The sequence below is a fragment of the Takifugu rubripes genome, chromosome 17, assembly GCF_901000725.2.
Source record: "Takifugu rubripes chromosome 17, fTakRub1.2, whole genome shotgun sequence".
NCBI lineage: Eukaryota > Metazoa > Chordata > Actinopteri > Tetraodontiformes > Tetraodontidae > Takifugu > Takifugu rubripes.
In genome coordinates, this window is record NC_042301.1 from 5,601,598 (window position 1) to 5,736,826 (window position 135,229).

A 135,229-nucleotide genomic window follows, 5' to 3' on the forward strand; every position below is an offset into this window, starting at 1 on the left:
TATACAAGCCGCACCGGATTATAAGCCGCAGGTATCCTACGTAGTAATATGAAAAATTAGATCGAAAACATTCAGTACCGGTATATGTTTTTATTACCGTAAGAGACAAGTCACTGACGAGTGACAAACAGACAGGTAAGAAACAACAGCCACTCTTTTCACTTGTATGTTTATACAGAGACCTTAAATCCAAATTTTATCATGTCAGGATTTTTTAACTTTTCTTTTAATTTAATCCGCTTAGCAACATAAACAAATATATTCTACCGGTAAATGCTTTTCTTTTTTCTAAAGGTGTCTGTAATGCAGCTACCTTGAAATATACATTTGTATCAGCTACACACAAATTACGTTGTTTATGCTTTTTTACTCAAACAATGAACAATCTAAAAACCCCCGATGGCCCACCTCTAAAATCTTCTATTTTAATCGCGATGGCATTGCTTTTGCCTTCCGTCTGATTTGTACAGTGGAAACACCACGGCCGCCTGCTCTCTGTGTGTTCACCCATTCTTCCAGAACGTTTTCAAGCTCGAGCCACCTGCGATGTTTACATCTAAAAGCTTTTGTCGTCTTTTTGCTTTGGATCAGTTCTTTCTGCTGGCGTCTCCACCTTCTCGCCATTGATTACCGTAATGTATGCAAAGATTACGCGCGGCAGCTCGATTTCCTTCTTCAACCGCCAGAGTGATCGCTTTTAACTTAAAAGTCGCATCATATGCTTTCCTTCTAGTATTTTCCATGTTGATGAGGGTTAGTAAAAATGACTGATTCACAATAGTTGTGATAGTGCGCCACGAAAAAAACCATAAATAAGCCGCACTGCAGAATAAGCCGCAGTGTTTAAAGTGTAGGAAAAAAGTAGTGGCTTATAGTCCGGAAATTACGGTAGATATTCACACATCTATCTATCATGGAAAACAATGCTATAATAATTTAACTATTTTGCTAATTTAGCTACCTTGCTAGCTGGATGGAGAGGTAGCCCTTTATCTGGTCATGATTTTGAAGGCTCTAGAAAGGTCCTTGAAGGTTCTTGAAAATGTTTTTAGTTCCTATTTGAAATGTTTCCATGGTAAAAAAGGAAAGAAGTTACGCGTCTGGAACAAATGGACGTTGTTAGGTTGTGGTTGTGTCTGTAAGGCAACACTACAGATAACAGATTTCTGACCCTTGGTGAAATCAAAGGGGTTTTTTATAATGCTGTGGCAAATCAGGATTTCTACATATGGAGCAATGGCACCAGAGGAGACTTGGCACAGCGTGAATGGTAAAACATCAAGCAGAGCACCACCACCCCGCTGATGTACACTCATTCCCATCTATCCGATTCCAGCCTTGTCTTTTCCCACCGCTGGAGCACTAGTTCCCTGTGAATTATCCAGTGGCGTGCAACCTGGAGTCCTTGTGTCCTGATTAAAGACTCTGGAATTCCACCTTGTCTTTGGGGAGAAACCCAGCGATGCTCAGATTGGATCGGGACTGTATCTCTGTGAAGCTCTGATGTTCTCATCTGATCTCAATATCAGCACCTCGCACGGTGATAAAAAGAAACCCTGCTTTGCCCCTGTTTCATAGCTCTATATTAAAGGATTTAATCTCGTCCCTCATGTCTACGGTGTCCATTGTGGGTGCTGACGATTTCTTTTCCCTGGAACCAGAATGTTCAATTTCATTTGCCTCTTCCTGTTGCTCTTTAATGGTTTTCCCCTGGGAAACATTTGCTAGTTTGGGGATCCTAATAAGATAATATGATTACTTCCACATACTAACGCTTAAAACACAATTGTATCCATTTCAATTTCCTACAATGTTGCTATAAAACCAGCTATTCAAGTGAAAAAAAGAGTGTGGTCCATAAAGTGGGGACCTTAATACCTTTTTCATGCCAACATTAATTTCACACCGAGTTATGAAAAAAAGAAAGCAAGGAGAAACCAGAGTGTGATATGCTTCTAACTTGGTTGATAAGTTCAGTTGTGATTAGGTAGCAAGAAGGAATCGACAGCCTTAAAGAAAGAACTGGTGAGAGGAGAACTTGGGTATCTCTATGTGTGCACAGCATCCAGACTTCACTTTACATAAGCTACTAAACTATTCTAATTAATAGTAGATGGGATACACATGGCTGAGGTGATATATCATTGATAAAGAAAATATTCAATGCATTAACTCGGCCGCAGCAGCAACTAGCTGGGCATTATGCAGTAGACGTGCACAGGAAACGCATTAGCTATTGGGAAAGAAAGGAAAAAAATAAATTGTAGGAACGTAAACCTTAAAACAAGGTTCAGAATTCGATGACGTAGAGCTAAATCACAGATATTTGACCTTTAGGCGACTAGCTGTGACTCGGCCATGGGAGGATCTGATAGCTGTCTGATCTGCCAGTGTCTACTTAGAATTAATACCCTAATCAATGCAGGCACCAGTCTAACCCCCCACCTTCAAAACATCTGGGTACTGAATGAAGCGCTTCAAAACATCAGTGATCTGAAAGGTCTCGCTTCCCTCATGCAGGGGCAGATTTATCACCTGGGATTTCAAAGAAATAAATAAGCAACACAAGTGTTTGGGCTGCCAGATGTGAGGACAAGAGGCAATTAGTGGCGGACCGATCAAAACAGCAGGCGTGACAACTGCTCTATATGCTGAGCAGGGTTGAATTTCCCTCTCTAAGTTGCTCTTCACATTTGACCGGCCAAGTGAGTCGTACCCCAACCCCTTACAACAAGAGAGCAACTATTTTTATCCTTGCGCAACCCTTTGTTTAGAACCCTACAGTGAAATTTGGAATCAGAACAACCTTCCCTGTGGAAGAACAGACTGGTCTTCACTGTTGTTTCCATTAAACAAAGCTTGGCTGTGAACCAGCGACCTTCTCAGTGGTTTGTTACAGTGGATGAATTTGAGGCCGTTATTTGAAGTTTTAAAATGTTGATGTGGTGTCGAAAATGTCTCAACCCTGTCGAGCATGTTCCTTATCCACGAGTGGCTCAACTAGATTGTTCACTGCTCACCAAATCCAACACACTGTAGTTTTAGGTTTCATGGACATGTTAGCTAAACGTGAACGTGGGTGTCTAGGTCATGAGGAATTCCAATTCAGCCAATTGTGGCTGATTGCACGTTCTTCCTCAGACGACTCAAATCAAATCAATCTTTATTTATAGGGTCTGTTACAATCAAAATTGTTTGTAGGTGCTTTCCAGAATCCCAGGGCCTGACCCCCAACAAGCAATAGTGGCAAGAAAAAGTCCCCTTTAACAGGAAGAAACCTTGAGCAGGACCGGGCTCATGTAGGGGGACCAGAGAGGAGAAGGGGGAAGGACAGGTAGAGGAGAGAATAGGCAGAGATCAGGGAAATAACTGCTACTCCTACTCAACATCATCCTCCTTCCTCTTTCACTCTGGCCTTTGTCTTCCGGAATAAACATAACAAGCATTGTTTTTTCATGTAGGATTATGTCATTATTTTTAACTAAATCAATAATTAGTGTTTCATGTCTAGTTTCGGGGGGGGGGGGGGGGGGCAATGGTGATGTGTGATGGGTTTATGTTGCTTGATTTGGGAGCATCGGTTGTCCACTAGCCTACTTTTTTAAGTGCATCATGGGATATATTGAGTGCACTTCTTAGGGTACAGCGATCCTCACTTAACTCCAACAAAAAGGCGCACACCCTATGGAGTGCACTATATAGGTTAAATAGTGGGTGGTTAAGGACCAATTTCCTACTATGGGGGAGGGGTCCCTCGTGTCCACCCTGGGGGACATCGCTCACCATGGTAACGTATCCTTTCTAGAGTCTAAGTGTGTCTCCATGTTAACATTCAAGTGGATTTTAGGTCACAATGAGCAGAGCGTGTTTGTATTTGCTGCCAATTTCCTGACTCCCTAAGATGCAAAGTCTGTCATCAATCATCTTGGGCTAATTTGAGCTTTATTCATAAGGCTGAATTTGCAGAATTGTGACAAAATTGTCAAGACTTCTTTCTGTGAGGTAAGTAAACCAGCTTGTTCATGTGGACGGCCGATTTCATGGCTGTTGACGATTTCCTAGAGGACTTTTTTCGATGCCAGTGGAAAAAGACTCATTTAGGCTAGCTGCATCATCTGCCTGCCTGCCTGCCTGCCTGCCTGCCTGCCTGCCTGCCTGTCTGTCTGTCTGTCTGTCTGCCTGTCTGTCTGTCTGTCTGTGTACAGAATGACAGTGAAAGCAACACCTGCTAGCTGCAGAGTCATACTGACGTCGGCCTTCGTGTTGTGATTAACGCAGTATTATTGCAGTTCAAAAAAAGAAATCAAGCCATAAAGCCATGTGAACGCTCATATCTTAGACCATCTCACCAATGATGTAACGGATGCCTGGGTTTCAACCTTTAGTTGGTCTTAGAAAGACAAAGATTCTAATGTTTTACTCCAGTCACCAGTGTTGAACCTCAAAGCTTAATACTTTAATAATGACTCCCTGAGCAACTAGACTAATTATACTTGCACAATGTTGAATAAAGCCCGGCCTCTGCCGAAGCATGTGCTAATCTATTCCCTGGTATCAAAGGAAAAGGTCCATTACAGTTAGATGTACAAAGACTCTTAATCATACAGTGACCTTTTGGATTGATGTGCAGGGAAACCCACAAGAGGTTGGTCCAAATGTAGCATGTTTCCTTTGAGCGCTTTAAAGTGTTTACCATTGCTGTATGTAATTGCGATTTAGACCCCTTTCCCACCGGTGGAAAAGCCCGCTAACACCTGCTAATATCCAGCTTTTTTAGTTGGTGTGAAATCGGCTTTAACTCCTGGGTCAAGTGACCTGGCAATAGAGCTGGAATTAACGACTCTGGCAGCGCCAGATGAATTACCAGTTTACAAAGCAAATAATGCAAAGTGTTGATCAACTCAGTTGAGACCATTTTTACCAGCAGGTTCTTTGACTACTAATATTGAAGAAATGTTAAGTATCCACATAAATGCAGCGACAGTCTCCCCTCCGAAGAGGTAAAGTTCATTGATGATGACTGCTGATTGACACCGGTTGTTGTGATTTTCTGTCCATCTCTGTGTGAATTTATAATTGTTAGATGACAACATGGAGTCGCACTGTTGTGCTCTGCTTCCAAACACGCTGGGATGCTGTATTGTGGGTCTTTGTCAGAATTTAATTTTTATACATAAACAACAATTAAACCTTTAAAGCCATTATGAGGGGAAACAAATCAAAAGCCATTTTAAAAAATCTGAAAGCAGTAATAATTGTTATAAAAGTCTTCTTTCTGACAGTTCTGTGATCTTTACAGGCTTAATTCTTTGTTTTAATTGGAAAGTTAATTACACCCGCACGCTGTCATGATAAAGTTATATGATGTTTACAGATGAAGACCTTCATAATAGTCGTAATTTAACATTGTGTTGTGTGAAAATCATGTTTTTCTGCTGTCTCGCTGCAGGGAGTTCAAGGAACGTTGTCAGTTATAGATGTTCGTCTCTGGGTCAGTATAGAAGCAAAAGTCTGGCTGCAGGTCTTGCAGTTCTGGGAGTCAGGTCAAAGCAAAGCATTGGGCCACCGAACCTGTAAATATGCTCGTCTATAGCAAGGAAACACGCTCCACTTCACTACAGTACTCGCCTGACTCACAAAACCCTGTTTATTTGGATGTTGATAAATTTTAGAACTTCTCTCTAATGTATCTTTAACCTCCATTATTGGTTTTCACTCCATTAATAAACTGGGGGGATTGATGAATGTCAACGACAAAAAGATGAGAAGTTTCACTCTTTTCCATTAAAATCTTATTATTTTTCTCTCAATTTAACAAGAGTTTTCAGTTATATTGATCAGACTTTTTGATTAGTCAGAGTCCTTGAAGGCTGATGTGTCGCACAGAGGAACCAGAAACGGGAGCATTTAGCTGACAGATCAACAAATAATCTCATTATTAATACGTAGCAAAGAGGCAAATTTAAGGAAAAAGAGACCAATGTGACATTTACAAGGGTCGGGAATGGCAAATTTAATAAATCCAACCAAAGAGCAATTACTGTTTCCCAAACATCATTATTAAACAAAACTACCCGAATCAATTTAGATAAAAATTGATATTGTACAATTTTTTTTACCGGTAGTTTTGTACGATCTCACAGTATCTGGCATTAGTTCTTTTACACCACTGTTGGAATTATATAGATGTTGTACTGGAAGAGACCCCGACCATTTTTCAGATCCAAAATTCAACATATTAGGTCCATTTGTTGAATAGAGATTATGGAAATATTTGGGAGGGGGAGGGAATGAAACTGGATCCCTAAGTTGTATTTATTAAAACTATAACTCACAACCGGATCTGATTTATTGTCCTTTTTTAAAGGAAATAATGACACAAACAGAGTCAAGTTCCACCAAATGGGAATGTTCAAAGCAGATGATGCATCATTTGTGTGAAACGGACTGATATCTTAATAAATTCTAAAATCATGCTTATGCATGGCGAAGGTGGGAAGACTTTGGGGGGAGGGAGGGGGGGGGGGGGGGGGGTCAGGACTTGGGAAAAACATTGACAACCCTTTGCTGCCTTGTCTTGGTGTCCTTGGGATGGTCGGTGTGTCGATGGGTCCTGCTCTGTGGAGATTTTTCTGTCCATCTGTGTTCCTGGCGGAGTGCTGATTCATCCGGTGTGTGTGTGTGTGTTTGGGGGGGGCAGCATCCCAGTCTCCCTGCTCATTAGACCAAATGTCAAACTAATACACCTGTCACACACAGGTGGGCCTCCTTACACACACTTTGAGTCACACACACATAAACACGCTCAGACATCGCACGCGTAAATTGCTTTGCAGGCCCTCACAAGTGAAGGTTTTTATTGTTGCTCTTGTGGATATGTCGTGAATTTTCAGCCTCTGCCTCTCCTTATGTACACCTCATAGGACAGGTTAAAGAACACTGCCGCCAGAGGCGGATCGCTGCCTCGACCCGCAGCGCCTGCCCAAACGTAAACTGAACTAAACTCAAGCAGCTGGGGTCTGGTAAGGCGAACAAACACCTACTTAAAGAGAAATGTATTACGCCTCTCTCCAGAAATTCACTTTGGCAACAGGTATCATCAAATATGAAGGACCAACCAATCCAACGGCGGCAGGAGGCCAGAATCCTGAGCTTTATGCAAGACGATGCTGTAATGGTAACCACTTACAACATGGGAGAGCCTCGTCAGAGCCTCAAAGGCGTTAGACTGAGAAAGCCAAAACTGAGGAAACTGAAAGAAAAGGTCAAAACCAGCGAAGAAAGTGCTGATTCAGAGGGCAGCAGAGGGCAGGGCCTGGTGGACAATGCCACAGAATCAAAGCACAGAGCCACATTAACAAGTCATAAATAATAAAACATTCAAATGAAAGCAGAGATAATGGGATAATTCAATCTCTCACGCTATTCCGGCATAATTTACATACAGTCAGACCACCCTAATTGACTGCACCATCACTGGGAGGTCCACCAAAAGCACCGATAGAAATACCCCTCAATCCACGCCACATAGTGCACACATCCTACATTTTAATTGAAAAACCATGCTAGCTGACTTTCCCTTCAAAAGGATGATTCAGCGGACGCCACAGCCACCCATACTGACTGCAGTACCGCGGATCGCCACTAGAGGCAAAGCAGATCGAGGAGATGCCAGGCATGCTCCACCTGTATTAAAGTGCTGTCCAGCGATAAGGACGCATCAGGCTTGGCACCCTGACACGTAGGGTTGTGGAGTGAGCTGACCTTTCTCACAGGCACCCTCATATTCACACGCTCCTCACACATTCCTTGTATTTTAGCTCTTCTCCGCTGTTGAGTCAGCGCAGCAGCATGGCCAAGCTCTCCTGTGCCTCCAGGTATGGCTTTATTTACCTCCAGGGCTGCTACATCTCCCAGACAATTCTGTCCAATCTAGCTGGCAGCGCCTCCCAGGCAAGGGTCCATCCCTACGATAGACATCTGATTTAGACTTAAATTGGTGATATCTTCATTTTATCATATCACACTGGGTTTGGTGTTGGCATATAAACACATCTCTATGAAGTTCAGATCTATCTATCTATCTATCTATCTATCTATCTATCTATCTATCTATCTATCTATCTATCTATCTATCTATCTATCTATCTATCTATCTATCTATCTATCTATCTATCTATCTATCTATCTATCTATCTATCTCCTCACTGACCTCTGGCCTCCTGTCCCCCTTCAGGTTCAGGCCAAAGCGACACCAAATGTTTTTGAATGTATGATGTGTCTCTTCCTCTCATCCTTCCATCCTCCCCTCCTGTGCTATCTCCTGTTCTCCTCCTCCTTTCCCCAACAGGCCATCAGTAGGACCACGGATAGCGGCTCCCTCTCTCTCTCTGTCTCTCTCTCCCTCCCTCACTCCCTCTCTCCCTCATTCGGCAGCTGGCTGTGAGACAGCTCCTCCCTCCAGTGTGGTGGCTTTCCCGACCAAACATCCTTGGACGTGCACAGTTTCGCTGAAGAGCACTTTTGTTTTCACTAATTCTAACGCCAAGACGGACGGAGCGTCAATCAATCCATATCGACGAGAAACAAGAGAGTAAAGCTGTCGAGGGCATCTAACGGTGCTTATCTCCCCCCAAATCTGTCAGCGATGGAGACTTGGGCTGGCTTTTGCCCAATCTTCCACTTATCTCTGGCTATCTGGCTGATGATAGCCGCTCATGCCCCACAAAATGCCAAGGCGGAGATAACTTGCGCATCTTGCGCGTCGCCAATTCAACTTCACTCGGATAAATTACAGCCACTAACGCGCATTTCGCAGGCAGAGGAAGCGGACACTCTACAAAACATCCGAGTAGAGTTTAGGGAACTCGGATTTACTGAGCAAAATCCTGGAGTGGACGTCGAATATGGAACTGGCGGTTCTGCAGAACCCCCCCACTTTCTTCAAAAAGCCAGTCTGGATAAAGTTCACCCAAATGCAACTTCTGCACCGTCCGGCAGAGACAAACGTCCTGGCGTTGACGAGTCCGAAAAGGGTGAGGACGGTTCAGTCCGGAGGGCGAAGCGGAGCGTGTCTGACTTTGCCCGGTTCGGTGATGCTGGCGCGCTGGAGGAGGATCGCGGATCGGTACTTGACGGACACCGACAGGGAAGGTCCGACTCCAAGTGGAGCCGAGAGGACGGAAGAGCAAATAAGCGACCGGACGAGCGGAAACTCATCAGCAACACTTTCTCTCTAACTGGGGACTCTGCGCACAACCACGCGGTGGTTTACTGGTCCGGACAGAACAGCAGCGTGAGTAATCCTGGATTAGGGTTTTATTTCTCTAAACACTTGAACTCTACAATGATACACAGTCTGCGTGAACACACACACGCGCACACACGCATAAACACGCACACGCACACACACACACGGCGCGCTGCCGTTGTGCTCCGGCTGTTAACAGGTGCACCGGACTCTGCGCACCAGCGCATCCGGCTCCCGAAATGCGACACTGTAAAACGAACTGGACCACGAATGTAGGCAGACCCACTAAACTTCCGTCTGTTACCAAATCTCATCTCCAAATTTGATTAGTGACTTCTCACAAGTGTGGAACTCGTGCGCGCAGATCGGTTTCGCCTGATTGGCTGCAATAGAAATATCTGTGATGCTGTTTGTGGCGTGTATGAGATATGCTAATGCATGATTTATACCCCCAGAATGAATTCAGTCTAAACTAATTGATTGGGGAAGGAGGAAGTCATAAATTATTCTTCCATAAAGGCGCACATTATAGATTGTGCTTTGCACTCGCGCATGACTGCACAAGCCTCACCTGAATTTTGGAATAGATTAAAAGGAAAAGCCGGGAATAATTGCTGATATTTTCCTGGCTGGTGAAGGTACCTCCACTGTAAGATTAACATGAAGGAACTGTTGTTGATGCAGTTGTTTGCTTGGGGGCTCTGGATGTTGAGACAGTCCAATATCCTAAACTGGAGATTAGCAGCACTCACACAAAATACCTTCTTGGCTGCCAACATTTAATTTGATTTGACACTTATTGTCCTTTTTTTTTGACAGAACAGTGGAAGATTTAAAGGTGATGCTATCAAATTGTATGCTTTGGATTTGGCACGAACCTTGTAAACGACACATTTATTTGATTTGTTTGCACACATGGACACCTGGAGTGCCGCTGTAGCTCTCCATCTTGACAACAGACATGAGCTGCTGCTCTGTGGCGCACACCTTCACAGCAGCACTAAAGAGTTCTACATCATAAATGACACTGGCCATATTCAAGCCTGCACACTGGATGGAAATCCAATCCCTGATCCACAGAAGGACCCTCATATGTGAAGAGAATAATGAGATCAAATGAATTACACGATTGTGGAGGCTCACAGAAGGGCTCGCCTTTGTGGTTTCACAAGCTTCATTTATGTTGTCATTGCTCTTCTCGTTTTATTCCCTTGAAAAATCAAGATGAATGCCATATATTGGTCCTTGTGCATGCTGATTATGACACGGCACATGAACTTGTTTTTTAACCCGCAGTAAAGATCGAGGCACTATGAGGGAAACATGCTCGCATGCGAGTGCGACTGCATGGGAAGGGTTTGGAGCTTATTTATGACAGCTGGCCCATAGCTTCCAATTTTTAATAATTATCTCAAAGAGCAAGGCCATTCTGCAGCTTCTAATGCTTTGCAGCAAAAATAAGGAAAATTGACGGTGCCCTCTGGAGCCTCCTGGAAAGAGATAAAGTGTGAATCGTCACTGGTGTGGTGATAAACATAGTGTAGGAGCAGAGCTCGACCACAGTAAGTGAAAAAGTCACTCCAGGCCTCTTGTTTTGAATGTGTAGCTTCAAGTAGCTGACAGGGATGCTAAAATTGTATCATCAATTCGTGTAATTTTGCAATTATCTGCCATAGGGAAAATTAACAAACACAATTAATCAACTCAAGTTTCCCTGAATGGGGCACATACATGAGCAGAAAATACAGTAGAGAAGACAAGTGCATCATCCACTTGAGGTAATAACTGCCAAATGTGGAAAGTATAAAGGCTAAAACAAGAAACCGTGGATGCTAAATGATTGATGCCACCACTCAATGATATTTAGATACCAGATTAAACTGACACAGAGAAAAAAATATTTTGTTTTGGGAAATAAATTAGAATTAATGTTGCTAAAAGTAAGGTTTTCCCTGCTGGTATATCAGCAGTGACCTTTTATGTTCCTGTCTGGGCACATGTCAGGCTGTAGCTCTTACAGAACTGACCATAAATGCACCATAAACCATAAACAGGCACGCCACAAACAGAATGCAGATATAAAGTCTATATTTTAAAAACATTAAATAAGGAACCAACAAAGCAGCTCTTTCATGCCTGCTGCATGTTTCCTAGCCGTCTCTAGCACTTCTGTTGCAGCATCCCATTTACCCTCTCTTCCTATAATAAATGCACATCAAACGTGCACAAAGTGCCCTGTCGTGACACAAGCCCGATTACCATTTCTTCATGCATTAAAGCCACATCAAACTTGCACCAATTGCACTTTTGCACAGCAGCCTGCTTCTCATTTCTTCATGAACTAAACCTGCACCAAAGGAGACAATGGGTATTCAGGGAAAAGCATCTTGTTAATTATTATCACAAATCTGTTTTTATGTGCCCCATCAACACACGTTGGTATATAGCTGAAGCGCTTTTATCAAAAGTTGAAAGGAATCACAGCAAGTCTCCATCCTCCTGCTACATCCTTGTAAATTAGATGATGGGATTTGAACTCGCTGGTGCGTTCTTGATGACAGCCTGCTTGCTTGCTTACCTTTAGCCAAGAGCCAGTGTTGGCCATGGGGCCATGGGACCAGGAGCTGCGTCACCCATGTCCTGTTATTGTTTCAGGTCTGGTTCCTCTACAAGTAACTCAAGACAGGAGACAACTGTGCCAAGCCCAGGCCCATTTTTCCTTTAAAATTCAGATTATTTGGCTAGTTTGGATCGTTCGTTGGTATGGTACGCATTGCTGGTATGGTACATTTGGTCACGCATACGCATAAGCATGGAAACGTAGTCAATAAAACCCAGAATAATTATTGAAGTCCTGTTTTGAAGTGCTGCAACTGCGTATAAGCAACGGTTTTAATGACGGTGTCACCCCATGTGTATGTTGTCATATGTGATGTAGGTGTCAGAGGCAACCATTCTTGAGTACACATAGGCTGTGGGTAATGTGAGCGCTGGCCCCAGGGGGGGGCATTTGAGCTTCAGCACAGTATGGAATAACTGGTTCTAGCGTGAGTGCACCCTCAGAGCCATTCGTCCATGCTGACATCACGGGATTCTTTACCAGTCATGCAAAGGGAAGCGTTGTCCTGGTCAGCATCCAACAGTTTTTCTCAGCTGAAGAAGAGTTTCAGATAAGAAGTCAAACATCTTCAAGACCGTAAAGAAAATATCCAATCACCTTTGGCTCAATACTCTCAAGACTACTAAAGGCTGGATGAGGTCTGAGTATACAGGTACTACCTGAGTTGTTTGTTGTGCTACCCTGAGGTCCCTGGACAGTGTTGTATCCTTTGATGCATGAACATAATAAAAATACACTCTCATCATCTCTGTGAATGTGCCTCCCTTGCCGTCATTGCCATGTTTTCTTTTTAGTCCTGCGATGTGGCTCCGTTTATGGCTGAAGGAAGTCATGCAAAGCCTTTGACATTATCTTAAAGTTTACTGATATCAGATTTCGAGTGGTTTAACGCTTTGTTTTACTGTGACACAACACTTTGAGGTCCCTTCATCCGTTCGGAGTAGTGAGGTTTGAGAAAATGAGGGATCGTATGATGATGGCGTGGTCTTTGAGACAGGCACGGGTCAGTTACAGCTCGCCAGTCATCATGGACAATCCTTTGATTTTCCAAAGGGAATTTTCACAGGACATTTGTCCAATATTTGAAAAGAAAAGTTGATTTTTTGAAAATCCTCGTATAACAAGGAACATATAGATATGTAAACAGATGTCTTTTCCCTGCTAACTGTCTCCCAAATAACTTAATTTCCACACTGTGTGTTGCATTCTTTCCTGGCTGGCTTTTGCTCTGTGACCTAAAAGCTTTACAAAAACAAAAACATCAGAAAGGAGATTCCTTTCTTTCCTCTTTTTTTCTAATTTTCTAATTCCTTCTCCCTCGTTTCCTTCCATTGCCAGCAAAATGCCTTGGCAAAGAGCCGCCGACCACGTAATGTGAATGGAGGATGTGTGTTGAATGGCCCCCGGGGCAAAACTCTTGACTGCAGTTATAGTCAGGTCTGGGCTAATTCTGTCTCTTAATGTCTCAGTTTCACATGGTGTCTTTGAAAGCATCACATACTGCTCAGAGTCTTTGAAGCTCCATGGATAGATTTGGCATCAGAGTGGTTGATTTTTTTATCATTTCATTTTCAAACAAAAATGCTCCGCGGGACAACTGACTACGCATAATATAATTAAATTAACTGTGCGTGATGCACTGAGGATGAAATCTATTGGAGTTAAAGGTCAAATACAACTGCATCTCTTGTAACTTCCATTTTCATGTCCTGAAGATTCATTACTCTCTTTTAGATTATAATGTGAAGCCCAACGAAGAATGTTGCAGTTTGTCTCACAAACTTTTTCCACCATCGACAAAAGTGCACTTTTTCTTTTTTAAATGAAGCATTTAATGACTTTAGTGAATGTAATTCTTAAAAAAATGGTAAGAAAACACTGTTTATAGCAGCGTGACCAAATTTTGTCAAGAAGACTGTGATTATAGCCCAGAGATGCAATTTAACAAACACATTTAGTTCTAAAAGAATAGTACGCTATATAAATTATGCAACCCTTGGAAAAAGGAATGAGAGAAGATGTCGAAATAAAATTGTCTTTTTTGGTCCTGTGTAATGAAGCTGTCGTCAACAGACACCCAAGAACGCAAATAAGTTTAAGATAAATCTAAAGAGACAGACCGCAAACACATTATTTCAACTGCAAATGTAAACGTTTCTTGTTGGGAACCTGATTTTGTCAATTGTTCAAATAAAACAAAAGACAAAGTTCAAAAGTGGTTTTATTGTGTAAATATTACAGTAACATCGAAAACCATCAAGTGGATGTTGCGACAAGGTCTTCAGCTGATCAACATCATTCAAGACTCACTTTATAGTTCCAGTAAATGTTCATTGAAAGCACTAAAATGGGACGCTTAGTGTGTTAAAACTCTTCAACTTGGAAATGCTGCCGCGTTAAAAGGGCAATTGAAAAGCCATCAGGTGGAGACGCATCACTTCTGCTGCTGCAAGACGCTGCAGTCTGAGAGGGTCTCGCATTGTATGGAGAAGCTAAAAGCTTTAAAGCTGTGAAGGTGTGCAACACAGACAAGAGGCGTTAATGCTGCATTTAGCAAACGTAATGGTCTCATTATTTTTCCTTGATGACTGCCAGCTTGGCGATGTGTCTTCCCACTGACCCTGTTCGGTAAGGGTTCCTCTCAGTGAGGGGGTGTACGGGTACTCGCGCCGTTAATCATCCTGATGCACCGCTGTGCCATCTGCAAACACAAATACAGGTTTCTCTGCTGTTTCGTTTAAAAAGGTGAAAATTATCTTGAAGTTCTTAAAACTGCCACAGGCGCCATTTACGGTGGCCTCAGCTACCTTTGCTATTACCGATAAGATAGATAAGATAAACTTTATTGATCCCACATCAGGGAAAGGCACATGTTACAGTAGTAGCCAGTGGTATACAGCACTAAACGAAAAACCATTATGTTATGTACATTACTATGTACATTATGCATTATACAGAGAGAAAATTATATACAGAAGGGGATATTATACTATATGAAGAAAAATGAAAGTGCAAATAAGACTAGAATTGTGGCATTTACAGATTGCACAGGATGTTGCAAATATGTTGTAAATATGCATAGAAAAGAAAAACAGTATAAGAAAAAATATATATTAGACAATAGCTTATCTGCTGATTCCGGAGGTAGTATGAGGTAGTAGTGCAGAAAAAAAAAATCTTAAGTAAGGTAACGTTGGTGCAGTTTGCCATCTCCAGGAGATGAGGAGATCAAGAGAACCCAATAATGAAGCGACAGACCGTGTGCTGCCGTCCTCTATTGTTTCCTTGGCCCATTTAATGACCAATTTCCGATCATCACAATGTGAAACTCCCTAAATATTTTTCACATTTTCATTAAAATTTTTCTCTTCAATAGAAGCAATTTGTGTGCGGCTCGGAGCACGAATGCAGCTGATTCATATTTGTGCCAGTGCTTCTCCGGCATACACGTGCTCATGATGCAGCTCAATAACAAGCTGCCCGAATGCTTTTTCTGTGCTTCGTTTTATTCTGCAATTCCACCAAAAACTTTGTTAAACAAACAGGACAGGGACAATTCTCCCATCACATTTACAGAAAAACGAGAACGACGCGCCACTCTTCTAAAGGAAGCATCGCCTCTATTCATCCGACTATAATGCAGAGCTGCCATTTTAAAGGAAACTGAAATGAATGAGGTTGTGCAACTTCTTTCCCAAAGATGAATTTCCCATTGACTATTCTTGATCTGTTGGCTCAGCGGTTGCATCAGTGGGGGGTGCCACGCCTGCAGGAGCCTGTCACTGATGGAGACTAATGTTGACACATCACACTCGAGAAACTGCAGTCAATTAACAGGTTGTCTAATTAAAATCATCCACTGGGTTTTATCTGTGGCACAACGAAAGCGCTTGCAAAGTGGGCACTTGCTGCGCGGGCGCGATGATCCGGCCCACTCCGTGTTTCCCCCTTTCATTGCCAGCACTTGGAGCGCGATTCTGATGATCTGGATTCCATTTCTGTCTTCTCTCAAGACGTGGGGGGTGTTGAAACAGCCAACGACTAACTCAACTTCTACTCACTGACCATCCCCTGCTCCCACCTTTGGTAGCAACCACATAGCATCGCATCAAACACAGTAAACGCCTCTTAGTTTCTCAATGGGCATGATAGGTTGCTTTTAAATGTTAATGATGCTGGAAGGGTTGTTTCAAGTGCTTGATGGGTCTTCTTTATAACAGAATGAGTTATTAATCATGAGTGCTCGTTAATAGCTGCTGTTTTGTACAGATGGAGCTTTCATTACAGAAAATAGAGGCACTAATCCCACTAAATACTGGCGATACAGAGAAAAAAGGCCAAGACGGACACTTTAGGTAGAATGACTTGCTGACGGCCCGCAACCTGTCTCCCATTAAAAAAATTGATCACGGGAATTGAGTCTTCCTGTGGACTCAGGCCAACAATCCACCGGTCCCCCAAATCAGCCCCTTGGCTCACTAACATGGAGAGAACAAGAAGAATGAAACGTGTGCGTGTGTGTGACCAATGTCGTAATGAAAAAGCTGTGTGTGGGGTTTTTTTTAAATGATGCTTTCTTGTCCCAAAAAGAACCTAGAAGATTCCAAAAAGCATGGATTTTTGACAGTATCAGGAATATGGCAGCTGCTAACATGTAAAGGTGATGTGCTCAAATTCTAAATTGTGCAATCAACCGTACCAAAACACATCATTTATTACGTCTGTGTAGATTCTCAATCATCCAGGTCATTGTATCCAAGGTAGTTTTCTCTGTCAACTGGACTGGATTTCTTCTCTTGAAGACGTTTCGCCTTCTATCCAGAAGGGGAGAGAGAGCTCGATTTCAGAACTGAAGAAGCCTTTTGGATAGAAGGCGAAACGTCTTCAAGAGAAGAAACCCAGTCCAGTTGACAGAGAAAACTACCTGGGACATCATTTATTAATTCACATTTTTAACAGATGTATACAGAATTTCACGTATTTCTGGCTGCTCTGGTTAAGAGTAACGTAGATATAGGTGCTCATTCTGGTGTAAACTGTTGTCAAAGATCTTTGAGCTTCAGCATCTTTATCATACATGGAACAAGTTGTTGCCACTAGTAGCCGTGTTTGTTGTGCGAATATACACAGGAGGGTGGTTTGCGTTGCTGGTCAGCATTGGCTTTTACTGGGGAGATGAGACACACTTACAACCATCTGTGTGCAAAGGGCCCCTTCGCTACAGGCAAGAAAGTGAAATGCCACTGTCACATATCACAAAACCATTTTTGTGAGTGTTTGCAAAATTTCTTGGAGCATTTTGACCACATCAGTTTGATCATATCGTTAAAGTGGTTGCAAAGTCGAACCATTTACAGCGGAAAATCCCAACGACCAGCTAAACGACTTCTTTACGTGGGGGCACCTCTGTGTTCACTAAATGTTCCACATCCCATTGTTACATTATGGATGAAACAAAATAAACAGCACATTCTTTTTTTCCCCTTCTACTACACCCCCGTGGCTTCTCTGGAGTCACCCAGCATGCAAACGATGGCGGCCGTATGCCAAAGCCCTTTTAATTATCACACATTTCCTCGGCGCTTGACCTTTTCCTCTGAGACACGAGCAGACGCACAAACAAAAACGAATGTCCGCCTGTCAGACATCAGGGTGTCGAGCTGCTGCTTGTCCAAACACACCGTCTCCTCCCAGCTGACAACCGATAGACCTGTTTCCTTTAATGTCCTCAGTGTTTATCTGTTGTTCTTCTCCCTGATAACAGCTCTGAACGCGGGCAGGATGTCACTGTTGCACGTGATTATTAGCATGTGTAGGAGGAGAACCAAGATGATTGGATGAGTGCTTCATCCAGATGAGGGAGATGAATGAGGGGGGGTCTCGTTGGGGACCAAGAGACCGGGACGAAAGAAGCCAGACCAGGGAATTATCACATTGCATCGATTAAATATGAATGAAGGCATTTATTTTTCGACAGACAACAGATGAATCGAGCGTGTTGGTGTGCACCCAAGTATAGCTGTGTCCTATTGCTCACTCCATATAGACAGGACATGCACATTTACAGCAAAAGACAAAGAATAGCGCGCTGTATGTGTTAGTCCACTGGTTGCCTGAGATGTCCGTCGCTTGATGAGCGCGCTGACACTTCCTGTCATTCCTACATTTTACCTGCTGGCCTCTCCTCAGGCAGTGCATTTATCCATCACTAGAGGGAGTGGGTAACCTAAATAATAATAATAATGTGTAGGAGTTGCAGGACAGCGGTACATGAAGGGGAAATAAAGTCCAGTTATGATGTACTGTCTTTATTTTACAGCTGCTGCTAAAGGAGGCAGCTCAATATTCCATAGGTGGGAGGCTGCTAACAGGCTGCTGTTGGTCATACGTGAGATTATTCATGCGCTGGAGGGATTATTTAGCAGACCCTGATCTAGATAAGATTAGCTATTACAGCAATATGTGTTGTAGCAATTTCGGGCCATGAGGATTAATATTGCCGACACGTCTGGCTGAATCGCGACATTATTACTTTGAGAAGCTGTTAAAAACTTTTAAATGAAGGTGATTTGCAAAACAGGGATGGCTTCTATAAACTCATATCAAAGAATGTCGCTTTTAATTATTAAAATTATTCGTTCATCAAACACTAGGGATTTTGAAGGATGCTGTAAAAATGTAATCTGCGGATTCAGCTAACCAGTTTTCTCTTATCACAGGAGCCTTCACGCATGGACTCTTACAAAACTGCTCATTTGGAAGATGAAAACATGTGGCACATGTGTGGCATTCATCGTAAATACTAAGGATCCCAGTCACCTCTCACATCTGCATCCTTATACCTTTCTGCTACCTTTGTGCCACACACTTGGCACATATAAAAAATGTTTGTTTCCCTAATTGAATTTAAAGCTACACGGTTTTTCAGGTAGAACAGCAGTTGTAGAGCAAGCCGCTACAAGGGTGTTAATCTAGCCAGTATAGATCCATTGCTTATATGGCAAATTTCTTCATTTATAGAGCTTGAGGGAGAGGGAATTTGTCCAACCTTAGCAAAAGAAGTGACAAACAGTAGTGAAAACCAGGCTAGTTATTACACTGTGGTAGCTTTTGCTAAAACAAGAACTGTAACATCTATGATTCATCATATTTGATATCCATTTCTTATCTGCCCATTTGATAAGAACTGGTGCTTTTTGTTGCAGCATTAGTGTAAATGGGAAATTAAAGGTTCATCCTTCCACCATCTGTGTGAAACGATCTCCTAATATACCAAAACATACTCTTTTTAACAGCAATGACACAATTTTAGCTTAATGAGCAAGATAAGAACCACTAAGAAATCCTATACACACCACCATCCATCCATCCATCCATCCATTCATCCATCCATCCATCCATCCATCCATCCATCCATCCATCCATCCATCCATCCATCCATCCATCCATCCATCCACCCATCCATCCATCCAGCTCCTTTCCTTACAGAAGACAAACACAAATCTGTGATGCAATACAGTATTGGCTGTGTGGGTCCTTTGAAAAATCTGTATAATAGAATAACAATATTTCAACGGACGTCCACCAGTTGGAGGTTCTACCTCATGCGTCAGCTCCTGCATCTGCAAAGACACATCTGAGCCTCCCCCTCAACCCCCGGCAGATCTGTTGTCAACACGGGGGTAGAGGTCAGGGACGTGCCGTCACCGACCCCTCGTCAGAGCTGGGAGTGACGGGCACCCAGAGCTTTAGAGCGGTGACAGAAAGAAAGGTTTTCTAGGACAAACCAATATATATTTTTAAAAAAAGACGTGAGAGCAGTGTGGCTTGGTTAGCATGCCTTTAGAGCGTATAGTAGTTGTGCAGAAGCTCACTGCAAGAGTGTGTGTGTCTGTGTGTGTGTGTGTGTGTGTGTGTGTATGGACTGCATGTGTTGTCGCAGTAGATAGTCTTTACACAGTTTCTACGTTATGGAGAGTGACATGCAGTGTGGGTGGATTTAGAGTTCGGACTGAATCTGCTCCTCAGGCGCTGGTGTGCACAGTGGGATCGAGGAGTGAAATGACGGAAAGAGCCCACTCCACATTTTTCTGCGCTCCCTCTGGGGCCACCTCTGTGGGAGCAAACTTCTCTCAGCGCTGTGGTGTGTTCCATCAGGATACAGCCGAGACTCCGAGCAGCTACTTGAAACTGCCAATTTGACAGTGTGGAAGTGTAGGTGTGAAATATTGGCACTGACCATCATGTGACCATCACAACCACACACACACACACACACACACACACACACACACACACACACAGACACACACACACACACACTCACACAGAGCCTTTTCCTGTATTTCAGACAGCAAATAGCAGCTACCTGCTGCTACAGATTAAGATATTCCCTAAACTATAGGTTATTTAGCTTACACTAAATGGCCATCCATGTGTCTGCAGGTGTCGTGTCCCATGTGTGTTCCACAGGAACCCCTGCTGCCGTCTATGTGCCTCTCCCATGTTTTCCGCTTGTTTTACTCAATCAGGCTGCAAGAAATCAATTATTTGATGTGCAAGATCTTTGTTTTAAATTGTATTTTTCCTAAATGCCTTATATTTTGTGCCTGATTTTGTGCTTTACGGTTTATCCCCGTGAACAGGGAGGGATTTGTCTTGGTAACGGCAGGTGAATTTAATTGGCTTCATCTCTGTGCATCAAATAATGTGCCTTTGATTGGTGCCATGGATTACATGAGCTCTGATAATAGTCCCCAACATTTCCATTTTGCAGAAAAATCAATCATTGTTAATGTCCCAGGTAATAACGGAGGATAAATATAGAAGATGAGATTAAAAGAGAAGAGGAATGACTCCACTCATGTCCACCATAACAACCAGTTCTTGCCATGTGAATAGATTCCAAAGGGCCAAAGCTGTGGCATATGTTTTCCCAAATTAAGGAGCAGTTAGAAGGTTTGAATTGGCTCCTCTCAGTGACTCCCCAGATGGATGAAGATTTCCCCGAGGACAGGAACTTAAGCCATCCCCAGCTTGCACACCTCCTCCTCTCCTTTAAGGGCCCTTCTGCGGATTTGAGATATGTCATTTGCACTTTCTGACCTTGAGAAGATATCTCCATTTTCTCCATTAGACACACATAATATTCCCTTCCATCCATCCTCGAAAAGTGCTGGCTGAGCCTTTGGGAATGTGACATCACTTTGCCCCCGTTGGAAGATGACATTTGGAATTTAAATATTCCTCTTCGGAGGTGCGTTTGGTGCAGTTGTTGGATCATTTAATTCCTGAGTTACACGACTCTTCTCTCGGGGGAATCTTTTCCAAACAGTGACATTGAACACGTTGAAGTTGAAGACAGGGTTAATGAATCCGTTGCCTCGCCTGTGGCGCTCGGGGCAATCAAGTCTTTCAGGACTGTCTGGAAATAAAAGCCTCCCTAGAAGCAGAGATTTTACAGCAATTAAAAACAAAGGATTTAGTTTATATGAAATTCTGGGAGGCAGAATCTCGGCTCGGTGATTTATTGGCACCTACAAGCTAATGGTGTCAAACTCGATTGGTAAGCGCGGTGCGTTGTGATGGCGCCCGACGCCTCCCACTGGTGGAGGACTGGAGAGGTTTCCTGGCCATTTATCTTCAGCACTGGCAGCCCGGTGGCAGCTGTGGGCTATACCATCATAAATCCTACAAGGATGAGGAATGAACTGATCAATTAGAGCACGGCATTAAAATGGTGGAGATGTGAGAGGAATGGCCACCGCCTTTCTCTGGTGCGGTAATCCAGCTCGATGAAGCGCGGCTGTTTTCTCCGTTTACCCTGAAGCAGCCAATTCATTTAAGGGTTCTGATTTACCAGAATGACCAAAACAGCTGCAAATATTCAGCCAATCTAATAACTATGATCAGACCCCCCCACAAATGTGTGGCATTTGTCGCTGTGACAAAGAAGCCGATTTGCTTAGCTGTGGAATCGATTCTTGTTCTTGTCCAGTTCACTCAGTTTGTGGGGGATTATGTTGACCTTGATTTTATGGACGAAAGCCACAAAAGTGGAAAACCATCTGAGAGGGTTTAAATGCAGTTTAGAGGCATCATGTCCAAGGATTTCCTGTCATTTTCACTTGGATCTTTGAGCATTTATTTATCCATTGAAAGGAAACTTAGATGTATTGTATACTTTGTGTAGTCTTGAGCTCCTCCCACAGTCCAAAAACATGCATTTGGGGGTTAAATCGGCCAATGTATGCTGACCTTAAGTGGGAATGGATGTTGGTCTTTGTGCGTTTGTGTGCCCTGGGGTGAGCAGGCGAATCCTCCAGGGTGGAACCTGCCTCTCGCCCCAAGGCAGCCAGTTGTAGCCCCCCCACGTGGCCCTGTTAAACGGGGGTGGAGGTGAAGATGGATGAATTGATGGAGGGACGGTATATTCTGTTAATATTCTGAGTGGGTCTTCCTTGGATGAAGATAAATGAGATCTAGAGAGCTGTATGAGGCCAGCGGGCAAATCAGTGGGAATCAGCTGTTTTCTTGTAAAGGAATCCAGGTTTTGCTGCTGTTTTTATTATTTTCTTTTGTATTCATACTTCCTGGTAACCTGAACAAATTTGCCAGAAAATATTATGTACCTTGAGCAATCGATGTTGTTGACCTGAGCATTAATTGAATGTTTTAAAAATCACACAAATTTGTGCAAATTTAAATTTTTGCTCTTGAACTACAAAACTGATGAACCTGATGATTGCGCTTGATAATAGTTTAATTGTCCATGATGATTTTAACATAGCAAGGGCTTAAGGCGGATGCTAATGAACTGAAAATGCTCAGATATAAATGTCCTTAACCTCCCATCCCCCAATGATTGTGGACTTGGAAGCAAATGACCCATTTTTTTCATGAAACTAACCAAACTTTAGGTGAAACGCCGTTTCCATGGTTTCTTTTGCAAAGTTCATAAATAATTTACAACTCAAAGATGCAACAGTGAAGCAGGCCGACTTTGCTGTCTAGGTGTGAACCGATGTATACTCACAGTTATGTGCCAGAGCTGGTCCACTAGATTGCCGATGCAGGCAATCGTACAAGAGATCGACTGCAGCATCGGCTGTGCTGACGGTTTCGGTGTTTCAGCACTTCCTTTAACGGTGAGGGTGGACTCACAGAGTTAGACGCCGGTCGCACCAATGTGGATGATGGTGATCTGTTAACGCAGAGACCAGAACCTGACGGGGGAAGCTCAGTGGGGGGGAGATTGTTTTGAACAGAAGCGGTAATTAACAACCTTCAGACCAAACATGGCTCCTCTCTGAGATTTTCTAATCATACTCCCCCGTCCTCCCTCCAAGTCATTGTCTGCTCAGTGAAAGCTCAAGGTGGGCGGCACGGTGGTGTGGTGGTTAGCACTGTTGCCTCACAGCAAGAAGGCCCCGGGTTCAATCCCCGTTTGGGACTGAGGCTGGGGACTTTCTGTGCGGAGTTTGCATGTTCTCCCTGTGCCTGCGTGGGTTCTCTCCGGGTACTCCGGCTTCCCCCACAGTCCAAAGACATGCATGATTGGGGAGTAGGCTAATTGGAAACTCTAAATTGCCCATAGGTGTGAGTGAATGGAGAACGGTTGTTTGTCTATTTGTGTTAGCCCTGTGATTGACTGGCGTCCAGTCCAGGGTGTACCCTGCCTCTGCCCATTGTGCTGGGATAGGCTCCAGTCCCCCCACGGTCCTCAGTGGAGGAACAAGCGGTAGAAAGTGAGTGAGTGAAAAGCTCAAGGTGTCTTCTATTATCTTTCAACTTCTACTTGAAGAGTTCCGAGGAAGTAATTCTGCGAATCCTTTTTAAAGTACACACATACAAACACAGCTAGTTTGCACTCTTTGATTTAATTATCAATATTTCAGTTGTCTGATAGTTTACGCCAATGGTTTCAGGCAATATTGGAAAAAAAATGTCACATTTGACACATTTTGTACATCACATCTGCACATGTCCTTTTCTATATTATCCAGTTCTTCGCAAGTGCAACTTATGAAAAGAAGCAGCGCAACACCATTATTGACAAAAGCATTATGCAAACCCTCACCATGCCAACTAATCCCCCTGATTTTTACTCTAACCTTAAAACATATCTTAACCCTTAAACAATCCTTGAAGTTGTGAGGACCAGCCAAAATGTCCTCACTTGGAAAGTAGAATATTCAGTATGCAGCAAGTACAAGAACACACACACTTGCTTTTCCTATTCTACGAATTTTAAGCTTGGGCGATGATCTGAAATTTACCTTTAAAACAACTTCAGTACTTTGTTTACTGCAAAAGTGCAAATATTTTTAATCTGCTTACAAAGGAGATCCAAAGGCTCGCCATCAGTGAGTTGACCTGACTATGTTATCGGCGTCTCATGTCCATATTTCTTCTAGCTTCCCTGCCCCACTGGGGTCAGTGTAATTTTTTTCATTTTCCATATATATATATATAAATATTTGGCATTGACCTATTTCTGCCTTGGTTTGCACGCTGCGCTGTTCCTTCCAATTTCATGCTGACCGAATAACCCCTTGCAAATTTGGTGACTGGCCCTCAGGGAAATGGACAAGGGATGATAGTTCAAAAGTAATAGTAGAAAATATGACTTCTGACAGAAGTGGAAAGAAAAGAGAACCCCGTTTAAAGTGGAGTTTTTTTTCCCCTTTCAGACTGCAGGACACAGATGCAAACCATTGATAGAATGATGAAAACTACTGTAGTTTGAACAAGAGAAAAATCAGTCATATCATAAAAGCAAAAAATCCCCAAAAAATCATTATACCTACATTATCACTGCAATATAGCGATTGAGAATTTTTGACAGGTTCATCATGATGTGGATTAATCTACCACAACTGACCACAAGACCTGAATTCATGTGATAAATTAAAACAAAAACACACCCAGTTGTTTCCCTTTGACTTTCATATCCTAAAAGAAGATTGAACATTACAACAGAAACACAAATAAGAGGACTTTGACAATCCCTTTTGACAAACTTGACCTTCCACATAGGGATGTCAGGACTTGGCAACACTTTGGCTTTTGTCACAGATGATGTATGAGGGCATAGACACTCTGAGAATAATCTGGCAGCGCAGTCATGGGGCATATTACATCAGCAGATTTATTGATGAAACCATTTAATGACTTCACCTAATAATGGCACTCTTCCATACCAGTTCATCACTTCTGGCTTATGGAAAGAGGACAGATCGGGTCTTTGCAGAACTGTAACTTGCAGATTTAAAAAAAAGAAAGAAGGAATACAGCAAACATGAGCACCAAACATCTGAAAATACGCTCTCAGAGACAAACAGTAGAGATTCACTTTGTTTTTCTTCCCTGTGTTTTTTTTTCCCCTCCTGCTCCGTTGAGGATTCCGTGCAAACATTAATTACTAGGCGCACTGATACATTAGCAGTCAGCACGGAATATAAAGCAGAAGCTGGTCTAAAAAAGGAATTAAGCTTATTGTTCCAATCTACACCCTTATGATAACCAATCTGTGGAACACTGCAGTGCTCTGCTCTTTGCTGTGGGTCTCATCTCGTGATTTAGTCAAACGTATAAACATTCACTCACCAAATTCCCTCTAAACTTCTCTCCCAACAGTGCAGACTTGAAGCTTTGTCTGGTTTGAGCTGGAGGGCTGCTGAGCATGGTTTGCTTTCTGTCTTGATTATGGAGACCAAACAGAATGCCTCCTCATAAAAGAGCCTCATCGGAGATTGGATGAGATTCTTCCGGCTCTGAATGCTAATGACTGATAAATATGTAATGTCATTACTTCATTGTGTTACAATTCCCACAGTGGTTGTTTCCTGTGATGTGTGTGTTTTTTTTAAACTGCTCGAGACCTGATGTGCGTTGGGAGGTTGACAGCTGCATGTTTCATTACAACTACAGACAATTTGATTGGTTTTTAACACATTTTCTACACTGTCGTGCATTTACATGGTTAAACACCACTTGTCATTTAGAACAGAAAGGTACTACTCTCATTCTCTTTGTAATAAATTATGTTTCCCATTATCCACAGATGGATAAAGCTGTTATATCTAGTGGTAACTGCCCGGGGGAGGCAACATAGAGGATCCCCAAATGTGAAACAATTCAAATGAACTTAGATTTATTAATGCAAAGGGAAACTGGCTGGATAGACACGGCTTCTGCAGAGTCTGATTAACAGAGCGAGAGAGACCCATGTGGAGGAGGGGGAGGTTTAAACCCCACCGAGCAAATGCCAGGCCTAACCATTCCGCCCTGCTGGTTCACCTGCAACCACAGCAACAAACACAACAGCCAAGCCTAGAAAAAAGAGCTCCTCCATTCTGGGGAGAGAGCAGAGGCGTGGGTAGGTGGGAGCTGAGGGTGCTGCTTTTATCCTGCCTGTGTCCATTTATATTTATGTAGTAGCTTTTCAACTCATGAACTAAGTTCAATAAGTCTGTGTCGAGGACAAGTTTTAAAAGAGCAGTTTATTGTAGCGTTGACAACAACTGATCACCAATCAGGTGGGCTAAATGCTCCTCAGTGCTGTGATTGGTCAGGATGTGGGAGTGGGCATGGTCAATATGTGTCAATTTTTTAGGAATCATTTTCTATATGCATAGAACCTCCCTGACTAATATAGTAGTATATGCTCCTATATTTGTGGCTCTATAGATAACTGCTACACCATATTTTTAAGCTATCAAATTGGTTAAAAACAGGTGAGAGGGATGAAAAAGTTGTTCAGATTTCAGCGTCGCGAGGGGACGACAGCTGAGCACTGATGTGTCCCTCATTTATGTTTTGAGCAATTTTAACTTCAGATATTAGTTTTCACAGAAAATATGAAATGATAGGCGCCACATATAAGCGGAAATGCCCAGGATGGTTGATGTAATAGCTGAATGTTGCAGCAGCAGTACTCCCCCCTTCCCCCAGCATCAAAAGGTTCCCGAACACCAAGACTGAGGTGTAGGAACTGTCATTTAATTTTAATATCTAATTATAGACAGTTTGCAGAGTGGGCACCTGAGTGCTTGTTGTGCTTTGCTCCCACCTCGCGATGGTGTGGATTTATGGAAAATATCCGACTGAGCAAAGTATAAGTCCCTAATTCAGACTGTGAAAAACGAAGCTGCAGTCAGCCCTCGTGATTTATTAGATTTTCTCTGAAGTCTTCAGGGTTTGTCGTCTTGCAATCACAGTTCATATATTTTCCGCTCGTAGGAGCAGGAGCTGAGATCTACGAGTAAGTGTGCAAAAGAGCAGAAGATTATTGGCTAAAATTGTAATCCGGTTTAATTCTGGCAAACATTCAGAAGAACATAGGGCTGACACATAAAACACTCAGATGTGCTGGATTCACTGGACTTATCAGATGCAGATAATTGGTGTGTGTGTGTGTGTGTGGGGGGGGGAGGGTTACAGCCAGAGGGTCAATCAGTTCAATCAGAACACGTCAGAGGGGCATCAACATGGTCAGGAATTTCATTAAAAATGCTCTGAGATAAATCAGCATTTACTTGCTGTTGTATTCCTGGCTAACCTGTAATGAGTTAAACTCAGTCTTTACGCCATCAGGATCTGGTCTTTACTTTGGAGTTTACAGAAATGTCATTAGTGATTTGTCTGGCAGTGATTACAGCAAATTTTGCCTCACCCCTGTTTGACTGTTGCTCTCCTCCAGTTGTAAGTCTGCCTCTTTTTATTTTCTATTGTTTCCATCTGGTTTGACTTTGTATTTAGTTTAGTGAGTTTGCATTAAGTTTCAGATTTTTGACAACTTAACCTCTGATTAAGAATAAAATATCAACACTCTTTGGCTCTTTCAGTCTCTTTTAAGGTCTTTACTCTGCCTTCTGAGCCCCTGAGCTACAGATTGCAACAACTTCAGAACGTTAAAATATTACACACCATTAGAATTTAAATTTACAAAAACAAGTTGAAGGTGTTACAATAAAGGCAATGACCTGATATCCTCTGCACTTTTTTATCATCTTAAAGGTTGCCTTATTAATTAACCCGTGCTCATTAATTTTTGCCTTGTTTTGCTAATATACAGAACAAAAACATTTAAAATCTTTATTTATACAGTATTCATTATTCTCATTTCAGATTAATCCATTCTGAGGCCAGGTCTAAAAACATAAATGCTTCTAACCGTAGATGTCAAGACTCACTTTGTGGGCTGCCCCTTTTTGAACATGTTGGTCACCTCAGTGAATTTGGATATTTGTTCCACGACCATGCACGGTACCGTAATTGGACACAGAGGACTAACTAAGAGACTAATGAGACTCTGATGTGAATTTTAATTGAGTTTCTCTGAATAATCACCTTGTAAAAAAGGGGCATTATCCATTTCCTCCAGTCTCATTTATCCTGTAAAATGCTTTTTATGTGTCATCTTCCGCCATCAGCTTCAAAATCAGTTTTCTGTCTAGACTCATATGGTGCATAAGAGCCGCTTGGTTTAAATTCCCCTCATCTTTTTATTTACGCATTCCGTGGATACAATCTCAATAAATGCTCTTAAGGGGTTTCCTTGATGGATTTGAACCAAATATGAGGCTTTAATTAAATACACACACTGGTTACAATTGAGATTATTTATGACAGTATGTTAAAGTGATTCGTAAAAGAAATACATGTTTTCGATAATGTCTGTGCTCTTACCCACATGTATGTGTAGGTTTCACTGTCCATCAAGGATGTGGGTCAACACAATGTGTGTGTTGTTGCCCTTTTGCCGGGAATATAGAAGGGATGGACATGAAAGAGGAAAAACATCAATGATTAGCCACATACATTTCCATTATTAGGGAATGCTATGTGTATATATCTACACAGCCCATAATATAACCAAAGAGCTCCAGAAGACACAGTTATTGAACATATCTAGTACTGACAAAGGCGTTGGTCAATTAAATAAAGATGTTTTATGTAAGAACACATGAACCAGAGGCTTTCTAAAGGACTTTAATGAGGTACCATTGAGACTGTGTCAACATCATGAGGGTCTCCTTCATTAGCAAACATGTAATAGCAGCACTGACCAGACAGACAAGTTTTCAGAACATGATTTTAGGAACATGCTAATGCCACTCGGTACACCGGATTGTCATTGTTCGTGGAGCCACTACAAATGACAAGGAAAAAAGAGTCAACCAGCAATCACCGAAGCATTGCCATGAAATAATTTTATGTGATAATAACTTGGCACCAAACTCTTCATCAGCTACATCGGCAGATGCCTTCAGTGACTAATTTATTGTCTGTTGTTAGTTTAATCTGACTAAATCCAAGGCAATGGAATATCCCACTGACAAGCTGTGCATAGCATTTGTAAGGAAATGGGCTAATTGCAATGACTTTCACAGCGTCTCAGCCTGTGTCCATATGTCCATTTGGATGAACCCCTGTGGAATCACAATATGGAACAGACCTTACTTTCACTATTAGAATTAGGAAGCATGCTGGGACAGGCCCTCTGATTCTGCTGATGAGACCTTGGCAAGTGTCGCGTGTGAATCATTGAGTCCTTTAGCTACAAAGAGAGGGAATAGTTTGCAGAGAAAATAAAGAAGATGTGATTTTTTCCCTCTTTCAGAGGGGGAAGTGGTTTTGCAAGAGGCGACAATGTTCATGGCCCATTTAGCCCTGAACACATCAATTCCAATGTGCCATCTGTGTTTTTCACCAGGAAGAGATGAAGTCCCAGAAAGCATGATAATGTGGCATGGGGGAAAAAATGTCCCTGCAATGTTTTACAAGTGCAGTGCTGAACATAATTCCATTCTACCGGAAGTCCACTGAGAGATAATGCAGCACAGAGAGCTCTGTCAACAGTTCCACAAGTATCGTCTCATTTAAGGAAAATATGAACTTGAGTGACATCCCAGTCCTAATCCACAGGGTTTCACAAGATGTTGGCCCACCAACTCTCTAGGGAATTCTTTCTACGAGATTCAGGAATGTGCTTGTGGGAATTTTTGGACCATTCTTGAGGTCAGACACTGATGTTGGACGAGAAGGCCTGGCCCGCAGTTTCCGCTCTAGTTCATCCCAAAGGTGTTCTACCGGGTTGAGATCAGGACTTCCTCACCAAACTCGCTTGCTTTGTGCACTGGTGCACAGTCATGTCCAAAAAGGAAAGGGCCAACCCCAACCTGTTCCCAAAAAGTTGAAGGCATGAAATTGTCCAGAACATCTTGGCTGGAGCATTTAGAGCTCCTTTCCCTGTTGCTGAGGGCTCAATTCCTGAAGAACAACTCAACACTATAACCCCCCCCCCCCCCCCCCCCCCCCCCCCACTGCAACCAGTAGTGTTGTAGAAAAAAAAAACACACACACAGGTCTGTAGCTCATTCATATGTACATGAAACAACCAAACTCACACAAACACAACCCCCCCCAACACACACACACACACACACACACACACACACACACACACACACAATATATAGGTGCGTATATATTGGGGTGATTTTTCTTTTTCTGACTTCCATTAGAATGCAAAGCATCAGAAAGCCCAGGAAAGGGAAAAAACAAAGGTGGGAAGTTGAAAAGGAAGAGATGAATGTGAAATATGTCTGCAATTGTGTCAACTGAATATAAATTGGGCATAAAAAAGATGAAGATGGAGAGGGAAGAAAATAGGAAAGTGAACTTACAGAAAGTTGTTTTTATGATACTTTCTGTCGTAATGCCGCATGGCTTGCTGTAGAATTAAGCCTGCTTTGAATAATTGACTGTTTGCCACAGTTCCTCTTTAAGAATACAAGAAAAGCGTACAACAAATGGTTTTTCACCTGTTTTCAATATGAATCCCCAGGGAGGGCTGTTGCGAATATATTCATCATATTTAATTCAAAAACACTTTGTGGATAAGACTTCTGCAGCTTTATGGGATCTGATGAGTAAGGGTAACATTCACGCCCTGGGCAATGTTTAGACATTTCATTAAAACTGTGGTGGTGGTTTAGTGGGTGGTGGATAGCGGTGTCCTGGAGGTGCATCGAATATTTTCACCTCCTTTAAGATGAATGGACAGTTTTTCGTTTTCTTTGCTCAATTCGCCTCGTTTTGGCTGTGCCCCAAACGTGGGCGCTTTCTCTCCCATCTGATTTTGCTCATTTAGATCGTGTCTGTAAAAACGTGTGTGTACATGCATCTAGCAATTAATCACAACACATTCCTGCATGGGGAAGTTTTGCCGAGCAAATTTGTTGAAAACAGTAAGGAAAAAAAAAAAGCTTTTTCTGCTGCAAACATTGTCAAAATTCTCCATCAGCGCCTCTCCCCGTTCAGTCGTTTTTGAAGAATAAGTCCAGGAATCCTAAAAATACTCCCTCCTTAGTATAGCCAAGGGGCCAATCGGATGACGGATCCTCCTGAATATTTATGAGATTTCCAGATTTATCCTGTGAAAAAGAAATGGCTTCCTGTCCTCTTCTCTCGTCCGTGTGTGTTGCCGCTTTTGATAAGCATGGATCTGCAACGTATAGTGAAAACATCTTCTTTGTTTCTGGTTTTGTCTTTTGTAAAGCTGCACGCACAACAGTGTACTTCTCCTGCAAACCTACATGGGACACATTAGCAGTAAGACAGCATTGACCAGATTAACCTTTACTTGGATCTTGATCTAAAAGTCAACCGGCATAAACCATCATTCTTGATTGTGGTGAGCTGGCAGCCAAAGACAACGTAGCCTTAATATGAGGCAGGAGAAACCATTGTTTCAAAGGTGTGAGAATGTGCAGATTCAAAATTGTCCTAATAAAATGAGAACAAGACTTCCCCAAAACCCCACTTTATGTTCGCGAGACAGTGGCATAGACAAGGAGGCAGGCACTAGACATAAAGAGTCTGGCACAGGAAAGGCAGAATCAGGCATTAAATACTCTTTGTGATTGGGAACAGGTTGAAACAATTGGAGCGGGGCTGAAACCAGAAACACACAAGGGCAGTTAAGTTCAATTACCTGAATCAAGAGGACAGACATATGACATCTCCATCTATCTCTATCTCTCTATATTTACACCTATCTATATATGTATAGATAGATATGTATAAATGAAAAACAGAATTAAACAGCATTTTCTGCATTAAATGGTCTTGGTTTGCTGCTGGTGCATATTTTGATAACATAATCTTGGCAAGTGATGCACAGTCATTAGAAGCAGCAGAGGAGGGCATGAGACAGGGACTCCTCCAAAAGGGTATAAATCTGATGTAATGTGCTAGGACAGTGCATAGTATCCCTTCTGGTGGTGAGCAGAGGACAGGGAACACAAGACAGAAGCATTTCATCAGATCATGGATACAGAAGAATGGACACAAATGTCCCTCCTATGAGATTGAGAATGTATTTAGCATTTATCAAGCTTTGCCTCTGGCTAATAACTGGTTAAAGGAAAGGCAAGGTTAACAGGTGAGATGCTAATTTTAAGAGTCGTATTCACCCATTTTAATCAAAAATGCCATTGAACACAATTAGAATTATTATTGAACACATTTAGTGATTATATTGGTTAAATCCTTTTCAGAAGAATTGAATGTGGTTTTGAACCAAGAGCAAGTAAGAAAGGAGGAGCAAGAAAAACATTCTGTACCACCTGGCAGAAGACACAACCTCTCTCACCCATGCATGAGAGTTGCCCAGAAGAAATGGTTGCCAGATTGTTGAAGCATGAAGTACTAACAGCTTTGCTCAAGGCTGACTTCAACCTTTTCCAAAGGAATGGAATACAAGATGTCTGTTGAATTTACAATTGTTTATAGGCCCATTTTGTGAAGAGATTTTGACTGAGTCCCTCGCATAGCGAAACAAGGGAAAACCAAAGAGGTGAGAAGATCGTTTGATAAAATGAGCATTCCTCTCAAATGAAGCTGTACGTAATTTAAATGGTAAATTGAAGCTGGAAGGGTGTTATCATGTGGAGTAATTGAACAATTCCATTTCCTCTCTGTGGAAAAAAAAAACATTTTGTTTTAGGGTTTCTCCTCTGGTCAAATTTAACGTGACATTTTTCATTGATACATTAAAGTGCAAGCATGCAGCGCCGCCACAGTTAACATGTTAGCCTTATAGCAAAGACATTCTTGGTTTTAATTCTGGCTCAGCCCTGGGATGAATGATGCATCGCCCCAATATCAGGGTCCAATACAACCTTTAAATCATCCTTCATTCAAGAGCACGATGAGGTTACGAGCTGATCCTGTTGGTTCAGCAATGCACTATGACAGACGTTCTGAAGCCTTTCCATGCCAAGGCCCCCAAACAGCAGTAGCTTCTTACTGGGGACCCCCTTTGCAAACAGACAAACAATACCACACAAGAAAAGAACTTATAGAATGTATTTTGATACATTAGGATCACATTTTAATCAAAATTAATGGTTCAGGCTGCCTTCAACCTCTGCGATTTCCCGAGGTCCCCCTATTTGTTTAGGGGGGGTTAGCGCCATGGCCCCCACTCCAATGTCTAACTGCTACTGCGGTTTATTACATGTAAGTGTGGTTGTTTGTGAAGCGGCTTAGTAAATGTTCAACACAACCAGTGAGAATGACAAGGTTGTCAGAGATTCTAGAGATTAAAGTTGAACTTTGCAGGCAGCACATTTGTATATCCTCCACAGAGACGTTATTGTGCTGTGGACTGTGTTTACTGGCTGTAACATATTCTTGTAGAAGTTTTGGAAGCTATGCATTACTGGTTGTTAGTGCTCAGCTTTGTGACATTCTCTTCATTTGTCTCCCAGACATGGAAAGCAGGTGTTTGAGAACTCATGTCTGACTCTGCTGGGAGCACCCAGCTCATCTCTACTCTAATGAGCTACATGAGACGGATTGTTTCTTTATCCTTCATTTGACTTTACAACAAAAGTGTCTTAACAAAACTGTTCCGCCGCTGACGGGATATATTTACCCCTCCGAGGCACCCGAGGAACAAGTTGCCCCGATGAGGTCTTTGAAGGTGGCATAATGATTTTCCTGAGGCAATGTTTTGGCACTTTTATGGTCTGGCTGTCAGTGGGTCTGTTTTTATCGCACATTGTGACAGTTAGTGACCTTTTGGCTGCAGTAATAGTAAATGTAGATGTTTATGCAAGTGCAAAAAAACACATTCCTGGTTGGAACTTAGGTCCACGTCAAAACCAGCAGCGATGAAACAGCAGCAGTTTACTGAAGTTATGTTACACTGCAAAACAGCAGCTACTCTGAGAAATACTGCCTTTAGACCCAGGAGCTGTCGAAGCCCTCCATACAATACAGAATAATTACAAATCTATAGGGGAGCCATGTTCTCGCCCTACCTTGAAGGTTCCTTGACCTCTACATGCATAATTATTACAGCACTAAAAGAGTCCAGTTTCACAATGGTGAAAGCACAAGCTGCCATTAATAAATTCAAGGACATGATTGACGTGATCTAAACAGCTTTTTGCTAGTTGCTTGTTTTGAAATATAAGTTGTTGGTTGTTTTTTTTTTTAAATATAAGAATGAGACAATGAGAATAACAGGCACAGAGTTCAACGTTTTAGCTTTTCAACTGTAATTTCCCTGATTGCATAGCGGACTACCCTGCACTCAAATGGAGTTCGCAACTGATATCTGCACGAACACACAGAATCTGCTCAACTCTAAGATAATACAGCACATTTTCCAAGTGTCGTGCATAAGAAGATGCCTGGCAATACTGCTGCTTCCTTTTCTCCTGAGCAGAATATAAAATGATCATTTTTCATCATATTTTATTATTATTATGCTTTTTAAAAATAAAAACAGAATGAATTGTTTAGGTAAAGAAACATTTTCATTCTGAGCTGTCATGCATGTAATGCAGAAGGCACACAGATTATCCTGCAAGAATATTTTTAATATAAAATAATTATCATTATTCTTCAGTGACCAACAGGTAGACAGGATGTTCTGCTTTTTCATTTGTTTGTGTTGTAACAATTATTCCAAAGCGGATATCCCTAAATTCCTTTGCACTATCAAATGACTCAGATCAAATTTTAAATTTTCTTTTTAAACCTGCGTCCGCCTGCTAATTTTGATGTGAAAGAGCTTCCAGTGCTCTTCTTTCTCTACAGAGTTTATTTGCTACAAAAGGTCAAAACACAGTAGAACAAGATGGAGCATGAGAGGATAAAAGAGGCATTAGATGGACTTGACACTCGAGGAATCTGAGCTTGTGCCCCTGAAGAAGGTGATGGATTCAATCAACATGCAGGCAAGGAACAGAAAGATATAAAAAGAGAGATTGTGTGAGATGGAGGGGTTTGTATGGAAGTCGATAACCAACAGGTGACAGAGCTTGTTATGTTATTGATAGCAGGAAGAGTGATACAAACTAAACTTCCTCCTGGCTGTGGTTGATGTTTTTAGTGAAGCAGAATGGAATCATCCATTTAGTGCCCATAGGCAGGGTCGAGAAGTCTTAGACTCCTGCACTTTTCTATTGCCCCCCCCACAGTGGAAGCAGTGGCCAAGGTTAGCTCTGTGGCTACGCTGCACTTTCCGCACGGCTGTGAATAAAGCCAAGGATCTCTGCCAGATGCATTTTCTCTAATTCAGTTTGGAATTGGGACAGTTTATGGGCAGCTTTACATATGGCAAGCCAATAACCGATCCATTTTTCTGTTGCCAAGGTGACTGTACATCTCCCTTATCATTAAGAGTTTTCAAAGTCTGACACTCTCGTTGGTTGATTGCAAGAACAAATGTGGTTAAATGTCATGCATCTTTTCCAAGCCAGTAAAGGGGCTAATAAAGCAAAGTAATAACACATGAATATATAAGCAGGCATATCGTAGTTCATTCATTACAGGATGGTAATATGGACTGAAGTATACATAAATATCGTGACGCGTTCAGGTTCTAATATAAGTGTGAGACAGCTGTGAGTTATGTTGGTGGATGATGGAGGAGTGGATCAGCGGTGGACGCCAGTTTTAGGGGGTTCTGCCTGCGCTCAGAGGGAAAAGAGAGGTTTCAATAATATCACCTACTGTAACGGTGAAGCCCACAGTGAATTTACAGGTGCAGTCATGAGCCCTGGCACACACGATGAAACAACCCACCAGTCCACATTCATTTGGAACTTCAGAGGTCCAAGAGTCCCGATTGTAAAAATTCAGGTGCAGGGTTATGAAGATTGTGCACAAGAGCCATTGTTGTTTTATTATCGTCTAAAAAGCAACTGTAATATGCACCATTCTTCACAGCGTCACCTGCTGCTTTTATTACTTTTCTCACTTAGATGTGTGAATAGGTGATAATGTATAACTGAGCGAGTTAGGTCTTTTGGTAGTGCATTGAATAAAATAGTCCCCATAAACCATTAAAATGAGCAGAGAGGGGCATGACCATTTACAACTCTATTTTAAATCAGCATTTTTGTGTATTAAGCACTCTGGACTTTTAAAGCAATTTGCTAGATTGCCAACACAGATGATCTTCCAGCAGAATAATTGATTCCTTAATGTGGACATGTGATACTATAAGAGAAATATTTGTCGGTTTTCTCTCATATATGGTATGTTTACATGATGTTTTCATGTGTTTCTTTTCTAAAAGAATGAATATTTGAATGCCATGGCAACTTGTCATCTGTGCCAAAGCCAGTTTCAAATGGTCGGAAATTACCTGTCATTTTGACATGTGCCAAGCCAGAGGCTGTCATCCTGGTTAGCCAGCAATGTTTTAGAGTTAATTAACTGCACTAATATTGGAAATGTAATCAGTGTTTCTGGTCCAGACTGCTGTCTCTTGTTTCTACCCATGTGAGGTAGCAACTCCTTTCTCAGCACAACAGCTTTCTTTTATGCTAATTAAATATTTTACATTTTCCATTACAGTCTACGGCAACTAATTAAAAACAATAGTTTCTTTTGTTTACATATTTGTTGTTATTTTTTGTAAAATAGGTAAAACACTTTTCATGTCATAAACAATTATTAAATTGGTTTAATAAAAAATCATAAAAAATTGTTACACAGCATAAGATTTAATCCCATCTGAAAATGTATTTATTGGACTTTACTCCTTCAGCTACTAAACTTGTATGGTTGCTTGGATCAAAATTTATTTTGTGGAACATCTTAAAGTTACCATCAGGGACCACATTTCGATCCTTATTGTGGGAGTGGGAGTGGGAGTCAGGGTTAAGGTCAGGAAAATTATGAAAAATTAATATCAAATCAATCATCATTCATTGAAATGTTGGGGTCAAGACTTGAATAATGTATTGTTTTAAGTTTGACTTTATTATTTATAATGTAATGCAGTTTAAATTAGGAGGTCTGAAAAGAAAAAAAATTCTAATATCTCAGGACATTCTAATAAAAAAAATCTAAAATAAAAGGCAAACATGCTGAAGAGTTGAATGGTGGAATAACTGAAATCATTAAAACAATTCAAAATAAACCACAACAGAATAGATATTGATTACCTTCTACTACTGATAGCCTTGAAAAATAATGTAGCGTTTCACAGAATCAGATATCAAAGTATCCAATTAAGTCTATTAAATATGGAATCAATTAATACTCGAAGGGCACTGTTTACTTGGCTGCAGTTTGATTGATGATCAGTTGGAAATGGAAAAACCTGTATAATCAGCATATGAACTGAACCGAGTCAATGTCTGGTAAAAATCCCATTATGCCCATAATAAAACCAGCCCATAGTAAGGATGGTGTAAAAGACCCAGGCTGGTCTCAGCCACCATGATGTGATTGCGTCCCATTCCTCCACTCCTCTATCCCAGTGTGACTGAAGAATTACTGGATTTGGAGCAGTTTGAGGGTCTGCTGAACTGTGAATATGTTTCAACCCTGGACAGCTGTCTTGCCCTGAGTGAAATGTGACGGACAGGAAGGAGAGCATGGGGGGACATATGGAGATGTCCAAGGCATACAAAGAAAATTTAAAAAAAGAAAAATGATGGTAGCGTGTTTCTGTAACCCCCAATGACACAAAAGCGTCTTTCTTTTGCAATTTTTTACAAGACGCTGAACAAATTCAGTAAATTCTTTCTTTGAGGTTAGTAGCAAAGTAGAATAGGGTGAACTGAGATAATCAGGTCTTTATTAACACCCGCAGTGTCGATTCATGCCCACGAGCTGGGTGGTAACAGCAGCTTCAGCAACAAAAATTAAGACTGACAAAGTGGATCAACGCCCCAGATAGTGGCAGTAAAGCATCATTTCTGAATAACTCCGCAAATCTGACGAAGCCTTAGTCAGCAAAGGAGCTGGGGGGGCATCAATCCAATCTAAGGAGATTGATCCACTAACAGTGTTTGCATGTGATGGTGGGAGAGAGCTGAAGGGAGGGCTGGTATCCAAGAGGCATGTGATTGAGTACATAAGGCTGTCAAGACGCCAGAACAGCTTTAAGTGGTTTTATTGTGTGATATGTGAGCGAGAGTGTGCTTCCACAGAGTGATATGCGTGGGAGTGGGGCGAGACTTCAGTGAAGTCTGCTAAGTAAAAGCTGAGGAGGTGACTGGAGAGGGGCGCACGTGTTGGCGGTCTGAAAAGGTCACCATCATCTTTTTCAATAATATTGAATTCATACTGTCATCTAGTTTAAAGTGTGTAAGTGGCTGAAGGAGCTGAGCTGTTTGGACTTTCTTAGCATGTGGTCACACTATAATGTAATTGATTGGCTATTCCAGTTATTTCATACCGTTACATCGATGTTCAATAAAATCAGAGAAAGTTTGAAAACAGCTTCTGGAGCGTGCAAATTCTAATTGAGAAATGTTTATGGGCGACTCGCCAATTTAATTTATTATATGTATTATTTATTGTGGAATACCGACTGAAATTATGAGTGCATGAGGTTTTTATGAAATTAGCAGATCGATGTCTGTCACTGACCAAAAAGGATGTTGACAAATTCTGCGGAGCCAGTAAAGCACGTTTAAATTCCCAGTTGATTATTTAAAAGAACCAGTGGCGGCATTGTCTTGGATCAGTGTCTACAGTGGAACCTAATGAATACTAATCTACATCCATGGTTTGATTTCCAGACATATTTGCTACAGAATATATTATGCAGAGTAGCAGGTGCTGTTGCACTCAAACATTGCAGTCTGAAGCGATTTAGACACATTGGCAAATATTTGCAATGATGGTTTAGATAAGGCGTTGATTTTACCCACACATCATGATGCCAAACTCATCTTATGGTAAACAAAAATATGAGCTTATTAACTTTTCACATGTCAACAGCCTTGTTTAATTGATATTTTGGAAAAGGAATTTAAGAATATTGTTTTTATTGAAAGAGGATTTTCTTTTCACAGTCCGTGTTTTCCTTTTTTCCATGAGAACTTCAGAAGAACGCATAATTCTTGGGGTTGCGGTTATTGAACAATCACCTTGGTAACGACACTACCCAACTCTCTTGGACTTGTTCCAGTGTTTAAGCAAATTTTACATTTTGATGTACGATACAGGTCGGCGGTAGCTCACTCTGTACGGGACTGAGCTCAGAAGTGGAGGCATCTTGGTTCAAGCCCTGGTGCAGACAAAACTTGGGAGATGTTCTGCTAGTAGGTGGGGGTGCCAGGGCACCGCTGAAGTACCCTTAAGCAAGGTACCAAACCCCCACATGGTCACATAGGACCCTGGTAGCACTGGTGATCCTCTCTGTGACCCTGAAAGGGATGAAGCAGTCAAAAAAAAGAAAGAAAGCGATTCATGTTACTGATGTTGCTATGCTCTCTGACCTAAAGCAGTGTTAGCCCCTTCTGTTCCGCTCTTCATGGTGCGTTATTACTATGGGTATTATTCGCCTGTCTATCGGCAGAGAGAGGGAAGAGGAAAGGCAAGAGTCTGGGACCAGGAGTAGCAACATTGACTTTTAGGACAGGCGAGAGATGCGAAAAGCAAACGTGGATATTCTGTGTAAAGAGGAGTGGTTAGCTGTGGTGACCCCTGAGGTGAACTGCGTTGTATTATTTATCATCTACCTGTCTGAACCAGCGGTTTGTTTGTTTTTTTACCCGAGTACGCTTTCGTTCAGGTTAATTATGGTGGATTCTTCATTTTTCACAATTATTACATCATTTCAGCAACAGCTTATAATTATTGACCTGCTATCCTTATAAAACAATAAAGCTTGAAATCATACTTTGAAGCCTTAAATCCATCGTGCTTTTGGCAGTTGCAAAGAAGGTCCGATCAAACAGAAGCTGCATCATTTGTCTCAAGCGGGAAACAACAGAGGTTTAGTTTTACCAAGTCCCCCTACATGAGCCTGGTCCTGCTCAAGGTTTCTTCCTGTTAAAGGGAAGTTTTTCCTTGCCAGTGTTGCTTGTATGGGGTTAGGCCCCGGAGTTCTGTAAACGCCTGGAAACAATTTGGATCGTAAAAGACGCTATTATAAATAAAAAATGTATTAAAATTGATTGATTAATTTTGAAGGTCAGAAAGAGATAGAGTACAGAACATTAGAATGAGGCTAACAACAAGAGGATGAAGAAAAAAGACCGCGAACACGTTCGCCTGCTGCTGAATTCCACCTCATCTAAACTGTGCAGGGACTTTAAACTCCAAGAGATGGTGCCTGCAATCTTCCCAGTTGATAATGAAGGTGCCGCTACAATGATATCAGCACAAAAAAGAAAGTAAACCAAAAAGACATCGTTCTCCATCACAAATGTCGTGACACGTTTATTACCTTGCTTTTCTCAGGGTCGCTATTTATAGAGGAGTGAGATGCAAGGACAATAGCAGCCAACAGAAAGCAGGAGAGTTTAATATGAACGCACACAGCAACTCTGCAGTTAGTGTTTGGAGGCAAGAGGTGCATGCAGTAGCCACTTACAGTCCAAGATGACTTTTTTTTTTTGATCATGAATAAAAATGGCTCTCTCGCTTTCGACATGCTTCTGTGATGCTGATTAGGTTGGGAAAAGAAATGACTAGGTAATCTAGTCACATTTCCTTCTACTGGATTTCTTGATTTCCCTCTCATCTCCTGTCTGGAACTAAAAGTAGAAGAAGAAACAAGAAGCTGTTTTTTTTTTTTTAGTTTACATGATTGTTTGTGGTTTCAGAAATTCATTGGCATTAACCGCTGCGTCTGAGCGGATGATAGTAAGAATAAACCTAATTCTCTTTCTAATAATCACGTCAGAGCTTCTCTTCCTCCCCCAGGAGGCTTGAGGGAAGGCTAGAAAACACAGACCCAGGCTACGTTTAATGAAACCTAATGGTTGTAATTGCCTGCGTCAATAGGAAATTGGTTAATTTCTTTCTGCTTTCAAGGAAATGCCTCTACATCGGGAGGTTGCAGTGTTTTTCTGAGCTAAGAATAAAGGAAAAACCTTAGATTTAAGGTTTTTATATTCTGCCCCGATACTGCAGTGACTCAAAGTAATTATTTACTGGATATACATCTTAATAAAATAAAAAAGCAGTCAGAGTTATCCGAAATAGGAAAACGAAAACTTTTTTTTTTTAATTTAAAAGCTGTTCACAACTATAAAAATGTGATTTATCTCTCCTGATGAGCCAGTGAAACCATTCATGTTAGTTACTTTTTATAAAATATATCACATACTATTATAGAAAAAATACACATTTGACACACAAGACTGGAGCTATTTGACATGCATGATGCTTACAAAGCAAGTGAAGACTGACTCAGTGATGCGGTTTGCTCATCCGCCTCTTGTCCAACCGCCATTCATGCCACATCTATATACACAAATCAATTGGAGTTAGGCCAAAATCCCCCTGTGTGTAGTTCAGATTCATACTAGCAGAGAAATCTCTGAACACATTATTAATATTAGCGGTCGTAGACTTCCGTGATGGTCGTAGTTTTAACAGTAATAGTGTAAATTGGTAGACTGATGGTCACCTGGAAGAGAGATGGGATTGAATGTTAACCTTGACTGGTAGTTCATTTCCAATACTGAACAAATAATGTGGTTTCTTAAAAGTCTGTAAGTTGTAACAGTTTTTTAATAGTGGAAATTTACACTTTGCACTTCTCTTCTGAACTTGCTTTTAACAGATAAGTACTTGCGTCTCATGTGGTTGTTCTTCTTCCAAAACTTCATTATAGATTATGATCAATTGCCATCTCTTGGCTACATTTGACACGAATGCCACGATGTGGATTCTGCATTTGGTTTAGATAAGTTTTCATCTTTTCTTTTTATCAGTCCATTTACCAGAGGTACAAATGATCTAACATGTAGTCCAGCTCAGCTGAACAACTTCCAAGAAGTATGATAATCAGAACAGAGTACGACCTGATCCAATCGTGCTGTTATTGCTTTTTTATTTGATGCTGTCAGTTGGCCTTTTCCTCCTCTAATTAGTTTCAATAAAGTTTCAGAATTGTGATAAATCCTGTCTGGAAAAATAAAAGTTGTTTCAAATGTTTCCTTTAATGCTTGTGCTACATTTCAGTTCATGTGAACTTCTTTAAAGTTTTGAACAGATTGGTTTGGAAAATCAATCAGTATTACTGTGGTATCACAAAAAGGTTTATTCAGCAGATTCTTTACCAGAAGGCAGCTAAATAAGGCAAACAAACCCAGCCCAACAGATGAAGACAAGCAGATCAACAATCCAAGCAGAAAAGGATACGAGTGGCACGGCTGGACGCTTTCACAGGGAGCATTTGATGCAAGAAGGAAAGGAAAGAGGGTTTAAATACACAAGGAAGTGAGCAGGGACAAAAAGATGCAGGTGAGAGACACATGAGGGTAATTAGGGTCAAGAGGGGGGACAGAGACAGACATTACAGGAGGACACGCTGAGAAAATGTAAAAATTGAAATAAAAATAAACAGCACTTTAAGACTTTTCACAATGTGAAGATAAAGTCTCTGATGTGTTTTCATATTTATGTTTATTTTCTAAATGCAGAGGTCTTGTGATCTTTTTTGGGGGTTTCTTTTTGTATGGCTCTGTTTGGAGCAGAGGTTGCCTTAGTCTTACCTTAAATGGCCTTAAATGCAGTCAGTTGGCCATTGAGTTTATTGGGCCACCACTTTGATGGATTGTTATTTCTAGTTTTGGTTCATGCATTCCTTTTCATTCCACATGATCCAGTCTCTTCTTTGAAATAATTCCCACTTATGTTGTTAAGGAAAGGCTGATTTGCTGAGGGGCATTTTTGCAGCATCTCCCTGCCGAGAGCACTCCCAAACTTTACAATTTAGGCCTTATTATTATTTTTGGAGTAAAACTTGAGACTTCGAACCACTTTAATATTATTTACCGGTACTTGTTTCACTTCATGCAGGTGGATGAGGAATTTTATTTTCATACATCGCTTCTGCCATCACAGAAAGCAAATTCATGCAAACTTTTAGAAGTACTTGGGAGTGACGATCGCGTGTTGACTACATTTTGTACCGGATGAATCAGCTGCTGGTTTTCCAACAAACAAGATTGGTCTGGTATTAATATCACTGTGGTTGTCACGGTGACAGTTACAAAACGCCTGGTGCATATCCTCCCCCAGCTTTGAGGTTTCTATGTACTGTATTTCTACTGACAGCAGCTCTCAAACAGCACGTTCGTGTCTGTTTTCAAGGAAGCTGTAGAACCGTGTGGCTAATTCTGGTGACTTGATCCTCTCCTGTAAGATCAGTCACGCAACAACTTTCAGGTATTTTAAGGCTGTATAACCAAAACAAACATCTTGACTCCTGGCAAGGCCAAATGTACGCAACCTCACTGCTGGCCTATCTACATGGTTTCAGACAGAAGTTTTTTCTGCTTGTAAACAAATGCAACATACAAATACATATATCATTATAAATGAGCAGATGGTTCTGGTACCTGCAGGTATTATTGTAGGATTGAAATAACATCTGGAGGTGGAACCCCACACGATCAAGTTCCCGATTCAGGAGTGGGGTTGCCCTTCCCAGCCCATCCAACATGTTCTTACGGTATAATTGTAGGCGCCAGCATCTCCCCAGGGTTCCAAGACTGGAACATTGTCTTTGTGATGGACTTGAGCTATACCAATGACCAGCCAGGCCCTTCGGCAAGCTACTCAGGATGTGTTCCAGTCTGTCAGAGGACCATCGAAAGCAGGAAGCATTTGACTGAGTCAAAAAGGGAACTAGGCTGAAGAGGAAATAGAGTAGCTGCTCTTTTGACTTACTCTCAATGACCTATATGTAACTGCTGTGAATACCATTGCACATTGTCCAAACCTCATTCTCCTCTTTGAGGTATCAAGGCAGCTGGTGTTGTTGAAACAGTTTCCTGCTGGGAGGGGAGAAAGGAGGAGGAACATGAGCAAATGTGGGCAAAATACCAAGAGCTGGTGGAGGACTGCCGAAAGAGTGGGTGGAAGACCAGGCACATTCTGGTACAAATAGGTACAAAGGGATTTGCTGTCCGGTCCCTTAGCAAGGCCTACGGAGCCTTGGGCTTAACCAGAACAGCAGCTGTCAGAAACAATGTGGACGCAGCAGAAAAGCATCCTCAGGACTGTGAACCAATGGGGACAGTAGATGGTCCCTTGGACTCAGCCTTATTCAGGTTGCTTGGAAAATGGTGTCTGTTGTAAGACCCAAAACACTCAATGGCTTCATAAAATGGCATTGATGATGAGTCCAAGCGCATCAGTGGGGGACGGTAGGACGAAAAATGGAGAGCAGTCAGGAATTTGTTCGGGTGAGATTGTTTCGGCAGCAGAGGTGAGCGTCTGTGGCCCACGAGCCATCACCGAACTGCCTCGTCTGGAGCTGCACCAATAGATCAAGCTCTTGATGGATTGAACAATGTCGCCAAAAGGACAATATGCTGCAAGTTTAATATTGCCGAACTCATGCAAGATACTTTCGTTCTGTCTCTGTGTGGTTTGACCCACAGTATTGCCCATTCTTAGACAGGCAATAGAATGTGAGTTGGGGATAAATATCTATTTAAGGGTAAATGTGTTTAAAACAGTGCATGGTTTTAATCATCTGTCCTGCTGTCTTGGTATCAAGTGACCTCTGCGGAGATCTGCAATGACATGCTAGTAAGCCTACGGGTAAAACTCTCTAGCTCACTCCCTCTTTTCTCTTGTTCTGTCTCACAGCAGTGTGGGAAACTACCAAAGCTCGAAAACATCAGAAAAACCAACTAATATAAAGAGGTAAATGATAGGATGCAGCTAATTCCTGTCTCTTATTTGCTGAGTAATCAAAAAAAAAAATCTCTCATCAGAAATTATGCAGACGCAAAAACATGTCTGTATAGATTGATCGTTTTCCATCTAGGGTGTGCTTAGATCTTCATCTGCCAGGGTGATTTATGTTACTTTAGACTACAGAAAGCATATAATATGTGTAATAGTGTGTCTGATGAGAAATCTATACAGTAAAAGGAGACGTTTCCAAATACTGACTAAACATTGGCTCATACCTCACCTAAATTCAGACCACCCACTGCTTCCCTACTGTCTAAATTGATTGATTGTCTCTGTCATTTATTTACTGCATAGTACATCACTGCTATGCATCTTTAGATCACTTTGCATTCTGATTTTTCCATAACTCACTGTTATTTTTTAGGCTATATCTATCTATCTATCTATCTATCTATCTATCTATCTATCTATCTATCTATCTATCTATCTATCTATCTATCTATCTATGTTGGGGGGGTGTTTAATTTTTGTAATCATCTTGTGTAAGACATTGTTTCTTACACAAGAAATGAGACATTCTCTCTTCCCAAACACAAGGCTATTGTTATCTAATTAGCGAACGTGCAGGGCTACATTCTTATGAAAATTGTTTCTTCAGAAGGATGGAATCTCTTTGAACATCTCCAAGACTGTTACTGGGAGCATGGGCAGAATAAACCCTCTATGAATTCAATGCTACATTTTAAACTTGGCCTGCTTTCCTACTCTTTGCTTTAAATGTAGCTCCATTAAACTTTACATTGCATCTTATTATCATCGTGGGACATGTCCTGCACGTGACGCCTGCCTAATCTGTGGCTGCCTGGGTTGTATGGCATGATGGGCTGGAGTCAAGCGGGCTGTCTTGGCTGCATCCTCGCCTGCACTTTGATAAGTTCCAACCCTCAGTGCAGGCTCCGCAACCAGACAGATAGAGTTTGTTTCACTTGACTTCCTCGGGAGCTGGTCTGGGAGACAGATGTATCACTGGAACGTGAAAAATGTGCAGCTTGACAGTCTTTGAGGATGCTGTCCTGGAGGACCTTTGAATGTTAAAAAAATATAGATATGAAAAAAGAACAGCCTAAATTAATAATGATGATAAAGCTATGTCACTTTCATTCATTTGAAGGAGGTGATGCAGGTTGTGAGTGAAAGGATTTTTGGAATGGATTGAAGTGGTAGCAAATTTACAGCACAACAGCAGCAAAAACACCCAGAGCAAGAAAAAACTGAAATAAGAATAGAAAATATATAAAAAAAGAATATATATACATACAGTATATATATATATAAATCTGAGATAAATGGATAATTAGCCTTTTTGTATACCTGTACATAGTACAGAGAGTGTATACAACATACATATCAGAATATATAATATTCAGTGTGTGCAAAATGGTTGAAATGCTATTAGAGAATTGTAATGGTATTGTGTGAGTCCAGTGGTAAAAGCAGTTATTTATTTATGTCATTATGTTTGTTGTGCAGTCTGACAGCAGCTGGCAGGAAAGATCTGCGATACCTCTCCTTCACACAGCGAGGGTGGAGCAGCCACTCACTGAAGGAGCTGCCCAGTGCTGCCAGGGTGTCCTGTAGGGGGTGGGATGTGTTGTTCAACATGGATGACAGCTTAGTCATCCTCTCATTTCCCACCACCTCCACTGAGTCCAGGGGACATCCCAGGACAGAGCTGGCCCTCCTTACCAGTCTGTCCATCCTCCTCCTGTCCCTGTCCGTGATGTTGATGGACCAGCAGACTATCCCATAAAAGATGGCAGATCCCACCACAGAGTCATAGAAAGTCCTCAAAAGTGGTCCCTGCACACCAAAAGACGCCTCCTGAGCAGAAACAATCTGCTATTGCCCTTCTTCACAAGGGGATCTGTGTTGTGAACCTCACATGTGTCCATTTGTTGGACAGCAATGTCCAGCTATTTAATTCTTAGACTTAAGCGCTCAAGTTAGGAGTTAATTTCACCATGCAGGGAACTTGAGCCCACCTGTCCATCACACTGAAGCCCCACACTGATGGTCTAGCTTGTTTCTTAAAGACCTGCTTCTTCATAAAGCAAACATGTATCTTGCACCAACAAGATCACATTGTTCCTCCAACTATTACTACGACATACTTTAAGTCATTTCCTCGGGGCGCTGAAAGCATCGTCACATTCATTTCCATTGAAACATAGCGGTCAGAAGTCGCCACGTTGCTCTGGAAGCTCAACGAGTTCACTGGTGTAGCCCACTTCAGCCACAATGTAATAATTCCTCACTAAAGCTTCGAGTTTAAGCAGACAAAACAAACTCCTTTTCTAGGGTTAATGCTGTTTTAAGCTGTGACTAAAAGCACAATTCTGATTGTAACAGATGCTATATAAATAAAGATTGATTGATTGATTGATTGATTGAAAATTAGAGTCGCCCGCAAGCGACATGACCTTCACGTCCTTCTCTTTTGAAAACTTCCACTGACTTTCCTGTCATCACTGAATGATTAGCTTCTAAAGGCTGCTTTAGTTTTAAAAGCATTACTGCTTCTTTGGACACTTGGTTAAGAATCACTGACATTAATGTCCTTTCACGTGCTGAAAAAGTGCGAGTTATACAATGTTAAGTTGATTTAGTGTTGGGGATATAAGCCGGGAAATGATCTGACTGGTACATCACTGCACTTAAATATAAGGCATTTTGAATACTTGTGCAACCATGAACGTAGTGCAGGTGAATTCAGCAGCCTCTGCCTAGAAGGGGTGTCGGTCTTGTTGGAGCCTTAATGATCTGCAGCCTCCTGCATGAATGGAGGAGTTGAATTTGTGATAGTCTGTAGGCCAGCTGGGTGACAATTCTCTTTTCATGCCACACTGCCTCTACATCTGTTGCTGTAAATGTCAATGATGCAGAACAGTGATGTAGAACAGTTTCATACCAGTCTGAGTGAACCGGTGTCCACTGGTGTAGCGACTTCCCACCCCAGTCTGAGCCAAAGTTCAGACAGGCTGTCACTGGGCTGTACACAGTGGTGTTGATGCTCCACGCCACTTAAATGTCACTGTCTAATCGGCTTGTCTTCAATTTCTTACAAATAAAGATGTTTTACTTGCACAGTAAAACACACCAAAAAGGCCCGACTGACATGTAAAAAGCAACAGATTTATAAATTAAGTATTTTACATCTCTTACTATCTTTATATTTACACAGGGCCAATTTCTGCACTGTGCATTTACCCACTTGAGTTGATGGTCTCTTGTGATGGCGCCAAATTGTGTGAAAAGATGTTTGTCTTTCGGTGATGTTAAGTGGCAGCTCCGAAGCTACCAGTTGACAATCTGCCAGGAATTTCTTGCCAAATGACAGAATAATTGCAAACCCATCGATGTGCCACTTAATCACTTCAAGATAATGATCAGCTCGAGCTTCCATCCTTCTGTTGACTACCTTGTGTTTGTTCACCAACCTCGTGCTTTCAGCTTTCTGACATTTCGCAGTCAGAGACAGAGAACGCACTTCTGCTCAGAATGGAGAGTACAACGCTCTCAGCTCTTTGTAATTCCCCCCAAACCTTCTAACTTCAAAATGTCGGAAGTCTGTTTGTTTTGCTTTAATGAGTTGCTTTGATTGCAACTTGAGCCTTTGACTACAGTGAAATGTGATGTGGATGTCACATAGGGAGCTTAATAAGATCATCTAAGCTAACTGTTGTGTTTTTTTGTTCATTTGTTTCTTTGTTTTCAAAGCTCCAAAGTTAAAGGCAATATTAGATTGGCCACAGCATGACTGAGGTCCGACCCATATTACTGGCCAGGACAATGTATGAATATGTTCTTTTTAAATTTGAAATTTGCTTTTTGGATGCGCTGTTATAGATGGAGGAAACACAAAGCTGATTACAGCTCTGGCCCTTGTTTAATAGGCGTAATTATCGAGACATAGATATATAATAGGACTACCAGCACATTATTACCTGAACCAACGATCGAGCTGGGATTTGGTAGCTGACGTAGGAGAATATGGAGAAACTGTGCCTTTTTACCATACAATTATAAACAAACTATAGTGGCATGAATTGTATTTGAAAGAGACAAAATACTGTGTACTAAAATGAGAAAATATAGCAAGCACATAAAGAAACTCTAAAAAGCACTATCATTTAAAAACATGCATACTTGTAAATACTGTCTGTAAATAAATCCAAACAAAGCAGCTGTGGGTTTTTTGGGTTGTTTGTTTTTTTTGAAGTTTTTTGGAAGTTCTGGGTTAGATGGGAACAGTCATGTAGGGACAAGATCATGTGGGTTGTGTGAGTCAGCCCCCCAAGCCGACCACATGACCACCAAAGTCTGACAAGCCCACGGGAGCACGTACGCACGCACACGGAGGTGCTCTCATTCTGAAACTACGCTGTCCCATGCGTACATCATCAAATTTGGAAGCGAATATCCCCACAAACGCATGCAGTTGCACATTGATTCCCTTTGCTTTGTGAAACCTTTGCACAGCAGAAATCCTTTGTCATCTTATTCAACAACGCCCCTCACCCTGGCGCTGCATCCTTGCATGGCCTGACCTACTACATGCTCTGAATTGCTGCAACGTCCCTTGAGCATGTGGCACAGCTTGCCAACAAAAATGTACTGTAGGTTCCTGATACAACACTGGTTGCTGAGACAGGCCGTCGTAAATGAGGCTCCCAACAGGTGCTGTTTTTTTCTCCAATTACCAATGTTCTTTTGCAGAACTTGTTTTGTCTTCAGGCTCTCAGAGATGATTCAGCTACCATTTGAAAGGCCTCTTCATCACCATAACTGACGCGATACATGTTCCTTTTTGTGGTGGTCTCAGTTTCAGCTCTGACCCCAGTAACTGTCAGAATATTCAGCATTCCAACTTTTCCTCCCCCTCCTAGCTAAGTGACTCAAGAGAAGCCTGTCTGGGTGCTTCAAATAAATGGAATCTAGTTGCATAGAGGGAAATGTTGCTGAGAGTCATCGACACAGATGAACACAAACAACAGTCATTTAATCAGAAAGGGGGAAAAAGGAGAGAGTGCACACGCTAGTTGACCGAAATAGCATCTATTATATGAAAGGCTGTTGCCTGTGCTCAGGTCAAGCCAACTGTGTAATAAAAGCATTTCCACTGCTTCGGTGCACTCATCTTTGTTTTCATATTCACTTTGTTTTTCCTATCAGATAGTAGTAAAGATGTGTGATCCACGCATTCATGACGACTTGCTGCTGATTTTCACCTCAAAAAGCACCAGCCAGCGGCATAAAACTAAAATCCACTGAGTTTCAGGAGGTTCTCAACATTAGACATGTTCATTAAAGTTGGGAATCCTTTTAGCAAGGGGTGGGATCTAGCTGGAAAACAGTGATAAGCCTTATCCTGACATCAGCTTCTGTCTGTCTTTAGCTCTCCAGCAGCAGATCTTACTTCTGTCATCTATCAGTTTTTGGACTTTTTAGTCTTTACCTCGAAGATTTATTGTGAATGTTGCAGCCTAAAGAGGCTCATTTTCTTTCCAAAAAGTCACAACAAAAGGAAAATTGCTGGATCATTGCTGATTGTATAGAGGAAGTTATCTGAATAATAGAGTTAAAGTGTTTTATGTAACTTTATGGAAAAAGAAACAGTTTCCACAATTATAAAAAAAAAAATTTAAATCTGGGTTTGACTAAATTGTGACTGTGTGATTTATGAAAGAGGATAAAGCGTGAACAAAGCACAACAGATAATTCAGGTTTGAGTTTTTTATTTGTTGTCTTGTTTATCTTTATCTCGTGCTGTTGACTCTCTTTCTACTGCTCCGCCGCTCACATGTTTATTGGGGGAAAAGTGCCCGTCAAGAGGACATTTTATTGATTTTAATGACAATTAAACACAGTGCAAAATGATTCAAAACTTCTTCCGTGTAGCACATCAAGAAAATGAAAATGACTGAATCTTTAGCCACGATATTAGTGAGCAAATATGATGCGTTGCATGTACGTGCAGGATGTTCTGTTATCTTAATGTTCACAAGAAAGTAACTGTCCAAATTGCATCTTTAAGACAAAAGAATGGCTCTAGACTCTGCCTCTCCACTTTGATCTTCTTAACACTGTCATTGTTTTCTAGTTTAAAATTCTTCCCTCCACATAAATAAACCTACAGGATATTTGAATCATTCATCACCAAGTGATTCAACCATCAAACTGACATTTTGGTACATGGTGGTGTTTTATTTCACAGACTTCAACACCTCCTCTAAGCTAAAGCACAGTCATTGCAAAGCAAATTAAGCCAAATGTAAAATAAATGCAACCTTTAAACCATAAAACATTGTTGAAAAAAACAAAATCAATAAAGTTTGCCAATTGATGAAGGCATGTCAGAATATTCTGATGGATTCCTGGAATATCAATTCATGAAACATTGTACCAGCAGGTGACTATAAGACAAATATCACATTTACATGTTAATATGCCTGTTATGACACAAATGTAAGGCTTGAGAGTAATTCGTGATTCTTTCCCTCACAGGTCATCCTGATTCTAACTAAGCTGTATGACTTTCACATTGGCAGCGTCACGGAGAGCTCGCTTTGGAGGTGAGTTTTTAAAGATATATTAAAAAGGACTCAAGTACATTTACAACTGGTCTTTGGATGTAGGCAATTACAGTGATATTGTATCGTTTTGGGGTCACCTGCAAACCAACCAATGAGTGTTTTATATTCATTATTCAACAGGGGAAAAAAAGGAACTTGTCTGACTGGCGCCAACGTTGATTTGGTCGGTATTTGGATTTGGACGCGAATGTTTAAGGGAAACGTCCAGAATCAGAACGAGATCTGTATCTGGTCACAATCAAAACCAGTTCATGAATGAAACTTTAAAGCACACATGAGTCAAAAGAGACTATTTTGATAAAATCTCGGCTTGTCTAACACAGGGTCTAACAGGGTGTGACATACAACCCAAAATACAAGATATAAAACAATATTGGAATTACCCAATCACACACAGAACACATGCATGCTAACTGCTGTCACGGCAGCGAAGAGTGTCTTGATGGAAAACCCCTTAAGTCACGTTATAGAAAAGTTCCCAGTTGAGTTTTTCTGTTTGGACTTTAGTCATTAGTCAAATTATTCTCAAGAGTTTCACTCAGTCAAGGTTAAAGAGTTCACTTTTAAAATATCGGATATTAAAAAAAAAAATCATAAATTCACTCGTGGAAAAGCAGTTTAGAGTTGTTTTTTTCTGATGGACTATATGGACTATATGAATAGTTTTAATTTGAGGTAACTTAAGTAAATAATAAAAAAATCCATCGTTATTACTGTGTTGACTTGAACTAAATACGCACTTCCTGCAACTGGAAAATAGCACAATATAATCTCTGCAGTTTCATCTTGTCTAGCATGATCAAGTCAATATAATCAATGAAGCACTGAGGCTTAAGTTTGGAAGTCCACTTTAATAAATCTCAGTGAAACATCTAGGATAAATTGGCAACCAAGTTTAAATTGGTACCATTGGTATTAGAGGGGGTTTAGGGCACCAGGAAAGGGGCACTCACAGGCTGCAGATGATATTTCAGCCACAAATGCACTTTAAAGGAAAAGCTAAAGCTCAGTGAAAGCAGAAGTTCTCCAATAGTTCTGATAGCTGGCAGGTAAAGGATGAGAAGGAGGGAAGAGAACAGACTCATATATCATACATGCAAGTAGTTCGTTATGTTGAAGGCACAGAATTGGATCAGTGAGAGGAGAGGAGAGGAGAGGAGAGGAGAGGAGAGGAGAGGAGAGGAGAGGAGAGGAGAGGAGAGGAGAGGAGAGGAACATGTTTCTGATGATGCCCGATAACCCTGTTTTACCTTTGAGTGTTAGCTTGGCTAGAATAATGACCAGAGCTACAGAATTACTGATTATAACCTTTCACAAAGAGGAAGGATTTCAGCTTCATCTGAAATGTAACAGAGAGTCAGCCTTCGCTACCTGGACAGGGAGCTGCTTCCACAGCAGGGGGGGCCCGATAGCTAAGGGCTACTTGTAGAAATTGGATGATATCAGCCTTGCTGAATGTTGCCCTGAGCAAAAATTTCTGAACCCTTTGTGAATTGTTAGTATACATAATTAGCCAATGAATGCAACTTTCCACATTTTGATGTAGCTTTTGCTTATAAGTTTTGATTATGTAAAGTCTCCTTTTTGTTTTCAGTTGTTTCTTCCTTCTATGTCTTTAGTTTCAGCTCTCTTCCCACATGGCTACAGACATTTCCTGTGTATTATCTGCAGTCCCATTCTCTATAATATTGTGTCTGACAAGTGCCCACAGAATCTGTATCAACCTTAACCTCTCCGAAATCATTTTGGCTGAAGTACTCCTGAAAACAGTGAAATTGAGGGTTTGAAGCAACTACAAGTACAATTTCAAAAGGTCACAGACATCAGGGGGGCCTCTCTGAGAGTGCCGGGCCCTTATTATAGGCACTGACCTGTGAAATATAGCATAGCCTATGAACATGCCCAGCAAAATGATATGAGAGGATGTCACTCTTTACACCAAGGTGACCCCCCTGCCCTACTAAAGCAGGAAAAGCATCCACAACCAGCGAGTGATAACACAGAACATTCTTATCTCTATACAACCCCATGTTTCTCTAAACCATTGTGCTTGGTAATATATCACAGCATACATCCTGATCAGTACCTGGAAACGTCCCAAGTACAAAGTCAATAAAATGTCCACATAAGTCCCTGCATACATGGGCAAATTTAAACACGGGCAAGAGAAGATCCCTGATTAGCCTTTATTTATAGTAATTGTTCATTCATTGCTAGTTTATTAGCATATTCTTCAAGAAACCACGTTGAAATTCCAGTACAGGCTACCATACACCCATGTCTCACAATAAAAGAATGAATGAATAGTGCTGTTTGTTGTATTTACTGAGCCAAATAGCATTGGACAACTAAGTGAACGTGTTTTACAAGAGTTCTGTGGACATGTTTCGATGCACTGATCAGTAATCGTAGAAATCGTAGAGTATGTAAGAAGTGAGGAAATGAGGGATCAAAATTGAAGCACGACAGTCAAACCTTTTCCTGTTTTTACGCTTGGCTGCATTTATAGCCGGAACAATGTTGCGATGCTCTCATGCATCTAGGCCCTAATAGAGACAAGCGGATGACAAATTCTTTATAATCACTGTCCTCTTTCCTGAATCTGATTCTTTTAGCCAACGATCTTAACAATGAATAACTGTTTATACCAAACAAAACAACAGTAATCAGAATGCTGTGTATTTTCTGGAAACTAAAATTCTAAAATAAAAATAAACTTCAATCCTGAAGTTGATATCGCAAATATTTCTATGAGGACATTTTGACACTAATTGGCCTGCTTACCTCAGAACATGAACCATTTATTGTTTGCTTCAATGTTGATTCCAATGCATCTTTCATTTGCATTGGTTGGTTTAGTGGAAGTATGTTATTAATCAGTTAGCTTGTTAAAAAACTATCCAAAGGGGGCTCACGCTCCATATAACTTGATGAGAACCTTGAAGTTTTGATCTCATCTTAAAGTTCTAGTATTATACTATGAGCATTGATCACATTTGATACATTTTGATCCACACATGGACAAAATTCCAGTGAGAGGAGGCATGAGACCACCTTTGGAGACGCCTCATGTTCCGTAGTTGATTTGCTGTCAGCCTTGACTAGCCTGACTTCGCTTTGATCCACTCAGCCACATTGATTTGAAGACCCCTTCAAAGTTATGCACAAACAGACTGATCAGCTTCCATTCTTTAAGGTCAGGGCGTTCATTAAAGTTGACAGACTGACATGGACGATATTTTGAGGCGCTGCCACTGACTTGACCTTCATAAAAAGGAAGCGTTCCACCTGCCAATTGGGACTTTTTTTCCTCCGAAGTGATAAACATTCTCTACAACTGCTCATCTTCAAACACAATGAGAGCTGTGACTTCAACGAGTCAGGGAGGAGGAGGAGAGTCCCAGACCAGAGCTAACACTGGACAACAAGGCATCACGATGAGCCAGGTTTGAAAACCTGTCCTGAATAAGCCTGGTGTCTCCTGTCCTTTTGTTCTGAACCCAAGATGGCTGTCTGTATTGTTTTTAGCTGAACTTCAGTGTTTTCAAATCAAATTTGTTCTACCTAAAATTAGCTGATGGCGTCATAATACTGGATGGATTTCCTTTAGCATCTACTTGGTCTGTGAGGAATCTCGGAGTGATCTTTGACCAGGATCGTGTGTTGCTTCTAGGATGGACTTGTAATTTCCTGGCACCCCTTCTGAAATAATTCTGTGAGAAGCTTTCAGATATCCCAAAGTGCTGCAGATAGCTCCGATAAAACTATCAGGAGAGAGCACACTTCTCTTTACTGGCTACCCATAAATTCCAGACCCTGCCACCTATAAAGCCCTCAGTGGCCAAGTTCCATCACACCTGGAGAAGCTGATAGAAATATAAGATCCCAACAATCTGCTCTGCTCTAAAAGTGCTGGTTAGCAAATGGTTCACAAAATCTTTGGAAGATGGCTGAGCCTTTAGCTCTGAGGCCCTTCTGCTGTGAGATCATCTTGTCCAGGTACAGGACACTGATGCCCTCCCTACTTCTGAGATTAAACTGAACACCCTCCACTGTGAGAAAGCTTTGAGTGGGTGATTCTGCAGCTAGCATCATTCTCCTAGACCAGGGTCATCAAAGTCCTCCGCTGCCGTCTTAGGTCTGCTGCTACAGTCTTACCCCAGGCTGCAGAAACATGATCCACTGACAGGTTTCTCTTACTTCATTGGTTCACTGCTGCTCCCCTCCTCCCCTCCCCTCCCCTCCTCTCCTCTCCTCTCCTTTCCCCTCCTCTACTCTCCTCTCCTCCTCTCCTATACTCCTCCCCTCTCCTCTCCTCTCCGTTCCCTCCTCCCCCCTTCTCTCCTCTCCTCCCCTCCTCTTCTCTCCCCTATGTTCCCTCCTTTCCTCTCCTCCCCCCTCTCCTCCTAAGTGAGTTTTGCTTTTGTCAAAACAATTCTTGTTTACCTGTTCTGCCACAAAAGTATGTGAAGAAAAAAAAATCATCTTTTTAAAAGTGTTTCTTTATTTCACTCTTACTTTACCTCCACCAGGTATAGAGCCGGTTCTCTGCTGAGCACTTGCATTTATGAGTCTCTCATCCCCTGCAACTTCCACGTAGAGAAAAGCAGGGATGATTTAAAATTGGAGTCTGCACACGAAGTGCGCGATGAGCATACATCTCAGAGGTTATGGCAGAAATAAATCAAAAGTTTGTTTGCTACCCTCATCCATTACAGCGCAGCATTTTGAAAAGAACTCAGAGGGATACAAAAGTTGCTGCTGTCAGTGGAGCGTGACATATTCTGTAAGGAAACATTTTTTCACTTTAACTGTTTGCCTCAGTGCTTTTATAGGGCTTCTAAACCGAGGGTATAGCCTATTATTTTTAAGAGAAATCCTGTAAATTGACGCTCAAATCATCATTCTCCTTCAGCATGCACATATGAACTGTCCATTTGTGAATCCGGTCAAAGTTTATAGTGTCATTTACACTTTGGAGATAAAATTATTTTCAGCCCCTCCTGCTCGCTGTCACCCACAGCTCACAAATAAATATTTCAGCCCTGTTCTTTATGTGTAAGAATGAAAAGGTTCACTGCATTTGAAATACGACTTTTGACAATGCCAGTGGTGAAAAACTGTGTTGTTTTGTTCACATTTCTAAATGGCCTTACTCTGTGGTGTTTTTAATGCAGTCAGTAGTAAAATAAGCACAATTCACCGGATGTAACTAGACATGGAAACAGCATTCACAGGAGCCCTGGGGCCCACTGTCATAACACCAGGCCCCCTAGGGTGTTCACCCCCCACTTTGAATTCCAATGGTTAAGCAGTAATTGTTCACTATAATATACGTTTTGGACAAAAGCTCCATTTCCAAAAACACAACACATCAGATTCTGACACTGGAATTCACAAGATTTCAAAGTGGCTGAACACTTCCTGCTGACTGTTTAAAGTCAGTTATGTCATCATTAACGACACTCCAGAGATTCTGCTGGAGCACAAAATTGCTCCCCCTCTCCTACGTTATTCCGTTCTATAATTGAAACTTTAAATTTTCCAGGTCGGCTCTTGGCATGAATAAAAAATGACAGTCATTCCAGTTGTTCCCTGCCCACCTGCTTTATTGGGGTTGAAAAATACACCGGTACTTTTCCCGCCATGATTTGCATCACATACAGTAGAGTCTAACTGTGGTCAGCCATTGTTGGGGTTCAAGGTAGTTTTCTCTGTCAACTGGACTGGGTTTCTTCTTTTGAAGACGTTTCACCTTCTATCCTCGTTCTGGATAGAAGGCGAAACGTCTTCAAAAGAAGAAACCCAGTCCAGTTGACAGAGAAAACTACCTTGGATACGATGACCTGGATGACTGAGAATTTACACAGACATCGTTGGGGTTGGGCACGGTTGTGAAATGCTAATGGTCAGGACAGTAGTGACAAAAGGAGTTTTTATTATCAAAAAACAAACTTCTTGGCTTGGAAATTATCATTTCATCTGGGAGGATATTTAGTTTTGTTTTTTTAAAGATGTATTCTTGAGAAGAAACATATTCTGGGGAAGAGCGAGTGAGAAAGGGTACAAAATAAGGATAATTCACTACCTGCTGTCAAGGTTGACCAGAGTACAGGAGCTGTGAGCAAGATACCCAACACATGTTGTCACTGAAAGCGATCTGTGAATGTCAGCACTTCTGTCCCACTCCTGCTCTTCCTTGAAGGCATTTCTTCAATGCTGCATTATGCGAGCTGGGTTTTTATTTGGCAATGGCCTGATGGGGAAATTCCCCGGTGGAGTTTCATTGCCCCTGATTGATAATAGATCACATACAGCAGAGGATCACCAAGGTGCTGTCAGGTTCTGCTGCTGTTGTCTGCTTGCGTGCAGCGGCGTGGAGGGAAGCCAGTGTGTGTTCTTGCAAGGTTGACAGGCACATTTCATGCTTCTCTTGCTTTTGTATTACACACAAAAAAATGACACACAGATGTGCGTTAACTTAAATAGACTTAAATAGGAATGCTTGAATTAAGCTTCTGAGAGTCTTTTTGCAGCCTTTCCTTCTTTGTTTCTCATATGCTTGATCAGCCCCCTAATGTTAACAAACAAACAGACACATCTTCAAGTACAGTATCTTCCAATCTGAATGTGGTGCTTCTCAAAGTGCTTTTCAGTTATGCTTCAGTGGATTAAGCATTGCAGACTATTAAGCAGTTGCCCGAGGTGAAAACATGGAACTCTGGCTGCGCTGCGGGTGCGTGCGAGAGAGCTGGACTGTGCGTCTGTTGCGATTGGCCTGCAAGTTCACATAAAAGGGCTCCTGAGGGTGCGTGTGTCATCCACTTCTTGACAGCAGCTTCTGTGTACTAAGATAGACCAAACTCATGGTGGCAGTCCTGATTAGGAGTCGCTAATGTGGGCTGTCTCTGATCAAGGCTCCCAAAATTAAAACTTTTACACTGAGATTCACTTTGGTAGCCTGCTTGATGCATCCATCCATTCATCTTCTACTGCTTCATCCATTACTGGGGGAGTGGAGGGGCTGGAGCCTGTCCCAGCTGCCTTCAGGCAAGAGGTGTCCAGCTTGATACACATATAATTTAAGCTCTGTGTTTTCTGTGGTTGCAGGTTTTGGGCCTTTCACTCTAATTGTAAAATATTTTCAAACTCAGAATTTGTTTGAAGTTCAAACACACAGCATTTCTATTTGGAGTCCCAGTAGATCCCCGCAAAAAAGGACACTGGGCTGGCAGCAGGAGAGGTGAGGGAGCACTGCTGAGGTGCCTTTGGGCAAGGTACTAAACCCCCATAATGTTAGGAGTGGCAGGTACTGACACTCCGCCCCCTAGACACCATGTGCATTTGTCCATGTGTGTACCGCACTAAAAACAATCATTTCCCATCTCTCAGGATTTAAGGCTGTTTTATACTGAACACAAAAACCACAGACCTGCGGCGGTGAACCCCTCAGTGTGTAGGTGCAACTGCTGTGGAAGAACATGCCACTTTGGGCCAAGCGGAGCACGAATTTACGCTCAAATTGAAACTTCCGTGATTTTGCAACAGTGCTCTGTGAAGAGTTCAACAGACTCATCCTGACAAAGCCAAAACGGCATTTAGGTGCCAATGCTGCTGTAGTGAGTTCAACAGAGCAGAGGATTGTGTATACGGCGTCCCAGTGTTCTGAGCTGTGGGATATGAGTCTGGTGGGTGGAAAGGCACTAAGATGGAGGGAGATCCACAATACTGGATGTGTTCAAACTGATTTTGCTTCTCCTCCTACTTATTCCTAATTAGAACCATAGCCATGCTTGCTGTGTCTTGCAAAGCTGTAGCCTACTTCCAAAATAGTGGGAAAAGAGAATCAGCCAGGAAAAGCACTTCCTGTTTGGTCGCTTAGCAAAACGTGCACACATCTGCGATGCGCTTGGGTGAGCCTGGCACCACTCGGTGGCGCATTCACTGCGAATCAGCCTTGTTTCCTTTTTTCCCTCCTCTCCTCATGTGCTTAGTTGCTTTTGTTCTCAGCCACCTCTGGTCAATGTACTTTTTCTTTTAAAATAACCACTAACACTACTCAATGTAAGCGATTCATCGTCATCCGTAACCTGCGCGCTTTGGTTATAAGCACTTGATAATCCTTTAATTGAATGTAGCAGTAGACTGGATAAACGCTTCAAGGAAGTCGTCCTTTCCATTCATTTGCTCTAGCTGCTTCCTTTCGCTCATCCTCACTGGGAGGCTCGAACCACCCCCACAATGCCTCAGACCTAATACTGATGAAACAGTACAAAAACAGGAAACAGGTCACCAGTCACTGTAGGGCCATTGTAATAACAAACGTATCACAAATTACCCCATGGACATTTCAGACCCACTACGGTCACTACGGCCATCTGCTGTCGAAGCTCTCCTTCGATACTTAGTTATAACACCAGAAGCTGCATAACAAAGCTCAAAACCTTTTGATGTTCTGTCAAACTCAGAGATTATCGGTCTTGCAGAACCTCGAGATTGAAGTGAGAATAAGTCGGATTGCCAATGAGATGCAATACTCAGAAATGCAATGCAGCAGCTATGAGTTTTCAGAACTCAAAGAGTAGAGCCAGATCAGTGTCACTATGAAAGGATTGGGCCAATTACACACTTTGTTTTTAGAATGAAAACAAATATTGTGTCTTGCTATCATTGCTTATATCATCAGCCTTTGGCTCACGTGTTGCTGCAACAAGATGCTGCAACAGACAGGTGCCGCAGAAGCAGCTACAGTAAATCTCTAATGCACAGTGTTTTTCAGGCACATCAGTCAAGGCGTGTTCGGAGTCTCCTGACTTGATTTTGCCGCGAGGCGCTTCACAACGGAGCCTCTCCTCTCCCCGTGTCTCTCACTTTCTGATCCTCCTGCAGCTCTGCATGACTTTCCTTCCCGATGCGAGGCAATTGAGTCGTTACTGCTTTGCTCGGACTTCGAAAACCACATGATGCTTTTGTATTTGGACCAGTGATTAGTATTGATTTTGGGTTTTCTGTTCTCATTGTTTTTGGACATGCAAGCGTAGTTTTCATTCTGTGACGTGCAGTCAACAGAAAGACTCAAATCACACCCACAATTTCTTCAGTCTATATATCAGGGCGCAGTGTTGTGATGAGCATGAGAAACTTTAATATCTTTTTGTATTTGCCTGTCTTCCTTACTGCCTGCCTGCCTGCCTGTCTGTCTGTCTGTTCGTTCCCCAGTGCAACAGTGTGGCGGCAAATGTTCTGCATTACAGGCAGCCATATGGCAAAAATGTACAAGTATTCCCCGGTGCAATTCCCATCTGTCTTTCCCCCTTAATCACTTGATGCTCTCTGTCTTTCTCATTCACTCTATGTCTCTTTTTATTTATTATAAATATATATGGAACCCTTTACTTCACTGTTCATATGCAGATCGAGTTTTTATTTTGTGTAATGAATTTTTTGTCAAAGGTTTTTTCAAATGCCCCCCCATGTCAGATTCTCAGTAAACGTTTCCCTCCAGAGAATCTGATGTAGCTTTCTGATTCAAAGCTGCCTTAATCTCCTTTACTCATCACAGACGTTCTAACAGTTGCTATTTTCCATCACAGGTCTGCAACCTCCACTGCAATGCTCAGAAACCACCAGTCTGATCAGAATTGAGCATGCTGTATGTTAATAACTGTGGTATAGAGCCACATTATAACCCCACATTTATTTGTTTATTTAAATTATGATTTGTTGAGAGTGTCAATAAAGGCCTCATGCTCATGTTATCAGAGTTTCTTTTTCTTTAACTGTAAGCTAAGGTAGTACAGCGGTCTCTCTCTCTTTCTCATGAGAGGAAGTTCTTTTTTTATCCTGGACCTTTGCCTCCTACATTTGAGCCTATCCCAGCTCCCTCTGGTTGAGACGCCTTCTCACGTCTCTGGCGGTGGCGGTCACAGATGAACCTTGGTCATTGAGCAGCATTGTGTAGAGTTAGACTCCCAATGGATGAGGGAAAAAAGATAAATGCTATGACAACAAATGTCAAATCAGTGTCACAAGATCGCCAGGGAACCAGGTTATGTTCTTGCAAAGATTAGCTATAAAAAAATTATTCCTAAAATATTATGAAGCGTGAATATATTTATGATAAAGGTCTTTGTCTCGACTAAGAAGTGGCTTCTGTAAAATTAATGAGCCCTGAGTTACATTACCATTCTACACAATCAATGCATTTAGCAGTACCGTGGAAGCATTTTTTTCAAGATTTCCAAACAAATCTGGTAAGCCGTACTTACAAAAATGAGCCAAGGAGAAGAAGAGGTATCCTAATGTCAACATTCACATCATGACAATCTGGATTTTTTTTTTTTTTTTTTTAAAGCTCATTATAATTTTAATTTTACATTGTTTAATCGCCTTCCCATGTGATGCAATAACTTATCCATATTTGCTGTGTGATTCTCTGTCGATCTGCGTGCTACTCTTTCTAATTTGCTGCTGGAATTTTTAAATTTCCCTGAGGGAGTCATCCCAAAGGGATCAATAAAGTTGAGTTGAAGTTGAAAGCATAGATGCCACTCAAAACCATGAATATTGGCTCCCTCTGAGCACTTGTGTTTAAACTTGTGTATATAATACATTGGTTGTAGTTATAAGAAATTATTTCAAATGGCTTTATATGTTATAACATTGTTCAAAACCGTTTTGTCCATTAGAACAGCAGTTTTCAAAGTGTTAAATAACATTGCAACTGTAATTGTTAAGTCCTTCTAACTGATTAGACCTTTTGTGAAAGATGGGGTCATGATCTTAATCCAAAACCTTCGATTCTGATTGCCGCAAAATCAAATGGTCCATGCCCCTGTAGTACCAAACACAAAATATGTTCTACATTCTGGGGAGAGTTGCTATATTTTCTACCATCTCTGCTCAAATAGGGTCATCCCAGGCACATTGTTTCTCCACACACACTTTCACTTCAACATTGCTGTGGAAGCAATATTGTCTGTCTGATTCATTACCATGCTTTGTAATCATTGCAACTGTGCATCTCAGAGTTTCGGGAATTAATATAAATGACGTTCTCCAGTAAAATTCCTCCCAAGCAAAAAGAAATACTGCCAGAAGCATGTTCACTTCCTTTCTATGGAGACAGATATTCCCAATTATAGCTATGCTGCACTTTGAATGGGTGGGTTTGTCACATTGGAGAGATGTGTTTTCAGATCTGGGCATATGAAATACAGCTTTCACAAAAAAATAACACAAAAACATTGTGTGGCACAGTAAATTCTGTAATAGTCTACTTGAAGCAGACTCTGTAGTCACTATTGGGAATGGATTCATGGTGGTGTATGAATCCAGACAGTAGGCTGGCAAAAAATAAAATATAAATGTTTGTTCGCAATGTTACGTGACTATGGGCTAGTCTCAGGAATTTTTGCTTTTTCATTTTCCATATTAGTACTTATTAGAAAAGAATTCAAAATTATACCTCAGATGTCTTCTAAGGTTTCTTTTCTGTTGGCACCTATAGATATTGGTTTGAAATGGTAAATATAAAGATTTGAATCATGCTGTAATATTGCTTTCTTGGTGTTTGGTTACAAATGAATAGTTACATAAGGACTACTTCCTTTGACTGATTATGTCATCAAGCTTTGTTTCGCTCCATCTCATGTATTTTTGTATGTTTCTGATTGTATCTTTGGTTTTACTTGTGCCGTGCAGGTCCACAGATTATGGGTCCACTTATGGAAGAATGAATGACAAAATAGGATCCAAGACTGTCCTGAGTTACCTGTATGTCTGCCCAACCAACAAGAGAAAGGTGAGAAGAATTATTGCCTTCGTTCATGCTAACTAAATATGGAGCCGAGTCAGTTCAGATGTGTCCAGCCCTACAGGTCATCTGTAAGGAGACCTCTTTTTCTCACAAGGTTATTGTGAAATGGTGAAATACGTGAGCAGTCCTTTATCGGACTTTGCGAACAAAGCTTCTGATTTATAAAAATAAAAAAATGTGTCTTTTTATCTTTCCTAGAGTAATAGTGGTTAGTTTTTTCCCACTTAATTTCTGTTCTTTAAGGTGCTTCTGCACCTTTAAATCTACCTTTCTGGACTCTATCACCAGAGATCCCTCGCCCTTCAGGGCTGTTCTGACTGAACTGGTCTCTATGCTTTCTACAACTCCTCAGATAATATACACGAAATTACTAATGTGGTGTGTAGCTATTAAATTCTGTGAAGATACTGGAATGTATCCTATTGGCTAGTTAAGGTTATCGCAGCCATAAACCATGGGTTTCATCTGAAATGGAAAACCCAATAAGTCAAAAGAACATTGTTTTTAACTGTAACAATGTACTCATGGTTAAAGAATTATGAAATATAATTTGGCAGAAATTAGGACATCCAAATGCAACTACAAACCCTAGATAGAGACACAATTCTGTAGTAACAACCCCAGAGTTGTTTGGACTGATATGAGAAAAAGGGGGAAGGAGTTAGACTTATGGTTTTAACTCCTATAGGGATCTTGCTGCCTGGGATTTGATGAGCATGATTTAATTGGTAATTTGAGACATATGACGAAGTCATCTCTTAATAATTTTGACATAAACATTAGGTTAGGGGTTAGATTATTCAAGTAAACCCAGAGCAAAACGAGCCCAGACTCAGAGCAGATCCATGAAACAGTGCTTAAAACCTGTGCGGAGCATTTGGGAGGTATGTTCCAGTGCATTTTTTATGGAATGCCTAGAGAAATAAAGGATTCCCCCTATCCGAAAACACTCAATTGTTGCCCCAGTTGCAAAGTGCTGTAATCCCAAAGCCCTGAAGGGTTTCAGACTCCATTCATGAAGGCGTTTGAGAGGGTGATGAAGTGTGTGACTCGGGCCTAGGTGCAGGAGACCCTATAGAGCCGGTACAGACATTGCTGAACAGTCTGTACCACATGGTGGTTGGTGGTGGTACACGTCCCATGCTAGATCTCATTGTATTACCTTTTCCTCTGCTTTTAATACTTTACTATACAGCCACATTTGCGTGCTGAGAATCATCTCCATAGATTTAAACTCGATTTCAGCATTATTAGTTGGATTTTAGACTTTATTCATATCTCACAGTGCCCAAGAGTCAATGGTGTTCTCTCTGAAAAGCTCTACTCTTCCACTGGTTCCCCCAGGAGTGTGTTCTTACACATCCCTTGTACATTGTAGTAAGTTCAATAACAGGCATCATCAAGTTTGCAGATGACTCCATCATAATAAGTCTTAAGAGAGAAGAATTGGTTTATGGCCCAATGGTGAATGACTTTGTCAAGTGGTGCGAGGAGCATTACGTGGAACTCAGCATCCAAGGACAGCGTTATTGATTATAGAAAGTCTGCACTTACTCACAAGCTTATGGAGATATAGCAAGTGGAGGTAGAACCAGTGGATAGATGCAAATACTGTAGAACTTTGCTGGGTAACGATTTTCTTTTCCAGGCTAATGTGGATGCTGCCAATTAGAAGATCCTACAGCGTCTTTATTTTTTGAACACATCAGTCATTGTTGCCTTTTTAGCAGTCTGGTTTGGCAAGCTTAACCTTCCTGAGCGAAACAGGCTGGGTCATCTTGTCAGTGTTGCTGACAAGGTTATGGGGTGAATCAGTCTCTGATTTATATGACTGTCACATCTTTGGAAGGGTCTGGTTATTTTGAGCTTTGGTGACCACCCCCTCTACAGCGAGTCTCTGCTTCTACCCTCAGGTTGAAGGTATGGAGGTCCCATTCACATGACCTAATGTTAACAAATCTCTTTTACAGTGCTGCCATTAACATGCTGAATTTGCACAAATGATTTTACACTTTCTGCTTTTTTGCACACTGGTCTTTTGGACTATTGCATGTCTTGGTCAATCTTGTAGTGATCACATTGTTTTTTTTATTTTATGTGCTGGTCCCTATCTGTGTTGTGATACCATCTCCTTCACTATTTATTTTGTGGTCTTTGTTGTTGGTTGTGTTTTTTTTTAATATCTGGCTACAACTTAATTTCCTCCCTGTGGGAAAATAAATTTGACTTGATATGAATTGACTTTTTACAGAGGTTTTGCAGATCATGTCGCTTTCTCAGTAATTCCACCTGAGTAGAGCTCATATAGCCTGACGGTCAGAGCGCTTGACATGTATTGTTTATTTTTAGACTCTCCAAATGTCTCTGGTAGGTCTGCTGCATATCCATTTAAAATGTAGTAATATTGACAATTGACACTATTTTTTTAAATCTAGATTTCAAAACTCTAATTAAAAACTATTGCGTTTATTATTATTTTTTAATTAATTATGATCTGTTTTCTGTGCCATTAAAAGTGGTCGCCAAAGTTAGAGTCAGGCAAAAATGTAATTCAGAGAAAATATATGCAGTATGTGTAGTTTCACTTGAGGTTTAGATCCCTGGATTGTTGAGCTAAACCACTTTGAGACCTGGAGACACACATTTCCAACCCATTTTATGGGGTGATGAGTATTGAACTTGCAACCATGCTCATAGTAGGATTGTAGGTCCTGTGCATTGCTAATGCCAATAGTGCATTACATGTATTATTGACAAAATTAAAAGTTTCTGCTGTAGATATCTCAATCACCTGTTACATAGGTGGATAGGATTTACCCATATGATCACATTCACATGTCATTTTACTAGAGAGCGGTCACATTTCTGTTTTAATTGATTAAAAAAAAATGTCCTAATTGCTGCTCTCTGACATTCCTTTCAAATGTAAGAACACTAATATATTATAATAATATAAGTAGGTCAAGGGGGTTCTCTCTAAAGGCCTTTTACTGCATCTGATTATAAAATCTTTATTGTAATGACATTAAGTTGCAAAGTTAATTTCATTTTTTTATTTTCTGGTCTAATTTATTGGCGAAGCAAATGTAAGTCAAATTAGATTTTTAAAATGGGTCATTAAAACAAACTGTTGAAAAAAGTGGGGGGCTTAAGTTCAGATCCATGGGTAATGAGCATATTGCAGTGATACATTTCGTTTATCATCCAAACCAGGCACGAACCATGGAGTTCATGAGATATACTTGCTGAGGAGTGTCTCGTCCCATATATCACTGATTCATACCTGCTAACACATGCAAGTGATAAAATAAAAACAGTTATCTATTCAACCTTGATAGATTTCTTGTTGTTACCCCCTCATTAAGGCCTGAGAGAAAGCCATGAGAGGAAATCTTAATTACCCATACCTAATGCTATTGTTAGCTGTAGTTTTCAAAGTGAATAATTACTCTTCAGGCCACAGTCAGAGGGGTTCGAAATTGTCCCCCAGTTGGTGATTGGCTGTAGGGTCTTTTTAATTACAGATGAAGCATAAAAAGAAGGCTCATTACATAATGTGCAAGGAATGAAAAATGTGGCAGTTTTCACACTCCTGCAGTGGTAAATGAATAATAGGTGATCGCAGCCCTTTTCTATGTAGTAACAGATTACCTTGCAAAGAAAAGTTAGAGGTAAAAGCCTTTGTTTTATCATGAGGTTTGTAATGAAAAAGAAATGACAATCCACCGAGTTTTGGAGCATTGTATTTTCCTTGTTTGTGTGATCAATAATCCTCTAAAATATTTTTAATCACACTGCCTACACAGCTCTCTTTCCTATCCCTAACACACACATATTGTTGGACCTCTATATTTTTGAGGACTTTCATAGAAACTACCCAACTCCATACCCCAACCACCTAAATGTCTTACCTTGACCCCAACCCTGATCCTCACCAAAACCCAATTCTGATCTCAACCTTAAAAGCAAGTCTTGACCCTCAAACAGCCCTTTGACTTTCCAAGAATGTCTTTATTTTGCTTGTAGTATTTTGGTACTCAATATGTAGCAAGTACAGGACCACACTCACGCATGTGTGTGTATAAAACATATTTTAGTCAAAGAGGAATCCTCTCTCACCATTTTATCTGTAGCTACAACAACCAAAAATGTCATTAGTGTAAAGAAATATGTATCGTGGAATTCTCGCTCTTATTGAATCCTGTAATAACTGTGGCAGAGTCACTTCAAGCATGAAATCAATAAAAATGAGCTTTGACAAATGTGGAATTGTTAAAATGAAAAGATGTTAAAAGTAACTGATGAAGACAATAACATTATCCATTTTGTGGAATTGTGCGGTGTTGCTTCACACCGTTGTTTACCACCTAATCGCATCAAGAACATAAGCTTTCTTGCCTTTTGTTACAGTACTGGTTCAAATTGCTTCTTTTTTCCTCTAGTAAGTGCTTTACAGCTTTAATTTATCTCATATTTCGCTTCTCACAGAGATTAACAGCCTTTATCTAATTTTGGAGGAATGTTGTTAATTTCCCACCTAGGCATGTCTTGGCAACATAACTTGTTAGCTCTGTGTAATGAATTTGGAAATATATAGTACTTATTTACTCAGCACAGTACTGATTTAAACATGACTTACATCAGACTTTCCACTCAAACTCACCTTTCAAATCCCCTCCATCTTCGTTTCAGATTATGGTGTTGACAGATCCAGAGTTTGAGAGCAGTGTGCTCATCAGCTCTGATGAGGGAGCCAGCTACCAGAAGTACCGCCTCACTTTCTATGTCCTTAGCCTTCTATTCCACCCCACTGTGGAGGACTGGGCCTTAGCCTACAGTCATGACCAGAAGGTATGTCTCCTGCTGATGTAACATTTCTTTTCTTTCCTTGTCAAGTGCAACAGCTTCAGCATCCCTGTTCACACTTCCTGTTGATGTGAACAGTTAAGCTTTTGTTTTGTACAATTGTACAGGAGAAAAACATGACGCTGCAGCATACAAACAGATGAGAGCATTGAAAGATTTGAGCTCTTAGATAACTTTGATCAAGGTAGCATACTTTAATTAGCTTAATCAGCCCGTTACAGTCATGGCTGGAATCATAAGAACATCTACACAAGCGTTCTTGGAAACAAGTCCTGTGGATCAATAAGGTTATAATAGAACTCCTTGGTCGCAGTGAGCAATGATATGTTTAAAGAACAAAAGGGCACAGAATTTAGTGAAAAGAACACCTGTCCAACTGAAGCATTGAGGTTGGATCGATTGGGCTTTGTGGTTGTGTTGCCGCCACTGGCATGGGGAACATAAAGGATAGAGGGAAGAATGAATTCAATGACATTTTAAATTTCAAATTGAGGAAACAGATGACACCATCTGAGCAACAAAAGCTGAAGTTAAAGAAAAATAGCTTCTACAAATGGATCCTCTTTTTCTTTCTGCTTTTTCCTTCAGTAGTCACCACATTGAAGGATACTCCTCCATCTACTCCTTGCCCTGTTCATTCTCTTCTTGCTCACCAACTAACTTCATGCCCCCTGTAACTACAGCCAAATATCTAGTCTTATGTCTCCTCTATGTCATCCTCAGCATCCCTCTAATAGTATCAGTGTCCATCCCTGGGCATGTCCAAACTATTCTTGCTGGCAGTCTTCTATCACACAGCACACCTGACACTTTGCTCTACCTGTCCCAACCTGTTTGCACCCACTTCTTCATCTCTCTTCCAGAAACTACATTGCTCTGGACTACTGACCCTACGTATTTAAAACCTGCACTTTCTGTATCTCTAATCCCTGTAACGTCACTCTTGCACTTGCCATCAAGAGGTGTCCCACAGAATTGGACTCAAATGAAAGACTGTTGGCTGCTACAAAAGGGTTTAGAAGCTGGGATGTTTGCTAAAACAGGTGCTGTGAGGTATTAACCATGCAGAGGGTCCAACCTTTGCTGCAGGACTTTTGGCGGTTCTGTTTTTAAAAATAAATGGATACAGATTAAATGTGCCATCTGTAAGTAATTAAAGGCTTTTTGAAGATCCTTTTGTCTTTAATTTGTTTAAGTGCCCAAACAGTTGCAATACCAATACCATATGAGAATATATCCATTCCCTTGGTTACTACAAAACTGTGGATCTGCTTGATTTTATCCTGTGCATTCCCTCTCTTACCAAACAACCCCTAAATGATCCCCCTTTCCATGTCTCACACAGTCAATATATTATAAAAACTGTGTTCATGTTGTTCATTTTACTGAGTGACATTTTAGGGTTGGGTTTTTTCCAGGACCCAAAAGCAAGCAAAACATAGTGGTAAAAGTTCAAAAACCAAGTCTTTATTCAAAGATCAATTTAGCAGTCCTCCTGGACTGCAGGGAAGCACTTGCCCAGTCTTCCGGGGCACACAGAGAGCTCCAGCGCAGACCCAACACGGGAGTTAGGTCCTGCGCATTCTCCAGTTCAGCAGGGCTGCATGAAGACCTCAAATGAGCAGGGAGAAGCATATCAACAAGCTTTAAACAACTGATGATGAGGAAACAGGTGTCAGCTCTACCATGGGGAAACACCAAAACTCTCCAACGCTGGTAGACAGACGCTCCATCCTTAAATAGGTGACCTGATGTAGATTGACAACAGGTGCGCCTGCCTGCAGAGCCAGCTGTTGCAAATTACGCCCCCTGCAGGAAAAACCAAACACAAGCCGGAACCCTTGACCCCAACATAACAGTGTCATTTAAAGTATACGTCTTTTACTAATTTTACCCCTGTTTCAGGAACCAGATAAGAACCCAAATGCGGCATACGAGTCTGGCTGAACACCGCTTTATTGCCGGACACAGACAACAGACAGGATTCATCGGGGAGCGAGCAGAACAGAATAGTCGGGGACAGGCAAGGTCGAGATCGGGCAGAAGGCAGACAGAGTTTACAGGGGAGCAGGCTAAACAGAATGGTCAGGAACAGGCAAGGTCGGAACCGGGCAGGCAGGCAAACATGAAAACGCTGGAAAGTCATCGGGAACGAATAACGATCTGGCAGAGAGCAGGTGTGCCTCCGGGGATTAAGAAGAGTGCTCATTAGTGTCCTGATGCACAACAGGTGTGCGGGGCTAGGCGGCTCACGGGCATGATTGCCCGCAGCTGTGACACCCCTGTATGTGCAAGAGTATCCAAAAACATCAAATCAAAATCAAATTGACTTTTATAAATATTATGGAGCACTGCAAACATTTCCCTGCAGTGTTCTAAGATGGGTTCTAGCAAAATGGAACAATTAAGTTCAATTAATGGACTGGAGCCAAAGAGCTGCCCTGCACCTGGTGATGTAGCAGGAACGACTGCTGATTGCCGAGCAGTCATGACAGTAATGAACCTGTTGAAAATTCACCGACTACCACATCGGATTTAAGCCCTTAGTAATTAATGTTACAGTGTACATATGTTGGTGAAATACATAAGTAAATACAGTGTGAATGTTTATCCAAGAAAATGCATTAAGATGTACAGAAATTAGTACACATGTAGAATATTCTTCTTTTTTTTTGGATCATTTTCAGTTAGCTGTGAAGCAAGCCTCAGACTGTAAACGATTTAAAAATGCGATTTGTATATAAAGGAAAAATTTTCATCTTTTTTGTCATCCTCATCTACTGAGTTCACTGAGGTCAAATAGTCTTGTGAAAGTCTTGAAGGTTTGCTTAGACTTTACCACATTGATAATGTTGAGATGGCAAGTTAAAGTGTGCATCTTTTTTTTTTAACATTTTTAATTCTTCAACTGCCTTCTTCTGGGACAACAATGCAAATGCTGTGATTATCATATTTACTTAAATTATATTTACTCCAAAATTGTTGAGTTAATCATCTCTTACTGGAACTTTCAAGGCAGGCGCAGTACCAGCAGTACCAGTGGTATAATATGTGCATTTTTTTCTCACAACTGGCGAATAGTTTACAGATCATTCTGAATTTAATCAGCTGTGAGTTGGTACTAACTTAAATTTACCCCTAGGGACTTGAAGACAACCCTCGAGCAGGGCAGCGTTTGATCAATGTCAAGACAAATAGGGTGTCAAGAAGGGTTTATTTTAATTTAGTTTAGATTCATGATTCTTTTCCAATAGCAACCATTTAGGTTGTTTAAGGATTTGGAACTCTTATTGTCTTTAACAGGCTCTTAGTTTAGAATTTTGAGACTTTCATTAGATTTCTAGAACTTTATAAAAACTATTTTCTCATTGCGTCAAAATGTCGTAACAAAATCAAAGAGTTATATGAACAGGCTGACACAGAACATCAGTGGATGTAAAAATACTCCACAAATGGAATAAATAAGTGTTATCATAGCTCCCTGTAGACTAGACGTAAAGGTCTGCCTGAAGGCTTGTTCTTTTTACTTGGTGACTAAAAAGTGTTTTATTTTTTAATTGACACCTTTTCAGGAAAAAATATGAAAATGCCGGTGGATGTTTAATAGCAACTAAAAGAGAAATGCAAGGGGAAGACAAGCTGATGGTTAAGAAGCCACAATTCTCTGGTAGCATCAAAAATTGTATCAGAAAATACAATTGTCAAATGTCAAAATCTGGTCCTAAAGGGCAGAAATCCAGCTGGGGTTTTATCCTCTCAGGCACAAAATAGCTTTCACCAGGACAAGAGATAACCAGGTTAAAGAGTTGTCCACCTGGTAAATCAGAAGACCTGGTTGGATGGACCCCTCAAGGAATGGTTTTCGACATCCTTAATTTACACTGCTGCAAAATATAGTCTCTTTGTTTGTTTTGGGGTTGTTGTTTTTTTGCATCTGATCTATTACAAATTAAACATTACAACTGTACATTGTGATACTACATTTCAACATGAATTAAGTCGATTTGTGAACTTTCCAACTTATATACAGTATATTGGGCAGAAATTTCTTGTATCCAAGGATCAAGTGGACATGAAAATGATTGTCAGATTATTTTGAAACAAATTTAATGAATGTTTTTGTCATTTCTTGATGTCTACATATCCCTTGGTGGAAATCATTGTTTGAGTCAAGTTTTTACATGGAAAAACTAGAGGTTTGAACGACATATATATTGAACGACATACCTAACTGGTAATAGCATTCTGATTTATAGTTGTAGCCTATAGGTCTTACTAATGTCCACTTTACTGTACTTTTACCCCTCTCTCTTCCAGGAAACCGTTATTCATAAATACATCCCATTACTATTAGGCTATCAGTGAGTGAAAACATCAAGACAGCTTTTTTTTTAGGTTCTAGTCGGGTTCGTTATGACTCTAAAGCAATGGGAGAGTTTAGATATCTTGAAACACTGGAAACAGTATTTGTCAAAGCAGCAGATGAGGTTGGTGCCATAGCAACAGTAGTTTAGACCATCTGCTAAATACCAATGAAGAACATTACCTCCTGAAATTTTTTGCCATTTTAAGCGGGCAAACGTCGGGGTGTCCTACTTTGTTCGTGACTAGAAATGGCAATTTTTATGAAATTATATTGTACAGATTTTTTCCTCCCAAAAAGGTATTTTATTCCATTACAACTGTTTCGCTGTTACACTTGAATCTGTCAGTATTTCCTAACAACTCGGGCATTTCGCTGGTTGAATTTAATCGTCATTATACTATATACAGTATAAACTCAGCTATCAATCAGATACACACATACTGGCCGACTCATGGAGGGGTTCGTATCATCATCAGTGATGTGTACAGGTCTTCCCTATTTTATTTCCTGAAAAGGATGAGAACAGCAGATAGCCATAGCACTCTGATATGGGGATTTTTAAGGGAGAGAAAATACAAGAAAAAAAAAGATTCATATTAAAGCCACCTTTTTCCTGCAGTACAAAGGGAAATACCTTTCTGCGGCCTGTGTCTAAGAAAGAACATTCTCTCCTCACAGCAACCTAATTAATTTTCTTTTATATTGTAATACATTCCCTATGCGCCAATATCTGTCATTTAAATGAAGAATCATATCTAGCAGGCAAAAGAGGTGTCAGCTGAGGTTTTCAGTAACATGGAAAGATACTGACAGGGGAACACTGAAGGATGGGGATTCACTGTTTCCTGTTTTATTTTTAAAATGGATCTAAAGAGAACCCTTCTGCCACCGACCAACAATACCATTCACATTAGGTATGCAACAAAACTGAGATTTTGTATGGTTTTGATGCAAATGATTTAAAGAAAAGAAAAAGTAATCCTGAATAATTTCTTTCCTGGATGATTTATCGAGTGCGATGTCCCAATTGCATTTCTGAAAACATTTAGTCAGGTGGCAATTCAGCTTGAAATAATTAACAGCATAAATTTGCATCATTAGGGTGGATTAAGTCAAACAATGTTTGTATGTTCATGGATTAAAGAGAGTGTCTGAGAGGACTTTTAAATTGTGGTGGGCTTTTGGCTTCCCAAGATGGCTGATGATGCGGATAGTCTTTTTTGTTTGAGATGTTTGTTTGAGGCGGTGGTGCAGTTCCAGTCACAAAATTCTAGATTCACATCCCTTTTTCATCAAAATAGTCATCAAGTAAATGGCAAGTTACTTGAGTATATTCACACAAATCACTCCTTATTGATTTGATAATTACAAAAGCATTAAGAGGATTTTAATGAAAATTAGGTGAATCACATTTCTTAGATCATTATAGAGGTTTTCTTTTGTTCTTTTTATACTCCAAATGAGTTGCCATGACAATGTAACAGGAACATTTTGATCATGGCTATATATTGGAAGGGAAATTACATTTTTTTTTAGATTTCAATGGAAAATGGAGTCTATTGCAATTATATTAAGTAGGCTGATTAAAAATGTGTTGATTAATAATGCATTTGTTCCATTCACAGTATACAGAAATGCGATTTCAATAAAAATGTGCACCATTTCTCCTAATCAAGGATGAACATGTTCAGCATTTCAAAACATGACTAATCTCAGTAGGAAACCCTGATTACACATAAATAGTCCAGGGTTGGCATTGAACTCCAAGCCTTTTTTCAAGTTCCATCTATCACCCTGCAGCAGTATAATTCTGTATATAATTCTATTATTAAAAAATAATAATAATAAAATATCAAGTGTACCTTAACTTAATGGCTGAAGTGTTTAAAAGTCACCTTTAACTGTGAAAATAAAGCCCTGTAAATGAGTTTCTGAATATGAATAGGCATATAAAACCCAGAAAGCTACACACTGTCCAGAAGAAGCCTTGAAAGTCTTCATGATTTCTTTGGGGAACCAGAGCCAGCAATGTCACCTCAACTGAAAATGACTCTGTCAACTTAACTCAGTCATCACCAACGAGTCAGGCGGAAAAGTAATTGAGCTCATCCACATTACACAACAAGTGTGTCATTAGTTACACGAGGTGGGAAAAGTGTTGAAGAGTTTGCCGAGATGAGACTGGACTTAAATAAGTGCTGCTGCTGTTGTCATCCTGGGGACCTTATGTGAATGCTCTTTGAACAGATAGGTGGAGGCTGCATAATGATAGGACACTTACTTTTTCTTCTGTTGAGATTTGCAAGCCGCCAGGTCAGTTACAATCATGAGAGGGATCGTGCAGGGAAAATGGGAGTAGGGGTTTTAGATGTGGGCTTGGTGGCAAAGAAATTGTGCTCTCATATTTTTCTGGTAATGCTGCAGTTTTAAATTCCAATTCTATGGTTTTGTTCTCCTCAGGTTTGCAATGGCATTCTAATCCTTAAAATAGGTTTATGAGAAATAATGAATCATGAGAAATACTGCAGGAAGTGAAGCTAGTGGGTGGGTGGTTTAAGAAAAGCCTATACAACATGTCAATGAGCAGCAATACTTCTGTATATTGAAGGAAAAGTAATCATTTTATCCTGATTACTTCTTTTATAACATTTGCCAGCCTTTAAATGTGCTCCAGGTCAAACAATACATTTACAATCTGCCTTCGCTGTCCATTTTTTCATATTGCTACAGTGCCAAAATCTCTGTGAGACTTCTAAGACCTCTTTTTCCAGATGGAATTACTCATGGCAATGCTGGCCACTGCCTGAGGGTCACCTTCAGGCAAGATTCTAGATTATGTATCACATCTTTATACTCACTCGTACCACCACGCCTTAAAGTCTCACTTTAGCTCTTGAGTAAACCCTTCAATTATGTGCAATAAATGGCAAATACAAAAAGGGACTTTGTCTTGGCATTAAAGCCTTAATCTCAAATGGTGATGGTGATGGGTCGATCCGTCAATGATTCTGGTGCATGATTAAATCTATATTGAATCTGCAAACATTTCCCATCAGACCATACGTCAATAGCAGCAGCCTCATATTTGCTACTAAGGGCTGTTAGTTACCAGTCTAATTATCATCCAAGTCATCTTGACATATGTCAAACTGTGTAATGTTTCTTTTTATTGCCTGCTATCAGTACGGCGCCTCCTTGATTATGTCCCACAGGTCCTTATTAAACGTTGAGCTTTATACAGTTGACAGTCTTGTCAGCTGTACAAAGCTTCAGCCTTTTTTTCTGCCTTCGTCTTTAATGTTCGGACTACACTGCAGCTGCCACTTTTGAATTCAGCAGTTCCAACGGTGCTCTCCTGTAACAGAGTTTCCAGACAGAAAAAGATAAAAACACAGAAAATAGTAAGCAAAATGTCCAGCACCAACACCATTTGATCAAAAACAGAACAGGGTAAAGAATCTAGAAGAAAGTAAAATCTAAAATCTACTCTGAACACCACCAGTTTAAACAACCTTGTCTATTATTTGCAATAAATTGACAATAAGAACATTGTGTGTGTGTATATATATGTATAAATATACACAATAAGTACATATACTTAACATATCAGGCCACACAAAGCTCAGCAGCAACATTAAGCAGACTTATATCAGATTCAAATATATGTCGTTAGAGGCATTTCAATTACTGCAGCTCATTAACAACTGGTGAGAATCCATTCATCTAAATATTTCGAACCTTCCTAAACAGATTTTAACATCAGTGTATCTTTAAGTTAAGGTTGTGTTTTCAGAATAGTGTTTATTCCAAAGCGTTCCCTGCTTGATTTCTATTTGAGGGATCATCTTGGTCTCAGCTGCTGATCTTGACTCCAGAATAATGCATTTTTTTCCCACCAGCGAACTGGCAGACTCTGGTCAGCCACTCCTCCAACCTAATCCTCTCCTCACGTGTCTTGACAGGAATGGCGTTTACACAGATTTTCATTAGATCAGCCTTTGGAGGCTGGAAAGGGGAGGAATTGCGCACCAGGGCTCATTGCGCCACAACCCTGCGTAAAAATCATGGCTTTCTTGAATGTTGTCAAGCTTTTCCTGTTACATTGCTGAAAGAAAATATCTTCTAAAAATAGCACTATGGTTTGGAATTGATTTTAAGCACAGCCTCTACCCAAAAGGTCACACTTGTTCATCCATCACAATAGCAGCTCAAACAAGTAGATCACCTGCACCTTGCTGGCGTCTGCCTCAATGTGGAAACCATTCGTGATCCAGCCATGAGATCGTCAATCTGATCAGTCGTCTATTTTAATGCATCCATTTTAAAGTCTTCTTATCACTCTTGTTATTTCCACAAATATCACCTGCTGAAATCCAACTACCATTCATGTTCATTTCCTATAGAGTTGGAAAATGCGCACTAAATGACCGTAAGGTCAAGATGCACTCTTGCCCTATAATACATTCATTCATTACATTCCAATATGTTAAATGTGGATGAAGGTTGTGCCTCAATTATAAAAAAAAAAAAAGGATCATTTGTTCATTGTTGTGCAGACAGATAAGTTAAATGATAAGCATCATGCAATTTATTCAGTATTTTGAAACTAACTTTATTTACCTCCATTTATATAGCCTGTATTTTCTCAAAAACCTCACAAGCTTTCCAAAGGGCTGCAGAAGGAAAATGATACAAAACAAACGAGGTCATAAAACACCACCTAATAGAGACGTAAGCACAATAAAAGAGTGAAGCCACACAACTCACCCTGAATTCAAAGAGTAAAAAAGTTTTGAAGTGAATTTTGTTTTTGGTGAGGACATTTTAACATCTGCTGATTCAGTTTAAAACCCAGGTTTGTAACTGTGACTTTAACTTACATTTTGGGGTGACCCAGGTCAAAATACCAACATTAAAGGCCCAGTTTGGTAAAATAAAAAAGCTAATTAATTTAAATTCAAGAAGTCAAATCCTATAGGTAATTTGGTAGAGGAATCTCGGAGCCATCAACATTTAAAAAGGGACATTTGAGCATTATCTGCATAGAAGGGATTAAAGTGATTAAAGACATCATGTTGAGGAGAAGAAAAAGCAGTTTTTAGTAACCGGGAAGCTGTTATGAACAGCATGCGTCATAGTTTTTATCTCTTATCTCTACTTTATCTGTTTCTTTATTTTTAGTCTCCTCTCAGTCATAATAGGCAAGCATCTGTCAGCCTGCTTGGGAAATATTCTGCTATGGTTTCTCAGATAGATACACAGTTCTTTTTGTTCACAGCGTAACCTTCCCTTGGCAAAATGAGTTTGGTGTCCACGAGATTTGGGGAATTAAAACTACAATTAGCTAATTTGGAAACGAACAACGGGTTCAGCTGGTTTTGTTACAGCAGTCCCGGAGCTCATACCATCATACCAGTCGCCCTCTTCATCAACACCAAGGATTCTTCCTGATTTCACCTGGACTCTTTTCAAGCGCGCTTTCATTTTACGCTTCCAACTCATCTTCCATCTCAGGACAAAAGTGGTACCAGACAATAAAAACAGAATACAATGAGCTGCAATAAAAGCATCCCTTGTGAATAACTGAGCTACTTGATGATGCTCCTAATCTCCTGTAAATAAAACAGAGATTCAGTGTCATCCAAAACAAAATACAAACCAACAAAGTATATTTACTGTTTTTCTGGCTATAATAATTATTTACCATCTCGAGAATTTAACAGTGATGATATTTATCCTCAGCTTCTGCTGCTGACTCCTTAAGGTGGCAGTGACAGCCGGCAGAGAAGACCTTTGATTTATCATCCTGAGTGGGAAACTATGAAGCTTAGTCTGTGACAGCTGGAATTTAAGATGTTATTGAACTGATATATGGAGGGAGGAGAGGCTCAATCTGGCCACTGGCCTCATATGTCACTGTCCAGAGTTATGAGGAACACTGCCTGCTGCCTTGGACAAAGCTAAACACCCAAGTGAGGAAAATAATTACATTTTATTTAGAAGTAGACAGCACCAATGGTCCAGAGCATGATCTTCAGTCTCATTCTTTAGGAATAGGGTTGCATCCCATCAAATCAAATGGTTCAGAAGACTCACCCAAACTCAGCATCTTAAAAAGTCTGTTAGTGGATCACCATAATCAATATACGTTGGCCTCCCTTTTAGATAAATGGACACACACACTCTCTGCTCAACACCTGAAAATAATCCTCCCGAATCCATGAAAAAATCCCCTGAAAACATTTCAACATTCATTCTCACAATACACTAGAGGGGCTTCTGGCAACACTCCGCGCAGGCGCCGAACCACATGGTGATGCTCCAGGTGGCAATGCGGGTGGGGTTTGCTGGCTGGCTTCCTTTGCCAGTGCTGTGGTGTCCATGAGAAATCCACCTGAAATTTCCTGCTGCTGACTATCTCCACCTCTGCACTATCGATGGTCAGAGGGGCGCTCTGGGGGCTTGTGAGCCTGATTGACGATTAGCATTTCCTGGAGCCCCAATGGGAAAAACAAACTCATGCAAGAGAGAAACCCAAAGCATAGCATTATATAGATTAGATGGCACAGAAGAGAGCACAACACATCTGTTTTCCTCTCTGAGGAGTGATCCTGCTGTCTTCCTGGCAAGTGTTCAGCCAGGATCCCACAGACCCACTGTGTCTGCTTTTTGATAAGGAATGTTGAGGGATTTAATTCATTTATTTCTATTCCAGACACAAACACGGATGATTATATGATTAAAACCAACTTTTTTTTTTAAACAAAGCACCTGATGCAAGATCTATATTCATGCCATCAGATGTTGGCACACCCTACCAGCACTTCTAGTTGTGTGACATACAGTCGGCGTTGTGAGTCAGAAATGACATTATCAGAGCCTGATGGTACAAAAAATACCTAGTATCAATTTTGTTGAGAAAGACTGAATATAATTGGGAATTCTGCTGGATAGCCTGTGTCTAACTCTCTGCTGCTTATGAATGCTGCTAACATGAGATTTAAATACACCCGTGGACGTACATATTCCCCTGTTGACAAATGTGTAGCAGGTGATAAATGCGTATCCATTTATCAAAACACTATCAGGCTTGCTGTGATAAAAGAGCAGGGACATTAGCACAGACCTTAACCGGCTTCAACGAATTGCTGTGCTGCAAAAAAACCAACAATTTGCCCATCCAGCAAGGTATAATGGAGTTTTTACCCCCATGCAACATCGATCAATAACATTAGGAAATGCACCTGGATTATTAATTGTTTACCTGAGAACCAGAAAATGCAATTAGCACATGGAAATTGGGCCACTGGCTACACACACCAACGTGTCAACACAGCTATACATCATTGGCTTTGTGAGAAAACCTGGAATAGTTGAAAGTTCTAAAGCAAAACCATCATTTTGCAGATTAGGCATAAAGTGGCCACACTGATATCATCGCTATTTCTGTTTTTCTTTCTTTGTTACTTTTAAATGGGTTTTTTTTTGTGCTGTAAATTAAATAGATGTGTTAGCTAAAATACCAGCTGGAATTATCCAGCCAGGACTACTTTTTAAACCAATGCAATTAGTAGCTCTACCTGAGGACACCCACCCACTTTGCTTCTCTTTTCTCTGATATCTTTACAGTTGTACAGCTCTGTTGATTTTGGAAGAAAATGGCAGCTAATCCATGAGCACGTCACACCAAATAGGTTCTACTGGTGAGTCCCTTTGCTACTTTTCATTTATGAAGCTGTTTCATTCCTTTGACGTCCACATTCAGTTTACTCAGGAGCGCTGAAACGGTTTATGTTTCACCCAACTGAGCGAGTCATTACAGCCTTTTAGAGTGTGTCACCATGTGGTGATGCTGCTGGAGCTCAGTTTACTTTCTCCTGCCTGCGTGTAGTCAGTCAGAGATTTATCCCCTCCGTCCTAATGTATTTTTAGTTTGCCACACAGTGTCTCATTCATCCCACACCCAATCTGGATTTTATTGGTTTACCTAAAGACAGATCAACTCAACATTCAACTCAAACAATTTTCAATTTATTATAAAACTGGTGACCTCATTAAAGACTAAGTGGTAAGCTTGCTGTGATCAATAAGTCATTAGTAATTCCCAATAAAAAAAGCCCTTCTTCCAATCACATTTAAAAAGCAAGACTAGCTGCAACACATACAAGAGTTATTTTGATCAAACATTGGATTTAGATGGAGAAGATTCCTTTTAAATAAATACGTAAATGTTTGTGTTGTTTTTTGTGTGTACCATATTAGAAACTGATTAATTGTGGATCTGGGACGTTCTTGTCACCTTTTATCACTTCGCATTTGATGGTGACCCTCCCTGCAGTCTACCTTCTGTGTGCGCGTGCGTGCGTGTGTGTGTGTTTGGGTGTGCGTGTGCGTGTGTGTGTGTGTATGGTCCACGCTCATCACAACACAGCCCGAATCAATTCTCAGTCATTAATGTTCTCTGAGGGGACTCAGGTTTGCAGTTCAGCCACATCGACGGTTACTTGCATATAACTGTATGTGGAGTTATTTCTGAACTATTGAATTATAGTCCAGAATATGGTGCACAATCATTTGTCATCTTTTCCCTGCACTACCAAAGCTTTTTCAAGGACGTCTAAATATTGAATGGGGCTCATGTGATGGCCAGGCAAGCCTCCATTTGGCTGCATTCACACAATGTCCTCACACACCTCCCAGAGATGTGAACATACACACAATGGTGAAATGATCAGGAAAGCAAGATTTATCCGAAGCTTACTGCTGACCCACAACTGACCCATCACAACATTTGGAATATTGCTGAATATTTATAGAAATTACTAACTTTTCATCTTCCAGTGACTTGTACCATTTTGTTTTTTATTATTATATCCATGTGTTTCGCTTCATGATCATGCATATGACTGCAACATTTGTCATCCTCCCAGGTCTGTCTTGGGCCTAGACAAGGAGCCAGATCTGGTCCACTTGGAGGCTCACACACCAGATGGAAGTAGGTGCACCCAACCCAAATTCCCCTTGAAGAGCAATAATTAGTCTCTCGTGTTGCACTTTTATAATCAATCAAAGTGTATAGCAGTGGTTTAGCTTCTTAAGGCTATTTCCAAGCTATATATGAAGTGCAATTTTCATAAGCAACACATAATGCCTAAAGAAGCACCCCTCCCACCAACACACACAATGTGGGATTGTTGCTTTTACAAATATAACATATAGAAAATACATTAAGACTGGCAAAAAGAAAAGGCAACAATTTCTCTAAAACAATTAAATGGGTAATTCTAAAGGTCATATGGCTTGTTTTCCCTCCGACATGATAGATGTGCAGTATGTCACGTGCAGAGCCCAGATGTGCACAGAAGCGAACAGGAATTACCCTTTCCCTGAATACATCGAAATCAGCTCTTTAGTGGTTCAAGATGACTACATATTCATACAGGTAAGAACCCAAAGAAGACAATGTTATTGCCTTGATCCCTGCCATGTCAAGGTGACTGCTAGCTGACATAGAGACAGGACGAGTTGGCATGTTGGTGGAGGACAAGGTGCCCAGTGGCTGCAGCCCTCCCAAAGATAGCTGATGACGTTAACAGGGCAAAAGCTAGCCAGGCCTGGGGCAGGCTGGAAGGCACAATAATCTTTCTCCCACTAAAAAAACCCTCAGTGGCTCTGTAGTAGCACAACAGCATCCACTTCTCTGGGGCAAATTAAAAAGTCCATCAGTTGCTGGACATGTCATCAAATTGTGCTCTAAATGATCTTTAGAGTCACCACTGGAGGCAGACTTAAGGCCGTCTCGGACTCAGAACGCCACACGCAGATCTACAACGAATAAACTGTTCAGTGTGCACGTGCTACTGCCGTGCAAGACCGCACTGCTCTGGGCCGAGAGGAGTGGTGCAAGAGAGGGGTGCCAGCTGCAGCTGCTCGATTTGAAACCCTGAAATTTAGACACAACTTTCATGAAGTTACCAAAAACAAGGAATTCACATCTGAGAAGGAGATCGACAATGTGGGGGGGGGGGGGGGGGGGGGGGGGGGATTGAGAGCGAAGCTGAGAAGAGACAGGTGCTGACAATCAGGATAATAAGAAAGTGAACAGCAAGAAATGAGGCTCACAGGAGGACGAGCCCACACAGAGGAAACAAATAACTCTATAAATATAAACCCCAAACAATACTGGAACAAACACAAGATCACACTGAAACAAACACAGAAAGAACCCAAAAAGAAAACTCAATCCCCAATTTTACAGGGTGATATTGAGAACAGTGGCGACGCAGACTAGGCCTGATCACAAAGCCAAAACTCCACATTTAAAGAAGCTAAAAATGGTCAGAGGAGACTTTTAATTAGTGGCTGAAAACTAATTAAATTCCCATTTATCTGTTAGAATCCATCCGTCTGTTCTAGAATGTGTTTTGTAAAAGCTTCCAGCAAACCAACAATCTCTTCTCCATGCTGAAGCTTGAGCTCAGCCCTGACCCCTGTATGATTTTTGACCTCTGTTTTAATTAATAAAATAATCTAGGTTATGTTATTTTCCTAAAATATAGTTGTGAGATTAATCATGTGAAATGTCACCATGGAATGGTAATGTCCTGAATACCAAGTGATGCAGATTTATGAAATTAGTCACATTATAATTTGCTCTACGGCATGAATATTATTTACTTTGGCATATGTAAATGAGACATACATTTAAAAGTAATCAAGAAAAGTAAATGTTGCGACTTTCAACGGCTGCGGTCGTCCCCGATCTGCTGCAGCTGATTTTGATGAGGTGGCCTGAACGATCTTTACTGTATATATGGGCAGTTACTTTGATAGCGTTTTAGTAAATCCAAGCTCCGAGTTGTATCATTTTTAATCGAGAAGTCTAGCGAAAATCGTCGTCCTGGATCCTTCTGCGCGTAACAGCAAATTGGGATGTCAGATTTTTATTCTTATTTATCTGTTCACGAAAGCCTTTCCTGTGCAACCTGCCCTTGCCTAAGCATTACACTCAAAAGATAGGGCGAAAACACCTCCTTTCTGTTTGACCTCCGCAGAGATGTTCAAGTAAACACACACCTTAAACCTTCAGTTCAGGCACCTTCACATTTGAACACCTCAGCATTGAGTGAAAGGGAAGAGTGGATGGGGGAGGAATCAAACACACTAAGTCCACTTACAAAGTGCCTCTGGTTACCCATCCATTGATCTTCCTCTCCTGCACTCTATCGTAGGTTGATCAACGCTCACGTATAGACCATAATATCTCCACTTGTAACTCCTCCTGTCTCTTCCAAACAAGTCACTTATAATGTCAGCAAAACACCCAATCCTGTCCTTCGACGATGATGTTGATATCCCTTCAGCAAGGCACCTCGTGAATTCCGGTCCATCGCTGATGAGAAGTAATGGATCTCTGGTCTTCTGCTGTTCCCACTGGATTCTTTGGCCTAATGGCGACTCTAACAGCTGCCAGTTATTGTGAAGCACAAGCCATCACCGAACAACTTGGAGTGTTTGCAAAGTGTTGGCATCTTGTTCGTGGCAGATGGGATTTGGTTACTTATAGATTTTCCTTGACAAAGATTAACGAGGCTATCGATTGTCCCATGAGATATTTACCAAAGTCCTCACTAAAACCACCAAGTGTGTCGACCCAAAGGCCATCGGCTACTAAATGAAAGAGATAGCGTTGAAAAAAATACCCTTTTTGTTAAGAAGTGCTTCCATTAGACACAGGAAAGGAAGTGAGAGACCGATTTGTGCGTGCTTTTAGCCAACTAGCATTTAAATGAATGGAGATAAACATCTCTTATTGTGAGAAATAAAATAAAAAGTTGAGGAAAAGCTTAAGTGAACTAAGAAAATCAACACCAACTTGTATTTGTGCTTCCTTTGCTGCAGGTTCCAACATCTGGACGAGCCACCTATTATGTGTCGTATAAGAGGGAATCATTCACACAGACTAAACTTCCCAAATATTCCCTGCCAAAGGTAAGGAAAAACCCTTTATTGAACAACCTGAGTTAAACAAATCGAACAGAATTTGAACAGGATTCTTTGGTGTAATAATGGACAGAAAGAAGACAAATAGTTGCCACACATCCTAAAAATTTCAATCAAAGCAATGGAAACGGCATATTTATTTTGTTACATTATAGCTAGTTCAACAATTGCAGTCATCTTACTGACTTGACTATTGCAGTTGAACAATTTAATTAGTATATAGACAGTATTAGTCACACAAACTGTTCTAGAGGGAAAATACCTTAAAATTCAACTACATTAAAGCAGATATCTATTTCACAGAACTAAATTGTCAAATTCATTATAGAATGATGTAAATATGGGCAAAATAAAAGACCAAGTTTGAATATGATTATGTCTGACAGCTCCTTTATTACCTATGTAACTGATATCTGTCCACTTCCCTGTGTTTTATTTTAAATAGAACCAATTCAAAAGGAATTGCTGACATTGAAATGAAGTCTCATCACCCAAGTCAGAACCATAGTCGCCTTACATCAGACCGCCTTACATATTTAGACAAAACCAAAAATAAAGGAGAAAATTCTATAAAATCATTGGTGTTTACTGTCACTGTCATTGGTTCATCTGGAAAGAGTCACACCGTCTTTTAAAGGCCTAGCCATGGCAGAGGCTCTGCAGTCAGACCAAGCCCCCAAGTGTAGCGTATGTCATCAGCCATTTATATTCACAGCCCCACATTGATCTTATGACCGGTCCCACAGGGTCAGCGTATTCTAATCCATCACCTCTCTGCCTCCGGTCATAACTCCTTAATCTCTCCCTGCTCTCTGATAGGATTTACACATTGTCAGCACTAATGAGAAGCAAGTATTTGCAGCGGTGCAGGAGTGGAACCAAAACGACACCTACAACCTCTATCTGTCCGATACGAGAGGGGTCTACTTCACCTTGGCCATGGAAAATGTTAAAACCACCAGGGGCATTGGAGGGAACCAGATGTTGGACCTGTATGAGGTAGGCACCCAGTCAGAAGAGCAGTTCTGATTACCGTAGGAAGTTTTTTGCATTTTTCTTCTCAAAAATAGCATGAGCATTGATCTTCTGGGAAATCCAGTGGAATTAATAAAAAGTTTATGGTTGAATTTATTAAAAACACAATTTGTTCCAGCCATTCACTTGAATATAAAAGCTCTTCATCCACATAACAGAAAAAAAAAGAAAGACATACAAACTGTATTACGCATATAAACGTTATCTTTTTCATTCTCAGCTGTGAACAAACAAAAATTCTCTATCTGATATCAGACACACATAAAATACATATGAAGAAACAAGATTCTATTATTTACTGCCTTTAATTTATGCCACATATATCCCCCTTTAATTACCTGCTTAACACCATCTGTATTACCCACATATTGCATTGTGACCTTATTCTACATAACCACATTCTCTATTACACCCTTATCTAATGGTATTATTACAGTTTATGTACAGGGACAAAAGGCAGCTGCTGTGCATGAATTATGTTCTCTTTGCTCTTTGCTAGTAACACTTTAGATCAGGGTACACTTAAACACTATTAACTACTTGTGCAATGGCAACATATTGATGCTTCATTAGTCATTCCATTTGTGATATTATTCTGCATGTAGTGAATGGTGAATACGTGTTCCCTAATCTAAAGTGTTACTGACCTTGTTACATATTGGCTACGACCGTTTGCGTATCAATTCTCATTTATAGTGGCAAAGATAAATCTGTCCTCCCCACTCCCTGCTAATGCCAGTTTATCACCCCCGCACTGCCAGGTGTGACCGAAAAAATGGAAACAAGTGGTAAATTAGCTAACGGCAGTGACGATAATTATGGACACAGGTGTGCGGGTTCATATTAACCGTGCGACATTCAATGATAAGGTGATTTAATTACATTTTCCACTTGGTCACAATTGAGATTCTTTTCAGAGCAAGAGAGTTTTGCTGCACTGCTGTCTGAAAGATCAGAGCTTTTTCACAGAGAAGATCTATGCTGTGGAACTCATCTCATTTATTGTTCGATTTTGACAAACTGCACCTCACAGAGCAAATGTTCCAGGGCAAAGACACGGCTCCAGTCAGCCCAGTGACAGCACAGAATCTGAAAGTTGTTCAGTTCTTTGGTGTAGAAGTCATGTTCCCAGGGACCCTTTTGCTCTTTTTATCTGCCACTCTTCACTAAGTTAGGCTATTCTGGAACTGAGAAAGTTGTGATTTTTCAAACTTATCTGTTAATCGACACTAAGTGATTTATTTTTTAATGTAAATGAATTTCTGTAATCTTTCCTTTCGACTTGTCACAATAGTCTACAGAAGTATTGTAAAATATATATATTTAATTTCAAATGCACAGTGGAACTTTTGATATCCTATAATTTCTTTCTATTTTTGATTTAATGCATAAACTCTTGGCTTTCTCCAGCTGTCTTAGAAAAACACAATAAATAACCCTCCTGCACAGCTTTCAAAAATAACTGTAAAATTAGGAACTAAAATGAATTAAAATAATTACCGTTATGGATAAATTACATAGAATGGATCAATGTCTAGGTCATATTTTAGCATTTGTCAGAGAATGAGAATCCCAACAACAATCGAAAGGTTTGTTCCAATGACATGGAAGGCCTCAGGTTCGCTGCAGACTTTCTAAACACAACTACCAACAAATTGTCAGCTGTCCTGCCTGTGAATGCCAGTGACACGCAGGCAGACAGCACATCCAACAGTTCTTTTTTTCTATTTCATACATCCTGCAAGTGCTGTCCTAAAATCTCTCCCAGACATCTTCGATGATTGGATGAAAAGTGACACTAGTTAGAACGTTATTACAGAGAGCACACAACTCAGCCACACCAACACAGGATAAGCGTGCCGCACAAGTTAGCTTATTTTCCAAATATATCCAAAAAATTAAATACAAATTAAATCAACACCTGTTTTGGTTTTTCAATGCAAGCACAGAAAAGCTACATTGAGATCTATCTGGTGTTTCTGGTCATCAGGTGACAGGGATTCAAGGCATGCTGATCGCTAACAAGAGGCAGGACAACCAGGTGAAGACATATATCACCTACAACAAAGGCCGAGATTGGAGGCTCCTGCAGGCTCCTGCAAGTGACCTTGAGGGGAATGACATTCACTGCATGCTGGTAAGACCCTGTACCGCTCTCGCTCCGTCAGATTGTGTATGCTAGTGCTATCAAATGTAACAGGCTATTAAAGGGACTGTGTTGTATTTACATGCTCCCTGTTATTGTGCAATAATGTGACATTTCAATCGCGACGACAGATACTGTAACTTTTGATGATGATGTTCACCCTCACTCCCCACGTTGTCCTTGTGCTCCGTCTGCTCTTAAGATGAGAGCAGGCATCTTTTTTTTCTGCTCTGTGAACAAATGTAATTATCTTCTGTTTGTGTGTGTCTCCTGGGGACTTGGCTTCATATTTAAATGCAAATTATTTCACTCTCTCTATTAATGATTGATTAAAAGCAATTAACAAAAACCTAGGATGCAAAGCTGGATTTGGTAAATGAAATAAATGTGTCTGGCTTTTCTTCCTTTCTTAATTTTCAAGTAAGTTGATTTCTTCAAATATTTTACATGGTATTAGATGACAGTTTAACAAATTTACTTAACCTTCATTGCAATATCAATAAATCTGAAATGACTTATTCTGCAATGATATTTTCCATAATTTTAACTGTTATATTTAACTTGACAGTTCTAATTTTCTACATTTGATATGACTGTTTGTTCCTCTCTGCAGCCGTTTTGTTCGCTCCATCTCCAACTGCAAATGTCAGAGAATCCGTACCTGTCAGGAACAATCTCAACTAAGAGCTCTGCACCAGGGATAATCGTTGCCACAGGTATGACTTGTACATTTTTGATTATTATTTCAACATTTCTGACTTTAAAAACCCCATCAGTACAGTATATGAGCCAGATGGGGGCCACTTTCAAGAAGTCACCCCCTCTTTGCTGGGCTAACACAACCAGTCACACTTCCATTCACACCTAAGGTCAATTGACCATTTCCTCTAAATGCATGTCCTTAGACCTGGGGCGGGAGCCTGGGCCCCCAGTAACACCTCAGTCCCCATTGGTCTGAGGCCACACTGCTAGCACCGCACCACTGCCTCCCTTATCGAGAACATCCATTTACTTGCCTTCAGAAACAATCGATTGGCTTCCTCAGTTTCAAGTCTTTGTCAGTCGGTTTTCCACCATTTGATTGAATGTTGGAAAAGGGTATTGATTTATATTTACATAACAAACATGGTGGGTCTATTCCATCAGCACCTATATATGCCCAGACTATAAGAATGTTTCTCCCATGTCTGGTGATAATATTCCCAGACATCCAACAACCTCTGTTGGCAAACAAGGCTGATCTATGGAGGTTCCATCTTGAAAGGATGAGCTCCTAACATTTCAGATGATCTCACAGACATGCTGAGAACAATCTAAATCAAAACGAATCAAAGATTCAAAATGTCCATTATCATTTGCACAACAGAACAAAAGCCAAGTTGTACAATGACATTTTTTTCTTGTCCTTTCCAGTATGAATGTCATTAAATAAATGTATGCACAGAAAAAGAAAAAAAAATATGACTAAAGATGAAAAGGATAACAAAAGAAAGGTGTGCAAAAAAATATCCATGCAATTGCAGAATATGCAAATTACACCAGAGTTTACTGGTGCCGAGCCAAGATAGTAGATTAGATGAACAAAGGATGCAACCTCACGTGCTACAGATTCCTCCCATCATCCTTTTCATGTATTTCAGACGGCAAATACACAAAGAAAAATAATAATACGTAACGTATACGTCCAATAACCAAAACAGGAATATAGATAATTTTTGATCATTGCCTATCCTTGAGTTTATGGAAATGAATTGAAGGAGATTCCAATTAACCCTATAAAGCCTGACACATCAAAAAATAGCCAGAAAATTCTAATTTTTTGGAAATGAGATGTTTATTGAACCTTTTAACAAAATCCCAATTTTTTTTTAATTTTGTTTATGACATTTTTTTTGTATCAAATATGATACATTAGGCGATTTCGGCAACTTTTAGCTCACGACTATGTTAACTTTAGACACAAAAACAAAGTTTGCCCATAACATTTTGACAATATAGAACATGAACAACAACATTTTTCTCTTTGGTTTTTTTGCATAGCACTTTTTAGCACAAGAGGCACACTGCAGCCTCTTTTACGGGGTGGTGTTGGAGTTGTTTCTGGAGAGGACAGTGGTCTGCCACACTTGATTTTGGTTTAGAAAAAAGAGACGTCTCAGAATCTCGCTTATCAAATATGATACAAACGGCTTTAAAGGGTTAAGGTTTTTTCTGCCTTGAATCTCATAATTCAGCACTTAAGTCAAATTATAGGAATCATTGATAATTTTACTTTTGGGATCTCCAAGTTCCAGTTTGAATTTGATTGTAAATAGACATCACTCTCTCCTGCTGTGGTTTAACACTAACCCAAATGAGAGAGGTCATCTGCTCTCCTTCATCTCCCACTTAGAGGCTTGACCCTGCAACCTACAGAAATCTACTGTCTGCAACAGGTCTTTGTTTGATTTTCCAGTTGTTTTTTTGTGTCACATATTCTGTTGGTATTTCCAAATCAGGAAATATTGGAGCGGAGCTGTCGTACAACAATGTCGGCATGTTTGTATCGTCTGATGCGGGCAATAGCTGGAGAAAGGTGCGTTTACCCCAAGATGTATCTCATTTTACACCCCACTATCACATTTTACAACACTGACATTACTATAGGTTGTTCTTCAAGAGAAAGCCTGATCATTGTAAAACAAGATGATCTTTGACTGTTGAGTCAACAGCCTTAATTTACAATAAACACCATAGTCGGTGCATTAAGGACTAGATGCCAAAGTGCTCCATTATGAGTGGTTACTATACTGGATCTGACATCCAGACGACCCCAGAATTGTTTCTGGTGAAACGGTTCTTCCTGGATGACCAATGTCATCTATACACACCTCACAGAGAGGCAGAGAGAACCTGGCTTGACAACTTCAAATAGTGGCGTGAAAACTCTGCAGAGGCGAAAAGGGAGAACTAGCTCCCAAATGTGTGGTTGATGATCTCTGCAGCTCAGGGAGCTGTGGACGGTGCTGCACCTTCAAATCCTCTTCCAAAGGGGGCATGCCAATCTGAGACCACAATTTAAATCTTAACTGGATTATGGCTAAAAGAAGTTGCAACATACTTGCTGTCACTCACAGTTCAATCAGTCAATCAATCTTTATTTATACAGCATCTATTACAATCAAATTTGTCTCTCTGTGCTTTGCAAAAGGTTGGACAAAAAAAGCCTGTGCAGTTATTTGCACAACTAGTCGGTTTTGGCTGGGGCCAAACCAACAGCAGCTGATGGAAATGTTAGCATGCTGGACCTGGATAAATCCTTGATCAGCAATTTTTCCCTTCTGAAACCAATGGAGAAGAAACTGCTGCAACTAAAATAAAAGTCCAACACAAAGTCCTTTTAGTCCTCTCCCCTTGTTCCATTGTAACAACGCTCTCTATAGAAGCATTTCTTCTCTTCACTCCAACATAATTTCTTAATGTCAAGCATCACTTAGTGTTTATTCTGTGTAATTGGATTCAGGATGTTGCAGGAGCCTATTCCAGCAGTTATTGAGCCCAAGACACTAATACTGCGTGCACGCTGGTTCGATCTATCGCAGCATGTGTGTAACAATCAGCTGCAGACTCAGATGTAGACTTGAATCTCCAAATAAGATGAAATACACATCTTGGACTTGTGACTCCAGCCTGGGAATTGAAACACAGGAGACTTGTTGTGAACCAATGATGCTTCAAAAATAATGTTTCTATAAATAAAGATAGAAAAGAAAATCATTTTGTGGTTTGTACGTGTTCAGATTTTTGAAGAGGAACACAATGTCTGGTTTCTGGACAAAGGAGGGGCGCTTGTCGCTGTCAAACAGCCATCTGTGCCAACTCGCCACTTATGGTACGTCCACATTTCCTTAAGTTTTGAAATTGCATCACACCTGATTTGTTGAGCACATTTAGCAAACCACAGCGCTTTCTCTAGATTTAGAAATGAATGCCTAATCCCACAATCTAGATTTTTTTTCCCCCGTTCACTTATCTTTGAAAGCCAACAACCCGTGGGCTGCCTTTTAGTGTTTTCACGAGCGTATTGCTTTCCTGTTGCCAAATCAGTGTACTTCACTGCAGGCTTATCCAGGTGAGGCCAGATCCTCTGGAGTGTCTTTGCAGCAATTCTGAAAATAGATTTAGAGCCAGTCAAGTGTAGCCTGCTATGTTTTGCCTCCAACCCAATTTAAGAGCAGCGGTCGAGGAAATGTGAAAATTCAATGACATAGAAAGATGTTTGTGGATCTACTGTACAATGCTAGTTTTCCTACCAGATCTTTATACAGCAAATAATCAAGCAGTATGTATTCTGACACCTTTCTATCAGCACCAAGGTCAACTTTAATTGTTTGAGCTACCATAGCTTGTCTGTTGAGCCCACCTGTATCACGCTTTGCACCCCACCTGCATCTGTTAGGCCCCGGCTGTCTGCACGTCACCCTGTGCCTGGTTCCCTTATGTTTCTATCTTGGGCTTGACCAGATCAGGATCACCACTCAAGAGCTGCAGTTTTGGAGAAGCACTGACCCAATCACCTAACAGTATAATTATCAAGTTAACACATCAACTTTGAGGACAAAAGGTTAATTTGTGACTAAATAGATCCCATGTGCCATAAAGATGATAAACAGTTATTTGCTTCACCTCTCAGTGGCCATGGTGTTACGCCTGATTGGTGTAGCTTTAATGTTCACCTTTGAAAACACAAGGCATAATTGTGCAGGCACATGGCGTTAAAATGTACACCTACAGTCCGTGCCCTGCTGCGAACAGGCTTTGATATCTTATGTGCCTGATTTGATGTTCTGACTGATGTGTTTGTGATGTGAATACGTTTTGACACACACAGGATCAGCTTTGATGAGGGGAGAGAGTGGACTCAGTACAGCTTCTCCCCTGTGCCTCTATTTGTGGATGGAGTGTTAGTGGAGGCTGGGACTGAGAATCAGATCATGACGTAAGTCTAGAATGTTAAAATATATTAAAGACCCTCGCTGTCTGCTGGATTTCTCTTCCTTTGGGCGTTGTGTTTCAGTAACAAGCCAATCAAGTCAATGCAATGATTATTGTTTTTGGCATTGTAGAGCATTTTTATACTTCTTTAATGTTTTTGATGCAGTTGTTTAAAATGTGAAGTGTGATTGTAGATGCTTTTGTTTTTATAATATTCCTTTACCTGGGATACACTGTTGTGCTTTTAAGTCCTTTTTGCATGGGTATAAACAATGTGCTCTATACATATTTCAGTCATTGTTAAACAGTTGTCTGTTGTTCATTTTACAGTTTTCTCATTTTTGTTGCAAAGCAATGAGCTTTGCTTTTGTTTCATTTTTTTAAGTTACAGTAATGGCATACTAACAGTTTTTCTTTTAATATGATAATGCATTTCATTTGAAAATGTGCTTTTCAGGACACTCAAGGTTACCTTTAACATTAGCGCAATAAAAACACAATAACTGACAAATGACACGTGAAAGAAATTAGATATAATTACAAAAATGGCCAAGAGCTGAATTAACAGATTAGATAGAGAGCGGCAATGTCTCCATCCCATGATAGCATAGCAGATGGGATTGTGAGTGGTGCAAATGTAGGAAGAAGTTTAGATAACAAAGAATTTAAAGAGAAGCCAATGTAGTTGGCGTAGCTAGAGCTGGGCCTCATCTGCGTCGCAGTGGGATTGTATGTTATGTGTTTGGAAAATATCACCTAGGGTCAAAATTGTTGACCATGAATATTAGGGGACCGAGTGTAGTCCCCTGGGGAATGTCAGAGGCATGTGGAAATGGTTGTGTTTGGGGAGTTTTGACTTGGGGTATTTTTATTTTGTCCCTCCAGCTTTTTTGGTCATTTCAGCCACCGTTCAGAATGGCAGCTAATCAAGATAGATTACAAATCTATCTACAGCAGGAAATGTACAGAGGAAGACTATCAGACTTGGCACTTACATAATCAGGTGAGGAAACCTAAGATGTTATATGTGATTGTTTTTGGAAATAAGAACACTCTTAACAACTGCCGTCTTGTTTTGCCAACAGGGTGAACCTTGTGTGATGGGACAAAAACAAATTTTCATGAAGCGAAGGCCTGGAAACTTCTGCATGCTGGGAAGGGACTACTCCAGAATCCTCTCAGCCGAGCCCTGTATTTGCCGAGCTCATGATTTTGAATGGTAAAATGAGATTTGCACAGTCGATGCTTTTCTTCTACTTTTCCAGTCAGCAATTACCTGCGACCGTTTTTTTTTTTCACAACAGCCTCCATTACACAACTGAAAACATGAACTTGAAAAGATACAACAAAAATTGATAGAAACTCTGGAAGAAGTGGAGGTCAGTTAAGTGTAAGATAAAACAACACAGCTGTTCTATATTAGATCCTGAACTCCACTAAATACGTCTTAATAAAACAGCAACAGGATATTCTATGTAAAAGGGGGTTTGATATTTTAGAACTAGCAAAATTAATGGCCAAGAAGGACTTTGGTGTGCTACAAATGGCAAGCAGCTTCTTATCAACAGCTGAATGTGGATCCATGGGTTAGCTTGTCTGAGAGTCTCACTCAGGTGTCCGCCTGGAGTACACCACCAGTTTTATAATACAGCAGGCAACAACATAGCCATTCATGGCAGTTTAGGAGTACGAATCTCCAATACAGCAACACATTTCTGTTCATTCGCAGCCATGATTCATTTTCATAAAAGGTTCATTGTTTTCCTTATTTTGAGGGTATCTTTTGAGGAACTGAATCATACAACGCAGATTGTTGCATTGAATATTCTTTTATAGATGCAACTTGTGTATTATTAGTTTACTTTATTTACCTCAAGTTCCTTCAATATTCGGAACAGTTTAACATCGTGCAGAATTTGCTCTTAATGTCACATTTGTTTGCTTTTTAACTCAGTAGAGATGCCGGGGGAGGGGCGGGGGGGGGCATAAATAGTTTCAATTTGTATGTAAATCCTAAATTGATGTATTTTTTTTTTATTTTGTAATGACAGATAACTGAATAAAAGCCATCCCAATACACAGTATTTATGTAAATAGCTTGGAGAGGAAAAGACAAATGCTAATTGGTTCTCGCTGAACTACTATGAAGTTGAACACAGAGAAATCAAAGACAAAAGTAAATTAAAACCTTCTTCCTGGAGATTATTCAGCACATGCTTTAACTTCTTCAAGGTTTACTGACACTAGTTAGGAAGAAATAAAGCGCCACAAGACATTTCTTACAACCTTTTCTGGCCACATGACTTCTCAGACATCGTCAGACTGGATGACAACAGGAATGGTTTTACTGAAGTTATTTCGGTTGGGGGGGGGGGAGTAACACTGGCTATTAGAGGGTTGGGTGTCCTAACTTTTATATGAGTTCCAATCCAAAGTTCTGTTCATAACTTTAATGAGAAAAACAAGGTTTATTTTTGTTGTAAGCTGCACTTTATTAGACATTGATATGCAAACATTTCCTGATGAAGATCTATTTAAATATTTAATAACATTTAATTTAAAAATAAACCAAATCCACAAGAAATCACATATTTGTAGGTCGTTTCCATTCCTAAAATTATTTTTGTAAAATCCCGTTCATCAGCTTTCTGAGGACTGACTTTCTGTTCCACAGTGATTATGGATATGAACGCAGTGTGGACGGGAACTGCCACCCTGCCTTCTGGTTTAATCATTCCATGGTCTCCCGAGGCTGCAGCCTGGGTCAGAACTACTTCAACAGCACAGGGTGTGTACAATGTTGTACTTTTAAACATATATAAATAAAATTCTGTGATTTGTCTTGGGTACATGTGAGTTTGAGCTCAAGTTTCTACCCTTTGGTCTCCAAAGATACCGTAAAGTGGTGTTGAACAACTGCACCAAAGGAGTGAAGGAGATGTACACCGCTATAAAACAGCAATGCCCCATCCGACCTCCAAAAGGGCTCCTGCTGACCACAAAAGATGGAAAACTGACTGCCAATCTTGGCAGCAATGTGACCTTCCTGGTCCATCTGGATGAGGTAAGACAAAACCAATGTGACTCCTTTATTATTCTGCTTGGATAGATGTTTCCCTGAGGCCATGATTTGGTGACCATCTTAATATAATACGGACTGGGGCTTGGCCACCTATTCCACTTTTAAAGATGTTAAAACCACTGGTTGACCAGCACTCTGAGAGTGGTGCGGCCTATTGGATCATGTGGTGCTATAAGCTTCTCCAGGTACTGTATTTTCACGACTATAAGGCGCACCTAAAATACTGAGATTTTCTCAAAAATCGACTGTGCGCCTTGTGTGTGGACTGAGTTCCAAAATCTGCTGTGCGCCTTTGGTGTGTGCACTACGGTAAACGCTCCGCCAATCGATTAGCGGCACACCTATGCGTAAGGATTCCCTAAAATGGCGCCGGTCAAGCGAGACGCGTATGAATGAGGCTTACTTTAAACTGCAGGCCATCGAATATGCGGCTGAAAATGGCAATCGAGCAATCTTAGTGTTTTCGCTTTATGAGGAGGCGGCATCTCTCCATATGCGCCAGGACAACTGTTGCACAGCGGCTGCCCGCGGATTACCAGGAGAGGGCGGCCATCTTCCGCACCAACTGCCGCGACAAGATAACCGCGCCCAGCCACATCACCAACATGGATGAGATCCCTCTGACTTTTGACATCCCTTTGACCCACACAGTAGAAAAAAAGGGACCAGCACGGTGGCGATACGCACAATGGGGCACGAGAAGTCGTTGTTCACCGTGGTTCTCGGCTGCCACGGAAACGGACAGAGCGCTGGGTGACGAAAGGCGAACACCCCTTCACAAAGACTATGAGGCAGCAGCAGGCAAGTTATGCCACCATATGCGGGTGGATTGTAGACGCATGGGCTATGATACCGTTTTCATGTATTGGAAGAGCTTTCACAAAATCAACGCTGAAGCGGAACCGGTCGGTGAGTCCGATTCAGATGATTAAGAAGAGGAATTCGGGATGTTGGACATTGAAATAGTGCAGCTGTTTAATTCAGATACAGAAGGTGAAAACTTTGATGGTTTTGTGGCGGAAGAATGAATATTTTGTTCAATAAATGTGTCGAAATTCACTGTTTTACTTCCGTTGTCATTTTTTACTGTATATTTCAGCATGCGCCTAATAATACAGTGCGCCTTGTGGTCGTGAAAATACGGAATGTTGCAGCTTTGCCTCTCGGGACCTTGTTTTAAGAAAAGAAGAGCCAGATCACGAGAAATGTGTCCCCTCTCCTTAATTCCTGTCAGAACTCACGGCACTTTGGATTGGCTTCTCAAACACCTTTTATAACATCCTGATGACAATGAACTACAATGGAAATTACTTAAGCTTTTAAATAGGCCTTTTGTTTAGTTGAAGGTTTTTTAAGTGAAGACCGGATTACTACAAGTGAGGCCTACAAACCTGTAACTGAAAAAAGTAGACACGGGGGTCTCAAAGGTTCCCCAACTGGTCCGGGGCTATACAGCCATACTCAACAAAATGTGATGCACTTTTCCATCTGAACCAGCAACAACAAACCGATGGGTCCTGGCAATCCATGACCCAATTATTTGTTCACTACTGCTATTACCTTGGATCACTTTGGATAGCTACCTGACCACTTCAGACTGGGAGAACCCCACAAGTTTTGGAACTGATCTAACTTGTCTAGCAATCACAATTTAACCCCTGACAGTTGGTCATTTTGTAACACATCAACTTAGGAGTCAAAATGTTCATTTGTTCCCTATAGTTGTTCCCTAAAGTACCCCAACTGCCATAGTGAAAATTACATTCAGTGGACTTCAGTATCCCGGGGTTACTGGGTTTATCTGAACACAGAGTTCTAAAGCAAATCTGCCGGGCTATTTCTGCTCGCCACAAAAATAACACAGTTGGACTTTTGTAACAGGTCACAGAGAGATCCCTTTTGGTTTTGTCCAAATCCGTTTGTCATATTGCTCTGTTAGAATTCAAGTGTTAGTGTTTCTTTCATCACGAGGACGATTGTGAGAATGGTGACATGAGAGGGGCTGCAGATTCATTGTGGGATAAGTGCAATTTGTGGAATATGCTCAGTGAATTCAAAGTTTAATTTATATTCATGAAGCCTGCCGTGGCTGCATTTCTTCCTCTCTGCCTTTAAATATTTAATGGATAAAAGCTCTCTCACCACATTTCACACTAAGAAAAACGATAAGTTGCGATATTTCATTTTCCTTGTTAGGACTCTTCTCGATTTGTTTGGAAACTGTCATGGAAACCGTAGCCACCCTTACAGATGGGCTTTCAAAAAATGGACAGTTTTTCATTAGGTGGCAGCAGACAAGTGACTTGTTTGTGCTGAATTTACATCAAGCAAATCACATTTTTTTTTTTAAAAAAGAAAAATTACTGTTTATATCAAAGAAAAGCTGGGTAATTTTAGATACCTGAATATTTGGTCGTTGGCTCTTTATAGGACAGACAGATGGGAAAGTGTTAATGTTTAGTTAATTACTAGGCTTGTTCAGGTCAGCAGTGAAAACAGGCAAACATCAGCAGAGAGAATTAGGTCAGTGGTCGAAGCAGTAATAATGTAATACTTTATAATCCAAAAACAGAGTACACGTGGGACATGCTCGATGCTTTCTTATAAAAGACTGTCAGACAGACCGAAGTAAGTTTAAATACACAGAAGGGGAGGACAATTGGACACAGGTGAGACAGACGAGGTTTAATAAGAGGTAGGGAGGGAAGACAGGGGGAGGCAGGACTGAAAATCAAAGAAAAACAGGCAACGGCGAGATCCCTACATCTATTTACTGTTTTACACTCTGACATTTGTTTGCACTGGTGTTTTGGCAAATGTATTCCTGCTTCAGTGGAATTAGTGAGCTGGAGATTTCTGCTGATAACTGTAATCTGACATGACAGGCGCAGCTCCTGTGGATACACAACCTACATTTTTCAAGACAGTGGTTCAAAATTGCTGATGAAGACCAGTTTTCTCTTGAATGCAATCTATTACATCTTTGTTTTAATGATTGTTGCTCTCATTTGCATTAATCAGATTTAGATTCAATTTGAAATTCAAACTGGCTCATAAGCAGAAGTCTTGAATTACAAGACTAAAATATATTGCTGTTATATTTTACAAACTTTGTCACGCTTCTGCCAAAGCAGAAACGCTCAGTCGATATAATGTTTTCCGGCATACACCTGAACAAATTCTGCCTGTCTGTCCAACCACCCCCACCCCCGTCCACTGACAACAGCGCCTTTATTGGGAACTCCAGCGTTGCCTGAAAGCTTCAGTTCTGATGTGTTTAAATCTTCTGGGAGACACATGTGCACACACAAACAGACCAAAAGTGACATTTAGAGAGACAGGCCAGCATCACTCTCATGCAGATTAGCGAAGCCCGTTGTGGCAGATACAGAAGTCAAGCATGAACGCAGAATGGACGGAGAGGAGCTGAGTGACACTGCAACCCCCAAGCCAAGTCTTGTTAGCACGCCAGCTAATTAAGGTCTGTCCTGCTACACTGTAGAAAAGACAGCAGCAAACCACAGTGCCTGACCTCATCCAAGATATAGTTCATACAAGTGCTGTCAAATATTCTTTAGCAAACCACCACATGCCCAGGGGAACCAAATCAATAATAGATGTATTAAAGTTTTGTCACTGTGTGTTGTGGTAAAGCTAGCTTGTAACATAATAACAAATGAGGGCCCCACTAGCGCTAATGACAGTAAGCCATGGGGAGGAGGGCGGTTTGTCCTTACATGCTTTGAGGCTGTGGCAGCTGGAGCCACCAACGTCCGAGCTGGATGCTGATCCTCAGAGAGCACCAGATGTGATCCCCAGAGGATACAACCAAAAACTCACATCTGCACAGGCCAACACGGAGGTGGTGCTCGGATGTAAAGTAAATCTTTTGGAATTTCCTGATTTTCTGCATTCATTTGGTATCATATTTGCTTCTCAAGTCATTCCGACCCCTCTCTACAGGGCTCAGGTCAGGTTTTTATTATATTCACTGCTCAGGTGAAGGTCAATCCTAGTTTATTCAGTACACCAAACCTTTTGCCACTACCAAACAGTGTCATTGTTGTGCTTTGATTAAATCACTCTATAAACCTTTCTAGGTTTATATAGATCTGATAAGCCTTTTTGAGCAAGGCATGAGTCTGGAGCAAACTCAAAATGTGCTTGTGGTTTTAACAGTCCACATAGCTCTAGTCCACACCTCCAAACCCATTTTCCTAATAAGACTCCAGGTATGCTAACACCTGACTCAAATTAGCTGTTACAAGGTCATTAGTTTAAGTGTTCACAAGCAGTTTCCATTAGCACAATGAGAGTTTAATGGTTGTTCTCAGAATGTTATTGTTTAGGTACGTTATATTTGTCGGTATCCTTGACCGAGATGATGATCAGATGACATTTTGTGACAAATTAATGCAGAAAACCATGAAATTTCAAAGGGGTTACGAAGGTTTTATGGCCACTGCACACCAGTAGATTATTTTCTGACACATATATGAATGTATATATGGAAATCTCTGAGCCATCAAATGATGAACAAGGTTTAATTAAGCAGCACACTGGAAAAACCATGTTGATCCATGCATTTTCAGAGATTATCAGTTGAATGTAAAACCCCCAGGGTGGGACAGTTATGATATAACTGGTACACCTTCTGGAGCTTCATTGGTTCTCTTGGTTGTTTAGTTTTTACAGTATAATAACAAAACTTGCTCTCAATTTGAAAATAGTGTGGGTTCTCTCTGTATATAACCTCATTCAGAGCAATTTTATGTCATCTACAACTATTTTCTGGCAATTTTCCAAACCAGTTTTGTAATTATGTCCATGAACTTAGTGCAACCTTAGCCTCATGTGGAAAATTTGTGGAAAATTTTTGTAGGGAGCAAGCAAATAACTTTCTATTTTATTTTCATGAAACAATTGCACTGACTTTCTGCATAATGTAGCCGGTGAGGGTCACATCTCACTGAAAATTTTCTGGTGCTACATTCCTCAATGACTGTTTCCACCAGGCATTAGTATTAAAGCATTAGTAAAACAATTTGAAGTATCAGATAAATGTAATTTTTTAAGTTAGATGAAGCATTTTCTTCCTTTACCATGCTAAATACCCTTGAAGAAATCCAGTTATTAAGTAGATCACATGGTGCTTGAGTACCAATTAGCACAAATCTTATTAAAAGGTAAAGGTTTTTAATCTAATAAGCACTGTTCTGTACCATTATGTCAGCCTGTCCATGCGATGTATGCCATTAAGGTGAATGTGACAGATTCAGACCCACCAAAACCTACATAGAGTGACCTTCAACTTGTCTTGGCCTAATGAAGTCATTGAGAATTTGACACTAGAATTTAACCTTTGTAATAAAAAAAATCAATTTAAAGCACTTGCCTTTACAATATTCTAGATAGCATGTGTGAAATGTTTTGCTGCCATCTATCAAGGACGGTGTATATTAACATCAAATCCTTTTTTTGGGTGTTGTAATAATCATCTTGCATACTTTGGTGGAAAAATGTCTTCCTTCCAAAAAGGATCATCAGATTTTTCCATGTTAAACCCTTTTTTTCACATACATACATGTAATTCCAATTGTTAAAAAGATGGAAAACTTTCTAACAAGTAACTTCCTGGCATTCCAGGGTGACTCTATGCGTACCAACATTCAGCTGGATTTTGGTGACGGGACAGCGGTGTCCTACTCTAACCTGAGCTGGACGGAGGAGGGAATCAAACATGTCTACAAAGCTGCTGGAATTGTCCGTGTGACGGCGCTGGCAGAGAACATGCTGGGTTATGATACCACAACACTCTACCTACACGTCACATGTAAGTGAAGCAAAATATCTGTCAGCTCCAAGACATTTAGTCTAGTTGTAGGATTAGGAAATTATTCTAAAGTTATTTGGAGCATTCTGTTGAGCATTTTGTGCAAGAGCAAATGTACAATGGTCAAACTACTTAACACAGGTAAAATACAATGCAAAATATTAAAGACGCGGTGGTAGCTCAATCTTTTGGGGACTGGACTGAGAAGCGGAGGGTTCCCGGTTCCTGTCTCAGTACAGACAAAATATGGGAGGCGTTCTGGAATTAGGAGAAGGTACCCGAACACCTTCACAGCACTGCCAAGGTACCCTTGAGCAAAGTACCACACCTATAAATACTGATATAGGGCCCTGCGATAAACTAGCAACTCATCTAGGGGACTACCCTGCCTTTGCCCATTGTGTATCCCCCCATGACTCCTAAGGGGTGAAAGCGGTTAAGAAGATGAGATGAGAACATAATAAAGACATGAGCTGTGTTTTTCATTTTGTCAAACTGGCAAACATTATCCCAAAGATTACTGTACAGGATCCAAGATTCCTGTCAGGTCGATTTCTAGCGATATCCCGGAAGCATTATGACACAAGAAATAAAATGCACAATCAGAAAAAATGGCAAATAAAATGAACGTTGTAGTCTGGTTAGTCTGGCCTCAATTAAACTGATGAGAAAAGAAAGCAAAGAAATTTGATTATTCCAAAATAAAATTCTTGTTCTTTTTATTAGGTCCAGTTGAACAGGTCCAGCTTCTGGCACCTTTTGTGGTCATTAGGAACAAGGAAGTGAACATTACAGCAATGGTCTTGCCCAGTCATCCACGTACTGTAACGTATTTCTGGTGGCTCGGAAACAATACGGAGGTAGGTTTTCCCACAACGCTCATTAAAAATGGGGGAAAAAAATCGTCTTATAAAAAGTTAACAAATCAACTAAATAAAATGAACTGTTTGGGGAAAATCTCCACCATCATTTGGGAACTGACATTTTTAATCAAATTGTTCCATTAGCAGTAACTTATACGAGAAGACACATATAATTAATATCTCCAAACTGGCTGATGTGTTCGTGAGATGTGTTACACCATGACCAACATGTAGCTTTTGTTATTGCAGCCACTGATCACATTGGAAGGCAGCATCTCTTACACATTCCCTACGGAAGGAATCCACACCATTATCGTCCAAGTTGCCGCAGCCAACGTCATACTTCAAGATACCAAAGCTGTCGTTGTGAAAGGTCAGCATTTCTATGGCTTTAACTGTGCGCTTTATAGTTTCAATCCTTTGGGTTTAATTATGTAATGTACATCCTAGTTGGATCACGCTCAAGCAGCTTCCGTTTTCTGACCGAGAATTAACGCTTCCTGAGCTTATCGCCTCTTCCCCAAGTTAAACGAATGATAGCACAATTAGATGCACCTCATTTCAAATTAGGAGTTTGTCTGCAAGTATCCATAAAGTGTTCTGATTTATGACAGCAAATAAGCAGGAGTAAAGCTGTGCCATTTCTTAATTATCTCCAAGAGCATGTGGTCAATTTGGCCAAAGGGAAGTGAAGGAGTTATTAAAATCTGCCTTCTTTTCATCAACTGTTAACCACCTGAAATTCTACATAATGATAGTGTCCCCAGCTACACAAGAATAATGCCCCCCCCCACCAATGATCCAAATGAACTAATGGCTGATTCCACCCCCCTGACTCTCCTCGACAGAATTCTTCAAATCTCTGCTTTTATCTTTCTCCCCAAATCTGGATGAGTTCAACCCTGACATACCCGAGTGGAGACAGGATGTTGGGAGAGTAATTAAGAAAGCTCTACTCCAAGTGAGTGATTTTCATTTTCTTTGTCCTTTGTGTTCTCTCCCTCCCATCTTGAGGAACTCTTCTGTCTCTTTTTATATCCGCTACTTTCGCTCTTCCGCCAACATTTCTCCATTATTTCCTCCACTCCTATTACCTGTGCGCCCCAACACCCTGGGCTCATTGGTGCAGCAAGAGGGAGCCCTGAGGCCAACCTCCGATTCATCATCAGATAGAAGTGGAACTGCACCTGCTTTCATTTTCTCCCAAGATGGCTTCCTTAGCTGCGATTTATCAGTCAGTGATCTTACCTCCGAGCTGTAATTCTGCTCGTTAAAGGGATGTTACACAGTTGAGGGCTGTACCACATTAATGGATTTGAATGAAGAACAACCATTGTTAAGTGCCACTCATATTTCTGTTGTTTGTCCTTTCTATATATTGTCTAATATCACTATTCTTTACTTTAAAATCTTATAGAGCTGCAGAATATTTATGCAACATCCTCGAGTTCTGGAAGTCAAAGTCGCAAATGTGGGTATATTTAAAAATGTTTTAACCGGGAGAATAAAAGGTAATAACAGGCTTTATTTTTGGATTAATAATTGCTGCTGGAAGCCTTCTAAATCCTCTCATTCTGGACAGCCAGACTCAGCTGGGTGCAAATCAGTAATCAAAATGCAATTTAGCATGGACAAAATCAGGCAGCAAATATGCTGTAAATGAAGAATGTCGGCAAATCAGCTCTCATTATTCACTCTGATACCAAGATCTTACAATCATTGGTGCGGTTCATATATTTTGTTTCATATATTGAAGTTTTCTGTATTATTATTGGCATATTAGGGTGATAATTCAGACTGTTATTCCAAAGGCACTCTGACCAAGGATATCCATATTACATATTTATGGATAAGTATAATAGCATAATAAATGAGTAAGTACCTTTATTTTACCAATTCAGAATATTTGTGTTCTGAAATTCCAAATGTGTCAAAAAATTGGCAACATGTTGCATTACAGCAGGAGTACCTGGACTGGCAGGAGCTCACATTGTTGCCCAAGTTGCTGCATCTACTTTTGTTCAAGTTATTAAGTTCTATTGTTTAAAAGTTTATAACTCATTCTTCTGACTTGCCTGAAGTAAGATGTGCCCTCTGTGGTCTTTGTTGAAATGATAGAAGCCTCTGCAGCTCAGTGTTGAAACTACTTTTAGTGTGTTTGCGCACTCACATTAGCATTTACACCACTAAATCACCCAGAAATAAGCACAAATATCATCTCCTTTTGCTCTGTTGTATCACTATCTTTTTTATGGCCACTCAAATCTTCACATAAAACACTCAAAGCTGATAAACTGAGAAAGTCACAATGCTAAAAACTCCAGCTTCTGCCGCTGAGTGTTATCTTAACATTACCTGTCTCTTCTTCCGTTGAAAACCGTGCCCACACTCTCCGTACCTGGATTTTGTTGCCGTTCAATTATATTTTCTAAATCTCAGCTGTATATCCTGTTGCCTATTCTGGCCTGAAAGAAATTTAAGCATAGAACAACAACAGCCAGGCGGCTGCTTCCTTTGTTACAATGCATAAAGATCTTTATTGTAATAGAAGTCTACTATGTTACATAATTAACATAATCTACTTTATGATAAAGATTGTCAAGTCACATTAGTGGCCAGGGAATGTCAATCTTTAATCAATCTTTATTTATATAGTGTCTTTTACAATCAAAATTGTTTCTAGGTGCTTTACAGAATCCCAGGGCCTGACCCCAAAGCAACAGTGGCAAGGAAAAACTCCCCTTTAAGAGGAAGAAACCTTGAGCAGGACCAGGCTCATGTAGGGGGACCCTCCTGCTGATTGTCGGCTGGATAGAGAGAGAGGAGAAAGGGAGGACAGGTAGAGGAGAGGAGAGGAGAGAAGAGAATAGGCATAGATCATAGAAAATACATACAGAAATACATTATATTAAGTAAAGTAAGCTGCCAGTAGAGTCAAGTTGAGTGGGTCAGCGGGGTCGGAGGTCAGTATGCAGCTCTGAAGGCTGCGATACCTGTAGATGAATACAGAAGGGGGGGTAGAAGCAGAAAAACTACACAAGAAATAACATGTGCAGATGTAAGCTTTTTATTATTTTCATCACTTCTGCTTGGTTAAATACTCAACTGTTAGTTGAATCTGCCATTAGTCAGCATCCTTTGTTAAAGGTAAAGCACCTAATAACACCCAATTTATTACCTTTCATCATTATCGGGCTGTAAATGTGCATTTTTTTTCTTCAATTGATGATTATTCTGATACGGAATTCCACCTCCACCATTTTCACATACATCAAATAAAGAGATCCAATTAAAGAACTGCGGTAATTAAAGAACTAACATTAAGCTATAGCATAAGCTCACAACATAATAGTTATTATAGACACTGCGCTCTGAATAATTAGTGACATTATAAATGTAGTAATTCATAATTGAAATGTGAAATTTTTAATGTCTATTTCAGTCTAGTCCCCACTGTCTGAAGTATATTAAGTGTAATCAGCAGCACTCTATAATGCATAAATGCACTGTCCTCGACAGTCATGGGGATGTGCAGCAAAATTTGGATGTTTTAGACCCTCTTGCATTTTATGTTAAATTCCAGCCTTTTGCTGAAATAATAATAAAACGAACCTTTCACCGACTCAAATATAACTTAACTAAAACCTGAAGTATTGCACTCACACAGGTATTTAAATGCTTTACTCTATTGAAGCGTCCCAAAGACCCTCAAGGCTTTGTAGGAATGATCCCAGATTGGTGGAGACGCAATTGCAGTTAACCTTCTAGAATGTTCTCCCGGGCACTTGCAGATTCTCTGTGTTCTTGGGTTCTCGTTCATGTCTCCTAAAAAGACCATTTTCCCAGGTTTGGTTAGAGACCAGCTCTGACATGAGTCCAATCTCTAGGAAACCATTTTTTGTATGTATATACATTTTTGCAGCCTTCCCCTGATCCTAGGCTTGATACAATCCCGTCTCTGAACTCTGGGGCAATTCTCTTGATGTTATGGCTTGTGAACAGCCGTGGTTTAAGTGGTCCACTGATTTGTTGGTTCAATCCCACCCCTAGATTCTACATTTCAAAGTGTCCTTGAGCAAGTTACTGAAGCCCTAAATAGCTTCTGGGTGTCGTGTGGCTGAATGTGCACATATGGTTACAACTAATTCCTATAGTGGTTATTCTGCCATCAGTACATGGACGTGAGAGCCAACTTCTGACGGCAACCCAAAATCTAAAAGACTCTGAACCAAGCATCTAAATGTATGTACATCCAATCAATAGATATCTATACCTTTTCTAACCAACTTCCCCTTAAAGACTTTGCCGCCTGGTGGGGGCGGGAGCGGGGTGACACATAAAGTAAAAAAGTGTTTCTTATAATTTTTGTCACAGATATGTCTATATAATTTTACATAGAAAACCTGTTGATCACTCAATCTTTAGGAGATTAAGCAGAAAAGGTTTCTCTGCTTAACCTCTTAAAAAGTCTTCATAAATTGAAAATGTCTGTTTTACTTTGAAAGGCTCTGGGTCTTTCTGTGTCATTGCCTGGCTTTTCTGCACATGCCCCAGCTTCCTCCCACAGTCCATCCGTCCACAGGGGACATCCGTCTCTCACCCTGTCAATGCTGGAATTGGATTGATACTCCACCCCTATTACAAACAATCAACAACATAAAAAGATGTTTGATGGGGATTAAGGTGTCGCACTGTTCTGATCACAAACCAATCATCCTCTTCTTTAGATTTCCGACTTCCCAGATGAGCAGCTTTTGGTAGCGATTTTCCCAGGAGTTCCCACAGCTGCTGAACTCTTCCTGTTACCTCACAAAAACCAGTCAGGAAGCAAGAAGAAGAGTGAAGTGGAGCTAGAGCAGGTAACCAACTCAGCTCTGTGTGTGTGTGTGTGTGTGTGTGGTGTGTGTGTGTTTAAATGCATTAAATAATGGATTGTTTTATTTTCACAGGCATCTGATATAATTGTAAATGCACTAAACCAAAACCTGGTGGAGTTCGAGCTCAAGCCTGGCATCCGCGTGATCGTGTACAACACACAGTTAACGTTGGGTAAGAAACATTTACCCTCACTCCTGCTAAAGCTTTGGATCCTGGATCTGTCCCATTGTCCACCTTTTGCAATTGTTCATTCTTGATGCCAACCCAAAAAATAAGGGAGAGGTTTGGTGTTATAAATCAGTGAAGGTTCTTGATTTCATCGAGCCAACCAACCAGAATTTTTGCACATGTGTGCCTGAGAAATTACAATTTACCGATTACAGGCAAGACTCACTTGAACACTGTTCTTTGTGTGCTTGACATTTGAGTCGGGGGGGAAGAAAAAAAAAGAAAAATGTTATCAAATCAATGTTGGATTATTGGACCCTCATGTAAATAAACTAGACTTTTTTATTGGCTAAGACCTTGGTAGCCCTCTACAGCTCCTGCATCCCAGTTCCTACATTGTATTTATTGCTTGGCTGCTTTCATTAAGATCAGAGTCTCTGGAGGCTGCAGTTGTCTGAAGCTCAGCGTGCCAGGTATTAACACTCTTGCATTTGCTCCATGTGACATTCTGTAGCGCGCAAACTAATGACATCAGAGGTGTACTCTGAAAAGCCTTCAAGCCGCTGGAGAAAGGTCAGCATGTCTGAGCTGAAGGGCTCGCGGTAACACCAGGGGGTCAGAAATGGTGAGGCAGGGCTACAAAAAAACGCAGGACAGATCGCACAGTTAAAAAAAAAAAATCAATTCAGTTCATACGAGTAGATAGTACTAACAGGTAAACAGGTAGGTTAGCCAATGCAGTAAGGATCCTATACACTCGAATTCAAACTCAAAGAGGCACTTCACAAAAGGCAGGCAGGCTCAGGAGGAAAGATAAGGGGCCACGCTTGAGGGTAATTAAAGTTAAGGCGGGTAGAGAGGAGGAGGGAGGGGGCAGACGCAGGGACAAAACATGACAAATCTGAAATATACCCAACAGACAGATAAGAAAATGGCATATGATGTGAAGGTGGCTGCCACGGAAACAGAAATTTGTACTGCGGCAGCAAACAAGGAAATGTTCAATTACGCTAGGATGGACCTTAGAGAATCGTGTTAAAAATGTCTCTTCCTCTCTTCAAACAGCACCGTTGGTGGACTCCAACCCCAGACACAGCAGTTCAGCCATGCTAATGCTTCTATCGGTGGTTTTCCTGGGCCTAGCAGTGTTCCTCATCTACAAATTCAAGAGGTAGGCATTTGGATGATGTCCACCCGCTGCCCATGAGCTGGTGTAACTCCGGCACAAATCATTAGTATCATTAGCCATGACTGAGGATTCCAAATAGAATAAGTTATGATTATGTTTCAAAGTTTCATTTGACCAGCTCATCTGGAGGTGCTAAATGCTTAATTCAATGCATGCACCAACCAGATTTAAAATGCAGAGAAAACGATTGGTATTAGCTGAATAAATTATTCATACTTAAAATGATTCTCTTGAAAAGTCAGGCTGTAATGAAAAATTGTCATTAATTATGGATACCAAATATCCCCCATTAGACTCAAGAAGATGCCTTTTCCACTGAATGTCTCAGTTGACAAAACAGAGCAATTAATAACCCCAAAACCGAAAAAGTAATCCAAAATAAACTTGACAGTGACTAAATCAAGATTGCGTCCTTAAAAATACCAACGTATGTATCTATAAATAGTCTACGCATTGCCTGCCGAGTCCTTTATGTAAAGGTTTTGCTGGCCCACTCCTCATTTTTAATCTTTGTAAATGGTCAGGAAAATCCCTTGGATCAACATTTACACTGAAGGGAGCCAGGAGAAGGAGCAGGAGATGATTGGGTCAGTGGGCCCGGGCGACAGCACGTCTAAAATCACTCTGAGCGAGTTCTCCTCATCCAAAGAGCTCATGGAGAAGGAACTGGAGGCCAGGTCCAACAGTAAGTCCAGACCTGTTTGTACAGGCCGTGTTCTATATACAAGTCTTACTGGATTTCTATTGATCTGAGGAGCCCAAGTTGTAGACAATAAATAAGTCAGAAATATTCAGAGATTTAAATGGGTCTCCGTGAGGTCTTTGAGCATATGTCTTATTAGCATTTTAAATTAGCAGAAGAACAAAGAGATGGCCCTAGATGAATTTTAACATTGTAAGTATTTTGTAATGGTTAAATAAAAGTCAGCCATAACAACACGGTGCTTGTTTTTGGATTGACAGTATAATAAAATCAATATTCCATCATATTTTGGAACTTTTAGACCTGTTTACAATAGATGGATATACATACAACATTTGGTGGATGGCGGTAAAGTAGTCATGGATCCTCCTCTCTTCTGTGTATACCAGGAAATAATGCCTGTGGATGCATCTTTTTATTGAAATATTTAATATCCATGCTATTAAAGTCAATGTTGATGAATTCTTATTTCACATGAAGTCCCGACACCAAACCATAATGGTTCTTTAATTTCCTTTCTGTTCTCCCATCAGGGGGAGTTGGAAACACCTGTGAGAGCACGAGGGAGATTCCAAACTGTACCAGTGTGTGAAATAAGGAGGAACGCTCAATGTACAGCAGAGTGTTGCGTGAGTAAGGGTTGGTCTTGTTCTGTTTTGTAACTCTCAACACAGATGTTAATAGTTTTTTAAGGGACCTCATTTATACGGACCTAGATGGACGCGTCGTCCAACATTGTCCATGCAGCAAATGTAAATGTCAATCACAAAGTTATTGTAATTACTTAGAGATTGTGCGGATGTATAAGCTACAGGATAATGGTCATTTTCGGAGTGAATTCACTTTTGTCCACATCAATGAAGAGTGATGTAAATTTCCGATGGCGTTTGTTTTAAAGATCATTTCTGCCTATATATCGACTATAATGTCTGAGTCCTCAAACAGGGAATATTATTAAAATGTACATTGTCATAATTTCTGATAAATGTATATATTATTACTTTGCACATGCCCATAGTCTGAGTACCATGACGACTGCAGAAGTGTTTAATTAAAAAAAAAAAAATTACTTAGAGAATTTAACTTTATTGCTTAGGTCCTTGACTTATGCATGTTCTTACTGAGGACACAATTTATGTGCTGTAGATAAGCAAGTGTTGTAATTATTTTTTTCCTAATCATTCAAGCAAAATGGTGAAGCAATTTTGTCTAAACATTTCACATGGTCTTACTTTTCTAAATAAAATTACTTTTGGCCGATAACTATCCAGTCGAGATGAGCGATCCGTTACCACAAATAGAACTGCAGGACTTTTGGTGGCTGTCATATAGTTAGAAGCCGTCTTAATGTACTTTTGATGTGAGCAAAAGCTTAATTAAAAGAAATTTTATTCTATGTTGAGAAAATAAGGTGCCATTCAATATTTCTAATATATCAGAAGGCTGTTGGGTTTTGGTTGTTTGTTCTGTGTTGAATTATTTTACGGCTGGGGAAAAAAGATGCACGTTGTTAAAGACTTTGTATTTTAAACATATGTTTTCTTATTTTCTTTTACCCTTGGTTGCACTTTGTTTCTTTGTAGACCATTTCATTGTGGTTTTAGAGATCACCGACCTCTTCAACAGCTAGACCGATTAATGTTTACCACGCACGAAGTAGTATGATGAAAATTTGAAAGGCAGATCTCTAAACACGGAACAGTCTCATTTCCACCTGGATTTTCACTGTTTTCTTTATTGACTGTCACAAAACAACTTATTTATTCTTTCAATAGGGCACGAAGCCGGTTCCAACATATTTAGGGAATTTATTGAAACTTTCAACAATGATTATGCTTATGTTTGCTGAGATTTTACAATAAAATGCTAGCACACGGTGCATCTGGAGTCCACCCTGGTCACATCAAGAAATTGAATTCGTTGAAAGAAGAGGCTAAAACAGGGTTTGTTTGCATTTTGGCTTTAAAATGACGAGAAACCATGTGAAAATCCTCAGAAAAACAGGCAAAAATGTAACAACGTTTAGGTGTCAGACCAGTTTTACCTTCTTTTTCAGTCATTTTATCTGGAACTCCTTGGTATCGCACTGAATGTAGAGGTGGAAATGAGAATTATGTCAGTTCATAACAGGCCGTAACGTCGTTACCGGGCAAGAACATAGCGAATAGCTTGAAAAAGGATTTTTTTTCATAACTGTAATGATGAGGAAGAATAATGTGATTTATACAGTATTCAGACCTTATTAATGGCCTGATTGGAACATTGTGAACAGTCTCCTTGCAAAGAAAATTATACAATATTGTGGTGATTTTTGCTAATCTCAAGATTACTGATGTGCATCCTCCACAATGTGACTCTTCAAAATGTTTACAGAAAGCCAAGTCTCAGCATTTATGAGAACACTGCAGCATTTTATTCACCTGACAGGTTTAAAAGAGTGTTGGCAAATTCAGACCGGAGCTGAAATGAAGAGATGCCAATCGAAGGGTCCTCATAAGTACATGTACTTGAGTAACACTCTTAGTTTCCGTCACTTATTTATGATATAGAATTTTCTGGTCGTAAAATGTAATCAAGTAGCAGTAGTAGAAGTTTGTGTTATTCTGAATAAATAATGTAAACTCACTTAGTTACATTCCATCACTGAGCAGGAGACACGTTTTAGAGTTGAAACGTGCCAACATGCCGAAACCTGTTTCTAGAACAATATTGAGCGTCTGCATATTTGTCAGCTGTACAGCAAACTTTGTGCAACTTACCTGTTTGCTTTTTTTTTTTTTAAATGAGAAACTGTTCACTAGAAATTGCCACAATTATCAATCATCATATCTTCAAGGCAACGTTATTATTGCGTGTAATTATGTGTGAATTCAACATCTTCAGATTAATTCATACTTGAAAAATGATGGGGAAAAAATTATTGTACTGTTCTTAAGTGCACAGAAACCCACCTTGCATGCACCATCAGTAATGCTCTTATTCAGCTTTAGTTTAATATTTCTACAGTAAAGCTGTCATTTTTAAATTGTTTCAAATAAATGTATTTTTGTACATCAATCATTCAGTGTGATGATATTCTTGTGACATTAAGAGTCTAAAGCAGCTGTGATGTGCAAATTGTTGGGCCGCCTGATGGCTGTTAGCTTCTGTACTATAGAGGGGTGCTGTTTGTTCAAAGGGGTTTTAAATACACTGTTTTCCATTTAAAATATTTAATGGAACCAAAACGGCGCTAAAGTGTCAGATCTTGATATGCATCAGGGAGCGAAACAGTCTGGAAAAGTCAGTTAGACTTTCTTCCTCTATGCCCTTTTCTATTAAGACCAAGAGCTTGGCAAAGATCTATTGACAACTGTTGTGTGAGGAACATCTTCATTTATAGATTATATCCACTTTTACTGACACCAACATCTTGTGCCCTTCCTGATAAAGAAATAAAGTAATAATGATGAAGTTACGTCCCGCTTGCTGTGCTGCACCTTTTCATGTTTAAATATATATCTTTCTCAATTTCACTGGACCTGGATTACAAATGCAACCCCTAAATTATTATTTGAGTCTGAATAAAGCGTGATTGGTGCTTCTATAATTAGTGAGGATCCATATTTTCCTGCTTCTTATCCCATTGATACAAACGTCCAGTCCACATATTTCACTTTAAAAGACTGCAGAGTTCTCTAATTACGCCTTTGGTTTTTGTCCAGTTTGTCCTCATTTCATTTCATATCGTCTGTGGTAGGTCAGCTGTTCAAACAGGTGATTTGCAGGATGTGACAGTTGCCAATGTTGGGGGCCCTTTAAACTCAGCGGGAGTTTCAGTCCGAGGGAGGGGCGAGGGCAAGCATCTTCTCAGCAGAGGGGATGGCCCTCTGGAGCGATTTCTTCTCCACACACACACACACACGCAGGGGATGTCAGCGCGCTCTCAAAGGAGCACTGGCAGAGTGACACCAGCAGTTTTTCCATCAAAGTCCATCTCCCGGATGGTCTAAGGGACAGGACAGCCCTAGTTTTCTTGCCAATCTGTGGGGAAGACAGTCTAAAAAGCTGAGCTTAAGTCCACAAAAAGACATGTTGGACAACCCTGCTGCTCTGGGTTGAATTAATGTGACCTTGCAGCAGTTTCTCAAAGTCCTTCACAGTGTGACAATAGACCTTGTGAAGAGCCCACTCCACCTGGCCTGCACAGTCTTTTAAAACACACCAACACACACTGTCAGTGCCAGACATTGTCCTCTGGTCCATGGCCTTCAGTGGGTGCTTGACCTCGTGTTTCTCCAACCTGCTGATGTGGCTGCTGTGGGCTTGTGGGGCAAATGCAGCTGAATAAACTAGCACTTTCCTTCTCACCACCTACATTACAGTTTTATTACTCAGCTGGGACTTGAACCAAAAACCCACCAACTCCCATCAGCATGATTAAAGTCCACAGCAACGATGTGGACTGTAAGGAGACATGCAGCATACTGATGATGGTATTGTCTAAGGGTAGCATTAGCATCCAGCCATCACCATCACGACAGTTAACAATCGAGGACAGTATGATCATTATGTCCTGATGAAATGGCCACACCTGCATGTTTTCATGTACTTCTCATAAAGGCTACACATGCACAGAAGCTGTCTCCATGGTGATGACATGAAGCTAGAGTCAGTAGCATCCAGTGTCACCTGGTTTGCTGGCCCATATTTTTGGTTATTACCAGCTGTCCAGAGGTCCAATCCACCTAATTAGAAATATTTAGACAATGGTGAAGTCAGATGATGTTGGTGCACGGTTGCAGAATCAATCTAATGTGGGAATGTGGTTGGGCAAATGATCCAAAAATGTTAATGAGCCCTACTGCAGCACCATTAAGAGACCATCTTCTTTCATTAATCAATAAAATCCCCCAGTGCTGCCTCTGACTCACTGTCCGTCTTATGAAAACACTGAATGGATCCACACAACAATCCTGCAAGCAAATTATCCGCTAGCTCAAACCAAATAAGTTGGAAACAAAGCTGTTGTGCTCAGAGAAAGTGTCCACGGAGAGGACAGCTTTGTCATCTCCATCAAGTTTTTGTCTCTTTCCACTCACTCCCATGGAGATTACATTCAATGAAGTATGAAAATACCCCGTCATTTAATAAAAGTCTGACTCAATAAGAGCGTGTTTGGTGGACAGAATGTGTTCGAAGCAGAACTCAAAGTAAATCGATTGTGGTTTTTGTAATGACACTGAAAATGTAAATGCATTTGCTGGTTTGTTTAGGCTTTGAGGTGGAGAACTTGTTCACAGAATCCTTGCTAATCTTTTATTATAATTATTATTCATGATGATGATGGTTTGTATGTGTGTTAAATGTTACCGAGTGATCCTCAGCTGGCCATCAGTAGGAGGTCCCCCAAGGTTTCTTCCTCTTTAAGGTTGATTTCTATTTCTTACTTGAGGCTCAGCAGCTAGAGTGAAACTAGAGACTTAAGGAATATATATATATATATATATATATATATATTAGACTTAGGAATAAAAAAAATGCACTGGGTTAACTGGGTTTTTATTAAAAAGCTGGAGTAAAGGTAATGTTTTCATTTTTTTAATGTCACTTTTGTTGATATTTCGTGTTTTCTGCTCTTTTACATCATTTGACACCATGAAATCTCTTGATTGATGCATGATAAAGAGGGTAGGTTGGGGTAGGAGGAACCATCTCGCACGCTGCATGAGTTTTCATTTAACTGTCATTTTTCTTACATGGCAATGAGCAATACAGTGTTCTTTGAGGGATTCTTGCCCATTTCTTTAAGATTCCCTCTGCTTTTGTTTTAAGATTTCTTCCTCAGTCAAATCTTTGTCCTTTTTTAGAAATAGGCATTTAATATACATCCTAAAATGTTTAGGTGTGCATGTGGCCAATCCTTTTCTGTGAGTTTTTGCTAGGTGTCTAGTAGAGCATTCAGCGTGGTTGAAAGGTAGATAAGACAGATACATCAGATGCAGAGTTTAACATCAGTGGCTGCTCTATCTTGATGACAATTTAGATATTTGGATTAGTGCTACCCCTTAAAATAACCCATTAAAAGATAAGTGTAAGGGATAGTGAGCCATTTAGAAAGTTTGATTACTTTGTTGATTACTTAAGAGGGATAAAATAGATTAAAGCCTTTAATTAAAAAGAAAAAAACATCAGATACCAATCTCTTTAAGGAATGAGAATTATTATGTTTTCCATCCAGACAGTTCATAACACTTTTTTTTTTTTTAAACCAGCTCCAAACGTCCAGACCGTCTAAAGCTGTTCGGCACATTTACATGTAAATCTTTTATCGTTGTTTATTTGGTGTACACTGTCATTCTTTCACCTTGTTGCCTGCTTGCAGACAAATGTGCCATTTAGCCTTAAAATTAGAGAAATAAAATTACTCAATGTTCAAAATACACCTTAGTGTTCCCTTAGCCACAAGCTCAAGGTGTTTACATTCAGTGTATTTAATAAAAAGGGATTTCATTCAACCCTCTAGAGACCAACCCTGAGACCATTAGGTGTGTATGAAGTAGAAGTTGAGACTGTAGAACAAGAACAATGATGGCAATAAACTATATTGTGGTCCCTCTGCATCATAATGCAATATTGTGTCAGACGATTTATGGGCTGCCATGGGCAGCAACATAAGCAGAGACGCCCAGACTTCCCTCTCCCCAGCTACTTCTTCCAGCTCATCCAGGGGGATCCCCAGGCCCCCAGGCGTTCCCAGACCAGTCGAGAGACATAGTTTCTCCAGCGTGTCCTGGGTCTTCCCGGGGGCCTCCTACTGGAGGGATATGCCCTGAACACCTCACCAGGAAGGCGTCCAGGGGGCATCCTGACTAGATGCCCAAGCCACCTCATCTGGTTCCTCTCAATGCGGAGGAGCAGCGGCTCTGCTCCTCCCAGATGGCAGAGCTTCTCACCCTATCTCTAAGGGAGAGCCCAGCCATCCTGGAGGAAACTCATTTCGGCCACTTGTACCCGTGATCTTGTTCTTTCGGTCATTACCCAAAGCTCATGACCATAAGTGAGAGTAGGAACGAAGATTGACCCGTAAATCTCTTCACCACTACGGACCGGTGCAGAGTCCGCATTACTGCAGATGCCGCACCGATCTGCCTGTCGATTTCCTGCTCTAATCTTCCCTCACTCGAGAACAAGACCCCAAGGTACTTGAACTCCACCACTTGGGGCAGGATCTGAACCTTGAAAGGCACTCCGCCTTTTCCCGACTGAGAACCACGGCCTCGGATTTGGAGGTGCTGATTCTCATCCCAGCCGCTTCACACTCGGTGGCGAACTAATCCAGCGATAGTTGGGAGTCACGGGCCGATGATGCCAACAGGACCATATCATCTGCAATGAGAAGAGACCCGATCCTTAGGTCACCAAACCAGACCCCCTCAACACCAAGACTTTGCCTAGAAATTCTGTCCATAAATGTTATGAACAGAATTGGTGACAAAGGGCAGCCCTGGCATCGAGGTGAGGTCGACTATATCCAGTCAGAACTTCTCAACCTCGCACACCAGCTCAGGCTCCTTTCCCATCAGAGAGGTGACATTCCACGTCCCTCAAGCTAGTTTCTGCAGCCAGGGATCAGACCGTCGAGGTCCCTGCCTTCGGCCGCCACCCAACACACAATGCACCCCCTTGATCCCTCCTGCAGGTGGTGAACCCACGGGAAGGGGGTCCCATGTTGCCTCTTCGGGCTGCGCCCGGCCGGACTCCATGGGCAGGGATCCGGCCAACAGGTGCTCGCCAACGTGACACACTCCCAGGCTTGGCTCCGGGAGGGGGCCCCGGTGACCCGCGTCTGGGCAAGGGAAACTTGGAACCAATAATGTTGCTCATCATTAGGGGTTCCTGGGCTATGCTTTGTTTGATGCCTCACCTAGAGCCCGTTTGCCATGGGTGGCCCTACCAGGGGCATAAAGCCCCAGACAACAGAGCTCCTAGCATAATTTGTTAAAATGCATTTTATCCATCTGACTCAAATAGTTGTGAAAACCTGGAATAAAATCAAAAAGGGAACCTAAAAATAAAACCAAGGTTGTTCAAACCATAAATTAGTTTTGATGGACCAGAAACAAGAATTAGCAACATTAAAAATGTAATACTTTATTATTCTGCAGGAGAAAAGGACTAGGCAGCCAAATTTAAAGAGGTGAAATTATAAGTTTAAGAATTTAGATACTATATGTAAAAATGATTACATCAGTACTGGTTGCCTGATTTCAGTACATGGGGGAGACCAACCACTTTAAGGAATCACATCAACACCATTTTTTCCTATTGTGATTTGTTTCACCAAAACAAAAGAATGAAACTAATGTAAAGGGTCTGACAATGATTACCTGGAATTTCAAGTATTTTTGATCAGTATGACTGACTGAGTAAGGCGAAATAGCTGCAAATGGTGGAAATGAAAAGATGTCACCGTCACCTGCTTAAATCTGCAAATGGGAAACAACAGCTGGTGTTTCCACTTCTTGATTGTCTGACTTTCAGAAAAAAAAGAACTCCTTTGGAATGGGCCAATCTTGCCTCTTCAGTTTCTGCTTTTCAATTTTGATTTTTAAAAGCCCCTTTGATGAAAGTGATTTACATAAATAACAAACACTAGGAGAGCAGTGCAGATGCTGTGTGCTGCAGAATTACATGAAAGAATAATGATGAAAGACACCAGGTTCTAATGAGGCATCTGGAATTGCATATAAAAAGGCAACCTGGTGTATTTCTTCACTCCTGGGTAAATTGGTCCTTGTCCTTGATGCTGTGCATGTCATTAAAATGGCAGATGCCGTGATTTTCAAAAGTCAATGCCAAACTTCAGAGACGAAATGCAAGATTAAGCATGTTGCCAGGTTAATGCCTGACTGTTTTATTTATGGGGACACAAAACAGACAATACCAGCCCAAGTGCTCCTTAAATTTCTCCAGCTGAGAAAAAAAAGAAAAAAAAAAGGTCAGTTAAGTTTGAATATCAGTCAGAACAAAACTCATCCCTTGAGCTTTGTAGGAAGTTGAATTAATTACCAAGCAGGGTCTCACACATGAAATGGCTCCTGAGATAAAAGCACAGCTGGCTAGCTGCCTATTGTTCTTCTAATTGAAAAAAAAAACCCTCCAGGTTTCTTTTCAGCAGTGTAGCCAAACTGACCTGGGGTCAGGAGCTGCGGTCAAAATTACTCCCCATTCCCTATTTAGTGCACTAACTAGGGTGTATGCCATTTTGCAGGGGTGTCACGTGAGGATCATTTCTGTAGTTAGTGCACTTATTGCATCCCATCATGCATTGTGAAAAGACGCGGTCAGCCAAGCAAGGAAACCCATCATTCCTCGTGGTCGCACACGTGAAGAGAAGATAGTGATGTTTAATTAATAAACACAATTAAAGAAAATCCTCATCTAATGTCCATCTGAAGTGGGTGGGCTTTGTGCCCAGAAGTGGGTTTTCAGCTCAGTGAGTGCATTCAACCCAACTCTAGCGAGTAGGGAGTACAAGAGTGTGTGTAGTGTTGTGGGTCCACACCTGCTACTGGTAGCACAGTTGGATTTGTTGAGAATAAAATTATTAAAGAAAATCTATCAAGCTATCCTTAGTGACAGGTTATGTAGTTCTGGATTTCAAAATTGCAACTAAACCATTGCTATAAAAAAAAAAACTTCACCTGATACTTTAGCAAATTACAGGCCCACGTCTAATCGCCCCTTTAATCTCCGATTCTGGGGAAGGTGGCGATGATTATAACCTCACATGAGATCAAATAGTCATTTTCAGCTGAGGAGGATGATCCTGCCGATTCATATCAGGGTTTATGTCCATATTATGGATTCCACACATGGAATATTCTCATTCACTCAAACCAGGATGCCAATTTGTGAGGCCATACATAATTAATGACCAAAACAACAATCACAGCTGATCTCACATAAGTCCATATGTGACATGAGCCTACAGGATGCCTTTAGATATAGGATAGAGCTGAATTGTATACAAAAGTATAATGTTTTATAGTCTGTGAGGAAAAGCCATGCACACTCCACATCTAGAAACATCTTCAATATTTTGAGGAAAACATTCCAAAATATATCTGTATCAACCAGCCAAACCTATATTTCCTTTTATATTCTTCCTCATCCCCAAAAGGGAAATTCTCACCCCAGACTTGCGAAAAGTGCAATAATCGTGGTTTCTTCACTTACTTTTATCTCACTTATTTTGCTTCAAACAACTTATTCAGAGCTCATTAAGACCAACATACAACAACGGCTGCAGTGAAAGCGCTGACAAGACTTCTAAAAAATGTGCACTCGGGCAAAGTGAAACAAACTCTTGACACAACTAATTAGGACTCGAACAACTGGATATTAAATTACTGATTTCATTGACCAGGACAGAGAGTGTGTGTGTGTGTGTGTTTCAGGCTTGCTATAGAATACAGAATTCATCTTAGATCAATGGTCAGATTTTCCCAAAAACTATAAGCGGTTCATGTGCAAAACTTGGATCCATATTCTGACGGCAGTAGTAGTCGCGGATCCTCACTAGAATTTATTGTTTTCACCAGTGGCCTTCCAAGTTTGAGGTCAATTGTTCTAGCCGAAGATGCCGTATGATTCCTGATTATATTGTTCCAACTTCCAGCGTGATTCGATGTCGTTGACATTGGTGTCACTGCAAAAATTAGTGTGTGCTCCAGGGCCTCTTGTTCACGCTGCATGCCAATCGAAGATGAATGCATAGATGTAGATTTTCTTCTGTTAAATTTCCTCTTAAATGCACACAGTACGCACGTTCAAAAGGTTTGGCATATGAGAAAGGGGCTTAACTGCTCCTTCTTCTCTTATATTTAAAGTCTCCTCTTCTCTTAGAATATAGTGAACGTGTAGAGCGTTACTCTTCGTGTCCAGTTCTTTGTGACCGAAACAGCTCATGCCAGAACTTTCCCTTTAAAGTTGACTCATAAGATGAACAATTCCAACAGCTAAATAAGCTGAAATAGTTACAGTGAGAGTAAAATCATATGCTTGCAAACCAGTGCATGCTGGCAACTTGGTTGTTTTCAGAGTTAACCAGTCTTGTTCAAGGACGAGGTTTATAGCATCAAATTTCTGCTGCTGGCACTTCAAATGGTACCACATTTACATGACTGCTAAGGGCAGACGGGTTTTAGCTGCAAGCACCGCGTCACTATGAACAAAACTATCCAAACAGTCACTCATCATTTCTGGAGAGGGGAAGAGGTTATGGAGCCTCTGGTCCCAATGTCTCTGGACCACGACTACAGAGCCAGTCACGCCCTGTGTGTTGACTGGAAACAGCATGACAAGCTGGATATAGAGACAGGACCCCTTCTCTTTTTCTCTTGGAAGCAGAGGAGTGTGCGTTCATGGTATGGTGTACGTCATTTGATACAAAGTACATCAAATCCGGTGCAGTCCTCTGGTAGCTAGAGGACTTAATGAACGGTTTCAAATTATAGTTAATGTTGGCACAAAAGCTGCACATTTCCTCTTTGAAAAAGCCTATTGTCAGTAATTCTGTAGTTGCAGTTACCATCCTAGACAGACAAATCATCATATTTAGGGGGTCATCTAATTAGGCTAACATCTTAGTTATGCTGCTATAGGCCGAGGCTGCCGGGGTCCAGAAACATGATCACCTGATAGGCCTCTGTCACCCTGCTGGGTTATGGCTGCCTCTCCTCTCCGAGTAGATCATTGATGTTATTTCTTGTATAGTTTCTCCGCTTTCCCCTGTATCCCTCAACAGGTCTAGTTGCCTTCATAGCTGTAGGCTGGCCTCCCGACCCACTCTACTCTTATACCAGAAGCTTGTACCATTAATGTATCTCTATGATCTCTGCCTAGTCTCTCCTCTACCTGTCCCCCCCTTCTCCGCTCTCTCTACCCAGCCGACCATGAGCAGGTCCTGCTCGAGGTTTCTTCCTGTTAAATGGGATTTTTTTTTTCCTTGCCACTGTTGCTTGTTGGGGGTCAGGCCTTGGGATTCTGTAAAGCACCTAGAAACAATTTTGATTGTAACAGACACTATATAAATAAAGATTGATTTGATTAGAGCTGAAGACCACACATTCAGATAGACAAAAGCCCGGCTTTATTCTTAATTGATGCTTTGGAACAACCCTGCTGGAGCTCATATTTGGATCCAATCAAACACCCGAGGGTCAATTGGAAGATGGCTGTGCACAAGAGAATGTGCACCATGCTCCTTTTTTTAGAGATTGACTTTTGTAATGAGATCAAAATGTGCTATGACACATTAGTGTTTAATTTGTTTATCCAATTGAATATTTCAAGTTATAGATCATATTTAAATAGAAAATGTTCAGAAACAATTTTTTCCACACCCAAAGTACTAGTTTAACACAGATTTAAGGAAATTTACACCCTTTGTAATGTGATAGAGGGACTTTCAAAGCCAGTTTATTTTAAATGAATAATATAAAAAGGGTTCATCTTGCGATTGTATTTTACCAGTCAAGTGTTACAAGATTGAATTGACTTCAAATTTTTAGAAGTATTAGACGGAAAAAAGAAAAAAAAAAATCAAATGTGCTTGTTGCATCTTAATATTTCCTCTCAATCACCAAAGAAGGCTGAAATCCATATCAGTTCCATGTGGGTATTCAAAAAGTGAAGTTTATTTTACATGGGCATTATTTTATGGATGAATGCTGCCTACTGAAGGGAGGGGGATAAAGCAACAGGATAACTTGCCATCTGTGCTTCCCAGCAATCCATTTTCAAAGAACTAGTTTGTCTCCAGCACAAGGATTTAAAAGAAAGTGTCATGACAGTTTCTTGCCAGAGACCGCCAGGATGAAATCAATTTCATTTTGGTATCGATGTCATCCATGTGGTCTATCGATGGAAAAAAGGAAAGAAACACTTTGCTGACGAGCTAAAACAACATTTATTGCTGTAACAGAACTAGAATTTAGACTGGCTGGTCAAACAGAGAATGAATGAGCACTGTTAAGAGCCCAAACAGCAGGTTGGATAATTAGGAAGCAGAACAAAGACACACACATAAGGGTCATGGAGAGCCAAGAACAAAGTTACCACCAGTCTTCAACAGCAAACTGGCATACAGCCAAGTGCGGAACCAGGTTTTTATCCTGCAGCCGATTTGATGATTTGACGTGGACCAGGTGAGCCAACAACAGAGGCAGCGCAGGTGTGTGGCAATGAGGGACCTGAGGAGAGCCTGGCCCAGCCAACAATTAATCAATACAATGAGGCTCCAACACAAAATGGTTTTAATTAAGGAAGTGAGTGCTGTTGTCCCAACTGTGCACATCAATCAAAAGCAGCGACACATTCCAAGGTATGCCTTTTTTCTTATGGAGGACTTTTATTTTATGTTAAAACATGTGACACAGAGTTACTCTCACTGTAATCTAAAGCAGAATTAAACATACATTTAAACATCCAATCAAATCAGTGAGTGTTTTTCTTTATTATTTCATAACACGACAGATATTGAGTGGAAGGACTCCCCTTGGCTCACCATGTCCACTGCAGCTGGCTACATGTGACTTAATTAATAATACTACTAAAACTAGTAATCTATCCAGTAAGAGATACCCAAATATATTTTGTCAAGATTTCCCTACAAAGTTTCTTATCTTGATGTCAGGCCTCACACATCTTTGTAATGAACACAAATGGAGATGTCTTCAATTCAACTAAACTTTATATGGTATCACGTGTTTTGACCAGTCTCGGACCTCTGGATGCAACACAAAGAAGACCCTAATTTCCTCAAGTTCCAAGTAACCAGTAACTCAAAGTCCATCCAAAAGTTAACAAAGGTGTTTATTTCAGCTATGGATTATTAAAAATTCCAAAAGTTTCATTAATAAATGTCCTTGGAGTGACTAACAGCCAAAATAACTGAAAGAATCAATCTAACTGAGAAGAAACAACCAAAATCTACCCCAACAGGCAGAAATCAGAATGCGATGTAACAAAAATATGGCTGTTCACTCCTACTCTTCTTATGTTTAGAAACTATACGAAACATGTCTGAGACTCATTGGATTGTTGAGGAAGTTTAGGAGCTGAGAGGCAGCAGCCATCTTCTGGTTTAAAGTCTGTCCTTCCTCAGCAATCCATCAATCAGCAGGTGATTGAACTTTAGAAGACCCATCAGGCGTCACAACACACACAGTTTACATTTATAGATAGGGGAAAGAAAAAGAGGAGCACACACTCGTCCAATACAAAAACAAAGATGACGACTGTCCGAACACACAATTGTCTCTAGATGCTTCACAGTAACCCAGGGCTTGACCCTCCAATAAGCAACAGTGGCAGTGAAAAATTCCCTTTTGACAGGAAGAAACCTTGAGCAGGACCAGGCTCAGATTTGAAGAAAGATACTGCTGATGGCCACCTGGGTAACAGAGGAGGAGCAGGGGAGACATGGTATAAACAGTGTTTGGGCCAAATGTTGAAACACCACCTCATCCCTAAAGCCCACCTTACAGAGCCATTAAAACAAACAGCAACAAACTATGTTTCAAAAATGTAAAAACGGTCCAGGGGCTTTGTTTTACTGGCTGAACAATTGATTCTACCTGTCAGAGTTGTGTGGATTAGATACAATATTGAGATAAATATTGACTGGGGTGGAAAAAAAGGCTCCATTTCCATAAAAAAAAGATCATTTAAAAAAAGTGTGATCCCATGAATAAGGACAGAACAATCAGAACTTTCTGGTGTAAAACCAGTCATATGTATAAAGGCTGATGGTTGAGACACAGTGTTGCTAATTATTGTACAGAGAAACAAAAACACCTGGCAACAGTCCAATTCAATCAAGAACTGAGGAGGCAGATTTATCATCATCCTTTGTTAACCTTTTTAATAATCAAATACCAGATCAATGGCCTGGTGCTCAGCTGTATTAATATATTATCAGGCACAATAGCATTTGTGAAAACACAAGAGTCTAAAACAAAACAACAAACACAGTGTGATGACTCAATAGACGCATTGCCATCAACTGGGAAGTTCTGAGGCTTTTAGAGGGCATTAATAACAGAGCGTGTCTGCCAAACCACCCATAAAACCTTTCCGGCCACAATCTGTCCCCTTGCTGTCAATTGAAAATATGAAATTCCGGAGATGTCCTGAGCTGCCTGGTCCCTGGGTTGGGTTCTGAAAAGAAATAATTCTCGGTCTGTACAATTCAGATGCCTCTAATTCTAATAATTCTTTATAAACGCACGGAAGTGAATTGTTTTCCTCCCCTGACACGTTCCGTGTTGTAATTTCTGTTTTTCTGCTGTGTGCCTTCTTTGTGTGTTTCATTAAAGGGGAGAAACCGCAGAAGGGGATGAAGCGGCACAGCGTCTGTCTAACACACACAATGATGTGTGTGTGGAATGATGACACAGGCGGCGTCTTGTAAAAGCAGACTTTGATTTCGCATTTATCTCCCCACTCTTGCATTTTACTGTAAGCAAGACGGCATACAACTGCGCTGTAAACGTGCAGGATAATTGGTAAACCATTTTGTTACCACATGAATTATTCAGCTCTCATGCTAGCTTCCAGAGTACTTCTAGTAGTTAACTCGTCAAAAAGTGTTGAAGGAGAGATTTATCACTTTGCTTGCTGTCAAACGAGGATATATTGGAAGGAGGCTTGTGGATTGCTTCTGTGGTAAATACCATATTTATAAAGCCCTGGGAGGACTGATGGTGGCTGATAATTTCCCTTCATGATATCTGCCCATATTTAACTCTGGCTCAGACAAATACAAATATAAAGAGGGAAAATAAACAACGCTAGAGGAGTTTGAGTGATTGTGAGAATGGGGAGAAATTTCACCAGGACAGCAGGATATATCGCTCAGATCACAGGAGATAAGGCGAGATGGATTCACACAGTCAGGAGAAATGACAGGATGAAGGGAAAAGAAATTGAAAGAAGACCCGAGACATTTATTAGTTCCTTTAATTTTCCCCTAAAAACGATATTTCATATCTTAGTTGAATTAGTAGTAGTTAATTAAGTGTCAGAGAACTGAAGTTTAGAGCTAGCCATCATATTTAGGAGGACTATTCATTTTCAGCCAGCCTCCTTGAGTTTCCCACAGCACCCTGCACCCAGTGCAGATTTCATAACCTTTAGATATGTTATTAGATATGTCACTGTGAATGGGATTGACCTGTTTGTTTTGCCGGATGCCCTTTTTGCGTCGACTTATAGCAAATCAAACTTCCGACATTAAGACACATCTTTGCTTTTCTCGTCATACCCTGACACATAACCTATTACGCCGACGCAGCCCCACACACACATACAGTTTTCTGCCCTCTTTACAGTGGAAAACACACACTTGGTCAGATGAAAGTGAATATCTAGACCTGCACTTAAGCATTGTTTCCACGAGCAAACATACAGTCTTATAAGGCCCACACAGAGCACGGATAGGCTCCAGCCCCCTGTGCAATCCTGATTAGGCATAAGCAGTCAGCAGAAGACAGAGGGATACTACTTAGTTATTATACATGTGCGTAAACTTTGATTGATTGAAACTAAATGAGACTATTACGCACTTTTTGTTGATGCTAATACCTCATGTTGTTAATAATTACAGTGAAAGTGGTGATGAGCCTCTTCCAGCACTCACCTGGCAAGAAGATGTGGGAGTCTTGACACATATTATTATGAATTTTATTATTGATTTAATAAATCCAAAAACCACTTACTTTATAACATCCATTGTAATAACGGCAAAATCCTGCGGGGGCACTGTGGTGGTACCCCACTGAGATTTCCCGACCAAAAGACAAGAACGGTTATTCTAGTACATCAGAGTCAGTCACAAAAAAAGACAATAGAGCAGAACTTTTGAAAGATGAAAGATGGTTTTGAAGTCTTTTTTTAAAGGGCCAATGTGCATTTTAAGTAAATGTATGTGTCTGCTCAAAAGATCACAGAGGAAAAGTAGAATATGTTTAGCTGTGGCTTTGAAACGGTGGTTCCATCTTGCACAGTGAGTAAAGTTCACTGATGTGTGTAGTGCATAACATCACATTGACATTTATGGCAACATGTACATTAGAAATTCAGCACGGCTGCCTCACAATGGATCTGCTACACCCCACATTAATAACCAACCAAAAGAAATCAACCAATGAAGCGATACTATTTCTCAGATTACACTATAAAGGGCGTTAGACGCCGCTCGTAAAGGGCTGAACTCACTTTACAATAATCCCTGTTGCACTAGTAGGTTCCCGTTTGTGTCATTTACAGTGTGCAAAATAACTGACTCAAATTGCATCTAATTCACTTTAGGAAGAGTCACAGCAGTACTGGTAATAATGGTGTTTTCAACAACAGGGGCCCCCATTTTGTGACATGAAGAAATAGGAAAATAGTGCTAACAGAGCGTAAGTGACGAGGGTTGAAGTTTGGTTTTGTGACCCGGGGTACAAAGATGGCAGACAAAAAGACTCAAGAATCATAAAACCAAAGCCATTAAGGGGTGGCGGCTGGTGCAGATGGTCACTGGGGGCAAAGGTGTGAGCGACTAGTGTGCTGCACCTGAGAGGAGACGTCCACAATCTGTCAATCTGGCACAGCAGACCTGTGTTTAAACCCAGGGTGATCAGGGAATAAAAACCAGTCATGCCTCATTGGGATCCACCTCAGCCAGCCACACCCGCTGCAAAAGGGAATCAGCAGATAACAGGAAGCAAAACCATGATGCCTCTCTGCTGTGTATCCTGATCTGATGGTCACTGCAAACTGCTCCATGCATATACGCCCATTGAAGCTGAAGAACCAGCAGAACTGCTTTAGCGTTTCATGGGTTAGACTTTTCTGCCCCCTATAAGATTGATTAACATGATAGTTCATGATGGATGACCTCAACTTTAACTACCAAGAGCCCATTTATCACAGTGGGACACTGGGATTCTTTTATTTCTCTTCTTTTGTTTTTTGGTCACACCAGACACAAAAATCTAAGTGTTTTCATTTTGCTCTCAACACATACAGATGATCCACTGTCAACGTCGCAACACTTTTGATCCATTATTTCTTATAAATCATGCTGTTATAAATGCGGTGCCAGCCTGAAATACCTCTTTTTTTTCCCCCAGTAAACTTCCTACGTAGAATTTTACACACATGTTTAAAAGCTTTTGCAAACAAAATATGTTAGCCCCCCCAAAAAAAATCTATTATTGGTATGTGGGGTCAGCAAGTTTCTTGAAATGTCATGTGATGCGATTCAGTCAAATAATGTTCCGCATGTTTTGTTTTTTTTTAATTTCTCTTGATTTTTGGTATCTAACTACAGTATAGGTCGCAAATGGCCTCTCAGATGTAGAATTGTTATCCAAATTCCCCAGATCCTAGACTTACTGAGCATCTCTGAGATGTCCTGCGCAAACACACCGGATGCACGGAGGCCCCGCCCACTCGCAGGATCTGCTGCTAACAAGTTGGTACGACACAGCACACATTCACGGCTTCATGAGCCATGGTTGACATGAGCCAACTGCAACACAATTAGGTTATATTAGGCTACATTGATGTGTGTGTATCTGTGTTTCACTCAACTATTTACTTGATGCACCTTTATGTATATTTATATTTGTATTTTCATGGGCTCCTTAAAGCTTTATAAGCAATCAGTAAAACATTAAGCTTATGTGTAGCACTCTCACCCTGTAATTCATGTAAGAATTCCTATTTTCAACTTGTTTATTAATTAGTGGAGAAATTTTTGCTACGAAGAATGTAGCTCCGTAACTCTTCCGCAAGGTTGGTAGTATTTTTGGTGTCTGTCAGGATCTGACTGTTGTGTCTCCTCTGCTGTTACCCTCGTTTGTCACACCTTTAGCCCATGTTTTACCCCTCAGCTCTTGGTTTTGCATGTTCATTAAGGGTGTCCAGATTTTCATAAGGTTCACAAGCAGCGTGACGCAGCCTTTGAAACAAAGACAGCTGAGAACTTCACTTGAAAACAAGGGGTAAATACTGTATCCCCCAACAGAGCGCACCCACATGGCACAATCGTGATGGCCCGAGCATTGACAACAAAAGGAGGCATGTAAATGTAGCCAAACACCATTATTGAATTTCACAGTAACAATAGTGACAATCAGACCTTAAATCATTGGCTACTCCACATAAATATGTAGCCATGCTTGAAATTGTAATCATTTTTTTTAGCAATCAACTGTTAACGAAGGCTTCAGCAGTGGCAAAGTCACTGCAATCTGCTGCATTTCGTGCGTGCCTTGTTGTAGACAGGCACAGAAATACCACCAAAACCATGGGGACTATCTGTTAATGATGGCATGTTGACTGTTTGTCACAGCCGGCTAGCAGCTGACAACATTTGCCGACATGGCAGTAATCAAGTGGTGTTCCGTTTCTTAGGTGAATGTGTTCACCCCTTCCTCTTGCCACTCCATTTTGAGGGACACAAGGGAGGCGAAGGGGAAGCTGTAAGGGCTCGGATTAGGATTCAGCCTACATGTCCCCACTCTCCTCCTTGTGTAATTGAGCCCATGTCTTGAGTCTCCTGTGCCAGACTGTCTTTTGTGGGAGTGTTGCACTTGGTGTCCTAGTCTTTATGTTTGGATTATACTGGCTTCTGTTATTACTGACCTCCTCGCTGTCTGTCTGCTGTAGAATTTGCCTGCCTGTTTGGACTTGCCTGCCAGTGCGAACATTCCAAATAAAGTGTCAAAACCTTCAGAGTTGTCTGTCTTGCCTGAAAGGTTAACTGATAACCTGAAGCTTGAAGAAGGTTCTGTAATGGCAGCCCAACAGAACCTTTTCACACCACAACCTTGATTCTACATCCTAAAACCTCTTAAACTTTGCAGATCTATTATCTTTTATGTACTTTCAAATGAATGATAGGTAATTAAGTCTGTATTGTTTGTGTGAATGCCTGTACTTCAATACTTAATGACCTAATGAAATGGTGCTAGCTAACAAAACTACCGTACAGCTGCATGTACAGTAAATCTGTATCCACATACTGTACAGTGCTTTCTGGGGGTAAATCGATACTCAAGGACAAAGCAGTAGAGACGGAAAATGCACGTTTTGAACATATGTGAAGACATGATGATTGCTCAGATTTTTCATACTGATTTTTTTTCCCCAAGACACACTGAAATGGCTCACAGCATCTTCGAGTTCTTCAGGAAACACGATACCCCGGATAGTATTTACCCGGTTGTTTCTGTGCAGTGCTTTTTTTTTTTTTCGTGAATGATTTTTAAATTGGTCGCTGAACCTCAGAGGATGTTCACTTTTTGATGCCACCCTGGTGCTTTGTTGGCTTTCTCATCCAAGCGAGAAATAAACCAGAGAAATCGGTCAGAAGTACAAAACAAGATTCTTTATTCCAAAATGTTGATTTATACTGTCAACAGCCAAATACTACATCACTTTCTGGAACTCACTGTAATTTTAGTAATAGACCATGCATACTGTAATCCCCACAGTTTACTGTTGGTACCTTATCCAGTCACAAACATCTGGCTTGTGTTTCTTTTTCTTTTTTATCAGGATTAGATTACATTTTATATTTTTTAAACCCTGATGACTCTAAATAGACATGAGGTGATGGTGCAGCTGCTGCTCAGTATTAACTGACCTAGCCTTGCTGACATTATACAAGAGCAGCTTTTACAGCATATGAATTTGGTCTTAGTCGACTTTTGTATCCAGACCAGAAGTTCTAATGGTTCTGAACCTGGCTGTAATAGAACCCTCTCACTGTGCAGCATTGTCATCTGTGACCCTTCACTGACTCTACTAAACCGCCATTCATGTTTAAGTGGCTCACCTTGATGGTGGTGAGTTGGGAGTATATCACTACCTATTTTTGGCCGATTGCCACAGCAACAGAGCTTAGATGGGATGGATTTCTAAATACAAACCGCAACGTCGATACAGGATCATTAACAATTGATTTCATTCTTTTTTCTCTACTTTGATGCAGTGTTTATTGTTGTCAAGCGCGCAGTGCCATCTAGTGTGAAAAGGTTGACTGATTTAGCAAGGTTACATATGTGTAATGCACGTCTAAAGTGCATGTGTTGTATTGTGTTGCATAAACCAACCTACACTTGGAAATAATGTACAGTTGATTCCTATATAGGTTCTCATTTTTCATGAAATTCATCTTTTGAAACTTCTGTCTCCTAATCTGGAGATCAGTATATTGTTTCAATCATCCAAATCTATTTTAGGATGGAAAATAATTAGCGTCTTATCTGAGAGCCGCACCACATTTTCCCGTCGCATCAATTATGCAGTAAATAGCCGAGAATCTACAGTTGAGCACCTTGAAGTGGTAAATGATATTTAATCTAGAGAAGAAAAGAGAGAAAAGGAATGAGATGATTCATGGCTGTGCTCAGAACACAAAAGCCACAAGTAAGATGATCAAATTGGACAAATAATCGTTTTCATCTCTGTACTCTTAACAAATTCAAGTTGGATTCTGTGCACAAGGGTTCCATTATTTGAGTGTGAAGCAATGATTAAATGCTCCCTTTCAGTTGTTGCTGCTAATGGTGGCCCACCCAGTTCTTATTTTTCACACAGGGCTACATGACCCTGTTTGGGCTATCTTTGTCCAATATTTATATTTATTTAATGAGATGAAACATTTAAGCATTGCAAATATGCAAAAAAGAAACCAGAAAGGGAGAAAAATCAGGTTAAAAATAAACAAACAAGATCACAATCTTAGGAAATACACCTCTTTCAGTTTTCTATATCTTTTTCTCAGCATTCTTAAAAGCCTCATTTTCAAATTTTGAACACATTCAAACACAGAATGATGTTGCGTCTGTTTCAACAAATGTGGCGTCAGAATAAAACCTGAAGTTCAAACAGATCAGCAACACATTCTTCATATCCCCAAATCATTTGTTACAATAAAGATATTATAAACCATTTGGAGTATTTAGTTAGCGTGATGATGTGTTTTGGAAAGTTAAAGTGAAGTCATTTTAAAATAAACCCATGAGGGTTCTCGTTCATCCATGTTGTCTTTGAGGTCTGCTAGAGAGGATTCTTCACTGCTCTGTCCCCAGCATCAGCATTTCTGTCCTTTGGGTGGACCAACCTCTGTGAGTGTTGCCAGACTTAAAATGAACAGGAACGGGAAGGTTGCTACTGATCCCACTGAGCTTTTAGGAAATACCAGCAACACAGGAGATGGTGTTCTGCCGTCAATCCTTTTCTTTGTCTGTCCTGTTCCTTTTTGCATTTTACAGGAACGTGTAAGGAAGCCACATGTTTGTGCTGTTTGGCCTTTTCTTTGCCCTCATCTTTGATGGGATTATTTTCAGCCTGGTGGTTCAGGGTTCTAATGAGACCCAGATTGTGTCTGGTAGGAGGTAGAAAGCAGGTATCGTTTCATGTGGTTTGGCTTCCTGTTCACTTCTATGTTCAGATGTCTGCCTTTTTGGATCAAGGAGACCAGGCAATTGTCCTGCACAACCCCCTGAGTGAACTTTTGGTGGTCCACGGTGTTGACATGTGCTGTGAATGCCTCTAAAATGGCCTAAAGCTAAACATATATTAAATTCTTTACCCCATGACTCCAAAATAATCTCAACTTCTACATCTTGTTCAGTAACTACTGTCTACCAGAGTGCACGATCTCAAAGAGCTGAAAGATAATGTGCATAATGCGAGCCTGCATTTCATACACTATAATTTTCTTTCTTACTGAAGTTAAATTGAGTTTAATGACTGCACATCGCTATTGTACATGAATCGCTGGGTCTCAACAAACAGAGCAAGTTGAACATCCTCGTCTTTCTGCTCAGATGCACACTATGCAAATCGGCCAAAAACAATTCTTCTCATTCAAAGTCAGTCGTAAATCCTTGTGTAGGCTATGTCTCGTTGTTAGCACCTATTTATGCTACAGCCAAGGGAGAAATACATGCCTCAGTGCCGCCAAAACAAAGCACCCTGTTTACATACCAAAAGGAAAACATACAGAAAACTTCAACAATGATTTAAGGCATGATAAGCAGAATGCAAATGCATATCTGATAAAGTGTGCTACATTTCCATACTGTGATCAATTCAGGGTTCCTTGTCTGAATACTAAACCTGCCTACATGCAAGTATTCAGTCCAGTTAGAAGGTTTCAAAAGTTTAGTGAACACAAATCACTCATTAAATATTTGCATGCTCAAGTCTCTGAATCTGAGAAACAGCTAGACCTAATAGCACGATTGCAGTATATGTTTATCCAAATTAGTGCTTTGTGCTGCTGTATCAGCAATGGGAATTCTGAGGTCAGGTTCTTGCCTGTTCTGACCTTTCGGAGGGTGGACAGATGGAGAGAGAAAATAAGTATTCCTTTTTAATACTGAGTAGAGAAAGTGTCATGGTGTTTTTGTTTCTTTGTTTCCTTCACTTCCTGTGTCCCTTCCCCCTCCTTGATTTTTACTCCCCCCCTGTCAGAGTAAAAGTGTAGCGTCTTCACATCTCCTCTGTTAGTTTCTTAGGATTTGTGGTGTTGAAGAGACAGTTGGAGGTGGCTAAGCAAAGGTTCCAGGCTGCGGCCAAATGGCCTATCCAGTTGCTCCGAGGAAGACACTATATTCTTTTGGTGTTCTAACATAGGGAAGTGTGTCAAAGGTAACCATCAGACTCTTTCCCTGATCCAGGAGTGCTTGTGGTTGTCCGCCATCCAAGAAAAGACCAGAAGAATTGTGACAGAAGTTTGCCCTGTTGTGGGGAATAATTTACCACAATTCAGTTCATAATTCTTCCCTATTCTTCTCTCTTCTCTAGGGACAGCTAACCTACTGTTTAAGTACAGATATCACCTCTGACCAGTGTCCTGGATTCTCCTCCCATATCTGCACTGAGTAGAATATGCCCACAGTTAACTGGTCAGGTTGTCATCAACCGTGCCATTTTCCAAGCCCAGGGTAGTGCGGTAGCATTGCCCGCTATCCAGTCTCTTCTACAGCGAGCTTGCCAGGTCTGCCGTGAGACCAGATTAGCCTTGAGGTGAATTGCTCTGCAGCTTCTAAGCACACTCAGCCAGGCCATCGTATGGATGTCTTCAGACACAGAGCTATTCAGAAGGTATGTTGGGCCTTATGTGACTGAAAAGCTAATCAAACCAAGCATGCCTAAAATGAGCAGACTGCAGCTTTGTGCCTCACTATTAAACCTGTCGCCATCAGTGCTCAGCTCATACAGGGGTGACCACAAGGGTCACTATTGGTAATGGATTGGGATGGGATAGAGGACCAATGTTGGGCTTTTATAGGGACTTTCCTGAAGAGCTTGGTAATGCACCAGGAGGTATCCCTTGAGGGGAAGATAATGTCATGGTGTTTGTGTTTCTGTGTTGCCTTTTTTGTGTGGTCTCCATTTGTGTTTTTCCTTTTCCCTTTAGGTGCAGCTCAACTGATGGCCCAACCTCACGTCGCCTCTTCCTGCCAAGAGGTTTTGTTTTTTGATCTGTTTCGGCACTGAACAACTTTAAAGCTTCTTTTTTTCCTGAACAGAAATGTAACAGAAGTTGCTTAACCTAGCGTGACAATGCTCCTCATAAAGCATATTTAGAGTTCCAATATTTTTCATATTTGACTTTTTAACAACATTTTTTTTGTTTTGATCTAAGCAGCCAAAGGCCACAGGCACCCGGAGGAAAATACACTTTTAAAGTACTGTAAGAGTCATTTTCACTCAACTACAAAGCAAAGGTCCAGGCTATCAAGGTTCTTTTGCAAAGAGTTTTTTTTCCCCTAAGAAATGGTAAAATACTTGTTGCAGGAAAAACAAACAAAAAAAGACATCAAGGGGAGCTATTCTAGATTGATGATAAAAGCCTAAAGAATCTACATCTTTAGAGAAAGATAACGATATGGGTTTATCCCAATGTTATAGGTTCCAGCTTATCCCACAGGCCTTCTCACCTTCATGTCCCCAGTAACTGTATATACTGTAGCTTATCCTGTTGCTACATTCTTTCACTCCCCTTGCCTCTCTCCTTCACACTAAACCCTCACTAATACTGGGCTTTATTGGCAGTTGCTCCTGTGGGAGCCCCTGGCCTGAACTACCTTGAGATGTCAGCAGAACCAGCTTTATTCTGGTTAATATCTTGGTAATCCATTCGCTCCCAAAGGAGGTCGAACATAATCAACAACAATTAAACCACGAAGCACCTCTCGACCCTCAACAACAAAGGCATCAGTGCATATCCATCCTGGCAGCACCCATGAATATCTATGCTCTTCTTGAGACAATGTGGGCCCTCGGGGACTCAGCATTTTGCTGGTCAGCATTCTGATGCCAACACATACCTGAAGTTAGAATATGCTTTACTTTCAAGCTGTCTGCATGTTATCCCTGTCTTTATCACAAAAGATAGCACAAAAAAGGCTAAAGCCTCTATCACCAACAGTTATTTTAGGACTTGCATAAGCAGGAAAGGCGGCTGTAATTACTTTTTATCTTTATTCGCTCATTTCAGCATCATTATACTCCACGCTGAGGCTTGTTAAGGTTCTACATGCTGAAATGGACATGTTCATT

The 135,229-nt window shown here is 40.7% G+C and overlaps 1 protein-coding gene across 1 annotated transcript; it reads left to right on the top strand.

Moving 5' to 3' along the window:
- Positions 1-8,425: 8,425 nt before the first annotated feature.
- sorcs3a (sortilin related VPS10 domain containing receptor 3a) lies at positions 8,426-112,657 on the top strand. The gene is made up of 27 exons (XM_029851310.1): positions 8,426-9,295; positions 51,594-51,661; positions 63,386-63,485; positions 68,193-68,351; positions 80,362-80,435; positions 81,663-81,727; positions 82,056-82,174; positions 84,634-84,723; positions 85,555-85,734; positions 87,761-87,907; positions 88,530-88,632; positions 90,415-90,491; positions 91,696-91,787; positions 92,787-92,894; positions 93,776-93,893; positions 93,976-94,109; positions 95,565-95,678; positions 95,783-95,954; positions 101,619-101,805; positions 102,532-102,665; positions 102,918-103,041; positions 103,517-103,629; positions 107,396-107,527; positions 107,618-107,717; positions 108,780-108,885; positions 109,428-109,588; positions 110,140-112,657. Exons 1-27 carry the CDS (start codon positions 8,648-8,650, stop codon positions 110,196-110,198), a joined length of 3,684 nt encoding a protein of 1,227 aa, XP_029707170.1. The 5' UTR covers positions 8,426-8,647; the 3' UTR covers positions 110,199-112,657.
- The last annotated feature ends 22,572 nt before the right edge of the window (positions 112,658-135,229 follow it).

Coding starts and splice junctions, on each gene's coding strand:
- sorcs3a (XM_029851310.1), top strand. CDS start 8,648: ATGGAGACTTGGGCTGGCTTTTGCCCAATCTTCCACTTATCTCTGGCT. Junction 82,175..84,633: donor ATGACTACATATTCATACAG/GTAAGAACCCAA, acceptor CCTTTGCTGCAG/GTTCCAACATCTGGACGAGC. Junction 93,894..93,975: donor CTTGGCACTTACATAATCAG/GTGAGGAAACCT, acceptor TTTTGCCAACAG/GGTGAACCTTGTGTGATGGG.